The sequence below is a fragment of the Salvelinus namaycush genome, chromosome 4, assembly GCF_016432855.1.
Source record: "Salvelinus namaycush isolate Seneca chromosome 4, SaNama_1.0, whole genome shotgun sequence".
Lineage (NCBI taxonomy): Eukaryota > Metazoa > Chordata > Actinopteri > Salmoniformes > Salmonidae > Salvelinus > Salvelinus namaycush.
Window position 1 is genome coordinate 18,088,657 of NC_052310.1, and position 144,179 is coordinate 18,232,835.

Genomic DNA, 144,179 nt, shown 5'->3' on the forward strand with positions numbered 1-144,179 from the left:
GTGAATTGCCGCAGGAGGGACTGGTGCACTTCACAAAAAGATGGCATCATGAGGGAGGAGAATTATGTGGATATATTGAAGCAACATCTCAAGACATCAGTCAGGAAGTTAAAGCTTGGTCACAAATGGGTCTTCCAAATGAACAATGACCACAAGCATACTTCCAAAGTTGTGGCAAAATGGCTTAATGACAACAAAGTCAAGGTATTGGAGTGGCCATCACAAAGCCCTGACCTCAATCCTATAGAAAATTTGTGGGCAGAACTGAAAAAGCATGTGCGAGCAAGGACGCCTACAAATAGGACTCTGTTACATCAGCTTTATCAGGAGGAATGGGCCAAAATTCACCCAACTTATTGTGAGAAGCTTGTGGAAGGCTACCCGAAACGTTTGACCCAAGTTAAACAATTTCAAGGCAATGCTACCAAATACTAATTGAGTGTATGCAAACTTCTGACCCACTGGGAATGTGATGAAAGAAATAAAGGCTGAAATAAATCATTCTCTCTACTATTATTCTGACAGTTCACATTCTTAAAATAAAGTGGAGATCCTAATCCTAATAAGACAGCGAATTTTTACTAGGATTAAATTTCAGTAATTGTGAAAACCTTTTTTTTTATGTATTTGACTAAGGTGTATGTAAACATCTGACTTCAACTCTATATAATAGGTGGTGTCAGAGGAAAGCCCATAAAATTGTCACACTCCGGTCACCCAAGTCAAAGACTGTTTTCTCTGCTACTGCACGGCAAGCGTTTCCGAAGCGCCAAGTCGAGGACCAAAAGGCTCCTTAACAGCTTCTTCCCCCAAGCCATAAGACTGCTGAACAATTAATAAAATGGCCACCGGACCATTTACATTGACACCTCCCCCTCCATTTGTTTTGTGCACTGCTGCTACTAGCTGTTTATTATCTATGCATAGTCACTTAAGTTTTACTTATTTTTTTCTCTAGTCTGTATATGATTGATTGAATTTTGGAACCCCGCTCCCCCAGTCGCCCCAAGATGAATGGTTTTGACCACGCTCCACTGCGTTGAGTGGTGCAGCTAGAAATCACACGTGTCTATCCTACACTGAAAAGGCACCTGCAAAAGAAGATTTCACAAACTTGTTTATCTATTTTGTGCTGTTGTTACATCAAGTATTGGTGTTTCGTGTCCGATGTGCTCAGGGTGTTGTTACATATCACTTGCGGCGAGCATTATGAGCAGTTATTGTAGCCCAGTGTATCCCAACCCTGGTCCTCGGGTACTGCCAACAGTACACATTTTTATTGTAACCCTGGACAAGCACACCTGATTCAACTAGTCAACGAATCATCAAGCTCTCAATGAGCTGAAGGAGTTGTGTTTCTCCAGGGCTACCACAAAAATGTGTACTGTTGGGGGTACTCGAGGACCAGGGTTGGGAAACACTGTTGTAGCCTATCATTTCACTTCCCCTAGCTGTGAGGACCATGGCATCACGAGCCTACCAAAGGTTGCACCGTGTCCATTACAATGTAGAAAAACACTTTTTGAGATAACAATAGATAGCAAAGTCAAAGATACTGGTTTCCCCTAACCATCTGTTGCGAAGTTTTCCCACATGCTTATGACAAATCCAGCTCCAGAACCAGCCATAGCCTAGCTGGATACTCTTTTAAATAAGGTAAAGCAACAACAGATAACATTAGTTACCTAGATAAGGTTAGCATGCTAGCTAGCTACACTGACAGCTGTCAGTGCACTACTTGTTGTTATTTCTCCACTCCACGTGGAAATCCCCCACAATTTACCCACCCTCAGTTCGTGAATATGTATTAGCAGCCTGCGTCATTCTTTGCAGGTGGAACCTAAAGGACAATTTCTGCTATTGGACAGGAATTACGTCAAATTGCCCTCTGGTAGGGGCCTTTAAAAAATATATTGCTTGAACAGCCTCATTGCTCCTTATGGTTTATGTCTACCTGTTTATGATAATGATGATTGTAATGGTCCAACGTGTGGTGCTGTTGACAGATGTAGCTGAAGGGGACCCTGATGCAGACTGCGGGAACCTGGCCGTGCAGAGCCTGGTGCTGCTGGAGAATAGTCTGAAGACTGGATTGGACCCTGCTCCACTGGGCTTGCTGTCATGATCATGACATGATGATACACAGTGAACCTTGAAGTTCTATCCCTCTGGTGTGTAAAGGGCAACAGCCAGTGTTTTGGTTGTCACTGCCGGTGTACTAGTAGTGACTGCCTTGGGACACTGGTTGTGAGAGGATTACAAATGATGCTTGTCACTAGGAACTGGCTGGCAGAGGGCCCGAGGATGTTACGGATCCTGGATCCTGAACACTGAAGGACGTCCTTTCAGTTAGAGCTGCAGGTGCTGCTGGCCCACCATATCCTGGAACGAATGAATGCATGCCAAGCCAAAGGAAAAAGAGAAATGAACTAAATGTATTAAAATGTTTGTGTGGAGGATGACCTTTTTCTCTCTTTCTCTCTGCGCAGGAATATCCCTCTGTATTGTAGGCGTTTGTTTACACAGGAAGTCTTGTCAATGATGTTTCCTTACACACACAAATACACACATGTACAATATGCATCCATATCCCGGAGAAAGACCATGCATGATATGGACATATTTGTGTACCTCAACAAGATAGTTTTTGGAAGATTAATTTCTGCTGCCTGAAAAGGAAGTATCTTCCATACATGTATTAAAAAAAGAGAAAGCACTAGCTCAGTTGTATGGGTGCCACTATGTTTCTGTTCTCATATTTGCTGTGACAATGAGTGTCAAGTAGTTGGCAAGATCGCACCAACAGATCTGGGACCAGGCTAGGTAAATTGCTCCTGGCTTCTTTATGTTTCAGAACCATTTAGAAGGCCAAACACTTACAAAGCCTTGCCCTCCTGAGTAGAATGAAGAATAGTGCACACAATCCACAACACTTCATGTCGCATATGTGATGGACTGAATGTTAATCTCATACATTTTCTGGTGCCCTCAAATCAAATGTACAGAATTAAAACAGAAACATTTAAGGTCCCCAAGAACACAGTGGCCTCCATCATTGTTAAATGATGAAGATTTGACCACCAAGACTCTTCCTAGTGCTGGCCACTCGGCCAAACTGAGCAATCGGGGGAGAAGGGCCTTGATCAGGGAGGTGACCAAGAACCTGATGGTCACTCTGACAGAACTCCAGAGTCCCTCTCTGGAGATGGTAGAACCTTCCAGATTGACAACCATCTCTGCAGCACTCCACCAATCAGGCCTTTATGGTAGAGTGGCCAGACGGAAGCCATTCCTCAGTAAAAGGCACATGACAGCCCGCTTGGAGTTTGCCAAAAGGCACCTACAAACTCAGACCATGAGAAACAAGATTCCCTGAATAAACCAAGATTGAACTCTGGCCTGAATGCCAAGCGTCACGTCTGGAGGAAACCTGACACCATCCCTACAGTGAAGCATGGTGCTGGCAGCATCATGCTGTGGGGACGTTTTTAAGTGGCAGGGACTGGGAGACTAGTCAGGATTGAGGGAAAGATGAACAGAGCAAAGTATAGAGATTCTTCATGAAAACTTGCTCCAGAGCGCTCAGGACCTCAGATTGGGGTGAAGGTTCACCTTATAACAGGACAACAACCCTAAGCACGCAGCCAAGACAACGCAGGAGTGGCTTCGAGACAAGTCTCTGAATGTCTCTGGAGAGACCTGAAAATAGCTGTGCAGTGATGCTCGCCATCCAACCTGACAGAGCTTGATAGGATCTGTAGAGAAGACTGGGAGAAACTCCCCAAATACAGGTGTGTCAAGCTTGTAGCTTCATACACAATGAAGACTCAAGGCTGTAATTGCTGCCAAAGGTGCTTCAACAAAGTAGTGAGTAAAGGGTCTGAATACTTATGTAAATATGTTATTTCAGTTTTTACATTTTAGACATTTGCAAACATTTCTAAAAAAAGGTTTTTGCTTTGTAATTATAGTGTATTGTGTGTAGATTGATGAGGGAAAAAAACTACTTTATACATTTTAGAATAATGCTGTAACGTAACAAAATGTGGAAAAGTTAAGGGATCTGAATGCTTTCCGAATGCACTTTATGTCTCCATATCTGTACAGGTTATGAGAATCTGTATCTTGAAGGAGAGTGCTATTTTTGTATTCAAGTTCGTTTTATTTACAAATCAAATGTATTTATAAAGCCCTTTTTACATCACAAAGTGCTTATACAGAAACCCAGCCTAAAACCCCAATCAGCAAGCAATGCAGATGTAGAAGCACGGTGGCTAGGAAAAACTCCCTAGAAAGGGCAAGAACCTAGAAAGAAACCTAGAGAGGAACAAGGCTCTGAGGGGTGGCCAGTCCTCTTCTGGTTGTGCCAGGCGGATATTATAAGAGTACATGAATGTACTTCAAGATGTTCAAACGTTCATAGATGACCAGCAAGGTCAAATAATAATCAAATAATAATAATAATCAAATAATAATAATCAGCAATTTCCAAATGCCTGAAGGTACCACGTTCATCTGTACAAACAAATGTACACAAGTATAAACACCATGGGACCACACAGGCATCATACCGCTCAGGAAGGAGAAGCGTTCTGTCTCCTAGAGATGAACGTACTTTGGTGCGAAAGTGCAAATCAATCCCAGAACAACAGCAAAAGACCTTGTGAAGACGCTGGAGGAAACAGGTACAAAAGTATCTATATCCACAGTAAAACACATCCTATATCGACATAACCTGAAAGGCCGCTCAGCAAGGAAGAAGCCACTGCTCCAAACCGCCATAAAAAAGCCAGACTATGGTTTGCAACTCCACATGGGGACAAATATCGCACTTTTTGAAAATATGTCATCTGGTCTGATGAAACAAAAATAGAACTGTTTGGCCATAATAACCATTGTTACGTTTGGAGGAAAGAGGGGGAGGCTTGCAAGCCAAAGAACACCATCCCAACCGTGAAGCACAGGGGTGGCAGCATCATGCTGTGGGGGTGAATTGCCGCAGGAGGGACTGGTGCACTTCACAAAAAGATGGCATCATGAGGGAGGAGAATTATGTGGATATATTGAAGCAACATCTCAAGACATCAGTCAGGAAGTTAAAGCTTGGTCACAAATGGGTCTTCCAAATGAACAATGACCACAAGCATACTTCCAAAGTTGTGGCAAAATGGCTTAATGACAACAAAGTCAAGGTATTGGAGTGGCCATCACAAAGCCCTGACCTCAATCCTATAGAAAATTTGTGGGCAGAACTGAAAAAGCATGTGCGAGCAAGGACGCCTACAAATAGGACTCTGTTACATCAGCTTTATCAGGAGGAATGGGCCAAAATTCACCCAACTTATTGTGAGAAGCTTGTGGAAGGCTACCCGAAACGTTTGACCCAAGTTAAACAATTTCAAGGCAATGCTACCAAATACTAATTGAGTGTATGCAAACTTCTGACCCACTGGGAATGTGATGAAAGAAATAAAGGCTGAAATAAATCATTCTCTCTACTATTATTCTGACAGTTCACATTCTTAAAATAAAGTGGAGATCCTAATCCTAATAAGACAGCGAATTTTTACTAGGATTAAATTTCAGTAATTGTGAAAACCTTTTTTTTTATGTATTTGACTAAGGTGTATGTAAACATCTGACTTCAACTCTATATAATAGGTGGTGTCAGAGGAAAGCCCATAAAATTGTCACACTCCGGTCACCCAAGTCAAAGACTGTTTTCTCTGCTACTGCACGGCAAGCGTTTCCGAAGCGCCAAGTCGAGGACCAAAAGGCTCCTTAACAGCTTCTTCCCCCAAGCCATAAGACTGCTGAACAATTAATAAAATGGCCACCGGACCATTTACATTGACACCTCCCCCTCCATTTGTTTTGTGCACTGCTGCTACTAGCTGTTTATTATCTATGCATAGTCACTTAAGTTTTACTTATTTTTTTCTCTAGTCTGTATATGATTGATTGAATTTTGGAACCCCGCTCCCCCAGTCGCCCCAAGATGAATGGTTTTGACCACGCTCCACTGCGTTGAGTGGTGCAGCTAGAAATCACACGTGTCTATCCTACACTGAAAAGGCACCTGCAAAAGAAGATTTCACAAACTTGTTTATCTATTTTGTGCTGTTGTTACATCAAGTATTGGTGTTTCGTGTCCGATGTGCTCAGGGTGTTGTTACATATCACTTGCGGCGAGCATTATGAGCAGTTATTGTAGCCTATCATTTCACTTCCCCTAGCTGTGAGGACCATGGCATCACGAGCCTACCAAAGGTTGCACCGTGTCCATTACAATGTAGAAAAACACTTTTTGAGATAACAATAGATAGCAAAGTCAAAGATACTGGTTTCCCCTAACCATCTGTTGCGAAGTTTTCCCACATGCTTATGACAAATCCAGCTCCAGAACCAGCCATAGCCTAGCTGGATACTCTTTTAAATAAGGTAAAGCAACAACAGATAACATTAGTTACCTAGATAAGGTTAGCATGCTAGCTAGCTACACTGACAGCTGTCAGTGCACTACTTGTTGTTATTTCTCCACTCCACGTGGAAATCCCCCACAATTTACCCACCCTCAGTTCGTGAATATGTATTAGCAGCCTGCGTCATTCTTTGCAGGTGGAACCTAAAGGACAATTTCTGCTATTGGACAGGAATTACGTCAAATTGCCCTCTGGTAGGGGCCTTTAAAAAATATATTGCTTGAACAGCCTCATTGCTCCTTATGGTTTATGTCTACCTGTTTATGATAATGATGATTGTAATGGTCCAACGTGTGGTGCTGTTGACAGATGTAGCTGAAGGGGACCCTGATGCAGACTGCGGGAACCTGGCCGTGCAGAGCCTGGTGCTGCTGGAGAATAGTCTGAAGACTGGATTGGACCCTGCTCCACTGGGCTTGCTGTCATGATCATGACATGATGATACACAGTGAACCTTGAAGTTCTATCCCTCTGGTGTGTAAAGGGCAACAGCCAGTGTTTTGGTTGTCACTGCCGGTGTACTAGTAGTGACTGCCTTGGGACACTGGTTGTGAGAGGATTACAAATGATGCTTGTCACTAGGAACTGGCTGGCAGAGGGCCCGAGGATGTTACGGATCCTGGATCCTGAACACTGAAGGACGTCCTTTCAGTTAGAGCTGCAGGTGCTGCTGGCCCACCATATCCTGGAACGAATGAATGCATGCCAAGCCAAAGGAAAAAGAGAAATGAACTAAATGTATTAAAATGTTTGTGTGGAGGATGACCTTTTTCTCTCTTTCTCTCTGCGCAGGAATATCCCTCTGTATTGTAGGCGTTTGTTTACACAGGAAGTCTTGTCAATGATGTTTCCTTACACACACAAATACACACATGTACAATATGCATCCATATCCCGGAGAAAGACCATGCATGATATGGACATATTTGTGTACCTCAACAAGATAGTTTTTGGAAGATTAATTTCTGCTGCCTGAAAAGGAAGTATCTTCCATACATGTATTAAAAAAAGAGAAAGCACTAGCTCAGTTGTATGGGTGCCACTATGTTTCTGTTCTCATATTTGCTGTGACAATGAGTGTCAAGTAGTTGGCAAGATCGCACCAACAGATCTGGGACCAGGCTAGGTAAATTGCTCCTGGCTTCTTTATGTTTCAGAACCATTTAGAAGGCCAAACACTTACAAAGCCTTGCCCTCCTGAGTAGAATGAAGAATAGTGCACACAATCCACAACACTTCATGTCGCATATGTGATGGACTGAATGTTAATCTCATACATTTTCTGGTGCCCTCAAATCAAATGTACAGAATTAAAACAGAAACATTTAAGGTCCCCAAGAACACAGTGGCCTCCATCATTGTTAAATGATGAAGATTTGACCACCAAGACTCTTCCTAGTGCTGGCCACTCGGCCAAACTGAGCAATCGGGGGAGAAGGGCCTTGATCAGGGAGGTGACCAAGAACCTGATGGTCACTCTGACAGAACTCCAGAGTCCCTCTCTGGAGATGGTAGAACCTTCCAGATTGACAACCATCTCTGCAGCACTCCACCAATCAGGCCTTTATGGTAGAGTGGCCAGACGGAAGCCATTCCTCAGTAAAAGGCACATGACAGCCCGCTTGGAGTTTGCCAAAAGGCACCTACAAACTCAGACCATGAGAAACAAGATTCCCTGAATAAACCAAGATTGAACTCTGGCCTGAATGCCAAGCGTCACGTCTGGAGGAAACCTGACACCATCCCTACAGTGAAGCATGGTGCTGGCAGCATCATGCTGTGGGGACGTTTTTAAGTGGCAGGGACTGGGAGACTAGTCAGGATTGAGGGAAAGATGAACAGAGCAAAGTATAGAGATTCTTCATGAAAACTTGCTCCAGAGCGCTCAGGACCTCAGATTGGGGTGAAGGTTCACCTTATAACAGGACAACAACCCTAAGCACGCAGCCAAGACAACGCAGGAGTGGCTTCGAGACAAGTCTCTGAATGTCTCTGGAGAGACCTGAAAATAGCTGTGCAGTGATGCTCGCCATCCAACCTGACAGAGCTTGATAGGATCTGTAGAGAAGACTGGGAGAAACTCCCCAAATACAGGTGTGTCAAGCTTGTAGCTTCATACACAATGAAGACTCAAGGCTGTAATTGCTGCCAAAGGTGCTTCAACAAAGTAGTGAGTAAAGGGTCTGAATACTTATGTAAATATGTTATTTCAGTTTTTACATTTTAGACATTTGCAAACATTTCTAAAAAAAGGTTTTTGCTTTGTAATTATAGTGTATTGTGTGTAGATTGATGAGGGAAAAAAACTACTTTATACATTTTAGAATAATGCTGTAACGTAACAAAATGTGGAAAAGTTAAGGGATCTGAATGCTTTCCGAATGCACTTTATGTCTCCATATCTGTACAGGTTATGAGAATCTGTATCTTGAAGGAGAGTGCTATTTTTGTATTCAAGTTCGTTTTATTTACAAATCAAATGTATTTATAAAGCCCTTTTTACATCACAAAGTGCTTATACAGAAACCCAGCCTAAAACCCCAATCAGCAAGCAATGCAGATGTAGAAGCACGGTGGCTAGGAAAAACTCCCTAGAAAGGGCAAGAACCTAGAAAGAAACCTAGAGAGGAACAAGGCTCTGAGGGGTGGCCAGTCCTCTTCTGGTTGTGCCAGGCGGATATTATAAGAGTACATGAATGTACTTCAAGATGTTCAAACGTTCATAGATGACCAGCAAGGTCAAATAATAATCAAATAATAATAATAATCAAATAATAATAATCACAGTGCAACAGGTCAGCACCTCAGGAGTAAATGTCAGTTGGCTTTTCATAGCCAAGCATTCAGAGGTCGAGACAGCAAGTGCTGTAGAGAGAGAGGGTCGATAACAGCAGGTCCGGGACAAGGTAGCACATCTGGTGAACAGGTCAGTGTTCCATAATCACAAGCAAAACAGCAGAAACTGAATCAGCAGCACGACCAGGTGGACTGGGGACAGCCAGGAGTCATCAGGCTAGGTAGTCATTAAGTATGATCCTAGGGCTCAGGTCCTTCGAGAGAGAGAGATGGGAGAATTAGAGGGAGCATACTGAAGTTCACACAGGACACCAGATAAGACAAGATCATTTATTTCATTGACCCTAGCCCCCTGGCACATAAACTATTGCTATTACTGGAGGCTGAAACAGGGGGGTCGGGGACACTGTGGCCCTGTACAACAATATCCCCGGACAGGGCCAACGAGGCAAGATATAACCCCACCCACTTTGCAAAAGCACAGCCCCTACACCACTAGAGGGATCAACAGACCACAAACGTACCACCCTGAGACAAGAATGAGTATAGCCCACGAAGATCTCCTTCACCGAGGGGGTGCAAAACCGGACAGGAAGATTACGTCAGTAACTCAACCCACTCAAGTCGAGTATAGCGAAAAAAGCCTGGCACGACATGACGCACCACCCCTCCTAGAGATGGCATGGAAGAGCACTAGTTAGCCAGTGACTCAGCCCCCGTAATAGGGTCAGAGGCAGAGAATCCCAGTCGAGAGAGGGAAGCCGGCCAGGCAGAAACAGCAAGGGTGCCTTGCCGTTTAACTTCGCACCCCTGGGTCAGACTACACTCAATCATAGGACTTACTGAAGATATGAGTCTTCAGTAAAGACTTAAAGGTTGAGACCGAGTCTGCGTCTCTCACATGGGTAGGCAGACCATTCCATAAAAATTGAGCTTTATAGGAGAAAGCCCTGCCTCCAGCTGTTCATTTAGAAATTCTAGGAACAATAAGGAGGCCTGCGTCTTGTGACCGTAGCGTACGTGTAGGTATGTACAGCAGGGCAAAATCGGAGAGATAGGTAGGAGCAAGTCCATGAAATGCTTTGTAGGTTAGCAGTGAAACCTTGAAATCAGCCCTAGCCCATGAAACCAGTGTAGAGAGGCTAGCACTGGAGTATCAAATGATCAAATGTTTTGGTTCTAGTCAAGATTTTTTACACTAACTGAGTGCTTTATCCGTGTAGCCGGAGAGTAGAACATTGCAATAGTCTAATCTAGAAGTGACAAAACCATGGATTAGTTTTTCTGCATCATTTTTGGATAAACATTTTCAGATTTTTGCAATGTTACGAAGAAAAAAGCTGCCCTTGAAATATTCTTGATATGTTCGTCAAAAGACAGATCAGGGTCCAGAGTAAGTCCGAGTTCCTTCACAGTTTTATTTGAGACGACTACAACCATCAAGATTAATTGTCAGATCAAACAGCAGATCTCTTTGTTTCCTGGGACCTAGAACTAGCATTTCTGTTTTGTCAAAGTTTATAAGTAAAACATTTGCTGCCATCCACTTCCTTATGCCTGGGACACAGGCTTCCAGGGTAGGCAATTTTGGGGCTTCACCATGTTTCATCGTAATGCACAGCTGTGTGTCCTCCGCATAGCAGTGAAAGTTGACATTCACCAAGAGGTAGAATATATAGTGAAAAAATATTTGTCCTAACACGGACCATTGAGGAACACCGAAACGTACAATTGATTTGTCAGAGGACAAACCATCCACAGAGACAAACTGACATCTTTCTGACAGATAAGATCTAAACCAGGCAAAGTGTAGACCAACTAGGGTTTCTAATCTCTCCAAAAGAATGTGGTGATCGATGGTGTCAAAAGCGGCACTAAGGTCTAGGAGCACGAGGACAGATGCAGAGCCTTGGTTTGACTCTATTAAAAGGTAATTTACCACAGTACTATTTGGACAAAGCTTATAGCAAATAAAGTTAAATAAAGGTTAGATAAATAAAAATAAACTATGATGGGGTCTAAAACTAGACTGGAGCGTTTCTTATACATTATTCGTCTTTAGGAAGCCAGTGAGTTGCTGCGCAACAGATTTTTCGAAAAATGTTGAGAGGAATGGGAAATTTGATATAAGCTGATTTTTTTTTTTTTTTTTTTTTCAGGATGTATTACTACTACTTTTAGTGAGTTTGGTACACATCCGGAGGATAGGGAGCCATTTATTATGTTCAACATAGGAGGGCCAAGCACAGGAAGTAGCTTGTTCAGTAGGTTAGTTGGAATAGGGTCCAGAGCTGTAGGCAAACCTGTAAAAATCTAAAGGTTGTGAGCAACATTCGATAACTGCGATTTACTCTCTAATTTCCAGTAACTCCTCCTTGAACTGTATGACGTAGATGGGGAGTGATTTGTGAAAGGGTTAGAAAGGCTGGACAGGGTTGGGGTTTGAGTGGTGTAGTGGGAGGAAAAACGGGAGGGAATTGGTGTCTATGGCTCTATTTCACTTTCTGAGAGGAATAGGACTAATGAAGATAATTTAATGTGGGTGGGCCGTGACTGGCCTCATACTCCAGTACAGTAGGTGGCGGTAAATGCGCCTTAAAGGTTGGATGCGATCTGCCAATCCACTATCAAAGAAGAAGAAGGACTCACCCTTTCCGATGAGGTTGTCGGGGTAACTAGAAAGGACGCTTTTATCCCTCACACCGCAGCAGAGCAAAACCACAACACTGGACTTTTGCCATTGATGTTGTTACGACTATTTACCTTTTTTTTGGACTGCACATAGTTAGAAGAAAGCTTATCAGGTAACTTCTCTATTCTCAGCATTTGGAACTCTAAATTCATCGTAAATTGTAGCAAGCCGTTTTAATGCTAACGGGAGCTAACCATGGCATGCTATTTTTTGCAAAAGGCCCCAATGGATTAACGTTAGCTAACGGTAACTAGCTAATGCTAGCTAGCTGGTAGCCAATATTGAGTTAGCATAGCGAAGATACCAAGTAAGCTAGCTTGTATTTTGTTGTAACTTTGTCCAATAAATATCCACATAAGTCACAATTAACTAGGGGACCCAGTTGTACGGACATGTCCATTTGAATTAGCAGTTAGCTAACGCCAGCTACCCAAATGTCAGAGTGATCATTCCAGCAGTTTCTAGCTAGCAAACGTTAGCTAGCTAACTTACTTGACAGCAGCGGCTGCTGATCAAGTCACTTGATGCAACACATACATTATATTTTACAGTGTACATTTTCTTGGGACCCCTCTCCTTATCATCCTCCATTCCTCCTCCTAATGTTCCTCTTCCTCCTTTTCTTCCACCTCCTCTCTACATATAAGGGGGCACCGGGGACATGGCGGTGTACTTTGATCACCGTATCGAGGCCCCTGAATCAAGCGGGGGCCCCTCTCAGGTGGCATGGCATCCCACTCAGCCTGTACTAGCAGTGGCCTCCAACAGCCCCACCACCGGGGGCAACATCGACCTTTACCTCCAACAGGTGAACCCCCTCACCACACACTGCAGTTAGTCAGAGTTGCACCCATCCTGTCCTCAATCTGCAATTGACCAAATTATGCTATAGATTGACTGCATTGCCACATCAGACATCAGTCTGTAGCTTCATGTTTATCAATTGCAATAACCCCAATAAACACTTGAAGAGTGGAAAAGATGTAGACAAGTATGAAACTGCTACTAATGCATTGATTGAACTGCTCTCCTGTCATCATGTAGGGGGAGCATGTAGGGAGCTGCCACGTGGACCGTCCCTTCCAGCCCACGGTGCTGCGTTGGCACCCCACCAAGCCTCTGCTGGCTCTGGGCTGGGAGACAGGCGAGGTGCTGCTGCTCACACACCCCTCTGGAGAGCAGACGCCGCTGCCCACCACACATACTGCCTGCATCACCCTGCTGGAGTGGAGCAGCTCCGGCAGCCGCCTGATCACCGGGGATCAGGTGAGTGCGTGTGAACACACAGACAAGTAGACACACACACACACACACACACACACACACACACACACACACACACACACACACACACACACACACACACACACAGACTACTAAGCATTTGAAATACATGCTAGAATATCCAAAGTAGTGAAGATATTTTCATAGTCCTCAGTCTTTGGGCTATTCCATGTAAAAGTCAACCTGAGCATACACAAATAAAGTTAGTCATTTCCAAATGAAACCACATTCATAATTATCCTTAGTCTATATGTTGAAGTGCAGGCTTTATTTGACAAGTTTCGTGGCTGTTACAAAGCTCACAGAGCGTGTTTTTTCACCTACAGCTATTATAGTTACACAGATGAGATGTTAATGAAGCAATACAGACCAAATTGAAGTGTCTTGAGTTTAGTTTGCATGTTCTACAGTCTTGTAAAGATAGGAGGGTGACTGAGACATGCAATGTAACATCCATAACGATTTTTACTTTGGATCATCTTAAAACAGTCTCTGTAATGCTAACTTTCATCAAGGTTTTATATGGTTTATAATTGGTTTCTCTCTTCTCATTGTCAGTATCCTTTTTCCACGGTATGATATCCGTAACATCCATAATGGTTGTGGATGTGATGGATATTGATGTATTTATCTTAGCTTCAGAAGCGTGTGCTTGTTCTGGAATTTATTCTTCAGACTTTCCCTGAAGCAATTGTTGAATTTTTGTGTTCTAGCTACGATTCTCTTGGAAAATATATGCTGAAATGCATTTCTCATACAGTAGTACTCTTTTATTTTTTTAGATAGAAAGATGAGAAGAGTGTTTATCAACAATCTGTGAGTAGTCCTGGAGTGTCATTTTTAAATGAAGGCCCATCTATTTGTAGTATAGGCACATGTACATTTGAAGTCGGAAGTTTACATACACCTTAGCCAAATACATTTAAACTCAGTTTTTCACAATTCCTGACATTTAATCCTAGTAGAAATTCCCTGTCTTAGGTCAGTTAGCATCACCACTTTATTTTAAGAATGTGAAATGTCAGAATAATAGAAGAGAGAATGATTTATTTCAGCTTTTATTTATTTCATCACATTCCCAGTGGGTCAGAAGTTTACATACACTCAATTAGTATTTGATAGCATTGCGTTTAAATTGTTTGACTTGGGTCAAACATTTCGGGTAGCCTTCCATAAGCTTCCCACAATAAGTTGGGTGAATTTTGGTCCATTCCTCCTGACAGAGCTGGTGTAACAGTCAGGTTTTTAGGCCTCCTTGCTCGCACACGCTTTTTCAGACAGAGCGCGTCTCCTTCCTGAGCAGTATGACGGCTGCGTGGTCCCATGGTGTTTATACTTGCGTACATTTGTTTGTACAGATGAACGTGGTACCTTCAGGCATTTGGAAATTGCTCCCAAGGATGAACCAGACTTGTGGAGGTCTACAGTTTTTTTTTATGATGTCTTGGCTGATTTCTTTTGACTTCCCCGTGAGTTTGAAGGTAGGCCTTGAAATACATCCACAGGTACACTTCCAAATGACTCAAATTGTGTCATTTAGCCTATCAGAAGTTTCTAAAGCCATGCCATCATTTTCTGGAATTTTCCAAGCTGTTTAAAGGCACAGTCAACTTAGTGTATGTAAACTTCTGACCCACTGGAATTGTGATACAGTGAATTATAAGTGAAATAATCTGTCTGTAAACAATTGTTGGAAAAATTATTTGTGTCATGCACAAAGTAGATGTCCTAACCGACTTGCCAAAACTATAGTTTGTTTACAATACATTTGTGGAGTGGTTGAAAAATGAGTTTTAATGACTCCAACCTAAGTGTATGTAAACTTCCGACTTCAACTCTATGTTGTCTCATTTTCATATTTTATTACAATATTTCAGGAACATTTTAATACAGAAAAATCTGGTCTAAATTCAAACGGTAAAGGTTAATTTTGATATATAAAGATATAAAAATAACTTATTAGGGTGTGGTGCCTGGCCTTGTATATTATTCAGGCTACCTGTAGTTATGCAATGATAAGGCACTATGTCTTCTGACATTTAAAAAACCTTCCAAGTGACAACAAATGTATTATGATCGATTTTTCTCAAGATATCTTTAAGATTTTAATGTCTATTTCAGACTAACATCATAACGGCGGGGGGCGGCAGGTATCCTAGTGGTTAGAGCGTTGGGCCAGTAACCGAAAGGTTGCTGGATCGAATCCCCAAGCTGACAAGGTAAAAATCTGTCGTTCTGCCCCTGAGCAAGGCAGTTAACCCATTGTTCCCCGGGCCCGAAGACGTGGATGTCGATTAAGGCAGACCCCCGCACCTCTCTGATTCAGAGGGGTTGGGTTAAATGCGGAAGACACATTTCAGTTGAATACATTTAGTTGGACAACTGACTTTTCTTTCCCCCCTATAACATCCATAAAAGTTGTTTTTCCTCTAAAGTAATAAAGGAAATGACAGTCTTTTTTTTGTGTTCAACCATGTGTTCAATCCATGTTTTGACTTAAGACTTAAACCTTTGCTAAGATGTTCAGTTTCCTCAAAAAGCTTGTCCATTTCATGTAACATCTATAACGCTTCTTATTTGCTTTATTTCTACAACATGTCAATATATATAAGTCCGTTTTTAGGGGTATACACTCCCCCCAAGGGGACCTATAGACACACAAATCAAAAGTTTCATTTATATTTTGTTTGTCCATTCTGTGAGACATTAAAGTTGTGATTTTTCTTGCAAATGTAATATCCATAACGCTGGAATCGCCCATTTGGCATGTGTGTTCGAATGTGCTGTCGTTGATCTGTGTAGATGGGAGTTCTCGCATTATGGAAGGTGGACGCTCGAGGAAGACTACAGGGAAGTCACATAGTGAAGCACGACTACACCAAACCCTTAACCTACTGTATCTTCAGACCAGCACCCCCGGGAGAGTGAGTTACTAGAACCCTATAAGTACCCCAAAAGGTTCTGAGTCAGAGCAGGCTATTGTTCTGTATAAGCTCTTGACAAAGAGATTCCTCAATTGATATACTGCATTGGTCCCCAATTACATTAATCTGCAGGTAGATGTTTTACTTGAGCGGATGGACGGGAGACAGGAACATAGTTATAAATCATTTGTACACTGCAAATTGACCTCAAGAAGCCCAAACAGAAATAGTATTTGACAAAAACAGAATAATTTCAAACCTTGATTACATTGGGATACAATCACATATGCCTCTATATTTATGCGTAGGAATAGTTGGGAACAGATTTCCCTAAATTAAAATTACTTTGATCTGAGTTCCTGGTGATTTAACAGTCCTTTATGTCCAACAACGAAAATTATATATCAAGTTTTTATTTTATTGCTCAAAAAACTTGGATGGCCAAATAAAATCAGCATTTGGCCCGAGAGCCGCCTATTGGGGAACCCTGATATACTGTATGTGGATAAATATTTTAGAGTCTGTGTGGTTTTATGCAACTAGTCAATGTTATGGTTAGGTAGGACAACTAATTGTATCCATGTTATCGCTGTTGCGAAATTATCTTTGGTTGTCAATCAATGGCACTGACACTGTCTCGCCCTGCTATTAAGCATTTAAATGCCAAGTGTAAGTTAAGCCAGGCACTGTCTCCCAAATTGTTGGTCGGGACCCAAACCCACTGGTGCATTGCAGTTGTTTCTCTTGGGTGTTGCTCAAGATTTAGCTAGAAAAATTGTTTTGCTTATTCACTGGGTCAGAATGATTAACATTTGAAAGACCTTACCTGTGCTATTTTGACCTTATAGTGCTATTTTTTTTAATCATTGTTTGGCGTAACAATGACCATAGGAGTTGGCAAGACTGCACAAACAGATCTGGGATTCAGGCTAGTGTCAGTGTCACAATGCATAGTTTGGAAACCATTCCACTAAGATCCTGTCCCAGTGTATGATGCTAACTGTGTTTGTGGTCGGGTTCCAAGGGATGTGGCGATGCTGGCGCGGGCGGCAGTGGGCGGGGACGAGAGTGCCCTGGACATGTTCAACTGGAGGAAGGCTGGGAATGGACCGCCGCTCAAGATGGGCCCTCAGGAGGGTCTGGTGTTCTACGTCGGCACGGCAGACGGTTAGACGCTCTCAAACTCTGTTTTTATCTGCATTGTTCCCCTACGTGTGAGTGTGTGTGTGCGTGAGTGAGAGTGTGTGAGAGACCTCTCGCCTCTGGGCCTGTAGAGGAATTCCTCCAAACCAGGCACTCAACAGTTAGAGTGTGTTTAGCTTTTGTGCACTGCCCACATGGATGCAAAGTAGTCACATTTCGGCGAAATTCGCCGTTTTGAATCCAAAATAGGTGACCTATGTGATTCGTGTAGATCCGATGAGAAAAGTTTGGGTGGGGGGCTTTGGATGACTACTGACTGTATGCGAACGACTGATGCGCATTTGGAGCAGTACTGACTGTATCCAGGGCTCAGCCAATCGTTCACATAACAACAGAATGCAGCACGCGACTGAAGAGACTACCGATTTGCTAGTTACAGCATCAGCGTGCGCTCTGGCAAGACAGCAGAGAGTGAAAAGGCAGTTTGTGTCCATACCTTTGCCAGTTAACTTACAGCAGCGCGTCCCCTGAACAATAACGAAGAGGTAGGTGAGAAGCCTGACCACCAAGACGAGGTGAGAAGGTGATGAAGCGTACTTCATGAGTTGTAACCAAAAACAACTGGCATTTGGAAAGTTTGAGGTGAGGTAGAAAGTGTGGTGGAACAAGTATTGTTAGCATTGTTAAGTCACTTATCTTGCTAGCTGGATCAAATTATCCGTTAGCTAGCCAGAGAACATTAGCCAACTTAACTGATCAAATAATTGAGTTTATGGTGTGAAAATTAGCTGGCTAATAAAGTCAGACAGCTAACGTACGTTAGTTAGCTAACGTTACAACATCAGATGAGCTAACGTTAGTAACCTAACCAATTCGCTATAGTATTAACTGGTAACGTTATACTACTCCTTGCTGTTCCTCAAGTTATAAGGCGTTAGTTGCTTACAGGACCATGGCAATCTGTGTGAAATGTTAACTAGCTAACAAACTAACTACTATCTGCGAACTGATGTTTTCCCTCTACAGTATGTGGTTAATTTTCAGAATGGGAGAATTAGGTAAAAATGAGTCGTTGCTTGTTAAACAAGTGTAGCTGGAGATGGACCTGGCTTAAGCTGGATGCCACTAGAGGTGAAAGGAACCCCACACACGTTCTCTCTTTCTCAATATAGTGGATAAAAGAGGTGTACTCTGCCTTAAAGAGATCAATTATGCCAACGAAAGGTATCATGCTCTGCTGGCACATTGTAGAATAGATGTCCACAGGCAGAAAGTGTACAATGTAATAATGTGCAGTGTAGCCCAAAGATATTGCTTTTCTTGTGTTGAACTTGACAGTAACACTTGTGTGTGAGTGAGGGGGGATTATTAAAAAAAAATACTCGGTGAATGTTATTTTTGCACACATGTAGCCTTGTGCTACATGTCTACTACAGTGGCCACAAAATAGAGCAAAAATAGAATGCCTCTTTGTTTCATTCTATTTCTACGTAAGATGTTTTTTTCCCAAGTGCAATATTTAGATGTGTGTGTGGTCACAAGCGTTCTATTATAAAGGCTGTCAAATTAGTGTATTGTTTTCTCTCAAGACTTGAGTGTCATTTGCAGTAAATTCTAGGCAACAAATAACATTGGATTGCTTTCTTCACATTTTTAAGCTATGAGTTAGGTTCACATTAACCACTTTTTATTTCACACACAGAGATGTAGATCATGTAGATCATATTCTTTGTTGTTTAATTAGTTAAAATTTGCATTTCCCCCTAGCAGGGATTTCTTTGCATGTTTTAGTGCAAAAAACAAAGTTTCACCTTTTTGGGCCCTCAGCGGTTTGCATCCCTGTGCCCAGTGTAATTAAGTAAATTTGAAGCAGCACTGTCACTGTGTTAGCCTAAGTGTGTGTATTGACTCTGTGCCTAGGCAAGGTGCACTGTGTGGATGAGCATGGCAGGAGCAGCCCAGTGCTCAGTGTGGACGGCTCCATCCAGAAGCTCTTCTATCTGAAGAGGAGAGAAGTCCTAGCCGTTGTCACGGAAACCCTTTTGCTGTCGCAGTACACTCTGGGACCTGAGGGGGGAGCCCAGGAGCTCATGAAGGTACATATCAAATTTTATTTTTCACAATTTTTATTTTTTATTTAACTAGGCAAGTCAGTTGAGAACACATTTACAATGACAGCCTAGGAACAGTGGGTTAACTGTGTAGTTCAGGGGCAGAATGACAGATTTTTACCTTGTCAGCTTGGGGATATGATCTAGCAACCTGTCGGTTACTGGCCCAACGCTCTAACCACTAAGCTACCTGCCGCCCCACATGCGCCAATAACAACAGGTGTAGACCTTACCGTGAAATACTTACTTACAAGCCCTTAACCTACAATGCCGTTTAAGAAATAGAGTTAAGAAAATATTGACTAAATAAACTAAAGTAAAAAAGAAAGAAAAAGAAAATCAAAAAGTAACACAAGAAAATGACATAACAATAACGAGGCTATATACAGGGGGTACCGGTACTGAGTCAATGTGCGGGGTACAGGTTAGTCGAGGTCATTTGTAAAGTGACTATGCATAGATAGTAAACAGCGAGTAGCAGCAGTGTAAAATTAAGGGGGGTCAATGTAAATAGTCCGGGTGGCCGTTTGATTAATTGTTCAGCAGTCTTATGGCTTGGGGTAGAAGCTGTTATGGAGCTTTTTGGTCCTAGACTTGACGCTCCGGTACCGCTTGCTGTGCAGTAGCAGAGAGAACAGTCTAGGACTTGGGTGACTAGAGTCTTTGACAAATTTTGGGGCCTTCCTCTGACACCGCCTAGTATATAGGTCCTGGATGTCCGGAAGCTTGGCCCCAGTGATGTACTGAGCCGTACGCACTACCCTCTGTAGCGCCTTACAGTCAGATGCCGAGCAGTTGCCATACCAAGCGGGGAAGCAACCGGTCAGGATGCTCTTGATGGTTTAGCTGTAGAACTTTTTGAGGATCTGGGAACCCATGCCAAATCTTTTCAGTCTCCTGAGGGGAGAAAAGGTTTTGTTTTGCCCTCTTCATGACTGTCTTTGTGTGTTTGGACCATGTTAGTTCGTTGGTGATGTGGTCACCAAGGAACTTGAAACTCTCGACCCGCTCCACTACAGCCCCGTCGATGTTAATGGGGACCTGTTCGGACCGCCTTTTCCTGTAGTCCACGATCATCTCCTTTGTCTTGCTCACATTGAGGGAGAGGTTGTTGTCCTGGCACCACACTGCCAGGTTTCTGACCTCCCTATAGGCTGTCTCATCATTGTCGGTGATCAGGCCACTGTTGTGTCATCAGAAAACTTAATGATGGTGTTGGAGTTGTGCTTGGCCATGCAGTCCTGGGTGAACAGGGAGTACAGGAGGGGACTAAGAACGCACCCCTGAGGGGCCCCAGTGTTGAGGATCAGCGTGGCGGATGTGTTGTTGCCTACCCTTACCACTTGCGGGCGGCCCGTCAGGAAGTCCAGGATCCAGTTGCAGAGGGAGGTGTTTAGTCACATGGTCCTTAGCTTAGTGATGAGCTTTGTGGGCACTATGGTGTTGAGCTGTAGTCAATTAATAGCATTCTCATATAGGTGTTCCTTTTGTCCAGGTAGGAAAGGGCAGTGTGGAGTGCTATTGGGAAAGGGGGATACCTAGTCAGTTGTTCAACTGAATGCCTTCAACTGAAATGTGTCTTCCGCATTTAACCCAACCCCTCTGAATCAGAGAAGTGCGGGGAGCTGCCTTAAATCGACTTCCACATCTTCGGCGCACAGGGAACAGTGGGTTAACTGCCTCACTCAGGGAGATTGCGTCATCTGTGGATATTTTGGGGTGGTTGGAATTGGATTGGATTGGGTCTAGGGTTTCTGGCATGATGGTGTTGATGTGAGCCATGACCAGCCTTTCAAAGCACTTCATGACTACCGACGGAAATGCTACGGGGCGTTAATCATTTAGGCAGGTTACCTTCACTTTCTTTGGCACAAGAAACGGAGAAACACACAGTCGTCCGGAACAGCTGGTGCATGCATGCTTCAGTGTTGCTTGCCTCAAAGTGAGCATAAAAGGCATTTAGCTCGTCTGGGCAGCCCTTTGTAGTCCCGCTCCTTGAAAGTGGCAGCTCTAGCCTTTAGCTCGGTGCGGGTAATCCATGGCTTCTGGTTGGGATATGTGCGTACGGTCACTGTGGTCACAACGTCGTCAATGCACTTATTGATGAAGCTGGTGACCGAGGTGGTATACTCCTCAATTATTTATTTCTTCATGGAAACCCTTTTGCTATCGCAGTACACTCTGGGACCTGAGGGGGGAGCCCAGGAGCTCATGAAGGTACATATCAAATTTTATTTTTCATTTTTAACTAGTCAAGTCAGTTAAGAACAAATTCTTATGTTCAATGACGGCCTAGGAACAGTGGGTTAACTGCCTTGTTCAGGGGCAGAACGACAGATTTTTACGTTGTCAGCTCAGGGATTCGATCTTGCAACCTTTAGGTTACTAGTCCAACGCTCTAACCACTAGGCTACCTGCCGCCCCAATGCCATTGGATGTATCCCAGAAGATATTCCAGTCTGTGCTAGCAAAACAGTCCTGTAGCGCCCCCCCCCCCCCCCCCCCCCCCCCCCCCCCGAGCGAGTCACTGGTACTTCCTGCTTTAGTTTTTTCTTGTAAGCAGGAATCAGGAGGATAGAATTATGGTCAGATTTGCCAAATGGGGGGGGGGGGGGGGGGGGGGGGGGGGGGGGGGGGGGGGGGGGGGGGCTTAGTCTTAGTGCCAGCATCGGTTTGGGGTGGTAAATAGGCAACTACGAATAATATAGATGAGAGCTCTCTTGGTAGATAGTGTGGTCTCAGGCGAGCAATCTACCTCAGGCGAGCAATACCTCGAGACTTGTTTAATATTAGACATCGCACACCATCAGTTGTTGACAAATAGACACAAACCCCTGCCCCCTGTCTAACCAGACGTAGCTGCTCTGTCCTGCCGATGCACGGAGTAGCCAGCCAGCTCTATATTATCCGTGTCGTTGTTTAGCCACGTCTCGGTGAAAGATAAGATATTACAGTTTTTAATGCCCCGTTGGTAGGATAGTCTTAATCATAGATCGTCCAGTTTGTTTTCCAATGATTGCACGTTGGTCAATAATACGAATGGTTGTGGTGGTTTACCTACTCGTCTGCTAATTCTTACAAGGCACCCCGCCCTCCTCCCCCTTTTTCGCCGTCTTTTCTTCAGTCGGATGACGGGGATTTGGGCCTTGTCTCGACAAAGCAGTATATCCTTCGCGTCGGACTCATTTTTAAATTTTTAAATGTATTTTTTACCCCCTTTTTCTCCCCAATTTCGTGGTATCCAATTATTAGTAGTTACTGTCTTGTCTCATCGCTACAACTCCCTTACGGGCTCGGGAGAGACGAAGGTCGAGAGCCATGCGTCCTCCGAAACACAACCCAACCAAGCCGCACTGCTTCTTAACACAGCGCGCATCCAACCCGGAAGCCAGCCGCACCAATGTGTCGGAGGAAACACCGTACACCTAGCGACCTGGTCAGCGTGCACGGCGCCCGGCCCGCCACAGGAGTCGCTAGTGCGCGATGAGACAAGGATATCCCTACCGGCCAAACCCTCCCTAATCCGGACGACGCTAGGCCAATTGTGCGTCACCCCATGGACCACCCGGTCGCGGCCGGCTGCGACAGAGCCTGGGCTCGAACCCAGAGTCTCTGGTGGCACAGCTAGCACTGCGATGCAGTGCCTTAGACCACTGCGCCAACTGGGAGGCCCCGTGTCGGACTCATTAAAGAAAAAATATTTGTCCAGTTCGATGTGAGTAATCTCTGTTCTGATGTCCAGAAGCTCTTTTCGTTCTTAAGAGACGGTAGCAGTAACATTATGTACAAAATGAGTTACAAACATTGTGAAAAATCGAACAAAATAGCACAGTTGGTTAGGAGCCCGTAAAACGGCAGCCATCTCCTCTGGCGCCATTACTTAGAACTGTCAGTTCAATTCAAGTGTGTGTGACTGTGTTTATGTGTTCTGTTGTCACAGGTGAAGCTGAGTGGGAAAAGTGGCCAAAGCGCAGACATAGTTTCAACAGAGACAGGCCTCCTCATCACAGCTACAGGGGAACAGGTCATCAGGTCAGACTCACACACACACACACACACACACACACACACACACACACACACACACACACACACACACACACACACACACACACACAAGTAAGCATTTTATGGTAAGGTTGTATTCGGCACATGTGAAAAAAATACAATTTTATTTGATTTTGCTATCCTTGTGGGGACCAAACAATTGATTCCCATTCAAAATCCTATTTTCCCTAACCCTTAAACGTAACCTTTAACCTTAACTCCTAAACCTAATTCTAACCCTAATCCCTCATTCTAAACTAGAAATTGTCCTTGTGGGGACCAGCGAAATGTCCCCACTTGTCCAAATTTTCCTTGTTTACTATTCTTGTGAGGACTTCTGGTCCCCACAAGGATAGGAAAACCAAACACAAGGATAGGAAAACCAAACACACACACTGACTGTGTAGCTAACATACATTGTGTTGTAGGCTCTGGGACTTGGAGAGGGATGACAACTATGTGCTTTCTCTGGATGAGAGCCTTGGCTTTGAGAAAGGAGAGGTGTTGAACTGTGTCTCCTACTGCACAGCCAAAGGTAGGAATGAACATTACTGGCATTCTGAAAAATTGGGCTAATGGTGAGCTATGGTAGACTTACGTTAAATGGATTACAATTACACAGTATACATCCACTAGCCTAGTCCCAGATCTGTTTGTGTTAGCTTGCCAGCAACTCCTATGTCCATTGTCTCTACTGCACACTGTTTATGACAATGGCCACCATTGGAGTCGGCAAGATTCTATGCTATGCATTTACCTCTCGAATAGGCAATTCTTTGTTTAATCATATTTAGGCATAGAATTGGGCATATTTGTATTGTTTCATGATGTCGCCCTCACTCCCCTGCGTCTTTCCAGAGATCCTAGCTGCAGGCACCAACAGGGGGCGTATAGCTCTGTGGAGGATGGTGAGCCAGCCCAACACCAGGACAGACACCAAGGCCCAGTGGAAACTACAGACACCCACGGAGATCGAGGGCAATGTCACCCAGCTCCAGGTACACTACTTTACTACAGTACCACATTATACTACAGTACTACATTATACTGTCTTGACACTTTGCGATGACTCAGGCACAGTGTAATATATCCTCGTCCATCACCTCTCCAGACAGATCCAATCAAGATTAGTTTCCAATGTGCTTTTTCGTTTGTCGACACCTAGTCTAAAATATTGAATTTCACTGATTGTGGCTACAATACAATCACCGGACTCATAGACAGAGTGCGGTTACATAAGTCAGTTGCAATTGTCTTGTTTGTTTCCAGTGGGGCTCCAACCTGAACCTGCTGGCTGCCAACAGTGTGACCACAGTGCTGATCCTCTGTGAGCACGTCATGTCTGCCCACTTCGGCCAGCAGGTGGCAGCGGTACAGCTAACCCCATCTCAGCTCAGCCTCACAATGTTCAACACCAACTCCCACCTCACCCTGCGTTCCGACATGCACATCAAGGGTGTCTGCGTCACCAAGGTAACCAGTCCAAACATTTGTCCCGTTACCAAGTTAACCAGCCCAAAAATGTGTCCCGTGAGCCATCACCAAGGTAACCAGACAAAAATGGGTCCCGCTACCAAGGTAACCAGCCAAAAATGGGCTCTGCTCACCAACTGTGTTTGTATAGCTCAGCGTTTCCCAAACTAGGGGTCGGGACCCCACGTGGGGTCGCCTGATTTGAAAATGGAGTGGCGAGATGATTGTATAAAAATTATAATATTGCGCTTGTTTCATAGCCGCTATGTGCGCTTGTAATAAACAGAGCCGGTTCTGATGTAAACAGAGCCGGTTCTGATGTAAACAGAGCCGGTTCTGATGTAAACAGCCGTTTTTGATGTAAACAGAGCCGTTTCTGATTCACATTGAAATAATGTCAAAAGTGTTGTCAGACTGATTTGTAATAGACTGTCACAGCCCCAATTAAAGAAGTAAACATTGGTCATTGATTACATCACTTTTTTTTACATGTTGGGTTTGCAATTTTAAAAAAATCTAAAAACGTTTGGGAACCCCTGGTCTAGCTTGACTTGGGAGGCTATCGAATAATTTGTTTTCTACTCAATGTGAAACTTTTACTGTGTCTGTCTCACACAAGCAGGTGTGTTATCTAAGGAGTATGTGAGGTGTGTTGAGTGGTCTTTTACCATGACTGAGATATTAGGCATCTGATGTTTACGTGATGTATGTTCAGGACACAGTCACAGTGTGGAACGGGAAGCAGGTCACTGTGTACGAACCCTCAGGGGCAACTCTACGCAACACAGGTAAAGTGGCTACACAGCTAAATAGTGATAACATTGCACAACACCAGCATGGCACTGCATAACATGGTCATAAGCACTTATAACACGGTCGTAAGCACTGCGTTAAGACAGATGCTTAGTGTTATTAAGCCCTGTGTGAATCGTCCCTTTCCCCTCCTCTCCCGTCCTGCTCGTCCCCAGGCTCTTTCCTGTGTGAGTCCCAGGTCTTAGCTGTGCATGATGAGAATATCTACACTGTGGAGCCCAATAGAGTCCAGGTCCGCACACCACAGGTCAGTCCCCTTACCTGGAACCCTCTGCCTATCCACAGTCACGCACGCGCAGATACATACAGACGCATGCACGCACGGATACACACACACACACACAGTATGCATACTGCCTCTTACGGCTTCAAGGCTCCTGTCAAATCTAGTTCGGTGTTCTTGTTTTTGTCTGTAGCTTAATTCTTAGCTAGTTTTCTACAGCAGGTAATTAATCCTGCAGCAACAGGACATTTATTATGTGGATTATAATTACTGGACATTTTTGTCGGGGTTGATACATTTTTCGTTAGGGCAAATTGGTGAAAATTACAAACTTTAGAAGCCTTTTTAAACCTCAAATACACTTCTGTGCAGGAAAATAATTTTCAGCAACAGGTGATCAAATTACTATCCTTCTCTGTATATTGTAGATAAGCATTGTGTGTCTTTGTCTATTGTAAATAAGCAGTGTGTATCTCTCTGACTCTGTCTCCCAGGGCACAGTGAAGCAGCTACTAGCCTTCTCTGAGGCCGAGGGCAACCCTGTGCTGCTCAGTGTGTGTCAGGGCTACCTGGTGGTGGGAACAGACACAGCTCACATCAAGGTCTTTGACCTCACTCGCAGGTATCCACAAAAACAGATAAAAATCTCTCAATTTACATTACTTGTAATGGCACAACCACTTTTTCAAATCAGTGTCGTTAGCCAGTGTAAGTGAATAAGCTTGGCCATTTTTTTATTTTGTTTTACAGGTCTCCATTGTTTTGTGTCGCTATACATAGCTAGCAAAAGACTAATCCTTGTCATTGCATATTGCAGCACAATTTTCAGGGTTCATTGTGTACTTCATTGTATAGACTGTATATACGTCTGTATTGTATGTGTGTGTATAGAGAAGCCAAGGCCCACTGCAGTGCTAAGAACCTAGTGGACCTGACCCCTAATCTGGGAGCCCTGAGATCGGTCAAGTGTAACGCCAACGGCAACCAAGTCAGCATCCTGGTCACTCGGGTGAGTGGACACTCCGAGACATAGAACCTTTACTTTTTTTTTCTCCAAAGGATCTCATAGATAAACTTTGCTCTTGTGATTTGCAATGAAGTTATTTGAATTGCTACACTTCCAAGTCTGTTAAATTGTACTTCTACCAAGTTGTTGATTTATGTTGTTGGTGATTTATTTCTCCCTCTCAGGTGAATGGGAGACCTGACCACAGAATGTACTTCTATGACGTAGAGATGGACACACTCTCTCACTTTGACTTCTTCACTGGTAGACCGCCTAGTGGCATCTCACAGGCCGACGACACAGAAAGGTGTGTTTGTGTGTGTGTGTGTGTGTGTGTGTGTGTGTGTGTGTGTGTGTGTGTGTGTGTGTGTGTGTGTGTGTGTGTGTGTGTGTGTGTGTGTGTGTGTGTGTGTGTGTGTGTGTGCGTGCATGCATTCTTCTGACTGCGTGTGTTCCTTTGACTGTGTGTGTGTGTGCGTGTGCGTGTGCGTGTGTGTGTGTGTTCCAGACGGCCACTGACAGAGCTGAGCGAGAGATGTCCTGTGTCTCATTTCTGGGATGAGAACGAGCCTCGTCTGTTTGTGTGTGAGACGGTACTGGTCAACTCTCCCCAAATGGACCATCTGGACAGGGTAGGGGTGGCTTCATTGTACTACATACTACCACACAAAAATGTTTACATACTGTAATGTACAATCACATTAACCAGATTTGACAACAAATAATCTATTATAGGCCTGTTTTCATAATGTATTTTGAAGATAGTGTGCTATTTTGTTAATATCAATTTCAATAACATTTTTTTTTATATCGGTAATATCATACATGATACATGCATACAATACTAGTGTTTCCCCTATATTCATATTTTTTTCATTTTCCATTGTCATTTTTTTCCTCCATTTTTTTATTATATATCGTACCAGTCAAAAGTTTGGGCACCTACTCATTCAAGGCTTTTTCTTTATTTTTACTATTTTCTACATTGTAGAATTATAGTGAAGACATCAAAACTATGAAATAACATATGGAATCATGTAGTAACCAAAAAAGTGTTAAACAAAACAAAATAAATTTGATATTATAGATTCTTCAAAGTAGTCACCCTTTACCTTGATGACAGCTTTGTCCACTCTTGGCATGCTCTCAACCAGTTTCACCTGGAATGCTTTTCCAACCGTCTTGAAGGAGTTCCCACATATGCTGGGTACTTGTTGGCTGCTTTTCCTTCACTCTGCGGTCCGACTCATCCCAAACCATCTCAATTGGGTTCAGGTCAGGTAATTGTGGAGGCCAGGTCATCTGATGCAGCACTCCATCACTCTCCTTCTTGGTCAAATAGCCCTTACACAGCCTGGAGGTGTGTTGTCCTGTTGAAAAACAAATTATAGTCCCACTAAGCCCAAACAAGATGGGATGGCGTATCACTGCAGAATGCTGTGGTAGCCATGCTAGTTAAGTGTGCCTTGAATTCTAAATAAATCACTGACAGTGTCACCTGCAAAGCATCCCCACACCATCATACCTCCTGCTCCATGCTTCACGGTGGGAACCACAAATGTGGAGATCATCCGTTCATCTCAAATTTATACTCATCAGACCAAAGGACATATTTCCACCAGTCTAATGTCCATTGCTCGTGCTTCTTGGCCCAAGCAAGTCTCTTCTTATTATTGGAGTCCTTTAGTAGTGGTTTCTTTGCAGCAATTCGACCATGAAAGCCTGATTCACACAGTCTCCTCTGAACAGTTGATGTTGAAATGTGTCTGTTACTTGAATTCTGTGAAGCATTTATTTGGGATGCAATTTCTGAGGCTGGTAACTCTAATGAACTTATCCTCTGCAGCAGAGGTAACTCTGGGTCTTCCTTTCCTGTGGCGGTCCTCATAAGAGCCAGTTTCATCATAGTACTTGATGGTTTTTGCGACTGCACTTGAAGAAACTTTCAAAGTTCTTGAAATTCCGGATTAACTGACCTTCATGTCTGAAAGTAATGATGGACTGTCGTCTTTTGCCAAATAGGGCTGTCTTCTGTATACCACCCCTACCTTGTCACAACACAACTGATTGGCTCAAATGCATTAAGAAGGTAAGAAATTCCACAAATTAACTTTTAACAATGCACACCTGTTAATTGAAATGCATTCCAGGTGACTACCTCATGAAGCTGGTTGAGAGAATGCCAAGACTGTGCAAAGCTGTCATCAAGGCAAAGGGTGGCTACTTTGAAGAATCTCAAATATAAAATGTATTTTGATTTGTTTAACAGTTTTTTGGTTACTACATGATTCCATATGTGTTATTTCGTAGCTGTGATGTCTTCACTATTATTCTACAATGTAGAAAATAGTAGGTGTAATAGTAGGTTCTACAATGTAGAAAATAGTAGGTGTGTCCAAACGTTTGACTAGTACTGTATATTTCTGCAGAGACCCACTTTTAAAGGGATAGTGCGAGATTTTAGCAATACGACCTTTTTCTACCCAGAGTCAGATGAACTCATAGATACTATTTTTATGTGTCTTGAAGGAATGTCCCTTACTAACTAGCGTTAGTACAATGACAGGAAGTCTATGGGAACAGCATACAAGCTCGCAAAACTACCTTCAACTTCCTTCAAACTGCACGCAGAGACATAAAAATGGTATTCAATTAGTTCATCTGACTCTGGGTAGAAAAGGGTTTGATTGCCAAAATCTCACACTATACCTTTAAGAACAGAGTGTCAAGTTACAGCATATATTCTAGCAAACAGAGCGAGCAGTGGCACGAATGAGATCCACGAGTGCACAGCCACCGCTTGCTCCTCATCATCTCAATAGAGTGCAGTGGCACGCATCAGTTCTATTTAAGATGGTGTCAACATAATTCAATTGTCATGCATTTTAGAATAGAATGTCCTTTTTAAAAAGTCACCAGAAGTGTCCTTCTCACAATCATTCTACAAAACCCCCTGAGACCCCCCCCTTTCCCATTGCTGCTGAAAATAATCCTAGGGGAAACGCTGACTACATATTAAGTGTGGTTGTGTTCGGTATGTACTGTATATGGTGTGTTCTGAGTCCGCTGTGCTATGAACTATGTAACATATAGCATGTATTTGCTGTTTCCTGCAGGTGGATGTGCTCGTGGTGACGTTTTTCTGCACTCAGGAACATGGGCTCCTCCTGCAGGACTCCTATCCCAAACCAGCCGGCCTGCAGGCCCTACTGGCCCTGGACGTTCCCTACTACTACTTCACCTGTAAGGTAGGGACAATGACCAATGTACAGTACATTACCTGCAGAGTATTGAATGGTATCCCTTTACTTAAGGTGAGGCCATTATTTACTGTATGGCTACTCTTTTGTTTACTGATTTTCTAATTTGCCAGGGACGTACTGTTCGTATGATTTATTATGTTATCATGATTTTCAGTAGGCCTACAGATGTTGGATTTTAATTTGAGACAGTTTGCTACAGCAGGAAAAAAATCCTGTAGCGACAGGAAATCTGAATTATTATGTGGATTATAATTCATGGACATTTTTTGTAGGGGTTGATACATTTTACATTACTGCAAATCAAGTCTGAAATTCTAAAGTGGAAATTGCACATTTTAGAAGCCTTTTTAAACCTGCTGTGCAGGCAAATTCTCATCAACAAAAGAGTGATCAAATTAAGATCCTACATCTGTAAATCACTTGTAAGGTAGGGTTGCTCTCTTGCTTCTCTTTCCCATCTTATCCATCAGAGGTTATGCTCATAAAACTCGGTTAGTCTTTCTTTTCATTTTGCATAATCTTTGCTTGGGCTCTTCTTCCCTCTCTTTCTTGAGTGTATGTGAATTTGTCATATTTCATGAGGATGTGCATGTCTGTCTGTGTTTGTGCTTGGCTTCCATTCACACCAGCTGTTGTTTCGGAGGGGTGGTATCTCTATACCAGAAGTAAGTATCTACTGCCCCTTCAGTTAGTCAGTGCTGCAAATTTCCTCGGCTTTTCCATAGTCCTACCCTCTTTTCCTAGGCTAGTGGCATTGTAAAACCTCCATTGTGTTATAATGATTAACAGGACAATGTAATCTAGACCATCCAAAGTGAAATATGTTTTTACATAGGAAGAATGCACCACAGTATTCAGATGCATAAGTCAAAATTGTAGGGTCCATGTTTTGTAGCTTGTAGTGACTTATGACTTAAATGACTTAAATGTAAATGTTGTAGCATAGAATGACATATAGAATTGGATAGGATATCTGTAGCTTACTCCACTGGTTGGATAGGGTCAATGTCTTCTTAGATGTCTATTTCCACTGTTTTTGATTCCTTTCTTGTCTGTGTCTCCCTACTAGCCCTAGATCTCATATCTGAGGATGTTTCCTTTCATTGAGCCTACTTTTCTATGATAAAGGACTGGGTGTTGCTACAATAGTGTGTGTGTGTGCGTGTCATTTTCCCTTCCTAATCAAGGAGCCAAATTCTTTCATCTTACCTGTGTGTAATCGAGCCGGCTGCCAGTATTGAAAGTTATCACGCTATAATAGAAAAAGGCTTCAAGAGCCAGATTCTATCTCTGGAGAAAATAAAGAGTTTCCTGAAAAAAAATCTGTAAAAAATAAATAATCTGAAACTTTATCTTACCCCACTCCAACCATTATGTTGAATTTCGACAATCACTCTACCTCTTTTTTGCTCTAAAGGGTTCATCAGTACAAACCACATGGTTTAGTTATACATTAGTATTGTTTGTGTGGGGAATTTTCATATTCGGGTGTGAAGTGTTTGAAATAGAGATGAGATTGGACAAATCAATGCATTAAAGAACTAGACCCCATGGAAGCACAACACAAAATCTCTATAGTCACATTGTATTGAAATAGCTAATACTTGGTTATCTCATCAACACCCAGCCAGGTGAGAGGGATCCAGAGGCGGAGGAGGCCCAAGCTCCAGACCCCACCCAATCTCCAACCCTGGCCCAGGCCTCAGCCCCGGCTGCCCAGTCCCCCCACATGGTGTCCAGACGAGCCCTCCGGGACTTTCAGGGCCTGGAGAACTGTGAAAAGGCCACCCGCGATGCCATGCTCAACTTTAGCTTCTACCTGACCATCGGAAACATGGACGAGGCCTTCAAGTCCATCAAGCTCATCAAGAGGTTAGATAACTTGGATAGGCCTAGTTTTAACACTCGCTGACTGATAACTCATCAAGAAGTTAAAAGCAAGATAAGTTTACTGTGCTCCGTCTGTGCGGAGAATACAGTATTTAACAGCTGACAGCTTTCTTCAATCATGTATCACACCGACTCCAGTAGTGCGATTGTATCGGAGTGTGTCTGCACATATGTGTACGCCTTAGCTAACCCCCAACGCCTTCGCTTCGCCCAATCAGTGGGCAGTGGGGTAGACGTGCTGAATGGCCATGCCTGCAGCCGTGCACCATCCATTTGCCACCGCTTCCTATCATCACTTCCTGGTTCCTGCCCACACCAGGGCCCCATTAACAGCCAGTAATTGCTAAGCACGTCCCAGTTCAAAGCTTCAGGAAAGGCTATGGGGATGGTATTGTTGGTATGACCTTGATTCCTCTCAGGCTCTCTGTCTGAAGGTTTGCAATGGGAGACTTCATTGTGACAGGTTCTTTAAACCAACACAAATCTTTCAGCTGTAGAGGCCAAACATGGATAGAAAGATCATGATCGCTCCCTGACCTCAGGATTAAAATGTTCTATGTGGGCTGGTGGTATAACTATAACAAAACAGCTTTGGCCTTGAACTGAGAGGAGCACTTATTTTGCTCACAATTCTAGAGCAATGGCCTTATCTGTAAAGCAGGGGTTCTTCAACCTTTTCAGCTCCAGACCAAAATGAAAAATCTACCATCTCACCTCTCACATGCCCAGGGCCCAGTTTAAGAAACCCCACTGTAAAGGAAAGATTATTGAGTAATGCTGTTTGAGTGGGAAAACAGACACAATTATTGCTTTGATTTGACCAGCAGAGCAAATCCATTGGAAATGAGAGCTGGCTAGCGTACGTGTAGCCTAAGCAGAGGGGTTTGACGGAGACGGGAGTGTGTTTAAAGCAAGGATGCTGTGATATGATCTGACAAACCGTTTTCTGCTTATAGTAGCATAGTATGAAGGGGGTTTTCAATCACAGGACATGATTTAGGATGTTTTGTGTGTGTGTGTGTACTGTACTGTACGTTATGGTGAGGGGATGTGCTTCTCTAAACACACTGTGACACACAGATCCCTTGTCCTTGTTTGGTTCTAAAAGAGCGCCCTTTCAGCCAACCAGAGAAATAGGTCAGAGAGGGGATGTGTGTGTGCATGTGTGTGTGACAAAGGGTGCCACCTCAAAGTAGCCTGGACGTCATCTATAGACAAATACGTGACTGGACACTCCAATCCTAAATTCCCCAGAAGTACTGCTTTGAGCACGTACAAACACGCAAATATGTTTGAAAATACAAAAGGGGATAATAGCCTATCCTAGCTAGCCGGATATGACACTATGTTTAATAGGTTGATGACAACTTTAGTAAGTTCCGCAGTGACAGTTATTTTCACTGCCAATTCCTTCTTCAAAGCAGTCACTGTAGCCAGTGTGTTCGATCTCCGCTTATCCCCACCAACAGGATGATGCCCTTCTTGTCCTGTTTGTGACCAATAACATGTACTCTCTTCCATCTATCTGCTGGGGCTCATTGCCATGGAAACGGCCTTTTGAACTGCCAAAACATGATTCAACGGAGAGACCCGCGTACTGTACATGTGAACTCCCAGCAGAGCTTTACTGATAGGCCTATCTCTAAATATTAGATGTATGTGATTTGATACGACCAACTCTGGTCCTGGTCTAAATGCAAAGTGAGCCCTACTGCTGATGAAGCTGTTATAGCTAATGAGACCTGTTGTACAAGTCTTGCTCTAATGCAGATGGAAAGTTGATAAGACGAAACCTCAACCTGATATTTCTAGTCTAGAACTTGAACTAATATCTCTGAACATGTTGCCGCTCTCTTTGAGACACGCTAAAGGAGACATACTGACGCAGGATGTCGGATACAGTATGTCGGATACAGTGTGGAATGTCTCTGCTCAGTCCAGATCCCCCAGTGCAATTTCCTGTCATTCACGTTGTCCTTGACACCAGGTGACACGCTACAGGGCTATCGCTCCATATGAATACCAGCCTTCACTTACAAAATGTCCTTTGCCGCCGGCCATTTATTTACAGGGGTAACGCTTCGTCTTCGTCCATTTCCGAGTCAGACAAAGGAAGTCTCCAGAAGTACAGCTAGACTGATGTATTAATGCAATGGTCAACAGTACAATGATTGTTGTAGTGAAGTGCCTTCTGGCGAGTTTACTGTATAACCTTCTCTATGAGAGAAAAGTACACTAGTCTAACACTATTTAATAGGTGACACAATATGTCTTGGTATTTTGACAATGCTTATCAGTGCTATCTATAGTTGTAGGCTATTTCTTAGTGACGCCTCCAGAGCATTTTACCCTACCTTATAAGTTTAATTTAGGGGCAACTGTCTCAGTATGTAGAAATGTCACTCGATTACAGCAAACACGTTGTTATAGATCAGGAGGAACACTGCATAACATAGGCTCGTCATTTTGCTTTTACAATGTGATTTGTTCATCAGTAAGCCTGGATTAATTTGTCAGTTGTTTTATATAACCCAGTAACTTTGAAGTATTTTCTAACCATAATCCTCCCTCATAGAATTTAGTCAAAGTATATGTTTGAAGAAAAGATGCAAGAACCACCACAAACAGGTACAGACGACGTGAATACTTTTAGTTAAACATAATATTTATTTATTTGCAAACAATCAATGGCAAAGGAATATTGTGGCTCTTCCTCTTCTCATCACTTCATTTCTCTTCAATTCTCTGCTCTTCTCTTCTTCACCTACTCAAAGTCATCCTCTATGAACCTTCTGAGCAAGAACATCCCCTGAAGCAGCTGGATTTCTTCTTGGTCTTCTTCTCCTCCTTGGTCTCCTCCTCCATACCACCTGAACCTTCTCATGCTCCAGGCTAGCATAGTGCTCCTGGTATCCCTGGATGAGCCACTGCGCCTCTTCCTTGGGCCGCAGCTCCTCTGTCTTGTCAATGACGGTCGTCAGTGAGCCAGTGTATTGGGTTCAACCTCTCGTCCTTAGCCAGGAGAATGTTCTCCAGCTTGGGCATGTTGTCTTGGTTCTCGTGGACCCACTCCTCTGCCCTCTGAACAGCCCTCTCCTCCCTCAGCAACTCAGTGTGGAGCTGACAGCACTTCATCTTCAGCTCGGCCTTCTCCTTCTCCCGAGAGAACAGGAAAACAGAGCAATAGAATGAGACCGATGATCCTTTTAAAGATGCTGGGAGACGTATTGCTGTAACTATATTAATAAATTAAGAACACGCATCAGAATCACACTTCGGTCATATCCAACAAGTATCATGTGTTCTCACCTGGGTGCAGATTCTCAGGTGCATGTTGTACAGAATCATGACAAGAGGGTCGTCCATTCCAGGGCCAGCCGTAGAAGCAGCCTCTGGGGTCAGCAAAGGCTGGTGGTCTTCTGCGAGTCATGCGGGGTATGACCTTAGGACAATAGGCAAGCAGCTTGGTGAGAAGGCAACAACTGTTGGCACAATTATTAGAAAATGGAAGAAGTTCAAGATGACGGTCAATCACCCTCGGTCTGGGGCTCCATGCAAGATCTCACCTCGTGGGGCATCAATGATCATGAGGAAGGTGAGGGATCAGCCCAGAACTACACGGCAGGACCTGGTCAATGACCTGAAGAGAGCTGGGACCACAGTCTCAAAGAAAACCATTAGTAACACACTACGCCGTCATGGATTAAAATCCTGCAGCGCGCGCAAGGTCCCCCTGCTCAAGCCAGCGCATGTCCAGGCACGTCTGAAGTTTGCCAATGACCATCTGGATGATCCAGAGGAGGAATGGGAGAAGGTCATGTGGTCTGATGAGACAAAAATAGAGCTTTTTGGTCTAAACTCCACTCGCCGTGTTTGGAGGAAGAAGAAGGATGAGTACAACCCCAAGAACACCATCCCAACCGTGAAGCATGGAGGTGGAAACATCATTCTTTGGGGATGCTTTTCTGCAAAGGGGACAGGACGACTGCACCGTATTGAGGGGAGGATAGATGGGGCCATGTATCGCGAGATCTTGGCCAACAACCTCCTTCCCTCAGTAAGAGCATTGAAGATGGGTCGTGGCTAGGTCTTCCAGCATGACAACGACCCGAAACACACAGCCAGGGCAACTAAGGAGTGGCTCCGTAAGAAGCATCTCAAGGTCCTGGAGTGACCTAGCCAGTCTCCAGACCTGAACCCAATAGAAAATCTTTGTCCAGTGTTCCTCTGTCCAGTGTCTGTGTTCTTTTGCCCCCCTCTTAATCTTTTCTTTTTATTGGCCAGTCTGAGATATGGCTTTTTCTTTGCAACTCTGCCTAGAAGGCCAGCATCCTGGAGTTGCCTCTCACTGTTGACGTTGAAACTGGTGTTTTGCGGGTAGTATTTAATGAAGCTGCCAGTTGAGGACATGTCTGGAGTCTGTTTCTCAAACTAGACACTCTAATGTACTTGTCCTCTTGCTCAGTTATGCACCGGGGCCTCCCACTCCTCTTTATATTCTGGTTAAAGCTAGTTTGCGCTGTTCTGTGAAGGGAGTAGTACACAGCGTTGTACAAGATATTCCGTTTCTTGGCAATTTCTCGCATGGAATAGCCTTCATTTCTCAGAACAAGAATAGACTGACGAGTCTGATGGAGTGGCCATCACAAAGCCCTGACCTCAACCCTATATATGATTTGTGGGCAGAACTGAAAAAGCGTGTGCGAGCAAGCAGGCCTACAAATCTGACTCAGTTTCACCAGCTCTGTCAGGAGGAATGGGCCAAAATTCATTCCATTTATTGTGGGAAGCTTGTGGAAGGCTACCCAAAACGTTTGACCCAAGTTAAACTACTTAAAGGCAATGCTACCAAATACTAATTGAATGTATGTAAACTTCTGACCCACTGGGAATGTGATGAAAGAAATAAAAGCAGAAATAAATAATTCTCTAAAATATTATTCTGACATTTCACATTCTTAAAATAAATGTGAAATGGGCATTTTTACTTGGATTAAATATCAGGAATTGTGGAAAACTGAGTTTAAATGTATTTGGCTGAGGTGTATGTAAACTTCCGACTTCAACTGTATATATATATATTTTATTTATTTGTGGTAACACAATATTTTTATATATACTGTTTTATATACTGTATATATGAATCTTAGACATCACACGCAATAGAACAGTAATTTAAAAGACAATACCACACATTATTGTAATATTTGTATTATTTATTATTATTTTCATGCACACTCACTGTTTGGCTTGAAAGTGACAACTCCACGAACAGCTGATTTCCTTTCAGCAGTATGATATAATAGCAATATAATAGCAATATTTTAATACACCTGTATAAAATTAATTTAAGTACATGTACCAGAAGCGAGCAGATTATTGAATGTTTATGGTATTTACTTTATGTCTGTTGGGCAAATCTGAAATCATCAATGTCCTGAGGTCTGAAGATCTGAAAATAGTCTTCTTTAATGGCAAATACAATTTGCCATTAAACACCCTTTGGTGATTTGGATAGAATGAATTGATGTGCAATTTTGTGCATACGTACACTGCACTTGACAACATTGAGTTCTCAAGATAAAGGTAGACCTAAATCTCTTTTTAATATTAAGAATAATATAAACAATATGCAGGAAGTATATGTTATTACATACTGTAAGTGCACTAAGAACAAAACATGTCAAGATCCAGCTTGATCTTTTCCTAAACAGGGCGTTTTCATGGAGTTTTGCTGAGGAAATTCCAGGTCAAACAAACCTTCAAGCACACTTTAGAGTAATCGCTTACTACAACATGTCTACTGAAACGAAAAATTCACTACAGCTCAGTGTTCCCCTTAGGAGTTTTTTCAGCAGGGGTGGTAGAGTTAGCTGTTTTTAGGATTTAATTTAATTTTAATATAATTGTTTTAAGTGGTGGCTACGGTTTAGCAGCGGCGGTGCACTGCATATAGGGGAAACACTGCAGTTTATGGTTTTAAAACTGACTTACGTACACTATATACAAAAGTATGTGGACACCCCTTCAAATTAGTGGATTTGGTTATTTCAGCCACACCCGTTGCTGACAATTTTATAAAATCAAGCACACAATCATGCAATAGACAAACATTGGCAGTAGAATGGCCTTACTGAAGAGCTCAGTGACTTTCAATGTGGCACCGGCATAGGATGCCACCTTTCCAACAAGTCAGTTCGTCAAATGTTTGTCCTGCTAGAGCTGCCCCGGGCAACTGTAAATGCTGTTATTGTGAAGTGGAAACATCATCTAGGAGCAACAATGGCTCAGCTGTGAAGTGGTAGGTCACACAAGCTCACAGAACGGGACCCCCGAGTGCTGAAGGACATAGTGCGTAAAAACTGTCTGACCTCAGTTGCAACACTCACTACCGAGTTCCAAACTGCCTCTGGAAGCCACTTCAGCACGATAACTGTTTTCTCGGGAGCTTCATGAAATGGGTTTCCATGGCCGAGCAGCCACACACAAGCCTAAGATCAACATGCTCAATGCCAAGTGTCGGCTGGAGTGGTGTAAAGCTCGCCGCCATTGGACTGCGGGGAATAATGGTCTGGGGCTGTTTTTCATGGTTCGGGCTAGGCCCCTTAGTTCCAGTGAAGGGAAATTTTAACACTACAGCATACAATGACATTCTAGACAATTTTCTGCTCCCAGTTCTCTGCTTCCAACTTTATTCAACAGTTTGGGGAAGGTCCTTTCCTGTTTCAGCATGTCATTGCCCCCGTGCACAAAGCAAGGTCCATACAGTAATGGTTTGTCGAGATTGTTGTGGAAGAACTTGACTGGCCTGCACAGAGCCCTGACCTCAACCCCATCGAACACATTTGGGATGATTTTAGAATGCCAATTGCGAGCCAGGCCTAATCGCCAGGCCAACATCAAAGCCCAACCTCACTAATGCTCTTGTGGCTGAATGGAAGCAAGTCCCCGCAGCAATGTTACAACATCTAGTGGAAAGCCTTCCCAGAAGAGTGGAGCCTGTAATAGCAGCAAAAGAGGGATCAGCTCAATATTAATGCCCATGATTTTTGAATGAGATGTTCGAGCAGGTGTCCACATACTTTTGGCCATGTTGTTAATCATTCATAATTCTTTTGAGATTTAGAGATGTGTTAGCTGGATGTTTTATGGAGAAACTATCCTTGCATCAAGGAGCGTTACTCAGTCCAGGGAAAAATTTGAGTTCTACTGGTCATTGTAAATGATGAAGCCACGAAGTTCGAAGATGTAGAACTGTACAACAGTGAAATCATGTTAGTCCAGCACTGGTAGAGCCACGACAAAACATGTGTCTTCTGTAGAGTAATTAATTGAGGCACCTGTTTGGGTGAAAATATGCAGAGACTGTCAGAGCATTGTCTATTCTGTTAGGTTCAAGAGTCAGGGCTCGGGGGGCTCAGCAGGGCGACTCCACATAGTCGTTGTCGAGGCGTGGGTGGAAGTTCGACGCCAGCGAGCGGCTGATGACAATGACCCGGGGTGTGAGGCAGTCGTCGCGGCGATGCAGGATGTTCCAGATGAGCATGGCAGCGGCGAGCGTGGCCAATAAGCAGGCGGCGATGTCCACGTAGCACGAGTAGGACAGGTGTGTGTACGGGCCAATCCGGTAGAACGTCACCAAGCCGATCACCAGCACAAAACCTGGGGAGGGAGAGCGTTAGGGAAGGGTTAATTCAATGAGGCCTTAGTCATTCAAACCAGAGAGAGACAAATCTCTTGTATATTTTGTCTCCATCTCAAACAATTCAATTGAATTTCTTTAACGGTGCCGTTGATGGAGAGGGGATTTAGAATATCATCATCTCACTGTTGCCAACTCTACTAAAATCCTCACGATTCGTTCTAGTCAACATTTACAATATAGCAATCACAGGTAGAGGGGCAATACAAATCTATGGGGGATAATCAGTTGCTGGGATGAATATAGGAAGCCTCATGACCCTTGGTCCCAATTATTATATTGAGTATGACCATATAATAGTAGGAACATTTTATACAGGTAGATCATGCTGCATATTGGCCTGCTGTGCTTAGAAATTCTCTGAGCTTTTAAGCCCAGAAGGTGATCTGCTTGTGGTCTTTGAATTCTAAAGGTTTCCTTTCTGGGAGGACTACTGAGATTTCAGCATCAAAGGACACACGCAAGGAAATATCATCGTCATTCTTCTCAGAAAAGCTCTCCAAATAAGTTTGAAAGCCATTCTAATGTATTATTGATGTAATGTTAAAACATATTGTTGTAACTTACGTCACCATGATCATGGAAGATCGCAAAAAAGAGAGGAGCCATTTATATCACTGTTCATCAACAAACGTTCATCAAGATACAATCCGCATTAAGGGAAACAGCGCCACTGTTCGCCCCAACGCCTTTGTTATTGTTTTGTTGGTGAAAACAAAGGAGAGGCGCATTGGGCAGCGCGGTAAAAAATAAATAAATGCTGTGAATATTCTGCTGTCCTATCGCATGTGCAATGATGTCAGAGGGGGAAAACTGTGTTTGTTGATTGCAGTAACTTCTTTGTTGTTGTATTAACCCAAACGGATGTGGCACTTTCACCAGTTAAGGATTTCAGCGTTAAGGTTTGGATATGAATTGGTGACAAAACCAAGGTGGGTAATTGACCCCTGTTCCCCCAACCAACCCTGTCCCCCCACAAAGTATGATGACAACATTTGATTTGTAACCAAAATTAACCATCACCCACAATGGATTGATCACTAGCCTAGATCTCAATGAGGAACTCCATTTCCCAGACTTAAGTGATGACTGGAGCCAGTCAATAGTTCAACAATAACACTCGTTTGGGAGCATGTCCGATCAACAGTTGGTATAAATAAAGGCACCAAAAATACTTGCTGGAAAAGGGGATGTTGGTCCATTAGGATATGAATCAGTCAGTTTCCTGTGGCTGGCCAGTAAGCCAGTGACAGTGCCGGACAAGCGTTATTTAAATGTTGTGTGAGAGTTTGGCTGTATATGGCTCTCTCTGTATGGGTGATTCCGATCCATAAGCCTGTCTTTGTTTATGGGAGTTTGTCGCTAGGTAATTGTATATGCCTGTGTGTGATTAATATATGTGTGTGTGTGTGTTTATGTTCCTTATGTGTCTGCATTTGAGTATGTAACTTGTGTGCAAGTGATTGTCTGGCCATCTGTGTGTTTAACCTGCCTGACTCATTTTTATTTAAAAAATCATAAAGCCTCTCCTCCCCAGTCCCCGGGCTCCAGGCTATGTGAGCCGTGTGAATGGCTTTTATTTGCTGGCACATTCTAATCTGTCGGGCTTCCTTCCTCTTTTTCCTCTTTCCATCCTTCCTTCCTTCCCTTCTCTCCACACCCCCCGCTTCAGGTTAGCATATGGGGATGTTTGACACAGTCAGACTGTCAACAACCTTCCTGAAAGACACTGACTGAACCCATTCTTATCTCATTGTAATAAAACGAGGTCCTGGAAATTCACTGAGCTTACTGCTTCCTGCTTGTCCTTCCAATTAATCTATTATCATTCTTAAACTAGGACAACTAGTAGTCATGTCATACCTGAATGACTTAGCACTATTAAATGAATAGAGAATGATTGGTATGACCACCAGCCCACTAAATGCCCTCAGCTTAATCCGCGGTGCACTCAACTGTGCTGTGAAGTCACCCACAAGCCTAAGAGGTCCCAGTGTTCAAATTCCTTGACTTTTTAAGCCTATCGCTTTTGGCTTGCCTTTCTCTTCCTCCAGAAAGAAGCACATATTTCCCTTGGTATTGTTCTTTTTGGAGATGCCATTGCCCCGTTGTGTATGGGAGACACAATAGCCAAGGCCACAGTTTGGGCTTGGTGCCAGCTGTGCCCCCCCCCCCCCCCCCATCTCAAATTCACGTCTCAAACCCACGTGAATCTCTAACCCTTCACCTTTGATCCTCTTGATCCTCACGCAGAGCTCTCTACATTCCGTCGCACATTCCCGAGCCCGTCAGTCTCAGGGGTTGAAAACAGGCCAGTGTTACTCTCAGCCACAGCTCAGACCTGCTGCTGAACCCAGTGTTGAGATATCGCTGGGTGGAATTGGATATTGTTATCCCACCGTCTGCATGTGATAGCTGAGGTTTTTGGCACATCCCGAAAACAGAGCATTCTTTCCCGAGAAAGACTGGCTGCTCGTAAATATAACTCCCATTCACAGCGGAGAGAGAGAGAGAGAGGCCCATTCACTGGCTCTCAGTGGGGGAGGAGAGGAACTGCTGAGCGGTGGAGGTCTACTTAACTGGCCCGAACTCAGGAAGTGAAGGCAATGGGGGTGATGGGAAATCACTACGTCTGCTGGTGTTCAATATATTATAAATAATGTCAAGATGTTTATTTATTTTTCCAGTGGTGGAGATGAAGATTATGAATTGCCTGGCTGGGCTGTGGGACAGTGGATGTGCATTGATTATTCAAATGTAACTGTTAACGGACATTACCCTTTGATTATTGTGAATAACTAATGGGTAACAACCAATCAGCATCCAGGATCCAAACCATCTGTTTTATAATATACTGTAGGCTAGCCTTGCCTTTTGAATCACTGTCAAGATCTGTCAAATCAGGTCTTGGCTCTGGCTGTTTGTATTTCCATATAGTCTCTTATTTCATGGTCAATATAGTAACAGCTAAATATAATAAGACAATGAGAAGCCTTGGGAACACTGAAACCTAGGAACCATTGTTATCTCTACTGCCTTGAAGTCCTCACCAAGTCATCTATATTCTGCTCACTCTTGATGTCCAAATATGGTCTAGTCTTCATATAGTGGCATATGAGTACAAAGGATGATGCAATTTTTTCCCAGCAGGGGGTATTTTTATCTGGGGGAAGTAGGTGCTTCTGTATTTCTCTCACTCATTAGTCATGTCACTATTCTTATTAATGTCAACATGTGGGTTTATAATAGACGGGCTGTTGTTTTTGTTTTTTTACAGCTGAAAACAGCTCCTGACAACCGTCCTGAATATCCATCCATACCTAATTATTCTGCCATTGTATTAACATCTCACGCATTGATGAGACAAGTCCTTGTGTGCCGAACAATAGTTTGGCTCAGCACGTTCTTTTGGAAGGGGATGATTTGGGTGGGTCCCTTCTAAGACCTTCAGATAAAAGTCCCAGCGATGCGTGCCGAAGAAGCTAGCATTTTATCTCATGTCGATAGAGGGGACCCTTTATTTGCTCCTGTTCCCGGACATTCGTTAAACACAGGCATAAAAGCTAGGCCAGGCTTATCTGGACGGCAGCTGTTCCCACCCTACGGCGATGTGTATAAAAGGACGTTTTTGTACCGACCAACCCAATACACACGCGCGTACACCCGCCCTTCCAGCACACACACACTCAGTGGCCTGTCGAACTGTCTTTTGCGTCCGCTCCCTTCTCTTTCCTCCACTGCTTGGGGTTTGCATAACAGGTAGTCGCAGGCATTTCCTTGTCCTGAGCAGGGATATCCTGGCGCCCGACAGTCGCTCCCTGGCTCGCTGCAGCTCCGGCCGGCCGGCCCACCAGACCGCACCGACCACCTGCTATATTTAGCCATCAGACCCTTAGATGCTGCCCCCGCTGTGCCACAATACTGACCGGGTCTGATATCCCTAAACAACAAGATGTGAGCCCAACACAACGTGACAACGTCACACCCCCCCCACCCCACCCCAATGGGCACTTGGACAGGGCCATGCCCACACTGCCACACGGCCCTCTGGGATGGATGAATGGCGGGGGTGGGGGGTCTTGGTTTGCCCTCACCCCCTCCTCCTTTCCATTGCTATTCCTGGTGGTCCTTCTCTTTAATTGACTTTTCAAGAAAATTACATCTTGGAACGATAACAGCTGATCCTTTTTGGGGTTTTTGGTTTGTTTAGTCTCTCTGGATTTGTTTATTTTTTGTCCTCTAGCCAAGCCTCAAAGCTCCATGGGTTTCTCTTATGTGTTGCACTGGGGAACGAGCGACTTTTGTTTCTTAGCAACACACTGTGACCATTTTTAGATCTGAGGAACGTTCAGAAAAATCAGAAAGTGATGAACACTATTGAACATTTCAAAGTTGAACTCAAGAGTTAGACACTTGCTCGTTCACTTTAGATTCCCCTGTAGTCTCACTTTATATCTGGTAGTGCATTGGTGTCTTGCTTTGGGCAGTAGGTATTTTATAGTGTGGTTCTCTAACTCAGGGGTTTTCAATCTATGGCTATGCAGGGGGTCCGCCAATTATAATTATACTTTTTTGGGGGGGTGGTGGCGGGGGGGTTATGTAAAAAAAAAAAATGAATATCGCTAGCTGCAACAGAATACCATCGTGGATACCATTTTTATGTCTCTGCGTCCATGCCAAAATCTTGAACTATAGAAAACTCTTAGGCGGGCTGTGTAAGTAGTAATTTTCAGGATTGAAAAACTATTTCAGGATCTTAAACGACCAAAACTAGATAGAAAGCATGCAGAAAAGATTTTGAACTATATAATCTGTATAATACCATCTTTGAGAACTAACAATCAAATAAAAGCTAGACAGTTTGGGAGAATTGAACATTTTTAAAAACGGGCATTCAGAGCACATGCCCATTTGATTTTGTTATGTTTGAGCAGAGGAACACAGCATTAGCCATGGCAAAATGCACAGAATTGCAGGAAATAAGCTTTAAAACTGCAAAATTGTCTCTCAGCTCCATGCCAAACTATGTAGAATTGCTGAAAATTTGCTGTGTTTTACAACAGCAACATTTTCTCCCTGCCGCCAAGATGCCTTTATAGCTAATAGTGTTTACACTTCCTCTTTCCAATGAACTGTGATGAGGTCAAAATAATGAAACTGTCTTCCAAATCTATTCATTTTAAAATGTTGACTACTTCTACTTGCCATTATTATTCACCGGATGATAAGACAAGACGTGAATGATCTTTTTTGCTAACATATGATGGGGGTCGCTGGTTTGTCTGGATGGGGGTCCCTGGGTAAGAAAAGTTTGCCTCACATATGTTTAGGTGTTTGCTGGTGTCTGCAGGTCTCAACAAGTGTGTTTCTCTCTGTAGTGTTTGATATTGGATCATTCCATGTGAAAATGACACCAAAATGTCCATGCATGTTCTATTTCACAGAACGATCCCTTGAAGAAAGGATTTTTGACATCACCTGTGTTTAGCATTTTTGTCTTTTTATTTTCACATAGAATGACCGACTGTACTTGGCCGTCTGCAGTGTTCATGTGCAGGCTTGTTAGTTTCTGTTTTTTTTCTCTATTCTAGGTGTTGGATAGGCTGTAACATCTGGTTGCTTGAAAACGCAAAAAAAGGAACGTCTTCTCACTGTCAACTGCGTTTATTTTCAGCAAACTTAACATGTGTAAATATTTGTATGAACATAACAAGATTCAACAACTGAGGCGTAAACTGAACAAGTTCCACAGACATGTGACTAACAGAAATTGAATAAAGTGTCCCTGGACAATGGGGGGGTCAAAATCAAAAGTAATAGTCAGTATCTGGTGTGGCCACCAGCTGCATTAAGTACTGCAGTGCATTTGCTCCTCATGGACTGCACCAGATTTACCAGTTCTTGCTGTGAGATGTTACCCCACTCTTCCACCAAGGCACCTGCAAGTTCCCGAACATTTCTGGGGGGGAATGGCCCTAGCCCTCACCCTCCGATCCAATAGGTCCCAGACGTGCTCAATGGGATTGAGATCCGGGCTCTTCGCTGGCCATGGCAGAACACTGACATTCCTGTCTTGCAGGAAATCACGCACAGAACAAGCAGTATGGCAGGTGACATTGTCATGCTGGAGGGTCATGTCAGGATGAGCCTGCAGGAAGGGTACCACATGAGGGAGGAGGATGTCTTCCCTGTAACGCACAGTGTTGAGATTGACAATAAGCTCAGTCTGATGATGCTGTGACACACCGCCCCAGACCACAACGGACCCTCCACCTCCAAATTGATCCCGCTCCAGAGTACAGACATCGGTGTAACGCGCATTCCTTTGACGATAAACATGAATCCGACCATCACCCCTGGTGAGACAAAACCGCGACTCATCAGAGAAGAGCACTTTTTGCCAGTCCTGTCTGGTCCAGCGACGGTGGGTTTGTGCCCATAGGCGACGTTGTTGCCGGTGATGTCTGGTGAGGACCTGCCTACAAGCCCTCAGTCCAGCGTCTCTCAGCCTATTGCGGACAGTCTGAGCACTGATGGAGGGATTGTGCTTTCCTGGTGTAACTCGGGGAGTTGTTGTTGCCATCCTGTACCTGTCCAGCAGGTGTGATGTTCGGATGTACCGATCCTGTGTAGGTGTTGTTACACGTGGTCTGCCACTGCGAGGACGATCAGCTGTCCGTCCTGTCTCCCTGTAGCACTGTCTTAGGCGTCTCACAGTACGGACATTGCAAATGTATTGCTCTGGCCACATCTGCAGTCCTCATGCCTAAGGCACGTTCACGCAGATGAGCAGGGACGCTGGGTATCTTTCTTTTGGTGTTTTTCAGAGTCAGTTGAAAGGCCTCTTTAGTGTCCTAAGTTTTCATAACTGTGACCTTAATTGCCTACTGTCTGTAAGCTGTTAGTGTCTTAACGACCGTTCCACAGGTGCATGTTCATTAATTGTTTATGGTACATTTACATTTTAGTCATTTAGCAGACGCTCTTATCCAGAGCGACTTACAGTAGAGTGCATACATTTTTTATTACATTTTACATACTGAGACAAGGATATCCCTACCGGCCAAACCCTCCCTAACCCGGACGACGCTATGCCAATTGTGCGTCGCCCCACGGACCTCCCGGTTGTGGCCGGCTGCGACAGAGCCTGGGCGCGAACCCAGAGACTCTGGTGGCGCAGCTAGCACTGCGATGCAGTGCCCTAGACCACTGCGCCACCCGGGAGACCCAATGGTACATTGAACAAGCATGGGAAACAGTGTTTAAACCCTTTACAATGAAGATCTGTGAAGTTATTAGGATTTTTTACGAATTATCTATGAAAGACAGGCTCCTGAAAAAGGGCCGTTTCTTTTTTTGCTGAGTTTATTTGTGCACCATCTCAGAGCCACAGATATACATACTGTATATGCTAGTCTACCTTTTTTTGCAGGGGACTGGCAAGCTAGGGTCCTTTCTGCCTCCTTGAATGACCTCTTACATTACAACTAGTACCTGACAACTGACAAAATCATATACGGCTAACCAGTGGCGGTCTGTGAACCAGAGGTTGCCGACACTGGGGTAGGCTATATGTAGCTATAAACACTCTACCCCATGTTCTGCGGTTAGTGTATTAAAGCCACATTCTTGGATTCGTTATTCTTCAAGAATCAATAAGTAAATATAAAACATTTGAGCAGATTCCCAGACTATAACTCTAACTAGGTTGGTATGGTACTCACTGGCCAACTGGAACAGCGCGGCGATGGCCTCCTCCCACCACTGGGAGTCCTGGGTGACGAAGGGCAGCTCCATCAGGCCCAGCAGGAAGATGAGCTGCCCGGCCGTCAGTGCCACCGTAGCCATCAGGTTACACGCTCGCATCATGTCAAACTGCACTGGGGGGGCAGAGAGAGGGGGATACGTTTCTAGGATGATCTCTCTGGCCAAGACGTCAGGTTTACGGACATATTGATACATTGTTATTGATGGATCCATGTGAGTTGTGCAAGTTTTTAGCTCAAACTATAGACCGAGACACTCCATCTGCTTGACAAGTCACTGTGATGACCTGTTGATTTGAGATTGCTGTGTGTCATACTGTGATATCGAATGAAAGGCTGTTGTCATAACCTTGGAAAAGGAAAGGAGAGCCACACACTCTAGGAGCTCAGATGCAATATTTGAATAACCTAATAACCAACGTTTCGTCATAACCTGACATAACCAGTCAATCGAGCCTTGATAGTAAGAATTTGAACTGTACCTTGTTTTTCTTATCAGTGTATGTTATAAATCAGTCCAATACAGCCCAGGCAGCCATCAGTTCTCACTGAATGAGATTGACCGTTTCTGGTTTATTTGCATCACATTCCTCAACTGTCAACAACTTGGTTTAGCATCTTGCTGTGTCTGGTTTGGTGATATACATGATCGTTGTTGATCTCCATGCACAAAAGATTAAGTAACATTCAATTGCTTTATGGCATCGTCAACGATCTGCTGGTCTGAGCTTCATTCCCAGGGCACCTACTTTTTTATATTGCCGTTTTCCTAGTTTCTGAACTAGGCCTATGTAAAAAAAATATATATATATAGTAATAATCATAATGAGCGAACATTAAGAAACGGACATCGGACATGTCATTCCACTTACATTTGACGGTGCTGCGGGACTCTTGGTAGCCTGCAAACTCCGAGCCCCAGCCCAGGTCCTCACACGGCCTCTGAGACCCCTGACCTCTCCTATTGGATCCCCCAACACCGTGTTCATCCCGGCCCCTCTCTCCTCCAGTCATGACGGGACACATCCTCCACAGCCCCACGCTGCGCTTGCGTCCATCCTCCAGGGCCTGCAGCACCCAGCTGGGGGTGAAGGCCGCCACGTTGTTGAGGACCAGGGACAGCAGGGCCACCGCCACCGCCGCCGTCACCAGCCGCTGCACGGCCATGTGCCGCTGCCCGACCACCACCGCCACCTCTCCCTCCCCCACCGCCCTCTCGTCGTCCCTCTGGTCCTCTCCTGCACTGCCCTGCCTCTCCTGGGCAGCAACACCAGCGATGCTCGGTGGCCCCCGGCTCTCCTCCTCTTCTACTGCCAGTCAGCTAGCGGCTAATGCTAACCCCAGGCAGTAACACTGCTGAAGAAAAACAGGAACGTGTTAGCTCAGCATATTGTTGTGTTGTTAGCTCAGCTCATGTTGTTAGCTTCCTCCTCATTGAGTTTTTGGGGGTGGAGGTCAGTTGGTTCAGCTTTCCTCCTCGGAATGCACGGTGGGCAGGCGTGGGTTAATCCGACCGACGTCGAGTTCCATTCCACTGGCTTTGGTGACTGGCTGCAGCTTGGCTCTCGCTCTCGAACCTCGCTCCACGATTGTCTCTTCAACCGTCTCTTTTCCACTGATTTTTATTACCCTTTTTCTCCCCTCGTCTGATTTCTATTTGCTGCCCTCCTCTCCGTTGGTTCTCTGCAGCTGTTTCAAGCTTTTCTCTTCTCTGTGTAGGCGTCTGCCTCCCCCGCTCCCCCAGTTTTTTTCTTCTTCTTCAAACTCTCCACAGGGGTGGCGGGGGAGTGGAGACGCAGAGTAGAGCAGCAGAGCAGATCCTCTGGATCGTGTTGCTAAGGGCCAGTGGCTCACTGGCGGCTCACTGAGGCTTAACCAAGGAAGGGCTTTGTCAACTGGGAGAGTCTTCTTCTGACCCTCACTCTCTCTATCTCTCGCGCTGTCTCTCTCTCTCTGTGTGTGTGAAGTGTTGGTTCAGGGTGGGAGATATTAGTCTGTGGCTGCAACAGGTTTGACCAGACAACTCCCTCCCTCACTCTGTGTGAGAATGTGCGCTCCTGAGACCCACTCGGAGACGACGAATGGGAGTGTTTTCAACCCTAAGAGCCTAAGGGGCTTTCTAGCTGCTGCAGCTCCTCCTCTCTCTCTGTGTGTGTGACAATGACAAACACACTGGCCCCCACTGTCCGACCAGCAACAGGATGGGTTTCCTGAGAGGAAAAAGGTCGGAGGGGGGCAAAAGGCAGTCGCAGTCTCTCTCTCACTCTCTCACTCTCTCTCTCACTCACTCACTCTGATGGTTACTATAGTTATTTTTCTGGCTCTGAAACATCTGTGTAAGATGTGGATTCACAGACTGATAGATCCGTGGGGATTTGAGGGGCTGTGTTTGTATGGTCTGTGACCATAGAGAGCAGGCTTTTGGCTGCCAGTGCAGAGCAGTGCTATATAACATGGGTCTCTGCAAGGCGAGCTTGGCCTCCTTTTTCCCTGCCAGTGACTCCCAGGGCCCCTAAACATTCCGGGAATTTACTGTTGCCTAACTTTAATAACCACCCCACATCTGTATGAGTTAAAGAGAGACGATTGAGAGGGGGGGGGGGGGGGGGGGGGGGGTCGAGAATGAGTGTGAGAGTGAGTTGGATCTCCCTGCAACTATTCTCCTATGCCTAGTCCCCTGTAAAAAGCATACCTCCCAGGTTTGGCTTCCTGCCCTGAGTTCTGGGTCGGGATTCCCACGTACAGAATACTACTGTCTGTGATTTAAATGTTTACGTGTTAAAGGGGTTTAGAAGAAATGTAGAGGAGTTGATTGGGTTAGATGTTGAAAGTGGAGCCTAGGCAGTGTATATGAAGACTAGCTTCTCTTGTGCCAGACATCAGTGGCTAACATGCATATGCAAGAAATCAAATAGCTATAACAAATACTTTCAACGTTTTACTGAATGTCGTTGAATCACGAAGGAAGTGGTTTACAATGTTTTATTTTCTCCGATGCTAATCGAGTGTTTTTCTATTCTCCCTATTGCATTATGGATTCTAAACTTATCTTAGTCATACACTATACTTTATCAAGCAAAATGTCTCCCTATCCTGTCTGTGAGAAACAAATACACTCACACACCTTATACGTAATATATGCCATTTACCAGACGGTTTTATCCAAAGCAACTTAGTTGTGCTTGCATACATTTTACGTATGGGTGGTCCCGGGAATCGAACCTACCAGCTTAGCGTTACATGCAGCATGCTCTACCAACTGAGCTACAAAGCACCACATACTCAAACAAAATGTCTCTCTCCTCTCTCTCTGCAGTGAGGCAGTATGGGAGAACATGGCGAGGATGTGTGTGAAGAACCGGCGTCTGGACGTGGCACGGGTGTGTCTGGGCAACATGGGTAATGCCAGGGCGGCGCGGGCGCTACGGGAGGCCGAGGCCGAGCCTGAACTGGAGGCCAGGGTAGCAGTACTGGCCCTTCAACTGGGCATGCTGGTAAGGAAGCCAACAAAGCAGTAGGTGATCATAGCAGATAATGGTGGCTTCACTTCATTTTTAATTAATTTCCTTAGCCAGGTATTGTCATTCTTGGTACATAGAGTAAAATAATGGTACATTATAGGTTGTTCAATTCTATCATTACCACATATAGCCACTTAGTACCAGTAGAATTACCTATGTGATTACCCTGTAATAGTGTAGTTAGTAAGTACGTGCTATTATGGAGGACTTACCACTTTTGTGTCATTAGTAGTATATCTGTCCATACCAACACACTACATGTGTACTGTATGTAAAGTCATCATTACAGAAGAACTTCTTACCCAGGGATAATTCCTCTAATCTTAAGTGTTTATTTTCCATTGGTCCACAGGAGGATGCAGAGAAGCTGTATAAGAGCTGCGGGCGCTTCGACCTCCTGAACAAGTTCTACCAGGCATCTGGCCAGTGGCAGCAGGCCGTGGAGACAGCAGAGACCCACGACCGTATCCACCTCAGGACCACTTACTACAGCTATGCCAAATACCTGGAGGCCATCGGAGACAAGAGCATGGCCCTCGTGTTGTAAGAGCCAGCTTAGCACTGATGCTGTAACTGTTAACATTTGATATGTTCGCTTTTAATTTGACACTTAGCATTTGAACCAAGCAGCAAATCAGTACTGCTTCTACAGTGCATTCACATTTTCACCTGAACTTTGCAATAACAGCCTATTGTTGTACTAGATATACAGTGCATTCGGAAAGTATTCAGACCCCTTGCCTTTTTCCACATTTTATTACGATACAGCCTTATTCTAAAATGCATTTCCCAAAAAATGTAATCAATCTACACACAATACCCCATAATGACAAAGCGAAAACCGTTTTTTAAAATGTTGGCAAGTGTATTAAAAATGAAAACAGAAATAACTTATTTACTTAAGTATTCAGACTCTTTGCCATGAGACTCGAAATTGTGCTCAGCTGCATCCCTGTTTTCATTGATCATCCTTGAGATGTTTCTGAAACTTGATTCCATTCCATCTGTGGTAAATTCAAATGATTGGACATGATTTGGAAAGGCACACACCTGTCTATATACGGTCTCAGTTGACAATGCAAGTCAAAGCAAAAACTAAGCCATGAGGTCGAAGGAATTGTCCGTAGAGCTCCGAGACAGGATTGTGTCAAGGCACAGATCTGGGGAAGGGTACCAAAACATTTCTGCAGTTTTGAAGGTCCCCAAGAACACAGTGGCCTCCATCATTCTTAAATGGAAAAAGTTTGGATCCACCAAGACTCTTCTTAGAGCTGGCTGCCCGGCTAAACTGAGCAATCGGAGGAGAAGGGCCATGGTCAGGGTGACCAAGAATCTGATGGTCACTCTGACAGAGCTCCAGAGTTCCTCTGTGGAGATGGGAGAACCTTCCAGAAGAACAACCATCTCTGCAGCACTCCACCAATCAGGCCTTTATGGTATAGTGGCCAGACGGAAGCCACTCCTCAGTAAAAGGCACATGACAGCCCGCTTGGAGTTTGCCAAAAGGCACCTAAAGACTCTCAGACCATGAGAAACGAGATTCGCTGAATATCTGAATACCAAGCGTCACATCTTGAAGAAACCTGGCACCATCCCTACGGTGAAGCATGGTGGTGGCAGCATCATGCTGTGAGGATGTTTTTCAGTGGCAGGGACTGGGAGACTAATCAGGACCGAGGGAAAGATGAACGGAGCAAAGTACAGAGAGATCCTTGATGAACACCTGCTCAAGAGTGCTCAGGACCTCAGACTGGGGCGAAGGTTCACCTTCCAACAGGACAACGACCCTAAGCACACCGCCAAGACAACGCAGGAGTGGCTTTGGGTAAAGTCTCTGAATGTCCTTTGAGTGGCCCAGCCAGAGCCCGGACTTGAACCCAATCGAACATCTCTGGAAAGACCTGAAAATAGCTGTGCAGGGATGCTCCCCATCCAACCTGACAGAGCTTGAGAGGATCTGCAGAGAATAATGGGAGAAACTCCCCAAATACAGGTGTGCCAAGCTTATAGCATCATACCCAAGAAGACTCGAGGCTGTAATCGCTGCCAAAGGTGCTTCAACAAAGTACTGAGTAAGGGGCTGAATACTTATGTAAATTTAATATTTCCGTTTTTATTTGTAATAAATGTCCTAAAATTTCTAGAAACCTGTTTTTACTTTGTCATTATGGGGTATTGTGTGTAGATTGATGAGGGAAAAAATATATTTAATCAATTTTAGAATAAGGCTGTAACGTAACAAAATGTGGAAAGTCAAGGGGTCTGAATACTTTTCCGAATGCTCTGTACACTCAACTGTGTACTTCCTCACAGTTCTCTGTCTGTTTTAGCTTTGAGAAGTCTGACACCCACCGGTTCGAGGTACCCAGGATGCTCCTAGATGATGCACTGTCTCTGGAGATTTACGTCAACAAAATGAAGGACAAGTAAGTCTGGGAATGGTGGAGTTAGTTTTATTCTGTCCTCAATGCAGACTCTCTATTTACTACTGATTCTAGACTTTTAATGATTTTAAAGTGTACTCATTTATTTTTTTTTAAAGTATAAATACAGACATATGAACATTGTTGAGTATTTGACATGCAGTTTCCTCTGACCCAGAAACATCTATAAGTGGTGGGCTCAGTATCTGGAGAGCCAGTCAGACATGGAGTCAGCACTACGCTACTACGAGTACGCACAGGACTTCCTCTCTCTGGTCCGCGTGCACTGCTACCTGGGGAACATTCAGAAGGTAACACACATTTGTACCAGGGGGGAACATTTATGACATAGCACACATTTGTGGCAATTACATGTTTTGAGAAGGGAACTGTTTCTACTCATAAGGATTGTTAAATACCTAAATATGAAAACACAACCTAGCCGTGAGGTAAATATGCAATGAGAATACTATATATTTCACAGGCGTCGGAGATAGCCAATGAGACAGGGAACCGTGCTGCCTCGTACCACCTAGCCCGGCAGTATGAGAGTCAGGAGGAGATCAAACAGTCTGTCCACTTCTACACACGAGCTCAGGCCTACAACAACGCCATCCGCCTCTGCAAGGTAACAAATGGACCTCAATCACAATTTAGACTTTCTCCATTCACCTGTGTCCCACTGGCCATAGCAATAAATTAATTACCTACCTATATATAATTATTATATGAAAGATTTATTACAGACTGATTACATTGTTTCTTATTTATTTCAGAACGCTGTTTGCATTATTGAGGCTATGGATGCGGTTCCAATCCAGTGCTGTATTGTCTGTGGGCCATTGGATGACTTGTGTTGTGTTTTGTGTTCAGGAGAATGGTCTGGATGACCAGCTGATGAACTTGGCTCTCCTCAGTAACCCAGAGGACATGATGGAGGCTGCCTGTTATTACGAGGAGAAGGGTTCTCATATGGACCGTGCTGTCATGCTCTACCACAAGGTTAGTATTTTACCTCGGACCTCCCTGTTCTTCCCCCTGGCTTAAATACATACAGTAGGAGGTAGTGCATTCTAAATTGTGCCACAAGGGGACATTAGCGCACTGATATTTGTATAGGAACGCATTGGCTTCCAAGTCCATTGATGCTACAGTATGCCCACAAACCCACACACTTGCACACATGATAATACTGTCTCTGATGTTTCTCTCACACATGGATCTCTGTCTCTCTATTTTTCTCAGGCTGGTCATTTCTCCAAGGCTCTGGAGGTGGCCTTTGCTACAGAACAGTTCGCTGCACTGCAACTCATAGCAGAGGACCTGGATGAGACATCTGACCCAGCCCTGCTGGCCCGCTGCTCTGACTTCTTCATCAAACACGGCCAGTATGAGAAGGCTGTGGAGCTGCTTGTGGCCGCCAAGAAGGTACTTTATCCCTGCCTTGTATGTCTTATAAACCTTGCTCGGGTCGTTCCACCAATTCGGGGCCTTTTGAGAAGTGTAACTTCGTCCAAAAAAAAGTTAGATTTCTCTTTCTCTTACATTCATGTCATGAAGAGCATATGTTCAACTTAATAAAAATGTAAATTAAAAAATACATCTCACGAGGTTAAATGAAAGGATGACTATAGTAATAAGTGCCTATTAAGTGCCAAATAAAGTAACAGGGTTGACCATAACAGGGTTGACGATATTTTCTTAAATAAGCCATAAATCCCCATGTGACAGGTGGAATTGAAGTTTGTTGTGTGCAACAGGGAGTGGCAAATGAATGCAAGCTTCACAAAAAATGAAATTCTTAAAACAGAGCAGAACCAGCTCACCTTCTTGTACTCTATGATTTTACTATTGGATGTACAATGTTTCTTTAAAAATATATATATTTAAAAAGGAATAGTTTCACCACATTAAAATGAGAGTTCAGTTTACGTAACAGGGTTGACCTTAAAATGGGGGACAGACGTAAATGAATCACTAATCACATGAAATAAATCATCTTCAGAAATGACTGTCAAGGCAACAAAATAACTAGGGCTTTACAATGATGGTGAAACTTGAAGAAATTGAGGGATTAAGTGGGTAAAAACTTCCTAGAAGTGACACACACAGGAAAAACAAAATGCTGAATTTTGGCACTTTAGCAAGGCTTTAGTCATATAAAAAAATGGATTTATTGAATACTCCATGTGGTCTATATTAAAGGGCACTTTATTTAATATAACAGGCAAATTCAATATTGGTGTACAATTTCTAATTAACACCCTAAAGTCGATCTAAGTAGCATAAAAAATCCCCATCAAAATCCGTCAGTTATAAGCTATAGATATGTTGTTTTGCATTGTATGCGTCTCAATCCACCGCATCCGCCGATGTCGCACTTCCACAACTGCGGTGAAAGGTGGCAGAGCTAGAGCGGTGTTTGTCAGACCATGAGACATCCCGAAAATCGGTCTTCTCACGAAAACGTCTGTAGCGTCTGAACGGTTTGACCTATACATTATTATGGAAAGGGGAGACTCTCACAAACACGATGGTGCTTTCTGTTTTGTTCTACGACCCCCACAAGTGTTAGGGGACTCGTCTGAAGGTAACCGGTACCGGTTTTAAGAAATGAATGGAAGTATAAAGGTAGTTTTGTGCCTATATATATATATATTTATATTTCTTGAGCTTTCTAATATCGCCTATATATAGAACAAACACTTCAAACCCTTGTTTTATGCTTATTTTTTTGCCACTTATGGATGTGTTATTCAGTGTGTTTCTCTGGGCTAAAGGCAAAATTCTATATGTCATCAAATAATAAAGAACACAAAAAAAATGATACTTGAAGGGGTCCTAAAATTCCAAATCAAATAGTAAATGATCCATAGTATGACCATCTTAAAACAATTCCATTTGTCAGCTTGGAACACCCCCCGCTCACATATCATGCACATAACTGGTGTGTGTTGTGTGTGCGAACTTATACCATCTTTGCTCATGATGAGTACATGTCTTTTGTCTATAAATGTGTGTGTGTTCAACCCCAGTACCACGAGGCCCTGCAGCTGTGTCTGGACCAGAGCCTGACCATCACTGAGGACCTGGCTGAGAGTATGACCGTGACCAAGGAGTCCAAAGACCTCTCAGAGGAGGCCCGCAAGGAGCTACTGGAGAGAATAGCTGACTGCTGCATGCGCCAGGGCAACTACCACCTAGCCACCAAGAAATACACACAGGCTGGCAACAAGCTAAAAGTGAAGAGACTGGGGTCTGGGGTGCATCTCAGTAGTCTCAAGTGGCATCTCTATTTCCTCCTCTTGTTTTTCTTCATTTCCTCTATCCTTCATCTGCTATGATCTGAGAGATCTGATTTAAGCAACTGAGATGCACCCCACTTATACACGAACTATTAAACAGTACTCCTTAAGACACCATTATCATGGTAACTTGTAGTTATATAGATTTATGTTATCCAAGAAACGTGAGATCTGTCATTTTCAGTATTGTGTTTTCTGCTTTATCTTTGTCTTTAGGCAGGTGTGGATGTTAGTTACAAGCATTAAATACAATGTTACACTATAATTGTTGCTTAAGTTTGGTCCATGTCTGTTGATGCAGTACTTAAAGTCCCTTGTTGCGGCTATTCCAAACACATCTCCCTTCTGTTTCACAGGCCATGCGGGCGCTCCTGAAGTCAGGGGACACAGAGAAGATAGTGTTCTTCGCTGGCGTGTCACGTCAGAAGGAGATCTACATCATGGCCGCCAACTACTTGCAGTCTCTGGACTGGCGGAAAGATCCGGAAATCATGAAGAACATTATTAGCTTCTACACCAAAGGCAGGGCTCTAGACCTGCTAGCTGGCTTCTATGAAGCTTGTGCCCAGGTAGGGAACTACTTCATAATATTGAAAGTTCTTGAAAAGGTCCTACATGTTTATTAGTTTTAACTTCAGTCTGGTAATATATTATGTATTGGCCATATATTACAATGACAATTTCTAGTACAGTTATTCCAACGTTTGTTATATGAGTATTTATAAACTAGTAACATTATGCATGGATATTCCGGTAATGCTAACAGATTCATAACTTTGTCTCATAAGCCTAATCTCTAATGTACTTCAATATTGAGGGTGAATGTGTGAATCTGTTTACCTCTGTTAGGTGGAGATAGATGATTACCAGAACTATGAGAAGGCGCTGGGTGCTCTGACGGAGGCCTATAAGTGCCTTTCTAAAGCTAAGGGCCGCAGCCCAGACGAACACGAGGGTCGCATGGCTGAGCTGCAGCACAAGATCACTCTGGTCAAGAGGTTCGTCCAGGCACGCAGGTAAGAACACTGCACTCTCTCTCTTTGTCGGTCTATTTCTCTCTATTTCTGTCTCTCTCTCTCGCTTTCTGTTTCACTTTCTTTTAGTCATATATTGAGTGGCAGTCACTACTACAAGGCTCTTTAATATAAATGCCATGATCCTCTGATTTAGGTTTGTCTTGATACAAGTAGAGTAGTTACGGAGAGGATATTTTGTGGATCTCACTGAAGGAGATTTGATGTGTGATCCTGTCTGTCCATCCCCTGTCCCTGTAGGTTGTATGAGGAGGACCCAGGTGAGGCGGTGCGTCTGTGCGAGGCCCTGCTAGAAGAGCCAGACCTGGACCCTGCTGTCAGGATAGGAGATGCATACGGCTTCCTGGTGGAGCATCACTGTCAGCAGGGCAGCTTCCAGGTGGTGAGTGTCTAGTGATACTAGTGTACACCATCATTATCATGAACATCAACATTTTCAGCCTCATTTTCATCTTGATCTTGCTTGTCGTCATTACCATTATCGTCACTGTCATCATGAATTCATGTAGCTGGATACAATATTTATAGACCTATACATACAGCAGTGAGCATCCTAATTCTCAGTCCATATTCTCGGCTCGGCAGGCCTACCGCAAGCTGGAGGATCTGCAGAAGCTGCTGCCCTCTCTGAACATCAGCTACTACGTGAGCCAGGGCAGCCTGGATGCCCTGCAGAGGGCAGTGGGTGTACCCCTGGGCCGGGGGCAGCTCTCAGGCAGGGGAGACCGACGCGACAGCGGGGGAGAGGAGGACGAGGTGGAGGAGGACGAAGCCCTGGTGTCCCACCAAGGGGACTGAGGGCTGGGACACAACCCTGGTCTTGTGGGGCAAGAGGGTGTGCACGGTTTTGTTGTAGCCCAAAGCTGTAACCTGATTCAGCTAATCACGGTCTTGATGAGCAGTTGATTAGTTGAATCAGAGTCCTAGGCTGGGACAAAAGCCTGCATATACTGCAGCCCTGCAAAAACAGGAATAAAGAACGCCTCACTAAAGCCACAGAGACTTCTAAATTAGGACTAGAGAGACAAGGTGGCCTGATTCTATGGCCATTTCATACAGGGTTAAAAACCTAACACGTTGCACCCTCCAAGAGGATGGATAGTATACTCAGTGGAGAGTATAATGTTACACCCGATGGATCACTCAGACCAATTACACTTTTTATGAGTATATTTATGGTAGATGAAATTCAAAATATATTTACCATACAAATAGTTGGATTTCAGATATTTTTTACACTAATAAGCCTCTACTTCCATTTGACAGAAAGGAAAAATACATTGCTATACCTTGCACAACTATACAATATTTGTTCTGCTGATGCCGTTTAGCTTTTTGCCTTATGCAGAATGTTCTCTTTCAACGCAAAATAAAGCCGCCTTCGGATCTGAAAGTTGTGTGCATCTTGGACCTAAACCGTCCTGAAATTGAAACACCAATGTTTTCTTTACCTGAAATGCATTTTGTATTTGTGGTCAGAGTTTGTACATTTCAACTGAATGTGGTTTGTGTCGTGTGTATTGGTAGTGTTTTGTACATTTCTGTGAGTTAAATTGAAATCTTTGAGATATTTTGTAAAGTAATCTGTACAGTATTTTACAATTTTTAAATAAAATGTTTATACCTTTCTTGGGTGATGCCAACAAACCCACATACACACGTCAGCAACACACAGATGGTCACTGATACTGTTGTTTTATTTTGTCTACAAAAAAAATGTATTCACAAAAACTTGACATCTCATTCATTTATTGGCAGGTAGAGATAAATTGCCATCTGCCTTTCACATTGCCCATTGTCACTCGAAATAAATGGCAAAAACCATGCCAACAGCGAAAAGGTGTCTGTTCTCAAAGTTGAGAGTCAGAAAGTTGTCCTTTTCATCATCCCAAAGGGTACGGCTTGCTATCTTCACTGTCTGGCCTTTCTTGTCGCCGACGACCACCCTGGCCACGTATCTGTAGCGGTCAAACACTTGCTCTTTGCAGAACGCCAGGATATCTGCAGCCACTTTATCAGCCACATCTCGACAGTTGTCGTGGTCGTAGGCCAGCTCACCGAATGCTTGGTTCATCAACTCCTCACCTTTCTTCTGAATCAAATGGGGAAGAAACTTCTGCTTTGGTCCCAACCTGTAGGTGTTGGCTAGTTTCCCTTTGAACCCTGATTTCCAAACTGAAGACCCTCGTTTCACAGGGTGGGAGTCGTCGTCGTCATGCATTTCAATGTCCATGGTTGACCCTCGGAGCCTGTCAGTATGGCTATCTTTGTGAATCCCCTTCATAATGCTACCCCGACGCTCAGACATTAGTGGAAAACGTTTGGAAGTTAAAAGCAAGTGTATTTTCAAGAACAGGTAAACAATTCAGGTGGAGCAGCGAGTTGTGAAATTTTTAATCAGCTGTTCCAACTGTCATTGCGCGACTCGAACACAGTGTGGTGAGACCCGGCTCGTGCTCAGACTTTCTCAAAGGCTGTGAGCTTTGAACTATTTGAGACTAAATAAAAAAAATCTAAAACATTAACAAATACATACAATCCATTACATTTGATAAATATAGCTCCTATTCGTCGAAAAACTGTTTTTAATGTTGTCTATTTCGGCCAGGGGCAAGTTTAGGGTCCATAGCAACAACCAATGTTGTAGATACAAGAAACTTTCTCCTAACTCTGGAACTTGGGATAATTAATTTGTTTGGTATTAGAAACATGGACTTAAGGGACAACCGTTCGTCTTTAAATGAACTACAGGACAAAATTCGTTGTTTGACAGATGAAAATGTAAGTCATTTACTTTGACTATCCTTTTAAACTGGCCTATTTTGGTCAAACTTTAAACATGAACCTGCAAGGTTACCTTATAGTTGCATCAAGCTTTAATATATTCAGTAGGCCTATGGCTTGTGTTCCTGAAAAATGTATATAACAAAGTCTTCATTGTTTAAAAATAATACAAATATACAACCAATGTAGGTCCAGCTCCGTGACAAAAATGAAAGCCACTTTACCAAACTGGGCTACCTTGAGAGCAGGTTGGGCTATCTTGCAGGCTCCAAGACTGACCTCTCTTCCAAACTGGTCTCAAGCGAAGAGGAGAAACTGAAGGTAGGATATATGAGACTACATTGTATTTGGATATCTATCAATCACTTATTTAGGATGTAGACAGACCTCTTGTCTTTTTGTTAACTGAAATATTTATCCTATTATATCCCTTTATCTGTCAGATATCCAAGGAGCTTGTCGAGGTACATATACAGACCAACAAAGTGAGGGAGCAGTATGAAAAGGAAATTTTTGACCTGAAAATAAAGGTGATGCTCAAATTAATATGTATTACATAGTCATTACAGACCTCTGGGCCCTACTTTACCCATCTGGGCCCTACATAGTCATTACTCACCTTAATTGAAATGATCCCAACCCTGATGCACAGATAGTACTCTAGTATCTCACCCACCTCACCCTTCCCTCCTCAGATCCTATCCCAGGAAGGGGTGGTGGTGGAGATGGAGATGGAGAGGGACAGGCTCTGCAGGGAGCTCCAGTCTGTCACTGCCCGCCTACAGGTGGCAGAGAGGACAGGAAGTGACCTCACAGAGGAATACGTGACCCTGAAGAGGAACTACCTGGCTCTGACTGAGGCCCACGATAGGGAGGTGGTCCAGAATGACGAGCTGAGCGCTGAGCTGCTTGGGCTGGCCCAGGCTCGTGATGACCTCTTCAGGCAGACAGAGGAACAGCAGCAGCGTGTTAGGGCCTCTACAGAGGGTGGTGTCTATGGGCAGGCTGCTCAGGAGCTGGACAGGGTGCGGGCGCTGGTCAGCCGTATGTCTCACAATAGAATAATGGTGAGAGGGAGCTTTGGTTCATTTCCACAATGACAATTACCAGCCACAGAAATTTGTCAAAATACATTTCCTATAAGGCACAAAAAAATAATCTAATAACTTCTGGTCTAATACCAATGTGGCTATATAACTTCCTCATTGCTCAAATTTGCTCTTCTCATCACAGCCAGAGGACCTGGCTATGTTGGACCAAGAACGTAAATCTATGGAGAAGAGTGTGAGTATATCTCTGAACACAACAAGTCATGTATGAATGTCAGTAATACTTTTAACCTAATGGAACTGAGTGCAAGTGTGTTATTATGTAAGTGAAAACTGAATAGTGCCTAACAGTTTCACATCTGATCAGTTTATCATAAATAGTCAACAGAGCCATGGTATATAGAGATCTCGGCCAGGTTTCAAAACGGCAAAAAAGATCAGCGAATTGAACAGACATTTTTATTGATTAGCATTTGGAATAATGTGTATCTAAGTCTGTACTGTGTTGTGGTGTCAACAGATCTGCTTTCACTGTACATCTTCATAGGTTTAGAAAACTATCAAAAATGAACCACACAACACAGAAGCGTCAATGATCACTTAGCAACAGCTATGGAGGAGAAAGTGGCACTCTCGGAACATTGACAGAAACCGCATTGGCCCAACTCTCTCTATATGCCCCAACGAGGCAAGCCTGTGGATCATTAAGCCATGGAGTGCTTGGGGATAAAAGAGGAAGCGGGCTGCACAAACAGGAGGAGGACTGAGAGGGAAACGTGTGCTATAGAGTGTGAGAAGAGAGAATGATCTGTGTGATTACCTGTTGTGAGCTGGACTGTCAGATTACCCCCACTGTACCGAACCAGTTTGGTTGAGGGCCAGAGTTTTAGGATTACACCTGGAGAATGGAACGGACAACGAGAACGGATTGCGAAATGTTTGCTGAATTCCCCCCTTTCCCACAGTGTGCAAATCTCCCTAATAATAATAAATTCCCCATTTGTATTCTAGTTGTGCTTCGTGTGCATGTTTGGTTATTGAACTTGGTGACGAAGAAACCCCACACCCTTGAGCCTGCTACAATATATGACTCTGATAGCCAGTCAATATTCACATCCTTTTTTTCAATGTCTGACATAGCTGCTTGGGAACCAGGATGTGATCAAAGACATGCTGGAGCAGATGAAGAAGAGCTATGAAGAGCAGCAGCACAGACTGGAGGAGAAAGTGTGAGTAGAGAGACACTAGTCTAGTCTCACATGTCTTTACATCAAAACCCTGGACCTGCAATACCCTCTCTGGCTACTATAAACAGTAATGACTGAGGAAACAAGGCATCTTGTCATTATCCTTCATTTTTCAGTCATCAACTTCTCTAACTTGTCTCAGGCTGTTCACGTTAGCCACTGTAGCCCACGTCTGCTTTGTGGTCTTCTGTTTGATTTGGTTTCTGTTTCACTGTGGTCCACGCTACAATTTGGGATTCTTTTTTGTGATGTGGTCTTGTCTGGTATGTGGTCTCTGACATGTTTTTTCTTCTATGATGGGTCTTCAGGGTGGCAATGGGCAAGGAGCAACAAGAGAAGAAGAGAGCCATCCGCGATACCCGTCAGAAACTAGCCGAACAGAGTGCGGTACGAAAGAGCGCATCACATGTGTCTGGTCTACCCAAATGATCGTTTTATACCATAATTGTCTTTGGATTTGCCATTAATCAATCTGAATCTGCAACTTGATGCTCTGTAAAAATTTGAATTTATTTTGTGTGTGTTCCTATTCAGGCCATGTTGAGCTCTCAGAGCCAGCTGAAGGAGGTGGAGGAAGAGAACTCTAAGCTACAAATGCAGGTGAAGGAACTGAATGAGGAGTACCGTGCCAAACTGGGGCGCTACCTACAGGACCTAGCTGTGAGTACACACTAAGACAGATGCATGCACACAGGTAGGCTACACATACATTATGCACAGTCAAACAGATGCCGGGATTCGCAGCCTAGACATATACAGACAGAAAGATCCCCATTTTCCTACCCCACGTCCTTCCTAACCCACTACCACTAGTCCCCAACTCCTACCACACCACAGTTATCAAAGTGAACCCACACCACCGATGCTGTGGAATCTATTTTGGTCTTTGCCTCTTGTCTCCAGGAGTATGTGGATGGTCTGGCGGAGGGGAGGGGGGTGAAGGGCCCCCCAGAGAGGGTGAAGATGAGGGGCTTCGTGGACAGCATGCTCCAAGAGGTGCGCTCCTCCTACAGGGCTAGAGAGGAGCAGCTAGCCTCTGCCGCACGCTCCTACAAGAAGAGACTGCAGAGGCTCACTAAGAACCACCAAGCCCTGCTTATCGCATACAGGTTAGCACCTCTCATGCCCTCCATGTTGTATTTCTGTGATTTACTCAATGTGTATACCACATGGATGGTCCTGTCATCCTTGGTTAGGTTTGTGTGTGTTATTAGGAAACTTGACCCCCAACCCATCTCTCCGTAGTCGTTCTCTATTGACCGAGGCTGCGTGACCGGATCTAACCACCCTGTTCCACTCCCGCCCCCCAGGACGCCTCTTCCCCAGAGCTAAACAAACCTATCACGTTCTGTGCATGTGTTTTTTTTAATGCACACATTTATAAAAAGCTGAAAAACCCTGCGGCGATTTGAACGAGCATCCCCCTCAAATTGTTTTTTTTTGTGTAGCTAAAACCTTCTCTGTCTGTTGTTTGATTTGATTTATTAGGATCCCCATTAGCAGACGCCAATGGTGACAGCTAGTTTTACTGGGGTCCGACACATAACGAAAAATACGTTACAGACAAAAGACTTTACAATTTACATACACACGCACACACAGTACATGTTAAAATGTATCTATCAGTTACACATACGTCAGTACATACACACAACAAGTAGGTCACATGGGGGAGAGGCGTTGTTGTTTTGACCATGATAGTTTACAATCTAAGGTAACACCAAGTAATTTAGTCTCCTCAACTTGTTCAACAGCCACACCATTCATTACCAGATTCAGCCGAATATATTATTAAAAGTCACCTTGTCCAAGAGAGATTTACATGGTTATCAAAACGTCATGCCAGGGTAAGCCTACACAAAACACAGCCCTTATTTTTTGTGTTTTTTAATTCCCTTATGGGAAACATTTATGGTGGAAAAATGATTGGAACCATTTCCCTGTTTGACAGCTAGGTTTTATGGGTATTATGACACCTCCACAGTGGGGCTCTATGGGTAAAAAATAGAAAAGAGTAAAGGGCCTAGAGAGCTGCCCTGCAGTACACCACACTTTAAATGTTTGACATTGGAGAAGCTTCCATTAAAGAAAACCCTCTGAGTTATGTTAGATAGATCTGAATCCACGATATGGCAGAGGTTGAAAAGCCAGAACATGTACGTTTTCTCAGCAACAAGATAATGGTCTATAATATCAAAGGCTGCACAGAAATCTAACAGTACAGCTACCACAATCTTCTTATTATCAATTTCTTTTAAACAATCAGTCATTTGTGTCAGTGCAGTACATGTTGAGTGCCCTTCTCTATAAGCATGCTGAAAGTCTGTTGTTAATTTGTTTACAGAGAAATTGCATTGTATGTGGTCAAACACCATTTTTTCCAACAGTTTGCTAAGAGCTGGCAGCAAGCTGATAGGTCTGCTGTTAGAATCAGTAAAGGCTGTTTTACCATTCTTGGGGAGCAGAATGACTTTGCCTTCCCTCCAGGCCTGAGGACAAAGACTTTCCTCTAGGCTCAGATTAAAGATGTGGCAGATAGGAGTGGCTATAGAGTCAGCTACCATCCTCAGTAGCTTTCCATCTAAGTTGTCAATGCCAGGAGGTTTGTCATTTTTTTATTTAACGTTTATTGAACTAGGCAAGTCAGTTAAGAACAAATCCTTTTTTACAATGACGGCCTACCTAAAGGCCTCCTGCGGGGATGGGGGCTGGGAATAAAAATAAATTAAATTAAAATATAGGACAAAACACACATCATGACAAGAGAGACAACACTACATAGAGACCTAAGACGACAACACAGCATGGCAGCAACACATGACAACACAGCATGGTAGCAACATGACAACAACATGGTAGCAGCACAAAATAGGGTACAAACATTGTTGGGCACAGACAACAGCACAAAGGGCAAGAAGGTAGAGACAACAATACATCACGCAAAGCAGCCACAATTGTCAGTAAGAGTGTCCATGATTGAGTCTTTGAATGAAGAGATTGAGATAACTGTCCAGTTTGAGTGTTTGTTGCAGCTCGTTCCAGTCGCTAGCTGCAGCGAACTGAAAAGACGAGCGATCCAGGGATGTGTGCACTTTGGGGACCTTTTAACAGAATGTGACTGGCAGAATGGGTGTGTATGTGGAGGATAAGGGCTGCAGTAGATTTCTCTGATAGGGAGGAGTGAGACCTAAGAGGGTTTTATAAATAAGCAACAACCAGTGGGTCTTGCGCAGGGTATAAAGAGATGACCAGTTTACATAGGAGTATAGTGATGTGTCCTATAAGGAGCATTGGTGGCAAATCTGATGGCTGAATGGTAAAGAACATTTAGCCGCTTGAGAGCACCCTTACTTGCCTATCTATAAATTACGTCTCCATAATCTAGCATGGGTAGGATGGTCATCTGAATCAGGGTTAGTTTGGCAACTGAGGGTGAAAGAGGAGCGATTATGATAGAGGAAACCAAGTCTAGATTTTACTTTAGCCTGCGGCTTTGATATGTGCTGAAAGAAGGACAGTGCGCCGTCTAGCTGTTCGTCTGCCCAGCGCCGCCTACACTACCCGTCTGCCCAGCGCCGTCTGAGCTGTCCGTCTGCCCAGCGCCGCCTGCGCTGCCCGTCTGCCCAGCGCCATCTGAGCTGCCCGTCTGTCCTGAGCCTTCAAAGCCGCCCGTCTGTCCTGAGCCTTCAAAGCCGCCCGTCTGTCCTGAGCCTTCAGAGCCGTCCGTCAGGAGCCGCTAGAGCCATCAGTCAGGAGCCGCTAGAGCCGTCCGTCAGTCAGGAGCCGCCAGAGCCGCCCGCCAGTCAGGAGCCGCCAGAGCCGCCCGCCAGTCAGGAGCCGCCAGAGCCTTGGCCAGACAGGAGCCTTCAGAGCCGTCAGTCAGGAGCCGCTAGAGCCGTCAGTCAGGAGCCGCTAGAGCCGTCCGTCAGTCAGGAGCCGCCCGCCAGTCAGGAGCCGCCAGAGCCGCCCGCCAGCCAGGACCTGCCAGAGCCGTCAGTCAGCCAGGACCTGCCAGAGCCGTCATTCAGCCAGGACCTGCCAGAGCCGTCATTCAGCCAGGACCTGCCAGAGCCGTTATTCAGCCAGGACCTGCCAGAGCTGCCTGTCACGCCGGCGATGCCGGAATTGCTCCTCAGTCCGGAGCTGCCCCTCAGTCTGGAGCTGCCCCTCAGTCCGGAGCTGCCCCCCTGTCCGGAGCTGCCCCCCTGTCCAGAGGCGCCCATCAGTAGAGTGGGGTTATGTTGGTGGGTCGTCAATAGGAGGAGTCCACGGAAGCGGGGATTAACTATGGTGGGGTGGGGGCCACGTCCAACGCCAGAGCCGCCACCGTGGACAGATGCCCACCCAGACCCTCCACTATAGGTTCAGGTTTTGCGGCCGGAGTCCGCGCCTTGGGAGGGGGGGGGGGTACTGTCACGTTCCTGACCTTATTTCCTTTGTTTAGTCTTTGTTTAGTTGGTCAGGACGTGAGCTGGGTGGGTATATTCTATGTTTTGTGTCTCATTGGTTTAGGTGTGTCTGATTGGCCTGATATGGTTCTCAATCAGAGGCAGGTGTTTTACGTTGTCTCTGATTGGGAACCATATTTAGGTAGGCTGTTTTCACTGTTTGTTTGTGGGTGATTGTTCCTGTTCATTGCGTTCTTTGTTTTCACTAGGTTCACATGTTCAGGTCTGTAGCGTCGTTGGTTTCATTCTGTTTATTGTTTTGTTCGTGTTTATAAGTGTTCAAATAAATATGGAAACGTACCACGCTGCGATTTGGTCCTCCTCTCTTCCACCTAACGACGAGCGTTACAATATATACAGCAACACCTCCCCCATAAGCATTCCTGTCTCTTCTATAGATGTTATATCCTTGTATTGCTACTGCTGTATCAACAAATTAATTATCTAAGTGAGTGACTAATATATTCATGTTATCTGATGTTAGCAAGTTACTGATTTCATTTTTTTTAATATGGGCTATTTTCAGCCCTTTCCTGGGTAGCTTATCAGAGAGACATAATATGGAAAAGAGCAAACAAAGCATGAGAAAAATATATACATTCAACAGTCCATTAATCAGTTGGTGTGTGTGTGCTGTGTGGGTGGAGCTATGAACCCTTAGGCTTGGCTCTCTCATCCCTTCCATGCTTTTGGGATGGAGGGTGGATAGTGAGCCTGTTATAGCGGATGTAAGCAATGTCCCCATGCGCTCTTGCAGCTTTCATGGCTGGGATAAGTTATTTCCTCTTCTGGCACACAGCTTCAGGATAGTCTTCGTTGAGGAAGATGTACATTCCTCTCAAGTTCTTGGGTCTTTCCAGAACAGCTACTTTGTCCTTTAACCTCAGGAACTTGACCAAAGTCGGCCTGGGCCTGTCACCTGGGCCGGTGGTGGTTTTTCCAGGTCTCGTGGCAATTCCGTCCACAACCATGTTGTTCCGCCTTGATTCTTTGTCATTGTTATCATGGATTATCATACAGAATGGCTGTCCTCTCTTAATGACTTACAGATTGCTGTCATCTTGCCGTTTTCCTATTTAAACTCATCGAGAGAACTGCAAACTGTTCTTCAGGTCCTGGACCTCTCTGGTCAGGTCGTCCATTATTTTATTAGTTGACTCCACCAGTATTTGAACACAACACTTGAAGCTGTTTTCTTGTTGTACCAACTGCTTGTAAAATGATTTGTTCATTTAAAAGATTCTTCACTTGTGATAGAGAGACACCACTGTCCTCAATGGTACTCCTGCCGGCTTTGGTCTTTGTCAATGTAGCAACGTAGGTTACGCTGTTATTCGAAGTTCCAGACAGCGCAGGTTGCAGGGAAGATTGGAAACAACAACAACAAACAGCAGGGATCCAGACAACCACATTTCGGGACAATCAGAGGTCCCAGCCACAATAGCTAACCGCATTGCGGGCTGCGTTCAAGCCCTCAAGAAAACTCCGCTAGCTTGATAGGCAGCTAGCTAGCAACTAGATTAGCTGCTACGCCAAGCAGCTCCTCAGACCCGGTCTTGGTCGGCAGGATATCTGGACAGATAGATAGTAGTGGTCCCAGCAACTGATGCCAACCGCGTTGCGGCCACCAAACTCAAAAAGTAGATAGCTAGTAACACAACTTCAATAGACTTTCAAAACTTTCCCAAACAACAAAATGATCTCTCCATCATTCTGCGTTCAACAGAATGCTTGTGGACAGAGTGTATGGGTAAAGTTGTGAGACAACACATCCACCAGTGACAATAAAAAAGCATAATCTTAACTAAGAATATTGCAGTTGCACAAGCATCAGCTTGATGCACACATTATTTTTTGCAATATCCTTATCCTAAATGTGAAACCAAACACATTTAGCCTATATGACAACATCACATGCAACATGTAGCCTAGCTCTGTCTACACATTGCATTGGGGCAAAATACCTGTTAATTCGCTTCTCAATGATCATGCAACACCAAACAATTTGATCTACAGCACATCATTGCAATTCGCCACAGTAGCCTGTTCCACCTCTTGGCAGCCGAACTAGCACATGCGCAGAAGGTATGGTTGTTTAGCTATCGGAGGCGTCCAGAGAATCCGGTCAGACAGCCACTCCATTCTCTATTACCTTGTCTTTCCCTTGACTTTTCACTCTTCACTCTTCATAAACTGGTCCCACTTCCGCAATCTAGAAACGAATAGCCCCCAAATGACTATGACTTCACAATGCCAAACACCTTCAGCCAGCACTCTTTCCTCTGTATGTGTGTCAGGGTGCAGAGGGAACAGGTCCTGTCCCAGCCAGAGAGTGGCTTGGACCCCGGACCCCCTGAGGCCCACTTCAGCTTGGAGTCCAGTGAGCTGAGAGGAGAGACAGAAAGGGAGCTCCAGCTCCTACGCCAGGACAAGGCCAGGCTGGAGGGCCAGCTCCGAGAGGCTCAGAAGCCTGTAGTTATACTGACAAGACTGATTTTAGACTGAGTATTCTAGACCATGTTTATTGTGTTTTGTCTTTTGTCATGTTCCTAAATATAGGCTGCATGTTGCATTTTATGGGGTTTTGTTTAATTGTTGTTGCTCAGTCAAATTTTGAAATGACTCTTGATCATTCATTGATTTGTACCTTTTTTTTTTAGGTGGCTGTCGTCACTAGACCTATTCAAACAGTCAACTTTCAGGAGTGAGTAATATCTTTCAAAATGACATAAAATAATAATCAAATGTATGAATGAGTTAGATCATAAATAATTCTCTAACCTTGTACAGTTCTGGAAAATCAGGGCAGATATCTGAAGAGGCCTGGACTGATATTAGGAAACAGCTACGGGAGATCACCAACTCTACTCAGGTAATAACATACCCCTCTACTTACACAAATCAGAGATATGAGTCCACTGCTTTACCCTCCCATATTAACTTCTCTTCTAAGAATCAAATTGTTATAACACTACAACAAAATAATCTGTTTCTATGACCTAAGTTAAGTTGAAATGGAAACATTCCTGTTGTCCAAACAGGAGGGCCATGAGAGGGAGCGTGCCCAGCTCATCACCAGGGCTACAGTTGCCGAGGAGCAGCTCTTAGAGCTGCAGGAGTATGTTGACAAGCACCTGGGCAGGTAGCAACACCCATTTTGGAGCTGTCTAGTTACTAAAAGGACATAGCAAATTCATAAAGACATGATGTCTGTATTGTCTATTCCGTTTTGATACTCAGATCTCATAAATGTACCTGACATATTCTCCCATAGCTACTGAGTTCATTAAGTGCACTACTTAACAAAGTGGCAGGGTACTGACATCTGGATTTAAGGATTACTAGAGTCTGAGTAAAGGGTGTTCAGATGAGCGTTGTCCCTCTACAGGTACAAGCAGGAGATCACACGGCTGCGTAGACTGCTGGGTCTGGAGACGGGGCTTGCCCACAGAGCTGAGGCTCCCAAACCCCGCCAATCCATCGCTCGATCAGGAATCCAAGCTATGAAATATGATCTTCCACCCCGCTAAAAAACTAAACAACACATGAACCCTTGCTTTGGTATCTAACCATATGTATGAAATCTGTGCCAGTCAGAATATTCCTCAAAGAATAACATGATTGGCTACTATGACATAATAATGGACTCCATGGAAAGGCATTTGTTTCAGTATTGCTTTTTATTATCATTTATAAAATAACCGTTCCTCACTTCATCAACATGACTGTAATATTGTATTTATCCTTTACAAACGTGTCATACTCATTTAGGTTAGAGCTTAAAAATCTTGTTACTTTACTATCATATTGTAAAATGACACAGTTGTTTTGCCAAGTAGAAATAAATGTGTGATGGATAAAATTGCCCACATCGTAAGTTTGTCTAACTACGCCTAGCAAGAATATTATCAGGAGTTGCGCAGTCCAAGAGTTGCAACTTGGTGGACAGCACTTGCAACTCTGCATTATTGACCTTGGATCAAAGATAGAAGGAATACATAGAAATGACCAGAAAATGTTTTTGTCATAAAACAAAGATGTTTAAAAGGAAAATAGATAGATGTAGTTTGAGGAAAAGAGCGCTAGAGAGGGAGCTATGGAGAGGAACTGATAGAATGGAGGAAATTGAGAGAATGAGAAGAGGGAGAGGGAAGAGAGAAACAGGCAGGAGATGAGGGAGAACTATGAAGAAGAGGCCATAGTTGAAGCAGAGAGAATCCTGATGGTGGTTCTACCTGAGTTACAGAGGAACATCGTGATCTCAATGATAACGATGCAGAGGGAGTTCAGCAGAGGAGAAGGGTTGAGGCAGAATTTTAAAGATCTCACTGAAATTCAATTATTTTCAGAAGAGGTCTGCATGTCCACTTTGATATTTAGCGTACACATACATGTTATTGGAGAGCAAGGAGGAGAAAGAGAGAGAACAAGGGGGGACAGGAGGAATAATTGGTTGGATGAGAAGACATGGTTGTGGGGTGAGAAAGCAGCCATACTTGTGCTTGAAGTGGATTGAAATAGGAGCCAGTACTCATACTCTTTATATTTGGAGCCAATATAAACACCAATATAAGAGGTGCCAGTACTCAAGCAGTAGAACAATTGACCTGACACTTCTGTGAGACAGTTGAGAGAGAATGGGATAAAGACAAATAGATCTTAGTGGGAAATGCTAAGATGAGGTCTATTTAACCAGTGTTAAAAGCAACTCATTCACATAGATTAAGGAGACCAAGAGAAGATTATAGAGCTACTGTATGAGTGTTTATTGTTTCACTATAAATAAACTACACTAGCTTTTTATGCAACTTACTCTCCTTTCTGTGGCTCCAACATGCTCCAAACCTCCAACTGGTCTGCCATGTCTGTTACATTCTTACACATGGAGGCAGCATTCATTATGCAAATTGTCTGATAGTTAAGTAAAACAAATGTACAGTAACATTTTGGCAAGGTACTACATTGGTTAATTGTGAGGGCACAACACTCTTGTTACCCAGAGTAGAACATATCTTGCTCTCTATTGTTGGGGAGATAGGGGGACAGGCAGTGCATCAGAAGCCACCGCATTCCTGTATCTGGGACAATTGTATCAATATTCTTGGTTTGATTGTGCTGCATGTTATAATGGATGACCTGCACTTATAAATACATGTAACAAATGTAACTATAATGAAATTAACTTTTAGAAATGTTTGTGAAATTTGTTTGTGGGTACCTGCAGTACCCTGGCAGACCACTGGGTTCAGTGCATGTGATCCCTGGTTGAAGACTATTTCCTACCAATTATATGTATTTTGGTACACCTGCTCTAGTATAGAAAATGTTTTGGAAGCTATAGAAATGCATTAATTCATGTTGACATTCATTTTGACACCTTAATGCATACTTTTAAAATATATTAAGTGAACTGAACATGAAAAAAAAGTGTTTTAGAGAGTACTAATGTTACAAACAGAGAAATACTTAAATACATGTTTTTAAGAAATACTTAAAAACATTTAATTAAAATACTGTAGAATTCCATTCGTTCCTATGGAGGACTGCTCCTTCTAGGGAGTTCCAAAATGGGGTCTGGTGGCTTCAAAACCCATCATTGGCCATTATATAGCATCTGCAATCCAGGGTTTATACACATCATTCCAACATGCAGATAGTGGAAAGGTGGAGTTTACTGAAGTCACCTGTACTGTAAGTTCCAGTGTAAAGGTAAAAGTCTAGTTAATCAACACTGAAGGCGATCTATCACATGCACGCAGGTGCAGATGATCTTTGAAAATGCTGTATGAATTTGATTATAAAAGGATTATAAGTGCACAGTATGGTTTTCACAAACGGTGTAGTGACTTTCTGGATTTGAATCAACTATCTTTAAATTAGGTGGGAGACTATGGTGAAAAATTGCAAGATTATGTTATAATACTTTTATTGCATCAAATTGTTGTTTTATGCAACAGAATAGAGTATTCTTATTACTATTGTGTGTGTGTGTTCTACTGAGGATGGGCCTCTGGCAGATAACACTGACAGGAGATTCGTAAATCTATTATAACAATCTTGCAATTTTCCACCATAATCCCCCATTTTGAGAATCCTCTCAATTTAAAAGAAAATTACAAGATTTAAGGACATTCATTCACATGTAGAAAATGCATACATTCTACATAAACCAAGAAGCATAAAAGCAATAACTCATTGCATGGGTTCCTGCACGTGACCGGCTGCTATAGCACTCAGCCTCCTTACAAGAAACTTAGCACTGTCTCCCATTTCAACCTCCAATACATATTCTAAGCATTCTAGCTATTTGTCTGGGGAGGTTATGATACACAGTCACCTGCACGAACCCATGAAGAAAAACAAAAGATGCATACAGTTTATGAGATTCAAAGCTATATCTTCATAGACAGTGAAAAGCACATACATAATGCATAATGCAGTGCATGCAACAATGGAGTTTAATAAAATAAGCTTTAGTTATCTATCACACTCCAATGGATCAGCATGGTGGAAATGACTATTTCCATCCCAGAAACTAAAATTAGCATATCTTGTTGGACAAATCCAGGTAGTGACTCCTGGTTAAAGTAAAATGTATTCCGTTGGTGCCTAATGAACATCACCCAAGACAAGCATCATGATTCCACTATTTATAAGGCAATGCCTATAGATCAAATAGATTATGATCTGTTTCACTCTCCGGATCAGAGTTCAACCTCTCCATTCACCATGGAATGCTGAGAATAGTGTCAACATCTTTAGTTCGCAACAGCAATCAAAACAATCAATCCCTAATACATTAATTGCTTCACTCATATAGTTATTAACATACTAAACTCAAAACAATCCTTCAGTTTAAAAAATCATTCAGTTTCTAAATCATAATCAAAAACCCAATTAATTATCCAACCAACATTTAGAATGACATTGCTCAGTGACTCAAATTGGTCCTATCCCTCAAAGTCAAAAAACCCTCAATTTAACACACATCAACATTGGCAAAATATACATTTATATTAACATCCAGTATAATTATCCCAAAGTGCTACTATTAACTTGTTGACCCCCCCCCCCCCCCCCTCCAAATTCCATGTGTGTGCATGCCCCTTTAAGATACCTTGGCACTAAGACAAATGGAAAACTCACTAAACCCAAAGGAAATAGAACACACAAATCAAACAGAGTATTTTAAAAACACCAACAAATAGACATAACAAGTGTGTTGTGTGTGGGTATTTGCAAACCTTGAGGTAAAAACAAACAAAAAAATGGCCAGGCCTGATTTTATTTGGTAGTTTACGGCCTTAATCTCACTCACTGCTCTTCCCAAAACCAAACATTTCAAAGAGAGACAATGAAACCCCCATTTTCCCGGAAAAAACACAAAACATTTTGTCAGCATTCCCTCTACTACACCGATTCAGCAAGCCAAAAGTTTTAACTAAAAACAGTACCTGATAAGTACACTGTACTCCCTCAAATCATTAATAGTTTGTTTTAATCTACCTCAATGTTTATATGCGCTTAATTTAGCATGCGCTACATTTAGACATAGCAAAATGTATCTCGCTACCGAGTCTAACAATTCACTCCCATATTATATTATATGACTGGTCTCTCTTTTCCATAAATATGTAAAATTATCCTGGTATCATTACTAGACCAATGTCCAACAAATATGTGATAGCTGTTTCGCCTTAGATTGTTCCTGTCACCCCTCTAAATGTAATACTTTTTCCTGTCGCAAATGTAGTACATTTCTCAGTGTAAGGAATTAGTGATATTTAATCCCAGGCATCAGAGTCAGAGGTCACCAAGCCCAACATAGCTTCAGCCTGTAAATCAGCTAGAAAGATGTGTCGGCATCGAGTAATTGTCTCTGGCCCCCTCCCAGTTAGGGGGTGATGAGCTCTACAGCAGTCTCACAACTCAATCGCTGGTTGAAAACTGTTTTCTGCCCCTCCCAAATGATAGAATTTGTAGATAATTGGCCCTCTTTCTGAGACTCACCCACAAACAGGACCAAGCCTGGCCTGTTGAGGAGTGACGGACTCCATCCTAGCTGGAGGGGTGCTCTTATCTTATCTACCAACATAGACAGGGCTCTAACTCCGCTAGCTTCACCATGAAATAGGGTGCAGGCCAGGCAGCAGGCTGTTAGCCAGCCTGCCAGCTTAGTGGAGTCTGCCACTAACACAGTCAGTGTAGTCAGCTCAGCTATCCCCATTGAGACCGTGTCTGTGCCTCGACCTAGGTTGGGCAAAACTAAACATGGCGGTGTTAGCCTTAGCAATCTCACTAGAATAAAGACTTCCTCCATTCCTGCCATTATTGAAAGAGATCGTGATACCTCACATCTCAAAATAGGGCTACTTAATGTTAGATCCCTCACTTCAAAGGCAGTTATAGTCAATGAACTAATCACTGATCATAATCTTGATGTGATTGGCCTGACTGAAACATGGCTTAAGCCTGATGAATTGACTGTGTTAAATGAGGCCTCACCTCCTGGTTACACTAGTGACCATATCCCCCATGCATCCCGCAAAGGCGGAGGTGTTGCTAACATTTACGATAGCAAATTTCAATTTACACAAAAAAAACGACGTTTTCGTCTTTTGAGCTTCTAGTCATGAAATCTATGCAGCCTACTCAATCACTTTTTATAGCTACTGTTTATAGGCCTCCTGGGCCATATACAGCGTTCCTCACTGAGTTCCCTGAATTCCTATCGGACCTTGTAGTCATAGCAGATAATATTCCAATTTTTGGTGATTTTAATATTCACATGGAAAAGTCCACAGACCCACTCCAAAAGGCTTTCGGAGCCATCATCGACTCAGTGGGTTTTGTCCAACATGTCACTGGACCTACTCACTGTCACTGTCATACTCTGGACCTAGTTTTGTCCCATGGAATAAATGTTGTGGATCTTAATGTTTTTCCTCATAATCCTGGAGTATCGGACCACCATTTTATTACGTTTGTAATCGCAACATATAATCTGCTCAGACCCCAACCAAGGAGCATCAAAAGTCGTGCTATAAATTCTCAGACAACCCAAAGATTCCTTGATGCCCTTCCAGACTCCCTCTGCCTACCCAAGGACGTCAGAGGACAAAAATCAGTTAACCGCCTAACTGAGGAACTCAATTTAACCTTGCGCAATACCCTAGATGCAGTTGCACCCCTAAAAACGAAAAACATTTGTCATAAGAAACTAGCTCCCTGGTATACAGAAAATACCCGAGCTCTGAAGCAAGCTTCCAGAAAATTGGAACGGAAATGGCGCCACACCAAACTGGAAGTCTTCCGACTAGCTTGGAAAGACAGTACCGTGCAGTATCGAAGAGCCCTCACTGCTGCTCTATCATCCTATTTTTCCAACTTAATTGAGGACAATAAGAACAATCCAAAATTTATTTTTGATACTGTCGCAAAGCTAACTAAAAAGCAGCATTCCCCAAGAGAGGATGGCTTTCACTTCAGCAGTAATACATTCATGAACTTCTTTGAGGAAAAGATCATGACCATTAGAAAGCAAATTACGGACTCCTCTTTAAATCTGCGTATTCTTCCAAAGCTCAGTTGTCCTGAGTCTGCACAACTCTGCCAGGACCTAGGATCAAGAGAGACACTCAAGTGTTTTAGTACTATATCTCTTGACACAATGATGAAAATAATCATGGCCTTTAAACCTTCAAGCTGCATACTGGACCCTATTCCAACTAAACTACTGAAAGAGCTGCTTCCTGTGCTTGGCCCTCCTATGTTGAACATAATAAACGTCTCTCTATCCACCGGATGTGTACCAAACTCACTAAAAGTGGCAGTAATAAAGCCTCTCTTGAAAAAGCCAAACCTTGACCCAGAAAATATAAAAAACTATCGGCCGATATTGAATCTTCCATTCCTCTCAAAAAATGTAGAAAAAGCTGTTGCGCAGCAACTCACTGCCTTCCAGAAGACAAACAATGTATACGAAATGCTTCAGTCTTGTTTTAGACCCCATCATAGCACTGAGACTGCACTTGTGAAGGTGGTAAATGACCTTTTAATGGCGTCAGACCGAGGCTCTGCATCTGTCCTCGTGCTCCTAGACCTTAGTGCTGCTTTTGATACCATCGATCACCACATTCTTTTGGAGAGATTGGAAACCCAAATTGGTCTACACAAACAAGTTCTGGCCTGGTTTAGATCTTATCTGTCGGAAAGATATCAGTTTGTCTCTGTGAATGGTTTGTCCTCTGACAAATCAACTGTACATTTCGGTGTTCCTCAAGGTTCCGTTTTAGGACCACTATTGTTTTCACTATATATTTTACCTCTTGGGGGATGTCATTCGAAAACATAATGTTAACTTTCACTGCTATGCGGATGACACACAGCTGTACATTTCAATGAAACCTGGTGAAGCCCCAAAATTGCCCTCGCTAGAAGCCTGTGTTTCAGACATAAGGAACTGGATGGCTGCAAACTTTCTACTTTTAAACTCGGACAAAACAGAGATGCTTGTTCTAGGTCCCAAGAAACAAAGAGATCTTCTGTTGAATCTGACAATTAATCTTGATGGTTGTACAGTCGTCTCAAATAAAACTGTGAAGGACCTCGGGCGTTACTCTGGACCCTGATCTCTCTTTTGACGAACATATCAAGACTGTTTCAAGGACAGCTTTTTTCCATCTACGTAACATTGCAAAAATCAGAAACTTTCTGTCCAAAAATGATGCAGAAAAAGGAATCCATGCTTTTGTTACTTCTAGGTTAAACTACAGCAATGCTCTACTTTCCGGCTACCCGGATAAAGCACTAAATAAACTTCAGTTAGTGCTAATTACGGCTGCTAGAATCCTGACTAGAACCAAAGAATTTGATCATATTACTCCAGTGCTAGCCTCCATACACTGGCTTCCTGTTAAGGCAAGGGCTGATTTCAAGGTTTTACTGCTAACCTACAAAGCATTACATGGGCTTGCTCCTACCTATCTTTCCGATTTGGTCCTGCAGTACATACCTACACATACGCTATGATCACAAGACGCAGGCCTCCTAATTGTCCCTAGAATTTCTAAGCAAACAGCTGGAGGCAGGGCTTTCTCCTATAGAGCTCCATTTTTATGGAATGGTTTGCCTACCCATGTGAGAGACGCAGACTCGGTCTCAACCTTTAAGTCTTTACTGAAGACTCATCTCTTCAGTAGGTCATATGATTGAGTGTAGTCTGGCCCAGGAGTGTGAAGGTGAACGGAAAGGCTCTGGAGCAACGAACCGCCCTTGCTGTCTAGCCAGGCCGGTTCCCCTCTCTCCACTGGGATTCTCTGCCTCTAACCCTATTACAGGGGCTGAGTCACTGGCTTACTGGTGCTCTTCCATGCCCTCCCTAGGAGGGGTGCATCACTTGAGTGGGTTGAGTCACTGACGTGTTCTTCCTGTCTGGGTTGGCGCTCCCCCTTGGGTTGTGCCGTGGCGGAGATCTTTGTGGGCTATACTCGGCCTTGTCTCAGGATGGTAAGTTGGTGGTTGAAGATATCCCTCAAGTGGTGTGGGGGCTGTGCTTTGGCAAAGTGGGTGGGGTTATATCCTGCCTGTTTGGCCCTGTCCGGGGGTATCATCGGATGGGGCCACAGTGTCTCCTGACCCCTCCTGTCTCAGCCTCCAGTATTTATGCTGCAGTAGTTTATGTGTCGGGTGGCTAGGGTCAGTCTGTTATATCTGGAGTACTTCTCCTGTCTTATCCGGTGTCCTGTGTGAATTTAAGTATGCTCTCTCTAATTCTTTCTTTCTCTCTCTCGGAGGACCTGAGCCCTAGGACCATGCCTCAGGACTACCTGGCATGATGACTCCTTGCTGTCTCCAGTCCATTTGGCCATGCTGCTGCTCCAGTTTCAACTGTTCTGCCTGCGGCTATGGAACCCTGACCTGTTCACCGGACGTGCTACCTGTCCCAGACCTGCTGTTTTCAACTCTCTAGAGACAGCAGGAGCGGTAGAGATACTCTTAATGATCGGCTATGAAAAGCCAACTGACATTTACTCCTGAGGTGCTGACTTGTTGCACCCTCGACAACTACTGTGATGATTATTATTTGACCATGCTGGTCATTTATGAACATTTTAACATCTTGGCCATGTTCTGTTATAATCTCCACCCGGCACAGCCAGAAAAGGACTGGCCACCCCTCATAGCCTGGTTCCTCTCTAGGTTTCGGCCTTTCTAGGGAGTTTTTCCTAGCCACCGTGCTTCTACATCTGCATTGCTTGCTGTTTGGGGTTTTAGGCTGGGTTTCTGTACAGCACTTTGAGATATCAGCTGATGTAAGAAGGGCTATATAAATAAATTTGATTTGAAATTTGATAGTAAAGAAATTAACCACCACAGAGACTTAAGGAAGACCAGTAAAGGTAAAAGTGAATGTCTGTATATTTCACCTTCCAAAATAAACAAGTTCTTGAGAAAGGTAATTTGATAAATGAATAGAGGAATGCATAAGGAATAAACAACACACTATAATTTTATAAAAAACATGTTTTATTACTTTATTATCATTCCCTGATCAACGTTTTCATTATGTAGGGAAAATGGCAGAGTCCAGAGATCATGGTAAGTCACCACGTTACTGTCTCAGAATTGAATGGTTAGGCCTATTTATTTTTGCATGAATTTACCATGAGAAAGAAGCATTCACAAACAGTTTGTTTGATTCCAAAGTGTGTACATGCTTGTCAATGGTCTGCATGTATTTGTGTCAGAGATAACCCATAATGTTTCTCTTATCCCAAACGGATGACTTCAAACTTACCCCCCAAAGCAAGGTGGGGACTTATGTTGACCATGAGGTCAACCTCCCCTGTCACTTGTCCCCTGAGATCAGTGCTATTGCCATGACAATCCGGTGGTTTAAGAAAACACAGTGTATTTACCTGTATAAGAGGGGCCAGGTGACAGAGGTGAGGGGCTACGAGGGCAGACTGAGTCTGATCACCCAGGAGCTGGAAAGAGGCGACGTGTCTCTGATGCTGGAACGGTCAGATAGAGGAGTGTACATATGTCAGGTCATCCACAGGAAGCAGCTGCGGGAGGTTGCAGTGGGGCTCAATGGTAAGTGATCTACTAAAGTACATCATTATGAACTCCTGGGGCCTCATTTATAAATGTACATACACACAAAATATACCCCAAAACATGCACGCGCCAGTTGTCATGCTAAAGATGGCGTTCATAAAAACTCAACTTGACTGAGAATGTGCTTATCCTCCCGCCAACTTTAGACCATGCGTACACAGTTTCTAGTGGTTGAAGTATTGCATTGCAAGAAGGCAAAAGTAGCCTAGTAGCCTTGTGCAAATGGGGAAAACATGATGACTTATTCAAAACAAAAGAAACAGGAAGCTAAATACCAAGACGCAATCGTTGGCTGTTAGTGACAGTTGATCTTTTGCATTGAAGTGTGTAGGCTACCGCTGTAAGTAGGCCTACTGTAGTTTTCTGTAGACTGTTTCAGAATTTGCTGACAGTGCAGCATATTTAGGTTCGGGAGAAAGTAAATGCAAAACATTATTGAATTCAAATGATCTGTTTACAGGTCCAGAACAATTCGCAGTTGTTTATGTGTTTCAGAAATGGTCATATACAGCAAATGTCACTGAAAAAAAATGTTCTGCCAACTTCTCCAAAGACATTAGATCATGTTCTCCAATGATATCTCCTTTAGATTTACTATCTTGGCTTAATTCTAATACTTTGAAAGTATACCAATAGTGTGCGACTGCAGCCAGAAACTCTGTTCCTGCATTCCATTGGTTCCCCTCCCATCACATTGGTTCCTGCATGAACTCCCCCCCCCCCCCCCCCCCCCAGCGAGCACCCCATTGGTTCTGGACATCTCCATGCTTGTGATACTTTTGAATGTGAGTCAAAGGGGAAATAGAAGTGTGCTAGGTTGATAATTGGCCAGCACACGGTGGCGCTCCCACCTGCTATGTACCGGAGAAAACCGTGCCTGACACATGGGGGCGAAGGACACTGTCTACCGTTCGCCCCCGCCTACCGTTTGCCCCCGCCTCTCGCACAGCAGATGGAAGGCTGAGGCGACAGTGTGTGTTAGCTTATTAGGTAGTTTGCGAGTTACTTGCTGACCACACCGCTCGTGTTATGTGCGCGAGCATTGCCAAATACATTTACACATACATGTTATTCAATCATTGCATCCAAACTGCTTGTGCATGTCAACGAGCGTCTGCATAGCCAGGGCTAAAATATGTCACGCTTGACGCGCTGCAAGTCCTGCCTCTCCCATCTCCTCATTGGTTTTTAGGAGCATATACCCATGTGTGTGATTGAACGATGAACTGAGGTCCACACTCCAGTCGGGGGTGGTAATGCAGCTTAAAGTTGATTGCCAACCACCATATAAAGTCCAAAGAAGAAGACCGAAGGAGGAGAGATTACTAGAAACTAACTTGGTTTACCCTTTTGTGTGTGGATTAATTATCGGAGTAGAGAACCTTGTACATTTCAGGTAAAATAACAACCCAATGTTTATATCCCAGGACAAATTAGCTAGCTCAAGCTAGCTAGCTAAATGGCCATTAATCTTTTATGCTTTTTGACCTGTCTCCAAATTAATATAGTTGGTTCAGAGTTAGTTTCGATATTTCAAACTGCATGTCTTGATCGCGTCTGTTTGGACAAAGTCAACTTGTGCGTGATGGCGCATGTGTGTGCACGGTCTAGTCAGTGTGTTAGAGACTAGCTAGCACAAGGTGTCGCATCCGCCTCCCGCCAGTAGTGTATCGGACTAGCTGGCTAAGCTAGCACACAGTGTTATTTGTTCCCGCCGGCCGGAACACCTGCCCTCGCTGTCATTAACAGAACTACGGGAAAACAGTACCCGACAGGCTGGGACAAAGGACACTGTCTACCGGTGTACAGCTAGCTACCATTGTTGCTCCCGCTTTTCTTCTGTGGGGGTTATCGGTGGCTGGCAACCAAAGTTATTGTGCATTAACGCCACCTACTGTACTGGAGCGCCCCTTGCTTAAACCTTTACCAGTACAAGTATAAAGAGGGGTTTCCCACATGCAGGAACCCCCCAAATTGCAGGCCGCAATTGCACCCTTCTCAAGTTTTAATGCTCATTCACAGCCAGTTTTATGACCGGTTTGATTTATAACGGGAAACATGAGTATGTTTGGCCTGAGCCAAGGTTAGAAGTCTCACTATTTTTGTGCATGCGCAGTCTTTTCAGATATTTGGGGTAAAATTTCCGCAATGGTTATACATGAGGCCCCTGATGATTAGACTCTTGTATGTTTTGTTTCAAATCATCACTGGTAACAATTCCAGGGTGCACTGTATACCTTCAACAAATGGTTAAAAGTATAACTTTGATTTCATGGATGGTCAGTCGTTGCACCCATACTATAGCTCTGTCTTTGAATTAAAGAGTGGGTACATTTCTCTAGCCCCATTCCTCCGCTGTTTACCCAACGAAGTGGCAGGGTGACTGCGTTGTTGTTTGAACCAGATATCCCCTTGATTTGTTATAAAAAACTGGTTTAGTTCAAAAGACAGAAACTCATGTCATCATCAGCAGCCCTCCTTTTACAGTCAGTATACAACCTGACAGTTACATCAGAATTCAGATTGGCCTGGTTGATCTGTTTCACTGTACATGTTCATTTGCTGTATACTACGCCAAATTCACGTCTCAGCTTTCCAAAATAGGTTCATCAGAAGGATATTTAGAATCAGAGACCGAGGAGGACAAGCTGAAAAGGCAGACATCAGTCTATAAAATTGGTAAGTATGAGAGTCTGGAGGAAAGTGGATTGGTTCAGAGAAGATGATTGATTATTCATAAGAATAAGTGATTTAAATGAATAATTAATGATCATGCTATGTTGAACCCAGGTGGTTTATTTTAAGACTGGCTTGGATAAATGTATTTTTTATCATAATTGTAATTTTTTTACTTTTTTTTACTCAAATGTTTTACATTGAATGACTGAATAAATAGATCAGTAAGTCAAGACAATTAGCAAAATAAAAAATACAATGAGCTAATATCTTTGGGGACCCCTGCAGAGATGGACATAATGTCTGGAGGAAAAGTGCAGATTGCTCAGGAGGAAAAACAACATGGTGCCTCCTCCAACTAGTGAGTGATCCATTTAGTCTCAAACAATCAGATATTCTCATTCCTATTATTGTTTTTCATTAACTTTATCTTAAATTTCCTTGTGTCTCAGTGGCAGGAGAAAGCAGCAGTACAGACTCCCTAGTGTCTCCCAGTTTGTCAGAGTTGAGACTGGTGCTGTTGGGGAGGACTGAGGCTGGGAGGAGTGCAGCAGGAAACACCATCCTGGGCAGAGAGGAGTTTGGAACCCAGGCCAGCCCCTCTGCAGAGCCCCAGAGGAGTAGGAGGAGAGAGGGGGACGTGTGTGGAAGACGGCTGTTGCTGGTTAACACTCCAGACTGGTTCAGCCCTGGACTCCCTCTGGAGGAGATGAGACCGGATGTAGGGCTCTGTGTGCAGCAGTCTGCCCCAGGACCCCACGCCTTCCTCATGGTCATACCAGTGTAGCCCTTGAAGGGGGAGGAGAGAGGGATGCTGGAGAGAATAGGGGAGATGTTTGGGGAGGGTTGTTGGGGACACACTGTGACAGCCGGAAAGAGCAAAGTATTGAGAAGTTTCTTCAAGCAGGGAGTCTGGCAGCTTGTAGAAAAATGTGGAAACAGGTACCATGTCCTCAACATTAAGGATCGGGCCTATGACACTCAGGTTCTAGAGCTATTGGACCAGGTAGAGAAGATGGTGTCAGGAAACAGAGAGCTTCTACAGCAGTCAGATCTTCGAGGAGTCAGAGGCCCAGGTCAGAGAGATGCAGGGAAAGGTCCAGAGGGAAAGAGAGGAGAGGAAACAGAGGGAGGAAAGGGAGACAAGAGAGAGGCATGGGAAGGAGACGCAGGACTCTCTGAAGATAGAGGGAGTAATCCAGGAGTATGACAGAGATTTCAAAACATTAGGTGAACCAACAACTGAACTTGAGATACAGGTTAAAAACGAGGGGTGTGGATAATAAAAGAGACCTGGAAAGGGAGCTAAAAAGGTTGTCTGATCAAATGGAGGCGGTAAGGAGAAACCAGGAGAAATGTATAGAGAAGTTAAAAAATGAGAGCAGAGAGAGAGAGGAGAGACGCAAGCAAGAGATTGAGAAGATCAGGGAGAACCATGAAGGAGAGGCCATAGTTTTAGTGGAGAGAAACCTGATGAAGATATTTCTACATGAGTTGCAGAGGAACATCATGACCACAAAGACCAAGATGCAGAGTCAGTTCAGCAGACAGATGGGGGAGAAGGACAGAGAGATACACAGACGAAGGACAGAGAAATAGTGGAGAAGGCCAAAGAGATAGAGAGACTGAGACAAAGACTGATAGATCTCAGTGTGGCATTTTTAGAGGAGGCCTATGTAGTGAGTAAGAGGAGTGGGTATTTATTGAATTTGCATTGGGGGCAATAAAATATCACACGTGTTGGACCATTTAGAGGAGAGATCGAAGCCCAATTTGTCTCCCTCCATTTATTCAGCTCCATTCCAAAGCAGTGACAAACATCAACATGTAGACGGATTTGAAGAGGGATTGAACGAGGAGATTCCTAGTAATCGTAGGTGATCAGAGCAGGTACAAGAGAGCACTACAAACAAGTGGGAAAAGGCGATGGCTGAGGACATAACTTTGCTGACTGGGCACCATATTAAATATTTGACCCTCAGATGCGAGTGTTGACTCATTTGGTTCTCAATGGATTATCTATGAACTAAGAAGGGAAAATGAGCAAGTGGTGGGAGAAGTTTTCTGAAAAAGAAGAAATGGAATTCAAATTGGTCTGAAGGGAAGAAGAGAGGGAAGGGGAAAGTTTAGATTGCCCTTCTTTGAATATAATTCAAATCACTGATTGGCCTATACTAAATGGTAGATAATTGTATTAATTGATTGTTTCATTAATATTGCCTACTTATGTAACTTCATTTTCGACTTTGATAACTGATTTCCAATGGAGACCTTTGTCAACCTTTGACCTCATCTTCAGCAATTAACATCTGCTAACCATGTGTATGTGACAAATACAAATACAGATATTGTACAAGTAGCTTTATTTTACAAGCACACCGTGATCTTCACTGTCAATCATCAACATAAATGCAAAAAGAAAGACCTGAAAAAACTATTCAATTTTATTAAATTCCTACACCCAGTTAGTTTCGCGCGAACAATCCTAATCTCCCGAGGTTCTGTTTCGCTACACGGATAGCGAAACAGAACGTAAGCTTGCGAGATCAGGATGGTTCCTACGCGGCTAACACTCCCTGGTGTTATTTCAGAACTTTGTTGTGTAAACTAACGTTGCTTTCTAGTGATTAAAACAACCATATTAGCCTGCAGTAAAACAGCTGACATTGCTGGGAAATGGCATTTGACTAAATACTCATTTGTCTCTATACATTATCACCACAGGGTGGTGCTCCTGCCACTGGTTCCCTGTAGAAAGGGCCTAAAGAACTCTGGCCTTGAGGAAAAAAATGGCAGGAATGTTTGTCAAGCTTATGTCAATTTTTACGAGCTGGGGAGAAGAAAGCGTGCTGACAATGAATGATCACCCGGGTGAGAATAATATCATTACATGTTATCCAGACACACACACACACAACCGCGAATACAGTCCCTCTGAGGGTGAGATCAGACGAGAACCGCGACCCTGGTGATCCCGGGCACTTCGAGAATGTAAGCTCGTATTGATGACATAGGCAGCGCTTTTTTTGAACGAGGCACGAATCTATACTCCCTTTAAATCCTTTTAACAGTGAAAGGCCTGGTGCGTTTGTTCTTTCCCCAGCCTTGACACAACTAAGGCTGCTGACATGTTCATGCCATCGACCCTACAGCTGACATACCAACGGTGAAAAATCAACCTGCCTCTTTTCAACTTGACATTATCAAATTAGGGTCAGCGTTCTGTGAATGTTTTTCGTAACACTTCTTCAGCCTAAGTGGAATGGTGGAATCTGTATCAATAACAGCTGGTTAGGACTTAGGAGTGACTCAACACTGAAACAGAATACAAACTAGGGAGTGATGGAAAGATGGAGCGAGAGAATGTGAGAGGGAGAGGAGGGAGAGTCATATCATGGCCCCAATCCCCATTTTAGGGGGCATGCCAACTGTGGGAGTTGGGAGAGGGGGGAGTGGAGGGGGGAATGGGAAGTGGGATTTTGTTAGTAATGTATTACACTCCTAGGACCCCTGGGAATAAAGAGGGGTGTGAGAGGAGGGGGTACAGGCTGGATCAGTGCCAACATAGTCACTGTGCCAAAGAGGGGACGATACTCCTCTCTCACCGGCAGATCTGTGGGAAAATCAAAACCAGGTTGCTGGCTACGGGTGAGCCAACAAAGGCAGAGGGCTAAGTACTGTACTGTGCTGCTGAGGCCTCTGCAAACAAGGAGCTTCGTAGCGTACAGTCAATAAGGAAATGAAAAGAGAAAAAAATTGGTTTGAAGGTTTTCTTTTCTAGTCAACCACCTCTAATGGGTTACCATCCCTTAAATTAATTCCACACTATATTTCATAATAACGTAACAAATACAGTTAGATACAGTATGTCCATGTGGGCCTTTTTAGGTTAAATATGCTAACTAGATGCTTAGGAGCCAGACAGGTCAGAGACAGCTCCAGTGGAAAAAAAACGAGGATGAATGAGGATGGGAAGCAGGGTGTAGTGTAGCGCTGGAAAGGAAGCACCTCACACGGCCCGACCGTGGGCTGCCGGGCCACTCGTAAAGAGCCTCTTTGTTTTAGGGGGCTAACGCCTAATTGATACGAGCTTAATGAGAACAGGCCTGTGTGGGTGTGTGCGTGCGTGTGTGCGCGGGGTGCGTGTGAGCCGGGGCCTGGATGCTCGCATCATAATTGGAACAGACAAGCCTTGTGTGGAGGAGCGGAGAGGGAAGGGATTTGGGGGAACACCAGGAAAAAGAGAATGACTGGGAGTGTGGTAGTGAAGGTGACAATGGAGAGGAGGAATGTAGCAGAGGTGGTGAGAGAGGAATTCAGTGTGATAATGACTGGAAGATCATGAGAAAGAAGAGATGGACAAGGTCAGTGTGTCACGTTCCTGACCTGTTTTCCTTTGTCATGTATTTGTTTTAGTTGGTCAGGGCGTGAGTTGGGTGGGTTGGTCTAGGTTTGATTTTCTATGTTGGGATTTTGTGTTCGGCCTGGTATGATTCTCAATCAGAGACAGCTGTCAATCGTTGTCCCTGATTGAGAATCATACTAAGGCAGCCAGGGTTTCACTTGTCTTTTGTGGGTGTTTGTTCCTGTGTCAGTGTTTGGGCCACACAGGACTGTTTCGGGTTAGTCACGTTTGTTGTTTTTTTGTATTTTGTAGTGTTTGTTGTTTTTCCATTAAATAATGAATACTTCTGGGTTCGCGCCCAGGCTCTGTCGCAGCCGGCCGCGACCGGGAGGTCCGTGGGGCGACGCACAATTGGGCTAGCGTCGTCCGGGTTAGGGTGGGTTTGGCCGGTAGGGATATCCTTGTCTCATCGCGCTCCAGCGACTCCTGTGGCGGGCCTGGCGCAGTGCGTGCTAACCAAGGGGGCCAGGTGCACGGTGTTTCCTCCGACACATTGGTGCGGCTGGCTTCCGGGTTGGAGGCGCGCTGTGTTAAAGAAGCAGTGCGGCTTGGTTGGGTTGTGCTTCGGAGGACGCATGGCTTTCGACCTTCGTCTCTCCCGAGCCCGTATGGGAGTTGTAGCGATGAGACAAGATAGTAATTACTAGCGATTGGATACCACGAAAATTGGGGAGAAAAGGGGATAAAATTTAAAAAAAAATAAAAAAAATAAAAAAAAATAAAAAAATGAATACTTACCAATCCGCATCTTGGTCCGATCCATGCTCCTCCTCGTCTGAGGAGGAGAACGACTACGACAGCCGTTACAGAAACACCCACCAAAACAGGACCAAGCGGATTGGAGAAGGAAGGCAAGAACAACAGCAATGGGGAAAAGAGGAATGGACTTGGGAGGAAATCCTAGACGGGAAAGGACCCTGGGCAGAGCCAGAGGAGTGTCGCCGCCCCAAAGCGGAGCTGGAGGCAGCGAAAGCGGAGAGGAGGTTTTATGAGGCGAAAGCAAGGCAGAGCGGCTGGAAGCCCGAGAGGCTCACCCAAAAATTTCTTGGGAGGGGGCTAAAGGGGAGTGTGGCGAAGCCGGGTTGGATACCCGAGCCAACTCCCCGGGCTTACCGTGGAGTGAGAGGGCGTCGTACTGGTCAGACACCGTGTTATGCGGTGGAGCGCACGGTGTCCCCAGTACGCGTGCTTAGCCCAGTGCGGGCTATTCCACCTTGCCGCACTGGGAGGGCTAGGTTGGGCATCGAGCCGGGTGCCATGAAGCCGGCCCAACATATCTGGCCTCCAGTACGTCTCCTCGGGCCGGCGTACATGGCACCAGCCTTACAGGTGGTGTCCCCGGTTCGCCTGCATAGCCCAGTGCGGGCTATTCCACCTCGCCGCACTGGCAGGGCTACGGGGACCATTCAACCTGGTAGGGTTGGGGAGGCTCGGTGCTCAAGAGCGCGTGTCCTCCTTCACGGTCCGGTATATCCGGCGCCACCTTCCCACCCCAGCCCAGTACCATCAGTGCCAACACCACGCACCAGGCTTCCAGTGCGTTTCCAGAGCCCTGTTCCTCCTCCACGCACTCTCCCTGTGGTGCGTGTCTCCAGCCCAGTGCCTCCAGTTCCGGCACCACGCACCAGGCCTACTGTGCGCCTCAGCAGGTCAGAGTCGGCCGTCTGCCCAACGCCGCCTGCGCTGCTTGCCTGCTCAGCGCTGCCTGAACTGTCTGCCTGCCCAGCGTGGTCTGAACTGTCTGCCTGCCCAGCGCTGCCCGTCTGTCCCGAGCCGTCAGAGCCTTCCGCCAGCCAGGACCAGCCAGAGCCGTCCAGCCAGGACCAGCCAGAGCCGTCCAGCCAGGACCAGCCAGAGCCGTCCAGCCAGGACCAGCCAGAGCCTTCCGCCAGCCAGGATCCGCCAGAGCCTTCCGCCAGCCAGGATCAGCCAGAGCCGTCCAGCCAGGACCAGCCAGAGCCGTCCAGCCAGGACCAGCCAGAGCCGTCCAGCCAGGATCCGCCAGAGCCTTCCGCCAGCCAGGACCAGCCAGAGCCTTCCGCCAGCCAGGACCAGCCAGAGCCGTCCAGCCAGGACCAGCCAGAGCCGTCCAGCCAGGACCAGCCAGAGCCGTCCAGCCAGGATCAGCCAGAGCCTTCCGCCAGAGGCTCAGTCTGTTACTGCCCTTTGGAATAGTGGGATTGACATGGAGGGTGAATATTGGGAGGAGGCCACGGAAGCGGGGGTTGACTATGGTGGGGTGGGGACCACGACCAGCGCCAGAGCCGCCACCGTGGACAGACGCCCACCCAGACCCTCCCCTAGACTTTGTGCTGGTGCGCCCAGAGTTCGCACCTTAAGGGGGGGGTTCTGTCACGTTCCTGACCTGTTTTCCTTTGTCATGTATTTGTTTTAGTTGGTCAGGGCGTGAGTTGGGTGGGTTGGTCTAGGTTTGATTTTCTATGTTGGGATTTTGTGTTCGGCCTGGTATGATTCTCAATCAGAGACAGCTGTCAATCGTTGTCCCTGATTGAGAATCATACTAAGGCAGCCAGGGTTTCACTTGTCTTTTGTGGGTGTTTGTTCCTGTGTCAGTGTTTGGGCCACACAGGACTGTTTCGGGTTAGTCACGTTTGTTGGTTTTTGTATTTTGTAGTGTTTGTTGTTTTTCCATTAAATAATGAATACTTACCAATCCGCATCTTGGTCCGATCCATGCTCCTCCTCGTCTGAGGAGGAGAACGACTACGACAGCCGTTACACAGTGGGAATGACAAGTTCATTGAGTGCATTCCTATGGATGTTTCCCAAATACATATTCATCAAATGAATATTAGACACAATCTAAATCTAAAAATCTGTAGTTCTGGCTTATTATGTATTATGCCTGTGCTTTCCATCACATATAATAAATTGTAGTTTAATTTCGTGTAAAAATTCAGTAAAGCCATATTGAATGTTTGAATTTGTTAATTTCAACTTCTTGCTCTGTCAGAATTAAGATCAAGTAACTCCCTTTTTGAGGCACCTTCTCTCCCTCTTTCAACCCTACAGCTTGAGCCATTCATGTGAGTCTCCAGCACCCCTCCAGACAGCCTTTCAATGTTATCTAGAGAGGGAGAAGGAGGGGGGGGCAGAGGAGCTGGTGCACTTCTGAGAGAATGAAGCATGAAAGCTGTGGAGAGACATGAGAGAGAAGCAAGGGAAAGGGAAAATAAAGGGGTGAGAAGAAGGTGTGGGGGGGGGGGTCTACAGTATTATAGAATGATGGAGGGGAAGAACTATTAGCGACAATAAAAGAAAGATGGGTTTTGAAAAAGTTTGATGACAAGATAGACGTCCGTGAGCGACAGACAAGGATAGACAGACAAAGATAGACAGAGAAAGGGCACTGAGAGAGAGTGAGGGAAAGTGAGGGAGAGTGAGGGCGAGAAAGAGAGGGGGACAGGCAGCCCCTCTGCACAGCGTTCCCACACTCTACCCTGTTCCCACAGTGGCCTGGCTAATCCCGGTCTTAATTGGAAGTGAATTCCAGCGCACATGTTTCCCTGGAATGAGAGCAGAGGGACGGACGGGGAAGGTTAGGGGAATGTTAGGGGACCGGGAGCTCCCTAACACATAGGAGATACAGCAGGCCAGAGCCGGCTGCTCTACATGTAGGAGTGCACTCTGTTAGAATAACATGCCACCGCACTGTCAACACATGGTCAAATGGCAGTGGCTAGTCACAGTTTCTCTCCCTCTCACCTCCTCGGATTCTAACTTTAAAAGCACTGAATCCATTATTCCTTTAAAAGTACCGACCCTACTCAACGTAACTCCTCACATTCCATCTACTCTGTTGACGTAAGTATTAAAGCTATTAATTTATTGCAGTTCATATGTAGTGACATTAATAAATGCATTAAGTTACTTCCCAAATCCTTTTACAAAGAGAATGATGCATATCGAGTATCAAATAGTTATATCATGGCAAAACGTTGGCGCTAGACTTTGCTGTCGACGAATCCAAGGCCTTACTGGGAAAGCGAAAGAAGAGGGGGGAGATACTGGCAGGTAAAGTAACAAAAACAAACATGACTGGCAGTTTCGTTCTTGCCTCCTTCCTTGCCCTCTCGACCGGGCAGGAACAATGTGAACAACAGAGACAGTGCATCATGTCCCACGGGAGGTAACCTGAAACAACCTCTCTCTGGAAAGTGAGAGAGAATAAGAAAAGGGGGGGGGGGGGCATAGGAACAAGTGGCAGAAATAGAGAAAGAGAGAGAGAGGGAGTTTGGAGAGGGTTGAACATTCTCTCAGGGTAGTTTTTCTCCTTTGTACAGGCACTATGTTGAGTTTTGTGTGAAGAAGAACACAACCCTGGTAGTTAATTGCTAGGTTTTAGTGCAGAGCAGGGACAGGTGTGTTTTCGGTGGTTTGGATACTGGATAGATTCTCAGCCTGGGGCTTAGCATGGCATCCAGCGGCCTGGGCTGACGTCAGGCAGATAGGAAAAACAAGGACATGCGAGGAGTATTCGGGTGACTAATGCATTGGCCTTGTGGAGTAATATTAGTGGAAACAATATTTGCAGCATTAAATTACCAATTTAATACTACTTCTATATATTTTTTGTAACTATTGGTGATAAAGCCCAAAAATGCTGAATGTAGTCTAATGTACTTAGAATGTATTACCGTCTGTTAGATAACATTTCCTAAAATTGGCAATTGTATTACCACTGTAATTGTACACACATTGATGTGAAACGTGCCTAGCCCAATGCTCTGTCGCTGATGACTGGGATGAATGTAGGTGAAGGACAAAACACACTCTTTGGGACTTATGACTGACCTATGGTCATGTACGTGATAGGCCTATCTGGCTTACATTATTACCCTTACAAAAACAACACATTTCCTGTGACAGATTCTATAAATGTCCATATTTTGGACCCAAAGTTTGTTTGTTCACAACAATATTATTGTAGTCCTCCATGGTTTTGCTTTAATATGCATGTATACTTAGTGCTACCACTAGAGGGAGACATTCAAACCGTTAGCTGCAGGCGTGCACCTCATACTTTGGAAGAAAAGAATCAGGAAGAGAAGCCCAGTCTAAACATTTCCATAGAGTACCACAGTGTGAGTCATAATACCCATAAAACCTAGCTGTAAAACAGGGAAATGGTTCCAATCGCGTTTCCACCATTCATTTTCCCAAAGGGTATATTCTATAATGGATTAAATCGTTTCATCCGTTCACCTACTCTGCGTCTCACAAAGACAAAGCGGTTGGAACCAAAAATCTCAAATATGGACTCATCAGACCAAAGGACAGATTTCCACCGGTCTAATGTCCATTGCTCGTGTTTCTTGGCCCAAGCAAGTCTCTTCTTCTTATTGGTGTCATTTAGTAGTGGTTTCTTTGCAGCAATTCGACACTGAAGGCCTGATTCATGCAGTCTCCTCTGAACAGTTGTTGAGATGTGTCTGCTACTCGAACTCTGTGAAGCATTTATTTGGGCTACAATTTCTGAGGCTGGTAACTCTAATGAACTTATCCTCTGCAGCAGAGGTAACTCTGGGTCTTCCTTTCCTGTGGCGGTCCTCATGAGAGACAGTTTCATCATAGTGCTTGATAATTTTTGCGACTGCACTTGGAGAAACTTTCAAAGTTCTCTAAATTTTCTGGATTAACTGACCTTAATGTCTTAATAAAGTAATGATGGACTGTCGTTTCTCTTTGCTTATTTGAGCTGTTCTTGCCATAATATGGACTTGGTCATTTACTAAATAGGGCTATGTCCTGTATACCACCCAGTGGCGGTCAGTGCCGTTTATGATGAGGGAGGACAATATTATTTTCATGAGCATGGCCTTATTTCTATTACAGCGTGTTGGATGACTGTCATTCATATTCCATTCGCCCTGTTCAATGTAACATCATAGTTTAGGCTACTACATGATACATGCCTTTTCCCTATACCCATCATGAGGTTGCTATAACCTAACCTATGAGTGAAAGTTTACAACGTAGGTGCACACAGGTCGAGAGAAAAATGTAAGATGACAGACAGTGACACATTTAATACCGCCTTGCACACTCTTGCCTGCGTCTAGCTTATCTAGGATGTAATCCTCAGTCCAACTGTTGCAAACAAGAGTTCCTATTGGACAAATTCAGGTATTTTTATCCCTTTTTCGTTTGCTTCCGTCTAAGAAGCCTACATCGTTGTCCCCATATTTGCTAAAGTAACGTCCTAGTCAACATAGCTAATAGCACTAATGTGTTGGTAAACCCACTACGATCATGCAGTAATGTTACAGTGTATAGTCAGTAAGCAGTTACACCGGAGGGCCCCGGTGGCAATAAATTAATAAAACCAAAAGCTTACCTTGACTTGGAAGAATTCCAGTGTTGTGTTGGATAGTCATAGCCAGCTAGCTAACATAGCATCCCTATGTTTGAGCCGGGTGTTTGGTGTCCTCCGGAAATGGTCATAATTACTGTGTAAATCTATGGAAGGGGGTGAGAACCAAGAGCCTCCTAGGTTTTGTATTGAAGGCAATGTACCAAGAGGAGTACAGAAGCTAGCTGTCCTACGGATACACAATGGTGCTACCCTACAGAGTGCTGTTGAGGCTACTGTAGACCTTCATTGCAAAACAGTGTGTTTTAATCAATTATTTGGTGACATCAATATATTTGGTATAGTTTTATCTAAAAATTGTCACTTTCAATGTTTTACCATTTAAAAAAAAAATGAAATTCACTGAGCAGGATGGTCCTCCCCTTCCTCCTCTAAGGAGCCTCCACTGATACCACCCCTACCTTGTCATAACACAACTGACTGGCTCAAACGCATTAAGAAGGTTAGAAATTCCACAAATTAACTTTTAACAAGGCACACCTGTTCATTGAAATGCATTCCAGGAGACTACCTCATGAAGCTGGTTGAGAGAATGCCAAGAGTGTGCAAAGCTGTCATCAAGGAAAAGGGTGGCTACTTTGAAGAATCTCAAATATAAAATATATTTTGATTTGTTTAACACTTTTCTGGTTACTACATGATTCCATGTGTGTTATTTCATAGTTTTGATGTCTTCACTATTATTCTACAATGTAGAAAATAGTCAAAATAAAGAAAAACCCTGGTGTGTCCAAACTTTTGACTGGAACTGTAAGTATTTAGACCCTTTAGTTAATACTGTGTTGAAGCACCTTTGGCAGCGATTACAGCCTCAAGTCTTCTTGGGTATGACGCTACAAGCTTGGCACCACTGTATTTGGGGAGTTTCTCCCATTCATCTCTGCAGATCCTCTCAAGTTCTGTCAGATTGGATGGGGATCGTCACTGCACAGCTATTTTCAGGTCTCTCCAGAGATGTTTGATCTGGTTCAAGTCCAGGCTCTGTCTAGGCCACTCAAGGACATATTATACAGAGAGTTGTCCCAAAGCCGCTCCTGCATCATCTTGGCTGTGTGCTTAGGGGTCGTTGTCCTGTTGGAAGGTGAACCTTCGCCCCAGTCTGAGGTCCTGAGCGCTCTGGAGCAGGTTTTCATGAAGGCTCTCTCTGTTCATCTTTCCCTCAAACCTGTCTAGTCTCCCAGTCCCTGAAAAACATCCCCACAGCATGATGCTGCCACCACCATGCTTCACCATAGGGATGGTGCCAGGTTTCCTCCAGACGTGAAGCTTGGCATTCAGTCCAAAGAGTTCAATCTTAGATTCATCAGACCAGAGAATCTCGTTTCTCATGGTCTGAGAGTCCTTTACATGCCTTTCAGTGGTGGAAAAAGTACTCAATTGTCATACAGAGTAAAAGTAAAGATACCTTAATAGAAAATGACTAAAGTAAAAGTGAAAGTCACCCAGTAAAATACTGCTTGAGTTAAAGTCTAACAGTATTTGGCTTTAAATATACTTAAGTAGCAAAAGTAAATGCAATTGCTAAAATGTACTTAAGTATCAAAAGTAAAAGTAAAAATATAAACCATTTCAAATTCCTTATTAAGCAAATTGTTTTTAAATGTAACCTTTATTTAACTAGGCAAGTCATTTAAGAACAAATTCTTATTTACAATGACAGCCTACCCCAGCCAAACGATGCTGGGCCAATTGTGCCCCGCCCTATGGGACTCCCAATCACGGCCGGATGATATAGCCTGGTTTTGAACCAGAGACTGTAGTGATGCCTCATGCATTTAGATGCAGTGCCTTAGACCGCTGCGCCACAAAAACGACTTAAGTAGTACTTTAAAATATTTTTACTTAAGTACTTTACACCACTGGTGCCTCTTGGTAAAGGCCACTGTGTTCTTGGGGACTTTCAATGCTGCAGAAATGTTTTGGTACCCTTCCCCAGATCTGTGCCTCGACACAATCCTGTCTCGGAGTGCTACAGACAATTCCTTCGACCTCATGACTTGGTTTTTGCTTTGACATGCACTGTGAACTGTGTGTGCCTTTCCAAATCATGTCCAATCAATTACATTTACCACAGGTGGACTCCAATCAAGTTGTAGAAACATCTCAAGGATGATCCATGGAAACAGGATGCACGTGAGCTCAATTTCGAGTCTCATAGCAAAGGGTCTGAATACTTATGTAAAGTAGGTATTTCAGTTTTTTTTTTTTATATAAATTTGACAACATAAAAAAAATATAACTTTGTCATTATGGGGTATTGTGCGTAGATTGATGAGGAAAATGTTTTATTTAATCAATTTTAGAATAAGGCTGTAACGTAACAAAATGTGGAAAAAGTCCAGGGGTCTGAATACTTTCCGATTGCACTGTATACTGTATTACTGTTACTATTTGATGCACGTGCTACTTCACAATATCATATTGGAACTATACTGTAAAAATAACTAACCAAAATATATGTTTAAAGGGTGATGATGCTGCTGTGAACCATCACAAGTATATCTTTGTTGATAAAGCGGGCTTCAACCTGGTCAAAACTTGCCGTGGGCAGAACCTCATCGGCCAGCGGGTGACCATCGATGAGTACATATGAACCATGCTAATTATATGAATTTTAGAAGGTTGCTTTTTATGAAATGTGTATCTAATGGCTGTGCGCTAACTGCTAACGTTAGCTAGCTAGCCTACCATAGCTAGTTAGTTGTTGTTTGCTGTCCATGGGTTTTTGTTACATTTAAACACAGGCCTCTTCTATAATTAGTTTGTACAATTAGCACTGTATATATAATGTGAATCATATGTATTGTTGTTGCCTCAACAATGCACGGGTGTATTTAATTGTTCTGCACACCACCATCTTTAGTGATAGGGTAGCTAATGTTAGCTAAACAAACACTAACTAGGGGGTAGTTGAGGGGTAGCTTTAACTATGATATGAAAACATTGAGAATACGGGATTGTAATGTATTTGAGAATGTGTTAAAGTGTTTGCTTTTGCCATAGGGAGCCAGCCAGCTAACATTAGCTAGCTAGCTAACAGTACACTTTAGCTTAAGACATATAGCTAGCTAGCTAAACAATGTACCTAGCTAGGTAAACAAAGTGTAAGTTCACACACGTCACGTAACGTTAGCTAACGAACCAGCCAGCTAACGTTAGCTAGTTAAACAACAATGAACAGTGGCAACAATGCTGGGAGCCAACCAACCATGTTCAATGTTAGCTAGCTAATGTTAGGCTCTAACTAGAACAGCAAACGGCTCTGGGAAACTAATAATAACATTAGCTAGGGAGCCAGCCAGCTAATGTTAGCTAGCTAGCTAACAGTACACTTTAGCTTGAAATGAAACCATTTTCTGTCAAAATTAGAAAACGTGTAATATCTGAAAATGTAGCTAGCTGTCGCTAGACTACCTGTATACATCATCGTGCATGGACACGTCTCCCTGTTAGGAATGATATGCCACGGTTGCCCTTAGTTTGAAGATGTAATCCAGAGACAGCTGTTTTCTCCATCTCTTTAGCTATCATACTCTAATTCCACTGATTTCAAAACTTGATCCTCCAGGAAGTGGAGAGCAACACTTATGCAGCTCCACTACACAATACATTTTTTTTTAAACTGCGTTCGACAGGATTACCAACACAGACTGACAAACTTCTATGGCAGACCAATCCAAACTCCTCTCTTGGCATGTCCATGTCTTGGCATCAAGGGACAAAGTATTGACATGTTTTTTTAAATTGAGAGACGAGCTTAAAGTTTTGTTTACTGGCCATAATTTTGACTTGTCTGACCGCTTGCATGATGACGAGTTTCTCACACGACTGGCCTATCTGGGTGATGTTTTTCACCTGAATGATTTGAATCTAGAAGTAGGAGCTCTTCTCTGTCTGCATTAACAAGGATAACACACAGGTCTTTCATGGTTTGATTTCTTGTGTGCAAATGAACTCAAGCTTACGGACAATGTCAAATGTGATATAGCGAAGCACCTGAGTGAGTTGGGTGCGCAAATACACAGGCACTTTCCCGAAATGGATGACACAAACAACTGGATTCGTTATCCCTTTCATGCCCTGCCTCCAGTTCACTTACCGATATCTGAACAAGAGAGCCTCCTCGAAATTGCAACAAGCGGTTCTGTGAAAATTGAATTTAATCAGAAGCCACTGCCAGATTTCTGGATTGGGCTGCGCTCAGAGTATCCTGCCTTGGCAAATCGTGCTGTTAAGACACTGATGCCCTTTGCAACCATGTACCTATGTGAGAGTGGATTCTCGGCCCTCACTAGCATGAAAACTAAATACAGGCACAGACTGTGAGTGGACAATGATTTAAGACTGAGACTCACTCCAATACAACCCAACTGTAACGGTTTTCTTCCTGGGATGAAGGAGAGGACCAAAACGCAGCGCGGCTAGTGTTCAACATAATTTAATAAAGAATATGTGAACACTACAAACAACAAAACAATAAATGTGAAAACCGAAAACAGTCCTATCTGGTGCAGAACACAAAGACAGAAGACAGGAAACAACCACCCACAAAATCCCAACACAAAACAAGCCACCTATATATGATTCTCAATCAGGGACAACGATTGACAGCTGCCTCTGATTGAGAACCATATTAGGCTGGACACAGAAACAGACAAACTAGACACACAACATAGAATGCCCACCCAGCTCACGTCCTGACCAACACTAAAACAAGCAAAACACATAAGAACTCTGGTCAGGACGTGACACCAACATTGCAGAATTATGTGCATTCTTTCAAGCACACCCTTCTCATTAACCTGTGGTGAGTTATTCACAATTTTCGACGAACAAATAAGGTTTTATATGTAAGATGGTTAAATAAAGAGCAAAATCATTGATTATTATTATATTATTATTTGTTCCCTGGTCCTATAAGAGCTCTTTGTCACTTCCCACGAGCCGGGTTGTGACAAAAAGTCACACTCATTCTTACGTTTAATAAATGTATGGTATATTGTGTGTGTGGCAGGCTTACAATGACGGCAAAAAACAACATTTGAGAGTGCGCTGACCCTGGTGCTAGAGGGGGTACGCAGCTGGAAGTTGAATGTTTGAAGAAGTACGGGACTATAAAAAGTTTGGGAACCACTGGTGTAATGAAATGATTTGCCTTGTGTGATAGGTTTTGTGGGTTTTGACACTCTTATGTTGGTTATGACCGTGTCATGACGTGTTATGATGCTAGGTGTCAAATAAAGTGTTACCGTAATCTCTTGTGGACAGACACACATAACATTAATAGCGTCTGTCAACAGACTGTAGGATGCAACGACTAACGAGGAATTTTGGTCCGGGACATGGATTTTTCGGCAGTGATAATTTCACAGGTGCTCCCATCTTCCGAATTTTGGAAGGAAAGGGGACATTTGGCCCATAGACTTTCCTGAAACTAGCAGAGAGTTTCCATTTCGGGGGGTGGAGACTTCACAAGTTGCATTAGTATATTTCTCTTAACATTTCCCCGTTAATCGAGCACCTGACGCAATTACGTACAATTTTTGTTCAGGGTTTCCGAGATTAGCCCATTTGTACCACCATTAAACATGGAGGAGTCAGGGTGGTGGAAAAACAGAAAGCAAGAGATAGGGAAAACACATGAAAAAAGTGTTTCAGGCTGCTACAAATCAGTCCACAGTGGAATATTGACACCAGGTGTTCCCAAGGAGACAGCCACTCAAAATATCTTACATGTCAACATCATTAGAGCACAGAGAAATGACCTACACAATACTAATGACACAAAATGTAGGAACATTTAAAAAGAAGGATGACTGATGTACTATATGTAGGATCATTTTAGCAATGTATACTACACAGCACAAGCAACTAACAGATGCATATCTCAGTGAAGTTACACTACCTAAAACCAGATGTCCTCTTAAAACTGCTATTCAAAGTGTTGCTTTGAATAGCATCATGAACTCCCTATACACTGAGTGTACAAAACATTAGGAACACCGTAGACTCTACAAGGTGTCGAAAGAGTTCCACAGGGGTACTAGCCCATGTTGACTTTAATGCTTCCCACAGTTGTGTCAAGTTGGCTGGATGTCCTTTGGGTGGTGGACCATTATTGATACACACAGGAAACTGTTGAGCGTGAAAAACCCAGCAGGGTTGCAGTTCTTAACACACGCAAACAGGTGCACCTGGCACCTACCACCATACCCTGTTTAAAGGCACTTCAATATTTTGTCTTGCCCATTCACCCTCTGAATGGTACACATGCACAATCCATGTCTCAATTGTCTTGAGGCTTAGAAATCCTTCTTTAACATATCTCCTTCCCTTCATCCACACTGATTGAAGTTGATTTAACAGGTGACATAAATTAGGGATCATAGCTTTCACCTAGATTCACCTGTTCAGTCTATTTCCTAATGTTTTGTACAGTCAGTGTATAATGCCCCATTATTCATTTCATGTATCCATTGCTTTTGAAACATAGCAAGAGCGAAACATGGTCGCAATTCAGTCTCCTTGTCTTATGTTATAATGCCCATTTTTGTCGGGAAACACCCGAAAGAGCTCAAGATACTGGCTTTCTCGCTCTCCTCCCTCCACACACACAGAGACACGCCATGTCCACCCTTGTCTTGATTGATTTTCGGTTCCCTTTTTGGAGTGGATTATAGCCATCTGCAGACTCTTGAGGAACAAAAGTGACTTTCTGAGAACGTTCTAGGAACATTAAAACATAACGTTAACCTCAGGACCATAATAGGGTGTTCTGTACAGGTCCCATATAACGTTATAATATGGTTGCAGTATAACGTTATAATAACATATTTGATGTCCATTAGGGAACGTTACGAAAAGGATTCTATTTGTTATCCATGGAACTTTCAATGACCACAAGGGGATGTTTCACAATGGTCAAGAGGTTGTCGCAAGATGGTCCCAAGGGAACGTTCTTGAGGGGACCTTTGTCTAGTTCCTTGCAAGTTACCAGGACTGAGGTACATGTCAGGACCATTTTAGGACATTTTCAGGCCTTTCATTTTACTAGTCCTTAGGATGTTGTGTAATGGTCCTAAGGGAACATTCTCTGGGGGACCTTTGTCTAGTTCCCTGTAAGTTACCTGGACATCACTGAGGACTATGTCAGGACGTTCTCAGGCCTTTCATTTTACTAGTCCTTAGGACGTCGCGTGATGGTCCCAAGGGAATGTTCTCTTGGGGACCTTTGTCTAGTTCCCTGTAAGTTACCAGGATGTCACTGAGGACCATGTCAGGACCCTTTTAGGACCCAAACCATTATAGGTAAAGTAATTAAATGGTATAGGGGTTTTAAGGTAAGTAGTACGCTGTTCATCCGAAACATATTTAATCAATTACAATATGATTACGTTTGACATGATCACTTAGTATTGACTTCTCAAAATAACCACACCTGGGATTTGAACTCACAGTCTCTGGATTTGAGGTACACTGATATTTCTGCTGCGCCACAAAGTCTGAAGCATTCTCAGAAGTCCCCTACACATTGATTACCTGTAATACATCTATGTGATTAGTAAAATAGTGCCATCTGCACTGATATTTTAGTTATTAGTTTATCTGACTATAGTCTCATCATTGATTTAATTGGCTTATTTCAGCAATTAGAGTTTTTTTTTTTTATAGTTGTCTAGTGTTGGTGAGGCATACTATTAATGTTGTATCGTTACTCCTGACAAATATTTGTTTTTCTTAAGCGTATTATCAACAGAGCTGAGATTCACTTTCAAGTGCAAAGTGTAGGAATACAGGTGAAATCAGTCATTAACACAAACAAGCTCAGAATGCTGTGAATCAAGAGGTCGTGTGTTCAAATCCCAGGTGAGGACATGTTGAAGACTAATTACTGTATAAATGAACATGTGAATTTGACATACATGATTTAATTGTGTAAGTTATGAGCAATGTGGGAGTGTCCCTAACATTGCCAACAGGCAAAGAGCTGTGAATGGATCAGTGGTTCACCAATCATGTTGATGGGCTTGGCAACAGCAATTAGGGGTGATGTGTAATGAAACTAGGGTGCCCTGGGTAGAATGCTTTTTGTTGGGGAGAACATTTCTTTGCAACCATCAGGTGATGTCCCTGGAACAAACCGGGAACTAGACAAAAACCTCCAGGGGACCATGACACAACGTCCTGACCACTTTTCGTGACATTCCAGGGACGTCCTAACAACACGTTTTTGTTTGCAGGACCATGGCCTAAGTGTAGCACCCAGCTGGTTGAGAGTTACAAGTTTTAAGTTCCTCTGCGTCCACATCACAGTGGACTTGTCATGGACCAACAACACCACCACTCTTGTCAAGATGGCACAACAGTGTCTCTACTTCCTAAAGCGGCTGAAGAAATTTGGCATGTTGCCCCGGGTGTTCTCCAAATACTACCGCTGCACCATCGAGAGCGTCCTGACCGGTTGCATCACGGTCTGGTACGGAAATTTCTCCATCCACGACCACAAGGCCCTCCAGCGGGTAGTGAAGACGGCCCAGTACATCACTTGGACCCTGCTCCCAACCATCCAGGACATTTACTGGAAACGGTGCCTGAGGAAGGCAAGCAGCATCATCAAGAACCCCCTACACTCCAGACACAAGCTGTTCTCCCCTTCACTGTCGGGCATACGGTATCGTAGCATCAGGTCTGTTACCAACAAGCCATCAGACTGCTGAACACTTGAATTGGACTGACCACCTGCTATGGATTCTCCACACCTAGGCGCACATGCACTCACTCATGCACACACACAGACGTACACACACATACACATTTATCCTACACACACATCACAACTGCTGCTACCAGACTCTTACTATACTATTTAGTTTATACACTGCCCCCATCCCCCCCTTCCCCAATACATGTGTAAATATTGGACTATAAATTGTGCCTTCCTGTAAAATGTTTATTTTATTCTGCTGAGCCATTTACTTTATGTTCATATTCTTCAATTTAATTTTTTCTTGTTTTGTTGGATTCTCGAGAAGGAACCTTCAAATAAGCATTTCGTTGGACGATGTATACCATGTGTATCCAGTACATTCGACTAATAAAACTGGAAACTTGAATACAAAGTTAAATAAAAAATGCTACAAAAAAACACTAAACATTTGTTCAATATTGTACAAAATATACAGGAGCTCTCTGCCTAGGCAGCCACAGCTCTGCCTTGACCTGAGACCTCTCAACCCAGTACAACTGCCCTCTCAACGGACAAACTGAAACACAGAGGGCCCTATTTCCCCTGCATCACATCTGTGCGTTAAAAGGACTTGCTTGGTACGTTGGCAAAATTGTTAAATATTGGTCAATAACTCTCAATACGTTTGTGGATGAGCAAGTGTTGCCTTTGTCATTGTGAATCATTACCAATTATGGTCATTTTAGTGGATGACTGAAGCTTGGACCATGAATATCTCATTGTGTATTCATTTGGCATGCCTACAAGTGAATAAGCTCGTTTGATGGTTACTATGGGGCGTTTTCAGATTGTTCTCGGAAATTATGCACTGTACAAACAGCCGTTTGGGGTTACATCACCACCGCTGTTTGTCCAGAAACACTCTGGGAACCAGACCTTGTCAGCTGGGATGCATGAGTCTGGTGTGGTCATGGTCTAACACCCCACTCTCAGCTGGTGCTGAGTTGACTGAGGAGCAGCAGGATGCATGGACGGACTGGGCAGTGGGTACTGAGAGACAGGCCACTTGCTGACAACTGGTGGTTCTTGGGGCATTATCCAAAAGGGTCGTGTTCAGTAGGCAGAAAAAGTAATGAAATTGAGTAAAATTAGACACTGGAATGTACTGGGGGCATTGTACAACCCAGAAGGCATCCCACTGAATACAAACAAGCCAAAGGGTATGCAAAAGGCTACCTTTGCTTTACCTGAATTACTTAGTCATATTAGAACTCTGTCGTTATTTTTTTTGTTGCTATGGTGGGTGCCCTACTGAACAACTCTGGATTCTACAGTCACTCAACCAACAATTTGCACGTTGCCATCAATTTGCTCTAGTCCTGTGATTTAGCTCCTTAACATTACGTTGAAGCATTATGACGTTTGCTGGTTTTCTCCTTTTCTCCTCTGTCACCAGAGGGAGAAAACATACTCCCACACTGTGCCATAATAATATACCCCACAACTAGCCAAAAAGTTTAACGCTATAGGTTTTCATTGAGCAGACCTAAGCCATCTCTCTCAGCCATACTCGCAAAGTTTGGAATAGAAAAAAAATTACACTTTTAGTCGGCACATCATACACTACATGACCAAAAGTATGTGGATACCTGCTCGTCGAACACCTCATTCCAAAATCATGGGCATCAAGGTCTGTGTCTGTTTGTCAATAACAGCTGTTGCGCAATCTCTAATATTAAAGAAGGTTCAAGGTTTTGCTCGCCTGAGGTAGAGTAGACCACACTATTTACCAAGAGAGTTTTCATCTATATATTTTTTGTAGCTGTCCATTTACCATCACAAACCGATGCTGGCACTAAGACCGCACTCAACAAGCTGTAAAAGGCCATAAATCAAATATATATTTTTTAATGTTATCGGTCACATACACGTATTTAGCTGATGTTACTGCGGGTGTAGAGAAATGCTTGCAACAGTGCAGTAGTATCTAACAATTCACAACAATACACACAAATCTAAAAGTAAAACAATGTAAAACAATATAATATTAGGATGAGCATTGTCGGAGTGGCATTGACTAATATACAGTGGAATACAGTATATACAGTGCCTTCAGAAAGTTCAGACCCCTTGAGTTTTTACACATTTTGTTGTGTTACAGTCTTATTCTAAAATATATAAAATACTTTTTTCCCCTCATCAATCTACACACAATATGTACATAAGTATTCAGACCCTTTGCTATGAGACTCAAAATTGAGCTCAGGTGCATCCTGTTTCCATTGATCATCCTTGAGATGTTTCGACAACTTGATTGGAGTCCACCTGTGTTAAATTCAAATGATTGGACATGGTTTGGGAAAGGCACACACCTGTCTATATAAGGTCCCACAGTTGACAGAGCATGTCAGAGCGAAAACCAAGCCATGAGGTCAAAGGAATTGTGCGTAGAGCTCCGAGACAGGATTGTGTCGAGGCACAGATCTGGGAAAGGGTACCAAAACATTTCTGCAGCATTGAATGTCCCCAAGAACACAGTGGCCTCAATCATTCTTAAATGGAAGAAGTTTGGAATCACCAAGATTCTTCCTACAGCTGGCCGCCCGGCCAAACTGAGCAATCGGGGGAGAAGGAAAAAATAAGAGCACCTCCTCCCAGCTGCCCACTGCACTGAGGCTAGGAAACACTGTCACCACCGATAAATCTGCGATAATTGAGAATTTCAATAAGCATTTTTCTATGGCTGGCCATGCTTTCCACCTGGCTACCCCTACCCCGGTCAACAGCCTTGTGCTCCCCACAGCAACTTGCCCAAGCCTTCCCCATTTCTCCTTCACCCAAATCCAGATAGCCGATGTTCTGAAAGAGCTGCAAAATCTGGACCCCTACAAATCAACCGGGCTAGACAATCTGGACCCTCTCTTTCTAAAATTATCTGCCGAAATTGTTGCAACCCCTATTACTAGCCTGTTCAACCTCTCTTTCGTATCGTCTGAGATCCCCAAAGATTGGATTGTCTCCCCCTCTTCAAAGGGGGAGACACTCTAGACCCAAACTGCTATAGACCTATATCTATCCTACCCTGCCTTTCTAAGGTCTTCGAAAGCCAAATTAACAAACAGATCACCGACCATTTCGAATCCCACCGTACATTCTCCGCTATGCAATCTGGTTTCCGAGCTGGTCATGGGTGCACCTCAGCCATGCTCAAGGTCATAAATGATATCATAACCGCCATCAATAAGAGACAATACTGTGCAGCTGTATTCATCGACCTGGCCAAGGCTTTCAACTCTGTCAATCACCACATTCTTATTGCCACGCCTGGTTCACCAACTACTTCTCAGACAGAGTTCAGTGTGCCAAATTGGAGGGCCTGTTGTCCGGACCTCTGGAAGTCTCTATGGGGGTGCCACAGGGTTCAATCCTCGGGCCGACTCTTTTCTCTATATATATCAATGATGTCGCTCTTGCTGCTGGTGATTCTCTGATCCACCTCTACTCAGACGACAACATTCTGTGTACTTCTGGCCCTTCTTTGGACACTGTGTTAACTAACCTCCAGACGAGATTCAATGCCATACAACTCTTCTTCCGTGGCCTCCAACTGCTCTTAAATGCAAGTAAAACTAAAATTATGCTCTTCAACCAATCGCTGCGCACACTTGCCCGCCCGTCCAGCATCACTACTCTGGACGGTTCTGACTTAGAATATATGGACAACTACAAATACCTAGGTGTCTGGTTAGACTGTAAACTCTCCTTCCAGACTCACATTAAGCATCTCCAATCCAAAATTAAATCTAGAATCGGCTTCCTATTTCGCAACAAAGCATCCTTCACTCATGCTGCCAAACATACCCTCGTAAAACTGACTAACCTCCCAATCCTTGACTTCGGCGATGTCATTTACAAAATAGCCTCCAACACTCTACTCAGCAAATTGGATGCAGTCTATCACAGTGTCATCTGTTTGGTCACCAAAGCCCCATATACTACCCACCACTGCGACCTGTATGCTCTCGTTGGCTGGCCCTCGCTTCATATTCATCGCCAAACCCACTGGCTCCAGGTCATCTATAGGTCTTTGCTAGGTAAAGCGCCGTCTTATCTCAGCTCACTGGTCACCATAGCAGCACCCACCCGTAGCACGGGCTCCAGCAGGTATATTTCACTGGTCACCCCCAAAGCCAATTCCTCCATTGGCCGCCTTTCCTTCCAGTTCTCTGCTGCCAATGACTGGAACGAACTGCAAAAATCTCTGAAGCTGGAGACTCATATCTCCATCACTAGTTCTAAGCACCAGCTATCAGAGCAGCTCACAGATCACTGCACCTGTACATAGCCCATCTGTAAATAGCCCATCCAACTACCTCATCCCCATGCTGTTATTTAAAACAATTTAATACATTTTAGAATAAAGCTGTAACGTAACAAAATGTGTATAAAAGTCAAGGGGTCTGAATACTTTCCGAATGCACTGTATATATATAGTGTATGTACTAAAGCTGCAGCTTTTCCAATGAGCCCGAAATGCAGGAGTAATTTAGTGTATCAACCCAGAGACCGTTAAGCTCAGTCTCGTCTCACATTCAGTTTACTGGACCTGTTCCCTGGGTGTGTTCATTTGTTGTTCTATTGGACTTCAAGGGTGTATCCTGGAGCCCTTTGCTCCCGTCTGCACTCTCCTCTCTGGGGCTTGGGCTCTGGCCGCTTCCCCCTAGACTCCCTCTGGGGCCCACGGAAGTCCACACCCTGGCCACCCTCTCCCATCCCGCTGGATCCCCCTTCCTGACCGCTTTCCTGTTTTCCACCGTCTACACATCACCTCACCTCTGCCATACAGGCAGAGAGAAAAATAGAGAGCGAGAAAAAGGGAGAGAGTCCTTTGTTGTAGTGTCCCAGCTCACTGGAGGTCTGCAAGGTCATTGACTGCCAAGTTAGCCTCTCATTGTAACGGCTTTCATATTCGTCCTCCTCCTCGGACGAGGAGAGGCGAGACGGATCGGACCAATACGCGGAGTGGTTAGTGTTTATAATGATTTAATATAACAAAACTGAACACTGAATTACAAAACAAATAAACGAAGTGCAGAAACCTATACAGTACCGTGTGGTGAAAAACACAAACACGGAAACAAACACCCACAAAACACACGTGAAACCCAGTCTGCCTAAGTATGATTCTCAATCAGGGACAACGATTGACAGCTGCCTCTGATTGAGAATCATACCAGGCCGAACACAAAAATCCCAACATAGAAAATCAACCATAGACAAACCCACCCAACTCACGCCCTGACCAACTAAAATAAATACAAGACAAAGGAAAACAGGTCAGGAACGTGACACTCATGCAGTACCAGTTTGGTTAGAGTGGGAGTATATAACATGAAGAATGGCATCAGAACTGATCTTTGATATATTCACTGTCTTTTGTCTTTGACAGGCAACTGTCCACAATAATTGTTTGTTATCAGCAAGAAAGAATAGCTTGGTTGTCTCTAGTCTCCCGAGCCAGACACTCAATTCAGTATTCTCAGAATACATGCTTATGAAGAAACTCTTTAAATGCTGGAGCTCAAGGCTATGGAAGTGTCTAACTGTGGTTGTTCTCTCCAAAAGCGGCTACCAGGAAATGGCACATGATATATTAGTGGTAGTGGAGTGGGCATAACTTTAGTGCTCTTTGTTTTGGCTTATCAGTCTTTCAGCAGAAACCTCATATGGTTGAGATGTAGAGGGAGGGAGGGAGGGAGGGGTGCTGAGGCGTTTCAGGGGCCCCAGCTGAGGCATTTAAGGGTGGGGGCAGAGGCTTAATAAACGAGGTGGGACGTTTTAATGGGTTACTTATGCAGAGGCAAACATATTTTGGGGTTTCCAGGGATTCAGTCTAAGGGAGCTTTTTCCATATAACTTTAAGACCATGTAAAATTTCCCAGCTGCTCTTTTTCTTACAGATTTACCGTTTGCAATAAATTTATGAGATTTTACAGAGGTAGGCATCATTCTAAGAGAAGCATAAAGGTTCAGGATATTGTTGCCATTTACTCTGGCTTTACTGGTCTATTCAACCGAGATTTGCTATCTGAGACAAACAGGTGGTCAATTTAACATAGTGGTTTAGTGTTATCCTTATAGTAGTACCCTTCTACTGAATGTCTGGTAGTCATTGTCCTATCAGTTTGAGAGAATACAGTGTCTGTGTCTATTATTGTGTGTCCAGAGGTCCATTCCATGCCAATCAAATAATTTAATAGAAGGGTGTAGACATGCAATTCATTCATTAAAAAAGTCTCATTATTTTCCATATGAACCTTTCATCTCATGAATTGAATAGGAATTGAATAGACCATAACACTGGTGTCCAGTAACCAGCAGGGCTCTAAAGTTTGACCATTTAAACCAGCATTAATATTTTTCTGTGCGACCTGGAATTTTTATACGGGAACACCAGTGCGCCTAGAATTTTATATTCATAAACCATGTTGCAGGCGTTCTAAAACTACTCGTGGGCCGCTAACCATTTGTTTTACACCTTGTTCAGTCATGTTTGTTACTTCATTAGCTAGCTAACAACCTGGTAACTCTACCAGTATATCCAAACTTTTGGGGCACAGAAAGAAACTAAAAGGGATAGCTTCTTCAGGAGATCAGTGGTCATTCTGTAGCAATGAATTTGGTGCACTTTGAGATAAACATTGAGAGATTCGAACATTGAGATATTAGATATTTTTCAGGTCACTTGCACCTTCCCACCTGCCACAGCAGACACTGACAGTATTCATTTACAGTTGCTACTGTGGGTTTCTCTACTCTGGAGCACATACATCTACAGTGTATTGCCAAAAACCACTCAATAAGCACTCAACTGGAAGCTTCATTAAATAGTACCCGCAAAACACCAGTCTCAACGTCAACAGCGAAGAGGCGACTCCGGGATGCTGGACTTCTAGGCAGAGTTCCTCTGTCCAGTGTCTGTGTTCTTTTGCCCATCTTAATCTTTTATTTTTATTGGCCAGTCTGAGATATGGCTTTTTCTTTGCAATTCTGCCTAGAAGGCCAGCATCCCAGAGTCGCCTCTTCACTGTTGACGTTGAGACTGGTGTTTTGCAGGTACTATTTAATAAATCTGCCAGTTGAGGACTTGTGAGGCCTCTGTTTTTCAAACTAGACACTCTAATGTACTTGTCCTCTTGCTCAGTTGTGCACCGGGGCCTCCCACTCCTATTTCTATTCTGGTTAGAGCCAGTTTGCACTGTTCTGTGAAGGGAGTAGTACACAGCGTTGTACGAGATATTCAGTTTCTTGGCAATTTCTCACATGGAATAGGCTTCATTTCTCAGAACAAGAATAGACTGACAAGTTTCAGAGGTTCTTTGTTTCTAGCCATTTTGAGCCCGTAACCGAACCTACAAATGCTTATGCTCCAGATACTCAACTAGTCTAAAGGCCAGTTTTATTGCTTCTTTAATCAGAACAACAGTTGTCCGTTGTGCTAACATCATTCCAAAAGGGTTTTCTAATGATCAATTAGCCTTTTAAAATGATAAACTTTGATTAGCTAACACAACGTGCCATTAGAACACAGGAGTGATGGTTGCTGATATGGGCCTCTGTACGCCTATGTAGATATTCCATAAAAAATCTGACGTTTACAGCTACAATAGTCATTTACAACATTAACAATGTCTACACTGTATTTCGGATCAATTTGATGTTATTTTAATGGACAAAAAAATGTGCTTTTCTATCAAAAACAAGGACATTTCTAAGTGACCCCAATCTTTTGAATGGTAGTGTACATATGAAGTGGTTAAAACAGTATGTAAACATTAGACGTTATTGTCTCAGGTTCTTGTTTGTCTCCTTTTTCTATCCTCTTCTGATATGGCCTGTACCGTTCTTCTGGTGTCTCCATCGTACCCTATTCTTCTGTTGCTGTCTCTGTGTCTTGTCTGGTGTCTCTCTCCATCACCTATTCTTCTGTTGCTGTCTCTGTGTCTTGTCTGGTGTCTCTCTCCATCATCTATTCTTCTGTTGCTGTCTCTGTGTCTTGTCTGGTGTCTCTCTCCATCATCTATTCTTCTGTTGCTGTCTCTGTGTCTTGTCTGGTGTCTCTCTCCATCACCTATTCTTCTTTTGCTGTCTCTGTGTCTTGTATGGTGTCTCTTTCCATCACCTACAGTGCCTTCTGGAAGTATTCAGACCACTTAACTTTTTTGTAAAATAACAGCCTAATTCTAAAAAGGACCCTTTGCGATGAGACTTGAAATTGAGCTCAGGTTCATCCTGTTTCCATCGATCATCCATGAGATGTTTCTACAACTTGATTGGAGTTCACCCATGGTAAATTAAGTTGATTGGACATGATTTGGAAAGGCACACACCTGTCTTTATAAGGTCCCACAGTTGACAGCGCATGTCAGAGCAAAAATCAAGCCATGAGGTCAAAGAAATTGTCCGTAGAGCTCCGAGACAGGATTGTGTTGAGGCACTGATCTGGGGAAGGGTACCAAAGAATGTCTGCAGCATTGAAGGTCCCCAAGAACACAGTGGCCGCCATCATTATCATATGGAAGAAGTTTGGAACCACCAAGACTCTTCTTAGAGCTGGCCGCCCGGCCAAACTGAGCAATCGGGGGAGAAGGGCCTTGGTCAGGGAGGTGACCAAGAACCCAATGGTCATTCTGACAGAGCTCTAGCGTTCCTCTGTGGACATGGGAGAACCTTCCAGGAGAATTATCTCTGCAGCACTCCACTAATCAGGCTTTTGTCATAGAGTGGCCAGACGGAAGCAACTCCTCAGTAAAAGGCACATGACAGCCCGCTTGGAGTTAATGATTCATTTTGTTAGTTCTACCAGCTAATGTGAGATTTTTAGATTATATTTTTACCTTTATTTAACTAGGCAAGTCAGTTAAGAACAAATTCTTAATTTAAATGACAGCCTAGGAACAGTGGGTTAACTGCCTGACAGATTTGTACCTTGTCAGCTCAGGGATTTGCAACCTTTCTAGTTACTAGTCCAACGCTCTAACCACTAGGCTACCCTGCCGCACCAACATAACATAACATTTGAGGAAACATAACTTAAGGGCCTATGTATTGGACTTGCTTGTGGCTGACACAACCAAATCCACTAATTTGATGTATATATAGTGTATATGTCTCAGTCAGAAAAACGTTCTCTCATCCCTTCGGTCTCAGCTAGCTAGCCAGCCGGTAGCTAACCAAGCTAGCTACAGAAACGAAACGCATCAAATACACTCGCTGGAAATAAAAACTTTTTCCTAATATCATGACTTATATCAACATCCTTAGCTTGCCCATTCACAATATACTGTTAAATAACTCTGACTGACACCCAATATCGTTAGGATGCTGAGCACTAACACTAGCTTATTAGCATTAGCCATTCCTTACGCTGAGGAAGACTGGCTAATAAGCTACCACCAACCCTGCACAAACCTGTAGTTTGGCTAACTCTGCTGCTGCTGCTGAACTTTCCCTTTCTGTCTGTTCTGCCCTCTCCATGTCATTCACTGCTGCCTCAACCTGCTCAACCTGCTTGCTTTTTGGCCACTTTTTCAGAAGTTCGGGAATATCTATATTTGCTCTGTGCTATGCCGTAGACTCTGACTGAGTGACAGGTGTTTTGCTGAGTGATGTCATTAATATCGAACAGGTGCTGTAGGGGTGGAGGAGGGGTACAGGGATGTGAGCAGTCCACTGAGTTGTGATATCTCGACCAATCACAGCAGGCACCGGGTCACTCCAGGGGCTACTTGCAATACCTGCTACTGCCTAGAACAGTATATTGTATTGTTTATTTTTGTGTATTGTTTATTTTTGTCATAGAAATTTGTCAGTAAAAAAATTATAATAATTAACCTGCAAAGTGCAAGTGATGTGTGGTTATGGAAACTCATATCAGACAGAAATTGTAAAAAATAATTTACCATCAAAAGGTTCGGGGCTTGATCAAAAACATCCGGGGCTGAAGCGCCGGAAGTCCAGGCTTAATGACACCACTACTTCAGAAGTACCTAGAATTCATATAGGCTATATCTCAATCGATTAGAACAAAAATTATTTTCCGGTGCTCCTAAATTTTATGTTGTGCTCCAAAGTTGGGCACACCAGTGCTACCAATGAACATTTTTCATTTAGAGTTCTGGTAATCAGTAATAATACTCAGAGTGTGAAAGTGTATATGTGCTCAGTCTTGTTTTCTGTTGGTTGAGAGGGAGTGTATAGCCCTTTAAACCTGTCAAACTGCCATGAGGACACAGTGAGCGACTGTGTGGCACCTCTGCTCCTCCGTCCCGCTCTGAACACCGCTCCCTTATTGAGAATTTATTGCTTCCTGAATCCTGAAAATGGGAGTCGGAGCACAACACAATTCCAACCGTCCTTTTCCTCCCTCCCTCCCTGCCGCCCCCGGTGTCTGTTTGCACTCCTCTAAATCTCTCGCTCTATCTAGCTTTATTTCAAGCCATTCGTCTTGGGCCCCCTAAGGACACATATAGTGACTTAACATTGTTGTAAAAGTCTCAGACCCTTATCCCAAATATATCTAAGTGACAACTAGAGGTTGTGGGTTTAAATCCATGTAATGAAATATAAGGACATGTTGTTCAACCATGGTCATCTGTAGCGTGACTTGTTTGAAGATGTGTGCATGAGAGATAACAACTATATAACTACACAACTATGTAACTTTACTCTATAGTTGGTGGAAGAGGCAACCATGCAGAGATAAAAAAAAAAAAATGCATAACATTCACATGTGCTTTTCAGACTTTTTATATCACAGACCACATTCAAACACTTTCCTCCATAAGTTGCTTTTTGTTTCTAGAATTTCTTATATACATAATAACATTCACATTGGTATTAACACAAAATTACACTCACATAGAAACAATTGACAATATCAGCAAACATGGCAGTTTTCGCTTTTTTTGTACATACCGCCCCAGCACATCACCTTCATTTGGTGTTAACTGCTCCCTTCATCGATTTAGTACACATAAGACAACATAACTTGACTAGCCATCATGGCCATGGATATTAATTTTTTGTTCCTTTTGTATGCTAGTCTAGAGATGCTTACTGCTATCCCCAAAGCTGTTTGAAAGAGTATCACGCAAAGACATTTAATATTGCTGTAAGAGTTAATTATTTATTTGGACTAAATTGTATTTTTGTTTTTTTTATTTCACCCCCTTTTTTCGATCTTGGGATAGAACCAGGGTCTGTAGTGGCGCCTCTAGCGCTGTGATGCAGCCTCTTAGACTGCTGCGCCACTCGGGAGGCCGGACTCAATTGTTTTTGAGGTTTTCACGGCTCAACATGGCTATCAACATTTCGGACGTATGCTTGTGAAAGTTAGGTAGCTACTGGGTGCAACTGCTTCTGCCAACTTTGAGACATATCCCAATGGACATTCACTGAGGGGAATATTGTTGTTGTCAGCAGTTGCAGTCCCACAAACTTGAAACATTTCTAGCCAAACTCCCATAGTCCGCCACAATGGTTACGGTTCCAATGGAATTTCTGCCATTAATTTTTCACATCGTTAATTTGACAGTAACGTTTTGATAGCTGTGTAATTCTCTCCCGGACAAGGTGAGGTTTTATCAATGTATTTGCCTCAATTTAGTCTAAAAAATGTGCTATGCAAATTATTGATAAATGTTAGATTTGCGCAGTTATCAAAATGTCACACCAGGGTAAGCCTACACGAAACACAGACCCTATATGAAGTAGTTCTAAAATCCCAGATGGAAAAAATTATGGTGAAAAAACGATTGGAACCATTTCCGGGTTTTATGACTCATACTGTGGTACTCAATTAACACAATTATTTAACTTTGAACAATGACATAAATCTGGGCCAGGAGACCTTATAGCATCTCATTATCTGTTTTGGTAGAATTTTGCAGCTTGTTTTTTGCAGACAGCTTTTCTCTTAGGCTTACAGTTAGAAAATAGGTATGAATAGCTATGAAATGGCTGTAATGGGCAACACTGTTGTAATGTAATTATGGTAAACTTGAAATAAGGGGTTTTCAAATATTAAAATCAATGTTTCCCAGACAGCATATTAAAAGGTAACAAAAGTTTTCAACCAAACTGAGATATCACAATGAAGTCTTGAAGTAAACAGTGAACTGTATTATAAAAATCTGCAGAAAATATTTAAACAGGGTTCAAAAAGGCAGAATTGCCCTGTGTGTACTTCGAAAAAATAATAATCTCAGAGTTGGCTATTGTCGTGAAAGTACGTTCATCACTAGTTTGCAGAGTTTATCGTGCTTTGAACCTGCTGCGCTAGCCTTAGCCTAGCGCTAACATGCGCTAGCCCAAGCCTAGCATTAATATGTGCTAGCCTAGCGTTAACATGTGCTAACCTAGCGTTAACATGTGCTAACCCTAGCGTAGCACTATCATGCGCTAGCAATATCTGTACATTTATTATGTTCTGATCACTCCTCTTCTACGCTACATATAGTCAGGTTTTCATTTGGTTTTCATTGCTTGCAGCATCAGACTTTCCAGATCATTCCCTTTCCCTTATTAGTGCAAATTAAGATTCTTTTTTTTTTAATCCTTGAAAAAAGAAAGACCCACCCTAATCTCCAATAAATAATTGCAACACTGAGAATAGTCCCCCATTGTTTCTTTCAACTATAAAATTGTGAGAAAATCTTAGACATAAAAGGATAGATTTCCCCCAGTTTTCCGAAACAAAACATTGAAGGAAAATGAGTGGCCATTTTGAAGAGCACCATAGAAAAAACAACAGCCTTGTACTTGAACACCGGGATAACAATTATGTGACTTCCAAACAGATGGTAACTTCACCACAGAATTTCCCACATATTTTCCTGAGTTTAAAAGACAAATTCACACTCAATAGCTCTGAATCCATTCCTGACAAATTTCTGCTTTTTGTTACGGCAAGCTCTTATGAGAATTCTGAATAAGCATTTTTGGAAAATGTGTCCTGTGCCGAATGCTTTAATCTCATCTCGTCCACAGTGTCCTTCATATCTTAACAGGACTGCATATTGCACTGGGAATGGTGCTACAAATGTCCATGCCCAACTCCTCAGTCTTTGGGGGAAGACTGCATCCAACGGGACCTTCATGGCAGGGTCGGCCCATAGCTGCACCATCGGATAGGCTCCCATCTTCCTCACCTTTCACTCTGAGGTTTGGCAAACCAAATGACAGGCAGGGGGGGAGGAGGCTGATCGAGTTAGGGCTTGCCTCACAGGACAGCCTCATTCAGGGGAGTAGTCAGGTGGGATTTGGGGTGGCTCGGGTCAGTCCACAGCCATTTCACAGGGTAGCTGCTGGGCCAACTTGGCCTGAGCGTAGGCCTGGAGGAAGTCCTTGTAGCGGGGGGCGCAGCCCAACCATGCCTCGCCGAAGTGGACACGGCCGGTGAAGAGGAAGCTGCCTACCCCGGGCCGGACGCCGCACTGCAGCAGGGTCCTGATCTCGCCCGTGCGGGTCAAACGGCCGGTGCCGGTAAACAGGGTGTATTTCTGTCGGAATACTCGGGTGGCGCTGACTTTGATTACAGCCGCCCGTAGCTCACTGTCCTCGTCCACTGCCTTGATGTTACCACGCACCACTGTGGGTAGAAGAGACAAACTGGTTAGGCAAAAGCTCTATTGACCCAATTTGTTTGTAGCAGTTGTTAAAAATACGACAATCATAGTTAAACTAAATGTGGACTAAGATGGTGGATGGTTACCATCTGTTGAATGGATGTAATTTTCTTCAATACTTGTTGTTCCCATTCTAAAAACACAATATTGGTAATCACTGGGAAAATATCTGCCACGCTTTAGCTGCCAAAAAACAGCTGAAGTACTAAACAAGTAACTAGAATCCTAACCCACCAGAGGCTAACATTAGAGTCAGTGAAATTGGTATGGAGAGCTGCCTGGGACAGTTCTGTAATCCCCCTGACTTTATGTTGCCATGGGGCTGCCACTAAGCCTGATTACGGCTCAATTAGAGCCATGCGGATTAATCCACTGCACTGTCTAGGGTGGGGGGAGATTATTCCACTACAGTGCCTTGAGGAGTGGGGGTTTAGGGGAACTAGAGAGGCTAAAGTAATGCTGTTTCACCTTTGACCTCTGCATAAATTAAGTAGTTCAGAGGGGGGAGTATTTGGATTTACACCAACCTCAGACCTGTGTTACCCCTACTTTCAGCTAATTCAACACAACCGATTTGTAGTTCCTCAATCCTGACACAAAATCATTATCTTTTTTCTCTGCAACTGAATGGCTTATCTTGCCATTTTGTATTGAATCCACATGAAATGGAGGACGAAATTCAGTAAGACACCAAACTGTTCCTGGTCTGGCGTGTTGTTTTATTGTTATACGGCAGCCCAGGACAACAAAACAGGAGGTTGTAAAAGAGGAGAACTCACCAAAGTCACTGGTGCAGACGGCCATAAGGAGCTCTGTGTTGTTACAGGGTCTGCAGGCACCTGGGAAGAGAGTGGGAGGGAGAAGGGGAAGAAAGAAAGAGAGGGTCAATTGGAGAACTCCACTAATCAAACAAACACTAATTACATCCTCATTCAAATGTGTTTACTCCCTCGTGATACTGTAAACCACAAAATACCTCAAAAATAGAAACAAGTTCGAATATTTAAAAGCTTTATATTAAAAACGCCTTGAGCTCTAACCTATCCTGTTGCACACTTGAAAGGAGACTTAAAGGAGGGTGGAGACGAGCTTATAACAAAGATCAAATGCTCTGGAGGCGTGACGCGAATAGAACAAATCACAGTGTAAGGACACACACACGGACCAACTGCAGTGTTCTTTCAGACAGTTGCTACTTTTACGGTTTGGAGAGGAAGGCCAGTGAAACTCCAATGGCCCCAGACGTTTTTAAAGCCAAATGAAATGAAACAGCCCACCTACCCCCCCCCCCCCCCCCCCCCCCCCCCCCCTAGACCCTGCTAGGGTGTCTGCACCCACACCTCATCAAAGCCAACCAGACAAGGGCAACAGAGGAGGGTGTAAAACCTCAAAAGATTGAAATGGGCCGAGCTCCATTTCTACACTTTTTCAGAAGGCACTTACTTCTTTTCTAGGAGTTGTGACGGCTTCCATCACAGCTGTTTATCACTTTAAAAGAGGAAACTAAAATACAGCAAATCCTCCCTCCGTTTCATACAAGGACCCAGTCCACAGATGGCCACAGAAAAGGAACGCAGAGCGAAACAAAAACACCAAACTGTGGCTGCATTGAATTGACTGCACTGAAAAAAATAAAACACCCTGGCATTTTTAAAAAGTTCTTCTGGCCTTGTGAGTTCCAAGAAGTTCACCACCACCCCTCCTAGCTGCCCCCTCCACACATTCCCCTTCTTAGTGAAAAAGTCTGATAAATAAGATTCCTTCCTTCTCCCTGGCCATAGAGCAAACCTCCCCCCATGCCCAGCCAGTGTGTGTGTACGTGTGTGAAGACTCTTGAGCGGAGAGGGGGTGTATTCTTAGAGCCAAGCCTCCCTACAGAGGGGCAGCTCAACAAATGAGGGTAGCATCTCAGCTGAGGCAGAGGGCCTCCCTGTCGCCAAGGCAACGGCAGTAATCCCAGAACACTCTTGCGAAGGCTCCAATGAAAGGAGCTCCGGGCTCTGGAGAGAAGGCCCCACATACTGGGCTTTTGTCCCACTAACCCTCCTCCCTCTCTTTCTTTCTCTGCCTCTCTCCACTCCCTTTCAAATCTGAACCAGGCGACAGGGTCTGTAGGCCTATGTGTCCAGGGAAACTAGAGGACACTTCCCCCACTCTACTCTGCCTGGACACAGAGAAAACTGAAAATTAACCCCCCAAAAAGGTCTGTTTGTGCTTAAGAGTGAGGAAACATATGTAGGGGGGTTGCCAGAATACAATTTAATATGATTCAGAGACCCATGCTAAAATAATTACTGGAAGCATGTGGGTGAGAAGAGAATTTAGTTATAGAATCTGAGCTAAAACAAATTCTAAAAGTTGTTTGTTAGGCCCATCAACCCTCAGGGAGCATATTCAAAACAAATCTAACACTGTCTTTTCCTTGCTTTGTGTTGAGAGAAATATTTAATGTGTATCTATTTCCGCCCAAATGTGACCCTTCCAGAACCCAGACTGATCTAGCATGGCTGCCTCCCTCCTCGTTCCAACTCACCTTCATTACTGATGATGGGGTTCGAGTCGAGTGACAGGCGTGCCGTCCAATCACCCCGCAGCTCATAGCGGAACGATGCAATGCGGCGGCTGATGTCCTGGTGAGGCGTGGCCTGGAGGAAGAGGGCTACCTTCTCGCCGGGCAAACGGCTGAAGCAGCGCACCCGGGGTGGGGGAGACGTCTCCAGGCGGTCCCCTACCAGGAGCTCCAGGACCCCGTCTCTCTCCAAGTAGAGCTGGGCCCCGTGGAAGTGCTCCGAGGGCTTGACGCAAGCCGTGATCAGGCCTGAGCTGCTGCCCCCCGGCCCCACCGCCGCAGAAGTCAACCTGGGGGACAGGGTGAGGCGAAGCGCCCCCTTAGGGTAGAGCCAGTCCAGAGCACCCTCCGAGCAGTGGAGGGAGATCTGCTCCACACTGCCTGGCTGCTGGGACAGACCACTGTGGGATGGAAAGAGGGAGAGAGAGAAAAGGGAGACCAAGTTACATAATTGGACTTCATCGCCTATAACCTCCAAGCTAGACAGACTCGTCCTCAGAAGTTGTCCTCTTGGCTAAAATTGGAGTCACCAGCGTGTCACTTTCTAGGATGTGTTGCAATTTTTATAAACCAATGATGTATATAAACCCTGGATGACTAACAGGGGGCGCTGTATTGAGTCCACCGCATAGCCATCTTGGTACTCTTCATTGTAAAAATAAATAAATCTGGAAGCTATATAAATGCATTTATTGATGTCTACATTTGTTTTTGACACGTTTTTTTATATTACAGATGCTGTATTGCACACTTTTAAATTATATTATACGAGCTAAACATTAAATTAAATTAAATTAATTTCTAATTTTAGTGATGTTACTGTCCCTACTGGCCACTAAAAAAAATAGTCCTTGAAACTTTTAACTGAAATAGTGTAGAATTCCATTCATTCCTATGGAGGACTGCTTCAACTGGGGAGTGCCAATATCGCCGACAGGTGGCTTCAAAGCCTCGTCAATGTCCAATTCTATCATCAACAATCCAGGGTTTATATTGCACTGAACATTGCAGGATGTGTGGTTTGGGTATAGGCTTTAGATGTGGGCAACTTTGAGAGGGACTGAGGGAAAGCTTGAAAAATAATAAATAAAACAAATCATTCTGGCTAAAATGGATGAGAACAGATGAACCTTTTCAGCTGGAGATTTTCATTGCAGTGCATTTCACTCATTTCAAGTGCATCCTTTGAAAACGATTAAAACATGCTTTCAAAATACACATTGAACTGAGGTAGCCATTTGCATTCAAAAAGAAGAAGCGCTACCTATTGGTCACCAAATGCGCCCGTCAGTGCCATTTAAAAATGTGACTGACTTGCATAGTGTAGGTCATTTCATCTGCAAAACATGGCCTAGAATTTGGTTTTATAAAATTAATATTAAATCATCCTTTTCCAAAAAGCGACAAGTAATTTCCCCTGTGCACACATAAAACCGTTATAATAACGGCATAACCCTCTCCTCTCTCTAGCTCACTCTGCAAGACTGCAACCCAAGGCGCAATACTTTGTTGCAAGACACTGGAAACATTTAATTGCGCCCAAAACCTGTATCGACTTGTTTCAACTAAAGTAGAACCTGAACAAAACATTATTTGCACCTAGCTATATAAAAAAAATGTGAATGGTTCTCCATAAAACAAATTAAACTTGAATAAACCGTTATAAAAGTTATACTTGCCTCCCTCGCCAGCTGCATTGGTCTTCGGAATAACTGGACACCGCGCTATCAAAAATGGGTAGTAGCAGGATCCAAACTTTGTAAATCCAAGAAATATCCATTTCCTTCGGTAGGTGTTACGACTTTGATAAAAAAAAGTTAATGTTCCAAAGATGCCGTCCCTTCAACCTTTACGCATGGGAATCTCCACTATTCCTATCTACGCGAATTGTATTTTGCTGTTCTCGACAACCTCCATAGCGTGGTAGCCTCCTTTTCTTGACGAAAAGATAAGATACTTTCAGTTAGACTTTTAAACGGACTGTCCCTACTTTTACTCTGCCTCCCTGATCGTAGTGCGTAAAGAGAAGAGCCGTCTGAAGTTTTTGCCCGTGAGCACAAGTTGGTCGACCAATCAGAGTTGGAGAGGAGAAACTTTAAACCACTCATACGATAGAAGGGGAGGGGGTGTGAGCTATTGCCCGTAACATAAGAAGAATGATCTATCAGTATGCAAGAACAAGCCTTGTTGGTAATAGATAGGCGGCAATTTACCATTGTGTCAAACAAGCATGCACAAAGACGAAGAAAACATGAGTTGCATGGGTACAAATATTAACCTACTTTGTTGAAGTGTGAAGGCACTGTCCTCATATTTCCTATCTCATATTATGAGCAAACACAGGGTTAAAGTGAAATTCTTAACTTGAAAGTTCTTGACAATAGGCCTACATGTATTGGAGCCCTTCCTCCTCAAAAGTAGAAAAAAAACCTGGTTCAGTGGAAAATATGAATGATTCCACCATGTACAAGAAGGCGTTTAGATAATAATGACCACTATGAAATATAATAGCGTTTCTCTGAGCTTTGCTGCTTGAACCCCTAAAAAGTGCAGGTTAGAAGCACAAGCAAGACGGACAGAAAATTCTACCTTGAGACAGAAAAGTATGAATAGAGAATATTTATTTATTGTGCTAATGCTAGCCAAGAAAAGCTCTAACTCCTTGATTAGCCTCATCGGTTACTCAATGCTTACCTGTGAGGCCCACTGGGCACAAACTGGTTAAATCAACGTTCTTACAACGGAATTTGTCAGCGTATTGTGACGTGGAATCTATGTGGAAAAAATATTGGGTTTGTAAAATGTCATCAAAACTATTGTTTTGAGGGTGAAATTTCAACCAGAGGATTATGTGTCACATCTACTCCTGCCACGCCCTCTAGTGCTCATCCTGTGTCTCCTTGACCTGCCGCCACTCCCCCAGTGCTCTGTCCCTCTCCCTCTCTCTCTGTGTGTGTGTGTGATTGTGTGGGCAGAGACAGGTGTGCTGGAGTCAGAGCAGATCCCCACCAGCTGCGACCTGTTCCATAATCAAACCTCTACACATACTCAGTCCTGCCTCTTCCACGCTGCTAGATCGTAATCTCTGCTCAGTCAGCCCATGTTTCTAGCCGTTTGTTCCTGTTTTCCCTTGCCTGATGCTGTTTTCCTCTCCGCTACAGTTCTGCCCGCTCTAACTCTGGTCCCTGTCTCCAGCCTCCGCACCTGGTTTCTGGCATCCCGCCCGAGCTTCCCCTGGCCTGCACTCAATCTTACCCCCGTGTTTCAATAAGTACTTTGGTTACCTCATCCCAGTCTCCTCGTCTGAGTCTGCTCTTGGGTTCATCTGTTTCACTCCGCGTGACAGTACGATCTGGCCAAAGACATGAACCCAGCAGACTCAGATCCTCTCCACCAAACCCTCGCCGGCCAAGGCGCCCTGCTCGAGCAACATGACCAAGCCCTGAAACCCTTCTGGAGCACATCAAGGAGTTTTCACGGAGCCTGTCTGACCGACAGGGCTGAACCTTCGCCCAGAGCTCACAACCAGCCCCTAGTTCGCCTCCTCTGCTCCGTGAGCCGTTTGTTCTGGCCCCCGAGCGTTACGACAGCAACCTCGGAGCTTGCAGAGCCTTTTTGTTACACTGTTTGCTGGTATACGAGCAACAGCCCTACGCTTATGCTAGCGAATGGGCCAAGATTTCCTTCCTGATTGGCTGCCTCGGTGGAGCAGAGCTTTCTTGGGCCACAGCTGTGTGGGAGAAAAAGCCCCATGTCTGCTCCTCCTACTCCAGCTTCACGGAAGAGATGAGGAGAGTCTTCGACCACCCTGTCTGCGGTAAGGATGCCGCCAAGCGACTCCTGTCCCTCCGTCAAGGCTCCCATAGTGTCGCTGAGATGGCGATCGAGTTTCGCACCCTCGCCGCTGAGAGCGGCTGGAATGAGGAGGCCCTTCAGTGAACATTCCAGAACGCTCTCACCGAGACCATCAAGGATGAGTTGGTGTCCAGGGATGAGCCTGATGGACTCGAGGAGCTCATCTCTCTTGCCATCCACATCGACAACCGTCTCGGTGCGCATCGGAGAGAAAGGGCAGAACCCGAACCCACACAGCTCGACCGGGCCCGTCTCTCTCCTGAGGAGAGGCAGCGGCGAGTCAGCACTAGGAGCTGCCTATACTGTGGCCAGGTTGGTCACTTTGTCTCCACTTGTTCACTGCGGCCAGCTAAAGGGGGTGGCTCAGCAGTTGTGGGGGATATACTGTTGAGTCAAAGCGCCGGTCCATCTTCCCCCAGACCCTTTCTAGATGGCACTCTTGTATGGCAAAGCCAGGCTTTTTTTCTACCTGCCCTCATTGACTCGGGTGCCGACGAGAGGTGTTGTTACCCAGTTGGGTCTGGACACTGTTCCACTTTATTCACCCCTCGATGCCAATGCTCTCAATGGACTGCTCCTCGCCCGTGTCAGTGAGAGAACCGTGCTGGTCATCCTGCATCTCTCTGGGAATCACCAGGAGAGGAACAGTCTCCACATAATCGACTGCCCTCGCTCTCCCCTGGTTCTTGGCCATCCTTGGTTATATCTGGACAGCCCACAGATCGACTGGACCGCCGGAAGGGTAACCACTTGGAGTACGTTTTGTCACTCTAATTGACTACATTCTGCCCTTCCCCCTGCCTTGTCTGTGCCTCAGTCCATTCCAGAACCCCCCGGACCTGTCATCAGTTCCTCCAGAGTATCACGATCTAGCTCCTGTGTTCAGCAAGCACCACACCTTGTCTCTGCCGCCTCATCGGCTGCACGACTGCGCTTTTGACCTCCAGCCTGAAACTCCTTTCCCCTGTAGCTGGTTGTATAACCTTTCTCGCCCCGAGCAAGATGCTATGGAGGGGTACATCCAGGATTCCCTGGCTGCTGGACATGTCAGACCTTCTTCCTCTCCGGTAGGGGCTGGTTTTTTCTTTGTCAAGAAAAAAGATGGGTCTCTGAGGTCATGCACAGACTTCCGTGGGCTGAATAGTATCACTGTTAGGAACAAGTATCCCTTGCCACTCATCAGTTCTGCTTTTGCACTCCTCCATGGTGCCACGGTGTTCACTAAACTCGATCTCCGGAATGCCTACCCCCTTGTCCGCATCAGAGAGGGGGACGAGTGGAAAACGGCGATCAACACACCACTTTGGTCATGCCGTTTGGTCTCACTAACGCTCCTGCTGTTTTCCAGAGCCTGGTTAATGACGTTCTGAGGGATGTGATTGGAGGCTTCGTTTTTGTCGATGTTGATGACATACATTTTTTTTGAAGGACCCTGAGGCTGACCAGCAACACGTTTGCCAAGTTCTCCAACGGCTGATGGAGAATAAGCTTATTGTTAAGGCTGAGGAATGTGAGTTTCATGCTACCTCTATGTCCTTCCTGGGTTACATAATTGCACCAGGACAGTTACGGATGGACCCTGCCAAGGTCAGGGCAGTCACAGAGTGGCCTGTGCCCTCGAATCTGAAGCAGCTGCAGCGTTTCCTGGGATTTGCTCATTTTTACAGACATTTCCTCCTTAACTACAGCTGTTTGGCAGCCTCTCTCACCACTCTCACCTCCACCCCCACTCTGTTCCACTGGACCCTGATGCAGAGGCAGCGTACTGGGAACTCAAGCGCCGATTCACTTCTGCTCCGATCCTCACCCAGCCAGACCCAGAACTCCAGTTCGTCGTCGAGGTGGACGCCTCCAACCCCGGGGTACACAAAAACCTGTCCTACATCCAGACTGCCAAACGTCTGAACTCCCAGCAGGCCAGGTGGGCATTGTTCTTTAGAAGATTCAACTTCACACTCACTAATCGCCCCGGATCTAAGAATACCAAGCGTGACGCCCTCTCCCGTCAGTTCACCGCAGAGACCACAGGTTCCGAGCAAGAGACCATTATGCCGTCCACCCTCATCATTGCCTCTGTCTCCTGGGAGATCGAGTCCCGTATTCGCCAGGCTCTGCAGAACCAGCCTGACCCAGGTAATGGTCCTAGAAAGGCTCTGTTTGTTCCAGATTCAGTTCGCTCTGAAGTTCTTCAGTGGGCCCATTCTACTCACCTCACCTGTCACCCTGGCATGAACCGGCCTGTCGCCTTCCTGCGTCAGCGCTTTTGATGGCCCACCATGGAGAGAGACGTCCGGGAGTTCATCACAACCTGTTCGGTCCGTGCCCGGAACAAAACCTCCACCAAACCCACTTCCGGTCTGCTTCGCTCTCTTCCCATACCCAGTCGCCCCTGGTCACACATAGCTGTGGACTTCGTCACTGGCCTTCCCCCATCTAACGGTAACCTAGTCATCCTCACCATTATCGACAGATTTTCCAAAGTGGCTCACTTCATTCCCCTCTCCAATCTTCCATTCTCCAAGGAGACTACAGACCTGCTGGTATCCCATGTGTTTCGGCTGCATGGCATTCCCACTGACATCGTTTCTGACAGAGGACCCCCAGTTTACATCCCAGGTATGGAGATACTTCTGTCCAGCACTTGGTATGTAACAGTTTAACTTTAGTCCGTCCCCTCGCCCCTACCCGGGCGCGAACCAGGGACCCTCTGCACACATCGACAACAGTCACCCACGAAGCATTGTTACCCATCGCTCCACAATAGAACCACTACTTCAAGGTCTCAAAGCGAGTGACGTCACCGATTGAAACACTATTAGCGCGCACCACCGCTAACTAGCTAGCCATTTCACATCGGTTACATGTGTGTGTGTGTGTGTGTGTGTGTGTGTGTGTGTGTGTATGTGTGTGTGTGTGTGTGTGTGTGTGTGTGTGTGTGTGTGTGTGTGTGTGTGTGTGTGTGTGTGTGTGTGTGTGTGTGTGTGTGTGTTTGTCAGAGCAGATCCCCACCAGCTGCAATCTGTTCCATAATCAAAACCTCTACATATACCCAGTCCTGCCTCTTCCACACTGACAGATCGTAATCTCTGCTCAGTCATTCCATGTTTCTAGCCGTTTGTTACTGTTGCCCTGTTGTGCCTATTTTCCCTTGCCTGACGCTGTTTTCCTCTCCGTTACAGTTCTGCCCGCTCTGACTCTGGTCCCTGTCTCCAGTCCGACTTCTCGTCAGTCCTGCTACACTGTCCTGGATTCCCCACTCTACGCTCCCTTGGATTCCCCTCTGGACCTGCTTACCCTGTCCCAACACCACTTGCTCCAGCCTCAGCCTCCGCACCTGGTTTCCGGTAATCCGTCCGAGCTTCCCCTGGCCTGTACTCAATCTTCCCCCCGTGTTTCAATAAATACCTTGGTTACCTCATCCCAGTCTCCTCGTCTGAGTCTGCTCTTGGGTTCACATGTTCTGCTCTGCGTGACATTATGTCATGTTAAACAATTTTAATTTATAGACAAACGTTGTATAAAATACACTGCTCGTGGAACATCTCATTCCAAAATCATGGGCATTAATATGAAGTTGGTCCCCACTTTGCTGCTATAACAGCCTCCACTGTCTTGGGAAGGATTTCCACTAGATGTTGGAACATTGCTGCAGGGACTTGCTTCCATTCAGCCACGAGCATTAGTGAGGTCGGGCACTGATGTTGGGCGTTTGGGCCTGGCTCGCAGTCTGCGTTCCGATTCATACAAAACGTGTTCGATGGGGTTGAGGTCAGGTCTCTGTGCAGGCCAGTCAAGTTCTTCCACACTGATCTCGACAAACCATTCCTGTGTGGACCTCGCTTTGTGCAGGCGGGCAGTTTGGAACTTGGTAGTGAGTGTTGCAACCGAGGACAGACGATTTTGTGCTACACGCTTCAACACTTTTGTGCTACACGCTTCAACACTCAGTGGCCCTGTTCTGTGAGCTTGTGTGGCCTACCACTTCGCCACTGAGCCGTTGTTGTTCCTAGACATTTCCGCTTCACAATAACAGCAATTACAGTTGACCGGGGCAGCTCTAGCAGGGCAGAAATTTGACAAACTGACTTGTTGGAAAGGTGGCATCCTTTGACGGTGCCACGTTGAAAGTCACTGAGCTCTTCAGTACAGGACATTCTACTGCCAATGTTTGTCTATGGAGATTGCATGGCTGTGTGCTCAATTGTATACACCTGTCAGCAACAGGTGTGGCTGTTGCTATCGAAGTCATTCCAAAGGTTTAGCAGAGTAAATTAAATGTAACCATTCTTTATCAATCATATATCATCAATTATGCTATTTAGGCATATGAAGCATTTGGGAAGTCATCAACAGCTATTGTTTAAATAATTCAGCTTCGGATTCAGCTAAAAATAGACAATACATATAGTCCTAGGGTTTCAAGCTTTGATTGATTTCAAATGGAATCTACAAGATAACAATACATACACTGTATGTTGGATTCACGTCTCCATCTCAACCAAAAATCGAAGTGAAAGAATAGGAATAAATCAAATCAAACAGTATTTAAAGTGCATTTAAAGTTTGATTTGTAATAGAGACATGAATCCAACATATCAAATATGAATTTGTAGACAAACTTGAATTTAAGCCAGTGGCACAGATGGAACTATCCAAGCAGAAGATACAGTGTGGATGTTGTTATTTGGTTGCGTTGTCAACCAAACACAATAAATATTATTTTTTGTAATAGCTTCAAGTTAGGGCTATCTTACGAACTAATGTAACAGTATTTAATCAACTTTAAAATGAGCAACACATCCATGGCCACATTTTGAGGTTACTGTAACAATAAATGTCTTCTTATGTAATTATAGAAAGCGTGCTTGTTCAAGATAGCATGCAAAGGTCGCAGGTCGTCACAATTGCTATAATAATCTGCGCAGAATCTCAAACGACATTGATCACTTGCACCATGTGCTTTAATGTCATCTCAACTGCAATCCAAGCCATTTGGTTGTGTCATTAGATTCATCACAGCGATAACACATTAAGTTATTGTATAAATAAATCAAAAATCAGACATTGGTTGTGCTTTTAGATGGTTGAAAGCATAGTGAAGACACATTGGAAATTCAACAAACTTTTGGCTGTCTTTTCGAGTTGGTGAAAATAGGCTGGAATCTCATTGATCAACCTATAAACCAAATATTACCCAATTCTCTTGAAATGACGTGGTGTGCCCAGTGGGTGTGTCTCCGCTGGGTGCTGTGCTCTCTGCCCCCACCCTGCTGGGGATCTCTTTCATGTGGTGTTATTATAACCTAATCAAATATTCTTTTGTACTGGTACCCTCATCCATTTCCCTGGACTGAAACAGTGACTTTGAATGTACGTGTGTGTGTATGTGTGTGTGTGTGCGCGTGTGCATGCATTTCTGAGTGTGTGTTATCAAAGGCAGGGCAAGGCCTTCTGATCGAGTTATGACAAGGCCTCAGATGAGACACAAAGGCACATGTGCAGAAATCCAGCTGCTCCATTGTCTCCATCGGGACCGAGCTTTGTTCGCCCCAGGGCATTTCAAAGGACCAGCATCTCAAAGACACAGAGGCAGGGGTTAATAGAGTCAAAGACAATATGAATATATTTGGCTAAACTTAGTTATGGGCATTATTGCTATGACTATGCATCAGTGTGCACATAAACCTATGAATAGATACATATGTACAGTACACGTGTATCCCTAAAAACAATGATACACACACTTACCATGACCTTAGCAGTGTGCCAGGGAGGGCACCTCTATCTCAAACTTGTGGGCTTGCTTGGATTGCATTTTTGCAGTGAGTTCCAGTGTAAACATGCAGTTCAGCACACAGTACAGTTTCACGGAACAAAGAAAATGCTTTTGTCAATTAGGGGGTAGCCAGCCGTGTGTCTGAGTGTTCAAGCATTAGTTCCCAAGCTTCAAACAGTGAACCAGATTTTCTCTGTTGTAGAGTTAGCCATCTTCTCGTATTAGTCCGTGTTCACATTATTCTCACTGGCTTGTGAATGCAGTATCTTTAAACACTGTCCTCGTGTTAGTACGAGTCCTTGCATGTGTATGTTATACAGTGTGTGTATTTATTTGGTATGTTTATGCTTCTCTGTGTGTCTGTGTGTGTGTGTGTATGTGTCTGTGTGTGTGTACTTGCTGGGAGGAGGGCCTGGCACTGTAGTGTTACCTGACGTTTACGGAGACCTGACTCTGGAGAAGGTCTCGTGCTCTCTCTCTCTCTCTCTCTCTCTCTCTCTCTCTCTCTCTCTCTCTCTCTCTCTCTCTCTCTCTCTCTCTCTCTATCACTCTCTATCTCTCTCTCTCTCTCTCTCTCTCTCTCTCTCTCTCTCTCTCTATCACTCTCTCTCTCTCTCTCTCGCTCTCTCTCTCTCTCTCTCTATCACTCTCTTTCAGTCAGTCTTTCCCAGGCCCATAATCAGAGATTAGCCCTCTAACCGACATGGTTGACCTCACCTGGTGCCCTGCTCACCTGGATCAAAGACCCAAGGTACAGAGCATTGTGTTCCCATAGCTTCAGGGCTACACTATATGCACCTGGACATAGTCTTGTGACCCTGCATTTCCTTTGCAAAATAGTTCAAAGATAGGTGTGTATACAGTATGGAGATACTGTACACAAAAAAAGAGTAATAATTCACAAATGAATTATGTATTTCGAGGTTAACATTGTATAGTTTTATCCAATAATAAGCATTTGCTTACTGCTTTACAGCAGTACGCTAGTGATTCGTACTGTGGTGCTAGTGATTCATACTGTGGTGCTAGTGATTCGTACTGTGGTGCTAGTGATTCATACTGTGGTGCTAGTGATTCATACTGCATAATCATTTCGTTTTTATGTGATAACTATCCAAACAAAAATATATGCATCAATAAAGCTTTCCGAACTAAAATGTTTCTTAAGTAAATGTTTTTCCATAATCCGAGCCCTTCCCGCCCTCACAGCTGCTTCCCATGGCACATCAGTGCAAATCCGCTTTATCTGACGTTCCCGCTATTTGTTCGCCAGCTCTGTGACATCTATCCCCGGTAATGAGATGGGCAAGCATGTCCAACTCCCCTCTCCCTGCTAATTAGACTACTCATTGTACCCAAAAAACATTATGTCATCCTTAAGACACTGTACCACAGACACTATGTCATTCTTAAGTCAGTGTTATAATGTGTGCAATGAGGCCTCTGAACATGATGCTTGACAGTATTTAAGAAGTAAAAAATCGAATGTCCTGTATTGTGGGAATAGTCCTGCAAAGAAACTGTAGAGTGGATGGGAAACATTGGCATCCCCGAGTGAAACTTCGGCCTTCCCGAGTGAAACCACATCACAGTGCTAGTTTCTGATGAGTTGGTGGGATTGGTGAGGCTGGCGTTTTCCCATCCCTACCCACCCAGGTGATGGGTTCCTGTCCTGTCGTTTCTCTCAGGCCTAGTATGTCTCAGTGAGGGCTGTGGGAAGCACTAACTCAGGGATCCCTGTATAAAGTACTTTATTTGACCTCTGAGCCCCTATGAGAGACCAATGTGAAAACCGACACCTGCTCTCTCACTCACTTTCTCAGGGCTGTATTTGTGTGTATGTGTGTGTGTGTGTGTGTGTGTGTGTGTGTGTGTGTGTGTGTGTGTGTGTGTGTGTGTGTGTGTGTGTGTGTGTGTATGTGTTGTGTCCCTGTGGGTGTGCTTGTGTGTGAGTCTATGGCTCAGTGGGAGATTCCTAGCAGGTAAACAGAGGGAGAGAGTAGATTGCAAACACAGCTGGAACCGCACAGAGGCACAGTGAGAATACTATTAACTCTCTCATAAACATGTAATACATCACTTAGCTCTACTACCATAATACTCCATTCATGTTGTTCTGAGAGATTTAGCACTTCTTTAATACAGAAAAAAAATTGTGAAAAGGTCTTAAAATCTGGATACGAGGGACCTTCTTACATGATATTCTTCAATGTGGCTTCATAACTTCACAAACAGACTTCACATGCACTCCAACACACACCTCTATAAATATAATCCAATCATTGCTTCCTAGGTCAGAGGTCACAGCTGGGTGCCCTACATAACATTTGAATTAGAGAAATGGAGGGAAATGGGTGCATGTGTTAGGATGAGGCTTTAACATCTAGATCAGTGTTTCCCAACTCCGGTCATCGAGAACCCCCAACAAGCACACCTTTTTGTTGCAGTCCTGGACAAAAACACATGATTAAACTTGTCAAGGGCTTAATGATTAGTTAACAAGTAGAATCAGGTGTGCTTGTCCGGGGCCTCAACAAAAATATTTACAGTTGGGGGTACTCGAAGAATGGAGTTGGGAAACACTGCTCTATACTGAACAAAAATATAAAAGCAACATGCAACAATTTCAAATATTTTACTGAGTTATAGTTCAAAGAAAGAAATTAGTAAATTGAAATAAATTCAATAGGCCCTAACCTATGGATTTCACATGACTGGGCAGGGGCGCAGCCATCGGTAGGCCTGATAATGTATAGGCCCGCCCACTTGGGAGCCTTGGCCAATCAGAATGAGTTTTTCCCCACAAAAGGGCTTTATTACAGACACAAATGGAGGTCCTGGGCTGGCGTGGTTACACGTGGCCTGTGGTTGTGAGGCCGGTTGGACATACTACCAAATTCTCTAAAATGACGTTGGAGGTGGCTTATGGTAGAGAAATTAACTTTCAAATCTCTCTGGCAACAGCTCTGTTGGACATTCTTGCAGTCAGCATGCCAACTGCATACTCCCTCAAAACTTGAGACATCTGTGGGATTGTGTTGTGTGACAAAACTGCATATTTTAGAGTGGCCTTTTATTGTCCCCAGCACAAGGTGCACCTATGACATGATCATGCTGTTTAATCTGCTTGGTGATATGCCACACCTGTCAGGTGGATGGATTTTCTTGGCAAAGGGGAAATGCTCACTAACAGGGATGTAAACAAATTGGTGCACAAAATTAGAGAGAAACATGCTTTTTGTGTGAATGGAACATTTCTGGGGTCTTTTATTTCACCTCATGAAACATGGGAACAACACTTTAAATGTTGAGTTTATATTTTTGTTCTCTATAGCAGGGGTATTCAACTTTTACCCCATGAGGTCTGGAGCCTACTAGTTTTATGTTCTACCTGATAATTAATTCCACCCACTAGGTGTCCTGAGTCTAAATCAGTCCCTGATTAGAAAAAAAGCAGTGGAACTGGCTTCGAGGTCCAGAATTGAGTTTGAAGGATCTAGAGCATCCAGAATGATTGATTCTTTCTGAAATTAGCTTCTAAGCCATTGGTTTAACTTGGTCTTGGTTACCATGATTTCGTACAAAGGGGAAAGCTACATGGGATTTTGCAACATTACGAGCATTCATTCAATGCTCAAAAGTCAACCTAACATCAAACCAGTTATGTCTACTTCTTTGAGTACTTACCTTATTATTGTTTTTGTAATTTTAACCCTCTTTTTCTCCCCAATTTCGTGATTACGATCTTGTTTCATTGCTGCAATTCCCCAACGGACTCAGCAGAGGCGAAGGTCGAGTCATGCGTCGTCCGAAACATGACCCGCCAAGCCACACTTCTTAACACCCGCTCGCTTAACCCAGAAGCCAGCTGCACCAATGTTTCGGAGGAAACACCATTCAGCTGACGACCAAAGTCAGCCTGCAGGCGCCCGGCTCGCCACAAGGAGTCGCTAGAGCGCGATGAGCCAAGTTAAGCCCCCCCGGCCAAACCCTCCGCTAACCCCGGATGATGCTGGGCCAATTGTGCAATGCCCTATGGGACTCAGGAAGCATTGGACTAGAACCTGACTTTTGACAGCACAGGTTTGTCACCAACTGGTACCACAACAGAGCCTATTATCTGTGTCTTCCTCTGTGGTAGTCAGCAGTCTGAATAGGTCCCCATCACACCACCCTCAGGCAAAGCACCATATCACAAACTGAGCAATGCAACTGATCATTGTCTAAAAAAATGTATTTCCTACTGGGGTGCAGCAGAGTAGACCACATGGAATTGAAATGCACATGTTTGATACCATTCCATTGACTCCCTTCCAGCCATTATTATGAGCCGTCCTCTCCTTAGCCGCCTCCACTGATATACTCCCAGGGCTTTTGTCTTTCCCCAACCCCCTCCAAGTCATCCAGCTGTCCTGTTTTGGAGGGAACCTTTGGAGGGAATATGGCTTTAATGACTTGAATTGAATAAAACCTAAATAAAAAAATATAACCATATTGGTCAACAGGTATAAGAGAATGATCTGATAGTCATAGTTTTTATGTTTTAAGCCATAAGAGCTTGCAATTGGAAAGCTATTTCTCCTTTGTTTATATGTTTCACCACTTTTCTAAATCCCATTAGCCCTCTTTCTCAGTAAACTCTCAATAAACATTGATAAAGCGTCACCAATAGATGACCAATTTCTATCCTGAGAGAAAGAGAAAGTGAGAGAAGGTCGTTTCCAACTCTTCCTCCCTTTATCTCACAGGCACGGGAGATAACGACAGTATCATTCAAATTAGATTGGCTTTAAAAAGAGGGGAGCGTCAACAGAGCAGCCAACCTTGACTGGGGTTTGCGTTGGTTTCTGGCATTCCTCACATAAGGGAAGTTGAGCTTCAGCTCAACAGCAAACATGGCAGACTCTTTGTGAAGTGGTTCTTCACACAGAGATGTCACCCAACAGATTTACTGGCTCTACGTTGACTCACGACAATCAATGCATGCTCATAGGCCCCACAGACGGGGAAGAGGGAAAAAGAGAGGAAGGAGAAAGAGGGAAAACCCCACAGTAAAGCAACCACAGAATGCACACAGGAAGTCTACCACGGTATGTGGTTTGAGAGGCAAATACAGTATAATATGACTAAACTGTACTGTTTAGGCCCCCCGGCTATTTGCTGTAGCCTGATTGGAAACAATCTGCCGGATTTAATTTCACTCTAACCACGGCCTGTCCTGTCTATCTCATATATCGTGTACTTCCCCTTATGAGGTTTGTGGGATGTGGGCAATTTCAGTCATGATAACTCCAGAGTAGTGTCACTGTGTGGGGGGTGGCTGAGTCAGGCGTGGGTGTGTTTTGGAGGGAACAACATCTGACTTATATTGTGTACTTCTTTTAACGAGGTTTGTGGGATGCGGGTGATTTCAGTCATGATAACCCAAGGTTTATTCCAGGCCATGTGTGGGGGGTGTCAGCTGTGTGTGGGAGGGTGACTGAGTTAAGTGTGGGGGTGGTTTTGGAGGGAACTGCGCTAGCTATTCTTCTTGATCTTTACAGGGGGTCACTCACTCACTCTCCCCCCATTGTATGTTTATGAGTCTCATTAGCCACTGCTTACTACAACTCGTCCCAATATGACTATTACCTCCATTACCCCTAATGGGTTATTGTTATTGGTATCACAATGATACACAGTGATGGTCCAGTCCTGCTGGGGCTGATTGCCTGTGTTGTTGGAGCCCAGTTGGTGGTCAGACAGAGGTGCTCCAGTGTTTGTCCCTGTCCCAAGCTCCCCTCCCCCACCGTGTCATTGTCCACCATGATTGGCTGGATCATGTTGGAGGGAAACCATTGTAGCGCCATCCTCCCTCCAAAAATGTTTTTAGACATATGCCCACAGACTCAGACACACATTCAGTCACATAGAAGCACTACACATATTTAAATACTTGATTTGGATCCTCAATGAAGCATTGTAAACACAAACATCCCAACATCAGAGATCATGCTTGAACTAATACTTGGACATGCTTGGAGACATACCAATGAGTCATTTTTGATGTAACGACAAGACATAATTACACAAAGTTTGACATTCTGTATCACTATCCTGCATCAGTAACAGAACCTATGATAAGAGAATGGTCCAGGTTTGCTCCTTTGGTCTGCTTATTGGTCTGCCCCTTTGGTCTGCTCACTGGTCTGCTTGTTGGTCTGCTCATTGGTCTGCTCATTGGTCTGCTTGTTGGTCTGCTCATTGGTCTGCTTATTGGTCTGCTTGTTGGTCTTCTCATTGGTCTGCTCATTGGTCTGCTCGTTGGTCTGCTCATTGGTCTGCTTGTTGGTCTGCTCATTGGTCTGCTTGTTGGCCTGCTTATTGGTCTGCCCCTTTGGTCTGCTCATTGGTCTGCTCGTTGGTCTGCTCGTTGGTCTGCTCGTTGGTCTGCTCATTGGTCTGCTCATTGGTCTGCTCATTGGTCTGCTTATTGGTCTGCTCATTGGTCTGCTCATTGGTCTGCTCATTGGTTTGCTCATTGGTCTGCTCATTGGTCTGCTCATTGGTCTGCTCATTGGTCTGCTCATTGGTCTGCTCATTGGTCTGCTCATTGGTCTGCTCCTTTGGTCTGCTCATTGGTCTGCTCATTGGTCTGCTCATTGGTCCAGGTCTGCTCCTTTAGCCCCATTTGATAACAAAAACAATCATATACCTTCAGTCACACAAAACCTGAAGCTCAAATCCTACATCAATGTTTGAGTCAGACAAGCTGATTTTCATACTCGCTGATATAGACACTCATGGAGAATATTTTTCTTATGCTGCCTGATAGCACAATCATTGCCGCTACCCTTACCCCTCCTCCATGAGTTGAGCGCCACTTTATGCTATTGACTCCTCTGTGCATTGTGTTTCAGGGGGTCATTCTTGGCTGCACAGGCTGTAATTAGCTTATAGTATACACACACACACACACACACACACACACACACACACACACACACACACACACACACACACACACACACACACACACACACACACACACACACACACACACACACACACACACACACACACACACACAGCGAAAGAGAAACGTTTTAAACCCTAGACAATGGTGTACATTGGACAATAGACCAATACTCTGACCCCCTCTGACAGAGCTCTCTAATCTTCGCTAGGCTGCACTCAGACCCCTGATTGTTCTAATCTAACAACTCCGCCCCCTGCCCCCACTCTGCAGTATAATGAAACTGCTAATAGGTAAGATAACATTTAGGTAAGATGTAGGTAAGATAACATCACATTATCTATTTTGGATTTGGTCTCTCTTGCTGTCATTAGGTGTGAATACAAAATATACCGGTCAGTGTTTGTGTTGTGGTCTGGCAGGCCTGAATATACTATGAACCTCAGGAGTAGTTATACAAACATTTCAATCCAGCTACAGAGCCTTGAATGATACTGAGTCTGCGTTGGTGAATAGAGTATCTAGAAATAGATCATCTAGAAATACGTAAATAGAGAACCTTCTTTTCACTTTGTCATTTTGGTTAGTATTGTGGAGTAACTACAATGTTATTGATCCATCCTCAGTTTTCTCCCATCACAGCCATTAAACTTTTAAACTGTTTTATAGTCACCATTGGCCTCATGGTGAAACCCTAGCAGTTTCCTTCCTCTCCGGCAACTGAGTTAGGAAGGACGCCTGTATCTTTGTAGTGGCTGGGTGTATTGATGCATCATGTAATTAATAAATACACCAAGATCAAAGGGATATTCCAAGTTCTGCTTTTTAAAATGAGTGTTTACCCATCTATCAATAGGTACCCTTCTTTGCAAGGCATTAGAAAACCTCCCTGGTCTTTGTGGTTGAATCTGTGTTTGAAATTCTGAGGGGCCTTACAGATAATTGTATGTATGGGGTACAGAGATGAGGTAGTCATTCAAAAATCATGGTAAACACTGTTACTGCACACAGAGTGAGTCCATGCAACTTAGTATGTGACTTGTTAAGCACATTTTTACTCCTGTACTTAACAAAGGGATTGAATTCTTATTGACTCAAGACATTTCAGCTTTTAATTTCTTTATTAATTTGATAAACATTCTAAAAACATAATTCCATTTTGACATTATGGGGATTTGTGTGTAGGCCAGTGACACACAATCTCAATTTAATAAATTTTAAATTCAGGCAGTAACACAACAAAATGTGGAAAAAGTCAAGGGTTTAGAATACTTTAAGAAACTGTATATATATTTTGAAATGCTCTTCTGTGAGGTAGGAACTAGCGTCAAACACCGCCGATCCTGTAACCGGTCACATTTGATGATCTGAAAGGATCTGAAAAGAGATTCAAACAGCCACAATTTTTCATTTGGAAGTTGCATTTTCCCTCGGCTTGCACACCAAATTTGCTTCTATTTATTCCAAACCGTCCTTCCTCAACCCCTCCATTCAGTCAACCCTAGGCTGTGACCTGGGTCTGTCACTGTTTCCAGCATCCTTTTCATCTATTTCTATGAAACACCATCTCACATGCACACACAAGATGCTCCCTCTATCTCTCTCTGGTCTCCACACACCTGCAGTTGTCTCTGCTGATCAATAGGCCTAGCTGTCTTTTGAAAACGTATACATCTATTGTAAATGAGGAGCCTTTTGTTGGGGAAACCCTTGAGGGGACCGCCAAACTTGGGTGTCCCCTGTCATTGAGTAAACTCTCTGCCCCCCCCCCCCCCCCCCCCCCCCCCCACCGCCAACCCACCCCCTGCCCTGCCCCCCTATCTTAAATGGCACACCTCTCTCCACAGCAATATCATGTTACTTGGTCCTAAGGGAATTGTATGTGGGGTTAACGGTTATTAACGGTTGCTGCTATTTGAACAGATACACCATAGTGTAATGGTATTATGAATGCCACACGCACTGCCAGTAAAAGGTGTTGCAATGTGTGTATTCGTTGCTCCTGTTGGAACGTATGATGACCAGTAACATTAGTATAGGTGTATTTGGTTGATATGATGAATGTAGATCAAACGATTGAACCGTAATGAATGAATTATTTAATTGGTTATGCCTATGTTTCAATACAAGAGTTATTTGGTCTTGGTCAGTACAATGAGCGATAAGTAGCTCTGCTTTTGTTTTTTTTTAAATAAAAAATCTAGAATTCTGAAAACCATCTCAGGAACGATAAATATTTAAACTCACAGCTTCGTCTGGTCATTTGGCTTTTTCTGCATCTGACCACAATTATGTGGAACAGAGGAGGCTGGGAGAAGACAAAGAGAGAGAGAGAGAGAAAGAGAGAGAGAGAGCAGACAGACACAGTCGGCCCCCTCTTCAATAGAGCGAGTCTCTCTGGAGCCAGCAGTGTCTGCTGCAGAGAATTTCAGAAGAGAGAAAGAGGGTTAAAAAGCAAGAAAGGGGGAGAGGGGACATGTTGAATAATAGAGCATATTGAAGGAGTATGCTATGCATTTGTCTTGAAATTCTGACACACACACAGGCCTGACTTTGTCCTGACGGCTGGGTCTATCTGCAGATGCATGCGTTCTAATCTGGGCCCTCCAATAGGGAGAAAGGAGCTGGGTCAGCCAGGGTGAAATGTTTGTGATGGAAATTTGGACGGCAGGCGTAGGAAAACAAAGATTGAGACAAGACGCCCCAGAGACGACATACTTTACACATGAGATAACATCACCAAATACAATAAATAAGGTCCCAAATGTGATATATCATCCGATCATATTTTTTTCCTCTCCAGTCATATCCAACACTAGTTTGGTTGTTTTCATCGAAAATCTATGAGATGTAAAAAATAATTTTGTGTTTTAGGTTTTACTTGATACATAATTAGCTAGCCTTGACCAGATTTATACCAACATTGATTGTGTTTTGACCCTTTCGGCAAAAGCTTTGCGGATTTATTGAAATGTTTCCATTTTGCAGGAATTTAATTGCATTGACACAATGACACACCAATATAATATTTTTTTGTGGGAGGCCCACAATGAAAATTGGAAATCTTCAATAGGCTATTCGGATTGTTCAAAATGGTGGTTTGCCTCACAGGCACAAACAATCAAAAGCCGCTTTGAACAATATCTATTCTGCCCATTTAAAACTCAATCACTCTTTGGATCTGAACGACAAGCATGAGCTTATATCGATTTCCCCCCTGTTAGTTCTGCTCAGGAAAATAACCCTCAATCCAGCCCTTCCCTGTTGGAACCCGGGGGGAAGCCTGCAGAACCGGACAGAGCACGGAGATGGAACCATGGAGGAATCCAATGGAACCGTCCAATGGAACCGCTCCATACTGTGAGATCCTGCGAGATGGCACAAAGATTGGATTTAATGACCCTCCGATTGAGCGGTTCTGAATGAGCTGACCTCTGACCCCCAGCCTTGGCCCCTCCTGACCCCTAACGTCCTCCGGGGGCCAGTGGTTGTCACTGGTCGTTTGTCAAACTCCTTTCAGTGATCTGATTACCATCCAATTTGGGATCTGCCGACCTCATGCTTCTGGGATCAAGACAAGCTACATATAGCAACTTTACATGACAACAAATAACTAGATTGAGGAGTGAAAAAGTGGAGGGAACATTAATTATTCTATTCACAGAAGTAGAGGAGTTAAAACTTTAGAAACAACTTTGTTATGTATTTTTTTAATGAATCTTTAACATAAACCATAGACATACAAAAAAGATGTTTAGCGGCAATATTGCTCAACAGACACTGACCTGATGGGCAGCTGTGAAAGCAGTTAGTAAAGAGGCTGGAAGCCGATGGGAATCATTAGAGAGTCGTTAGCTGAATGAGGCCAATCAGTTATAAGAGCAACTGCGGAAGGATCAGCTATCCCAGATTCAACCAAACTAAACAACGCATGATGAATCATGACTCTTGTTCCCATCCAAACAAAATCTCTCGTGTCCAGCCAACTCAGAATCCCTCCCCACTGGGCACACACTGGTTGAATCAACGTTGTTTGAATCAATGTCCTTCCACGTCGTTGAATGGAGGTCTGTGCCCAGTGGTTCTTGACTCATTAGGATGTGTTGCGGTGTGCGTGTGTATGTGGTTTTATGCGTATATGAACCCGTATATGAACCCAGCTGATGTACAATGCATCTGGCACAATGGCTGCGATAAAATAAAAAATAAACTCTCTGTGGAGATACCGCACAATGGCACATTTTTGTGCAGACAAACCCTCTGTTATATCACAAAAATGATCAGTTGTGTCATAACCATTGTGTCAAATGTGTTGTACATCAGTGGTACAGAGCCTTTGTATGTGTATGGGAATGTGAGCCTGTATGTGTACGTGCTCACACTTCGGTATGTGTGTTCAGGTGTCAATGGGCCGCCATGCTTTTCTTTAATCTACTGTGCTTCAGGAATGTGTGTGATATTATTGCAGCCCTTTCCTGCCCCTCCCTGAAAGACCCTCCGTTCCCCCCTTACCTCAGTCCTCTGTCTGGGTCAACACACACACACACACACACACACACACACACACACACACAATTAGCCCCCTTACCCCATTATGTCTGGCTAAACTCCTGCGGATTGTGTCATAGTGGGTTGGGGGGGCTGGGCGGCAACCCTTGGAGAAGAGGACCTCAGGGACATGGGGGTGTCAGAGAGGTGGGGTGGCGGGGGGGGGGGGGGGGGGGGGGGCATGGGGGGATGGGGGAATGACATATCCCTGACACAGTCGTTTTTAGTTCCCTCCAAAACCTTGGTCCTTGTAAACCCCCCCCCCCCCCCCCCCACCTCTGATACATGGCATAAAGCCAGCACCCCCACCCGTCAAACATCTATCAAAGCAGCCAGGAGGGGGTCTGCGGCGGTGTAGTGTTAACCCCCCAGGGGGTTGAAAGATTTGAGAAATAACACCTTTGGTTTACAAAGCTATTAACATAGAGTTGCTTTACTTCACTTTTTTGATCGTGCCTGAAAAGAGAAGCACCGAGTTCAGGAATGCAGACTGGCAGTTTCACGACTTACATAGAGTGAACCCGAACTTGTACACTGTTTGATAATTGTTGCAAATTTGTTCATAGACATGGTATACTGTTTTTTTTTTAACCCATGTTATCCTTTTGATGAAGCAAACTAGAGAACGTGTTGGTTATATATCAGACAGTATCTTTTTCAGTTCTATCTATTTGAGTTGTATGCTGCTGGTGCCTCATCACCCTTTGTGTCTGCTGTGGACAAATAGACATAATTCATTGTCCCACGTGTTTGTGTGTGGATGTTCATTTGCCTGATCTGTCCTTAATCTATCCTTCCCTGGGGGTGGGAGGTATATAGAGTGTGATTCCACACCCCTCCCCGGACAGGAAGCAGTAATCAGGGCCGTGGAGGTGTGTGGGTGACCCCTGACCTCTGTCTTGTTTCCATCAACCACCTTCCTCACTGGGACTCGGGGACCTGTGGCCCCACATGGCCCTACACACAGCCCACACACTTCCCCTTTACCTCTCTGTCAGGATGTCCACTCACCCCTGACACCTCTAGATCCCTCAGCTCCGGGTGGAAGTTGCCCTAGGCAAAGATCTAGGATCAGTTTACCCTCCCCAAAGCCTTACACGGCCCTCACACCTCTCTGTCAGGATGTCCACGCACTCATTCACTCAACACTGCCCACCTCTCTGTCCTTCAACCAGGGTCATATATAGAGATGTACAGGTAACTGCCAAAATAAAGGAAACACCAACATAAAGTGTTTTAATAGGGCGTTGGGCCACCACGAGCCGCCAGAACAGCTTCAATGCGCCTTGGCATAGATTCTACAAGTGTCTGAAACTCTATTGGAGGGATGCGTCATCATTCTTCCACAAGAAATTCCATCAATTGCGTTCAATTGGGTTGAGATCTGGTGACTGAGACACACACACACACACACACTTTGAACACCCTATTATCCTTTGAGACCCCTCTTTCAAAGTCACTGAGATTACTTCTTCTAGCCATGGTAGCCAAAATAATGGGCAACTGGTCATTTTTATACATGACCCTAAGCATGATGGAACAACAGCTGTTTGGAAGCATCTGCTTTCAATATACTTTGTATCCTTCATTTACTCAAGTGTTACCTTAATTTTGGCAGTTGCCTGTATATTGCTCTGTCTGGCCTCAAACGCATCACTACTCGACTGTACCTTAAGGAACACATATAGGATCAGTTTACCCTCCTCAAAGTCTAACTGAAATCATTAGGAAGGAAAAACACTAAACTGATATGAGATCAGTGTGGAAACTTTATTCTACTTTAGCCACACATCAACAGGTCTGGACATGTCCCTCTCAGACGGGGGCTGACCAGTCAGTTCAGGGGCAACTGGTCAATGAGCATTAAACACAGGCCATCTGCCATCAATGCACTGGCAATATCAATTAGTATACAGACACTGCACTTAAACAGAGGCCCCCAAACCAAGTTCACACTCCAAGCTGAAATGGGCAAGTGTGTTTGGCATGTGTGAGATGAAACCCATAGGCACAGTCTTTACGGCATCCATGTTAGGAAGTTGTCAGTTGCCAGGCAAAACTCTATACTGAGTAGGCATACAACATGTAATTTGTCTTGTGTCTCATAATGTAAAACTGTAATGACAATTGCACTACTTTTAATAATATATAAGGGAAAATACATGTTTTTCCCTGTTACAAATTAACAGAAAATCCTTGAATAGGTGCCAAACCAGACACAGCTACTGTAGACTATACAATTACACTGTTGTTTTAGCTTTGCCTGTACCCATTTGAACCTGCAGTCTCCCCAGCGATAAGGAGAGTGTTCTCCTCTTTTTCTTTTCATTGGATTAGGTGGTGAATGGGAGAAGAGTGGCTATTGCCAAATGGGAAAACGGCTACACAGGGAGAGAGCAAAGAAGAGAATCAATCAGGAAGTGGCAGCCTTTCAGCTGTGCCAGTGAAGCCTGGGCAACTTCCTGGTAGTGTTGCCAAGGTGACTCAAAGTCCAGCCAGCTGGTTCAGAGGGTTCTCTGGGATGCTGGCAAGGAATGTGGGTATGTTGGAGTGGAGAAGAGAAGAGGGTAATCAAATCAAATGTTATTTGTCACATGCGCCGAATACAACAGGTGTAGACCTTACCGTGAAATGCTCACTTGTATATGGTGGGCTATGTGTTTCATGGTAAGGTTTTGTTTGGTATGGTTTTGCGGGAGGGTTTGTGTGTGGTGTGTGTGGATATGTATGCGGGTGCGAGGGTGTGTGTGTGAATGTGAATGTGATCAGAAAGTGTATTGTAATGGTGGTGTGCTTAGTGAAGCGTGAGAGCATATTCACAATATTCCCAATAGCTTAGGAGTGCATGGGAATTTAAATCACAGGCATTAGTGAGTCCATGTGCATATGTATGTATAGCTAAGCTATATGTGGGTGGGGTAGCTAATACCTCGGTACAGCTGTGGCTCTATCCCCACTCCCGTGTGACCACAGGGCATTGGTTTGGGTGAGGGGAGAGGAGGGGTTAGGCAGGGTGAGAAGGGGTGAAGATGGGGTGAGTACGGAAGGTGGGGTGTTGGTGAGGAGGGGAGAGTAGGGGGTCAGATATTGGGGGTTATGAGGTTCCAGACTGGGGGAAGGGGGAAGCTGGGAGAGAAGGGGTAAGGAGGGGAGAGGAGTGATGACAAGGAGTCAGTCAGATATTGGGGGGATACGAGGGCCCAGACTGGGGGAGCTAGCTGGGCAAACACAGCTGGGGCTGCAGACCCTGGTGGGTCCTGCCGCTCAACGGCCCCTCACACATTATCTGTGTGTTTGCTCAGGGGATGGGCCCTAATCCTCACACACTGATCTGTGTGTAGGCCCACCACACTCTTTTCCATCCTCTCACCTCATCATATTTGAATCATTCTCCCCTATTGCTCCATCCCTCCCTCCTTCCCTTCCTCCCTCCGTTCACACCAGGCCTACAGGCTTAGATTAAAGTTACCCTGTTCACAGTCACAGACTTGCTAATTCCTATAAGAGTAAACATTTGTGTTCTTCCTATTCACTGGTGCCATATTAGATGCCTATTGGACTCCCAGAAGGGAGACAACAGGGTTGTATCTATGGATCTATATTATCTATGTGTGGGGCTGCTGTGGGTTAATCTCTAGGTGGGTGGGTTAGTCTGGTCTGCGTGGTAAATGGCATGTCAATGATCATCTCCTGACCTTTCTCTAGTCTACATGTATACAGGGAATCTAAATCTCTCAATAGAGGCATTACATATATTATAGTTTCCATTTCTACCAACTTTGATTTTAATTTGTTCACTCAACACCTACATTTACTGCCGAGTAATTTTCTATACATCTTCTCAACTTTGTACAGTGGTTTGGCTTCATGCCAGAAGATATAGCTCAAATGAGATACACGTACCTAACGTTGATAGAGAAATGTTGATTTTTGTGTAACTTTCATCATTAGTAAGGGCTTCTGAAGAATATAAGAGGGGAAAATAGGTTGCCTCTGACAACCTTCAAAGACAGTTTGTGTTGGAGACATTAGCAGCTGAGAAAGATTTACATATCTTTGTGTTGCCTGCTGCCCTCTAG

At 44.1% G+C, this 144,179-nt stretch overlaps 5 protein-coding genes and 1 long non-coding RNA gene across 6 annotated transcripts; 3 read left to right on the plus strand and 3 right to left on the minus strand.

Moving 5' to 3' along the window:
* Window positions 1-11,949: 11,949 nt before the first annotated feature.
* ift140 (intraflagellar transport 140 homolog (Chlamydomonas)) lies at window positions 11,950-59,526 on the plus strand. The gene is made up of 30 exons (XM_038991345.1): window positions 11,950-12,082; window positions 12,618-12,778; window positions 13,015-13,236; window positions 16,057-16,178; window positions 17,203-17,345; window positions 19,242-19,417; window positions 23,373-23,464; window positions 23,908-24,014; window positions 24,338-24,477; window positions 24,749-24,952; window positions 25,668-25,740; window positions 25,921-26,012; window positions 26,483-26,610; window positions 26,880-26,997; window positions 27,180-27,301; window positions 27,503-27,626; window positions 30,111-30,242; window positions 31,885-32,129; window positions 50,932-51,109; window positions 51,489-51,679; window positions 53,467-53,562; window positions 53,738-53,870; window positions 54,044-54,187; window positions 54,433-54,561; window positions 54,805-54,987; window positions 56,595-56,801; window positions 57,221-57,433; window positions 57,714-57,880; window positions 58,139-58,280; window positions 58,484-59,526. The coding sequence occupies exons 2-30, from the start codon at window positions 12,632-12,634 to the stop codon at window positions 58,694-58,696; spliced, it is 4,383 nt and encodes a 1,460-aa protein (XP_038847273.1). The 5' UTR covers window positions 11,950-12,082; window positions 12,618-12,631; the 3' UTR covers window positions 58,697-59,526.
* On the minus strand, window positions 39,048-49,738 carry tmem204 (transmembrane protein 204). The gene is made up of 3 exons (XM_038991346.1): window positions 48,488-49,738; window positions 47,574-47,729; window positions 39,048-39,809 (listed from the first exon to the last, which is right to left on the minus strand). Exons 1-3 carry the CDS (start codon window positions 48,780-48,782, stop codon window positions 39,565-39,567), a joined length of 696 nt encoding a protein of 231 aa, XP_038847274.1. The 5' UTR covers window positions 48,783-49,738; the 3' UTR covers window positions 39,048-39,564.
* A 170-nt stretch (window positions 59,527-59,696) lies between the features above and the next one.
* Window positions 59,697-60,206, minus strand: LOC120046266 (dynein light chain Tctex-type protein 2). Its single transcript, XM_038991348.1, has one exon. The coding sequence runs from the start codon at window positions 60,204-60,206 to the stop codon at window positions 59,697-59,699; it is 510 nt and encodes a 169-aa protein (XP_038847276.1).
* A 401-nt stretch (window positions 60,207-60,607) lies between these two features.
* Window positions 60,608-70,956, plus strand: ccdc78 (coiled-coil domain containing 78). Its single transcript, XM_038990268.1, has 13 exons — window positions 60,608-60,679; window positions 60,872-61,003; window positions 61,126-61,212; window positions 61,378-61,749; window positions 61,916-61,966; window positions 62,872-62,960; window positions 63,287-63,365; window positions 63,513-63,638; window positions 63,882-64,087; window positions 69,724-69,901; window positions 70,188-70,298; window positions 70,468-70,568; window positions 70,815-70,956. The coding sequence occupies exons 1-13, from the start codon at window positions 60,608-60,610 to the stop codon at window positions 70,954-70,956; spliced, it is 1,746 nt and encodes a 581-aa protein (XP_038846196.1).
* A 10,884-nt stretch (window positions 70,957-81,840) lies between these two features.
* Window positions 81,841-83,585, plus strand: LOC120045759. Its single transcript, XR_005476759.1, has 3 exons — window positions 81,841-81,944; window positions 83,153-83,227; window positions 83,513-83,585. It is a non-coding gene; the product is annotated as an uncharacterized LOC120045759 (long non-coding RNA).
* Window positions 83,586-113,875: 30,290 nt separating this feature from the next.
* metrn (meteorin, glial cell differentiation regulator) lies at window positions 113,876-120,970 on the minus strand. Its single transcript, XM_038991349.1, has 4 exons — window positions 120,646-120,970; window positions 118,931-119,367; window positions 117,177-117,236; window positions 113,876-116,360 (listed from the first exon to the last, which is right to left on the minus strand). Exons 1-4 carry the CDS (start codon window positions 120,744-120,746, stop codon window positions 116,047-116,049), a joined length of 912 nt encoding a protein of 303 aa, XP_038847277.1. The 5' UTR covers window positions 120,747-120,970; the 3' UTR covers window positions 113,876-116,046.
* Between the last annotated feature and the right edge of the window lie 23,209 nt (window positions 120,971-144,179).

Excerpts from the sequence above, each read along its gene's own strand:
- metrn (XM_038991349.1), bottom strand. The coding sequence starts at position 120,746 with ATGGATATTTCTTGGATTTACAAAGTTTGGATCCTGCTACTACCCATT. Across the intron at positions 119,368-120,645 it reads CAATGCAGCTGGCGAGGGAG|TGGTCTGTCCCAGCAGCCAG; the intron begins GCAAGTATAACT and ends TCCATCCCACAG. Across the intron at positions 117,237-118,930 it reads CCCCATCATCAGTAATGAAG|GTGCCTGCAGACCCTGTAAC; the intron begins GTGAGTTGGAAC and ends CTCTCTTCCCAG.
- LOC120046266 (XM_038991348.1), bottom strand. The coding sequence starts at position 60,206 with ATGTCTGAGCGTCGGGGTAGCATTATGAAGGGGATTCACAAAGATAGC.
- ccdc78 (XM_038990268.1), top strand. The coding sequence starts at position 60,608 with ATGGACTTAAGGGACAACCGTTCGTCTTTAAATGAACTACAGGACAAA. Across the intron at positions 61,213-61,377 it reads TTTTTGACCTGAAAATAAAG|ATCCTATCCCAGGAAGGGGT; the intron begins GTGATGCTCAAA and ends TTCCCTCCTCAG. Across the intron at positions 62,961-63,286 it reads CACAGACTGGAGGAGAAAGT|GGTGGCAATGGGCAAGGAGC; the intron begins GTGAGTAGAGAG and ends ATGGGTCTTCAG.
- ift140 (XM_038991345.1), top strand. The coding sequence starts at position 12,632 with ATGGCGGTGTACTTTGATCACCGTATCGAGGCCCCTGAATCAAGCGGG. Across the intron at positions 26,611-26,879 it reads GTCTTTGACCTCACTCGCAG|AGAAGCCAAGGCCCACTGCA; the intron begins GTATCCACAAAA and ends GTGTGTGTATAG. Across the intron at positions 57,881-58,138 it reads AGGTTCGTCCAGGCACGCAG|GTTGTATGAGGAGGACCCAG; the intron begins GTAAGAACACTG and ends CTGTCCCTGTAG.
- tmem204 (XM_038991346.1), bottom strand. The coding sequence starts at position 48,782 with ATGGCCGTGCAGCGGCTGGTGACGGCGGCGGTGGCGGTGGCCCTGCTG. Across the intron at positions 47,730-48,487 it reads GTCCCGCAGCACCGTCAAAT|TGCAGTTTGACATGATGCGA; the intron begins GTAAGTGGAATG and ends CTGCCCCCCCAG. Across the intron at positions 39,810-47,573 it reads CGCGCTGTTCCAGTTGGCCA|GTTTTGTGCTGGTGATCGGC; the intron begins GTGAGTACCATA and ends CTCCCTCCCCAG.